Raw genomic sequence first — 109,196 nt, 5'->3', positions numbered from 1 at the left:
TCAGAAACGGCAGGATGAGAAAAAGCACGGCAGTGAATAACGACAGACACAACCCACCCTGCCAGGCCAGGAGTCAGATTCTGAGACACTAGGTCACCTGGTTCCCAGGTGTGTTTGCATCTGACCATCATTCCAGTCAGTGATGCAAAACCTTTACATTAGAACACTATGGCATGAAAGAGATTTTTAGTGCAATTCGTGGCTCATACTTTTGAGTGAGGTCTGCTCAGCACAGAAATAGGACTTTAGGTGAAGCTGGCTGTGCTGATGATGCCAGAGTCCAACAACAGAAACCGTTTTCAAATACTCCTTCTTTTTTCAAAAATACAAAACCCCAAGCCCTCAAATATAAAACTACTAAAAATTCTACTTGATCAGCAGCAGATTTACGAACTACAAGACCAATTATAAGAAAGTGTTTAGCAAAAATATTCTTCCCTGATCAGTGTCCCCAAAATTCATCTAATCCTAAATTGTAAGAGAAATGGCTATGAGAACTTCACTTTAACAATCTCTTTGACCCCCTAATTCCACCAGTGTCCCATCTGATTTAACATGAAATAACACTGAAATTACTAAAAAGAAAGGTGGCTTCGGTCAGTACAGATGTTACTTTTCTTCAGAGAGAATGTGGCAGGAACAAAACAAACCTGGGTTGAGCATCAAGATTTAAAATAAGTATCTCAGGGACTCTCAAAAACCAAACAAGCGAACCAAACCAAGCTGGGGTTCAGTTTTTGCCTCATCACTTACAACCCAGGTCAAATCAAATGACAACCTGGAGTTTCAAGTTTGCTCTATCTGTACATATGAAATAAATATCCTCAACACAGGTGCAGTGCAGCATTCCTTAACAGATCAAATAAAACACATGGCAATGTTTTCAAAATTATGAACGTCTATGTAAGCACATTGCCAATTACTTAAGCTTTGTGGATTATCACCATAGGTACACCTCACACACTTTTTTACGATGCCCTTTGCTGATGCATCCCATGTGGTAAAGATATTGTATGTCAAAACTTCTGTAAAAATTCAAGCAACAGAGTTCCTGTCTGGAGCACACCTGCCAGTCACACATTTTTTGTCGGGATGTCAAAATCGAGGTTCTCTGTTCTATGGACACCACCAGAGAAGGACAAAATCTATCGGCTTCTTTGCCAAAAATACTCTCTGAGGTTTTTTGCCTCAGTGACTGGCACACGTGCTGACTGTCCGTCTGCAAAAAGACTGTTCTATCCCCTTGCAACCGCTTGCTGTTTTCTGACTACAGCATGACATGTTTTCGAGTTGTTAACAAGGTGGGAGGGCTGGTGCAAGACCTTCTTTCATTCAGAGCACTCCAAGGGTCTCTCTCCAGGAGAAAGCCTAAGAGGTTGAGAATATTCTGACTGGACGTGTTTCAACAGTAATGGCACTCCAGGGGCTTCTCTTGAGAATGGAGTTGGTAATGTTGAGTGAGGCAGGAGGGTCAGCTGAAACACTTCCCACACAGCTGGCACTGGTAAGGCCTCTCCTGAGCGTGAATCCTGTAGTGCTGGATGAGGTGCGACCTTTGACGCAACCTTCTGCCACAGTCGCAACACTGACGGGCTCTTTTTCCAACGTAGTCGTGCTGCCGCTTATATCCAATCAAATACATCTTGTCTCGGGGTAACTCACATGGCAGGGCTCTTGCTGCTTCGTGGGCTTTGAGATGCTGGAGACGATGCACAGCCTGGATGAAAGCTTTGCCGCATTCGAGACGCTCACGGCAGTCCTGCCTCTGAACGCTCACGCGGCCGTAGACATCTGCACGCTGGGTCAAGGACTTCCCATCCCAGTGAGTCTTCTGATGCCTGCTGAGGCGCGGCATGAGGTAGAAGGCCTCTCCACACCGTTTACATACAAAGGGCATCTTCCCCGTGTGGATTTGCTGGTGCTTCTCCCAGCCTCCTCGGGTACTGAAGTCTCTCCCACAAAATTCACATCTGTAGTGTTTGTTCTCTTGGAGGAAAAACGAGTTGTGGGCCAGGCAGGACCTGGTGCAGACTCCAAGAGTACTGTGCTCCCGGGGACCCTTTCCTAGCAGACTCTCCGATGCTTTCTTACGTTCTGAGCTTTTCTCTAGTTGATCACCCTCGTGGCTTCCTTCCTGAGCGAGGGTCTTGGGGTCACTCATTTTTATGGGACTCAAAACTTGTGCCGGCTTGACCTGGTGTGACTCCAGTGGATCATCAGCACAAGACTCTCTCGTGTGGGCACACAAGGAGTCACCTGCCTCCAAATCCTTTATTCCTGCCCCCGAGGATGATGTCTCTACAGGCAGGCTTTGCTCTGGAGTTAGATCTTTGGTTTCAGATTGGTCCTCACAACCTAAAAGAAATGTAAAAGGTCCTCTACTATTTTTTACTCAGAGAAAAACATCATTATAGTAGAAATAGAAGAAAGAGACCGAACATCACAAACACATTAATTAGTACAGAGGTTTGAGAGTTGTCTGGGGATGTAAGGAGAGAGTGGGAGAAGGATGCAGAAGACAGCAACCAAGGATAGGTGAAGGTGAGGCAGAAAAGACCATCTAGGAGGACTGAACATTGACAAAGATGCCAGAGGCACTGACAAGAGAATGAGAAGGAAACCAGAGAAAGACGGGGGACTGGGGTTTGGCTGCAACTTTCACACCATGCTTGGTACATCATTGCTGTTTGTAGGAACTAGTATAACTGTGGCCATAAATGGATTCTATTATCAGGTCAATCCAGGAGATACCGTACGATGCAAGTCAGCTTTCACTCTTGTAGGACTCTTCCGATCCCTTAACCAGCATCTCAGATCTCAAAGAGGGGAAATGTAAGAGGTAGCATTTCTTGAACTGATCTTGTTAGGCAACACTTTTTGTTTTTTTGTGTTGTTTTTTGTAAAGAACCCCTATTATCATAATTCTGTAGGACTATTGGGGAAACACTGGAGTACCCCGGTCAACACCTTCTCACTCAGAATAAAGCAAGAGTACTCCAACTCTTTTCTTGGCTCCCAATCTCTCATTTTACTCATTCAATTCAACATTTATTAAACGCTGATTCTGAGCAAAGCGTTATCCACCTGGATGTTCATAAGTCTGTATAGAGACTTATCCTCCAAACGGGGGGAGGGGGGACGGGAAGGGAAGGGAGGGGTCCTCGAGGGGGAAGGAGGGTTTTCTAGGGCGGGAGTCCTTGAGGAGGCCAAAGGTGTGTCTGAAAGGGAAGGCCCGTGGGGTCCTCGAAGGGGAGGGCAGCGGTCCGAGAGGACGGGGAGGGTCCTCAGGGACCAAGGAACGCGTTCTTGGGGGTGAGAGCAGAGAGGCCATAAAAAGGGAGGGTCTGTGGGGTCCTGGGGCGGGGAGGAAGGTGCGACGCGGGAGGAGGAGGGCGGGTGGAAGGCCTTCCGGCCGGGGAAGCATTGGCAGGAAGCCGGGGCGTGAGCAACAGGGAGGCCGCCGCGTCCTCCTCAGAGCTGACTTGGCCCGCGCGGCCTCCCGCACCCCTTCCCCTCAGGGCCGCTACTTCGCGCCTCACTTTCCGTCGACTTCCCCGCGAAGAGGAGCGTCTGCCCCGGCGGCCCTGAGGGGACGCCCGCACCTCCCTGCCCGCGAGCCGGGCCCTCACCCCCAGGGCCCCTCCCTCGCGTCCGGGCCCTGGACGCCGCGCGCTCACCTCGCAGACGGACACCCTCGCCTGACGGAACCTCTGCACCTCGCTCTTGCAGAGCAAACCCGCCAGGCAGGCGCTACCAGCGGTCTGCGCATGCGCCCTGTGGGACGGCCGGTGCAGAAAGCGCCGCGCAGAAAACGCAGGCCGCTTCTGGCCGGCTCCGCTGGGCGGGCCCGCGAGGACCACCCGGCCTAGAGAGGGCTGGGAGGGGCCGGAGGACTACTTCCTTTAGATGCTTTACGAGTTTTGGCAGTGGTTAGCACGTGGTTTAAAACGGTTTCAAAATAAACAGTATGCAGTGAAAAGCCTTCTCACTTTGTGTGTGCCACCGACGAAATTCTCATGCTATAAAACCACGGAACACTCAGGTGACCGGTGCAATTATTTGAATACGTATGATTATTAAACTGAATAATTATGCAACTGTGAATAATTATGAAAGCGTGAACATGTTTTCAGTGTCCTTCCACAGTGTCTTTGTGTATATGAAAATAGAGATACATGCGTATATACATATGTGCGTTATACACACATATGTCGTTATCATTGATACGTATTATACATATCTATACTATAAATTCGGTAGATATTTACCTGTAATAGATATAAATAGTTTAAAATATAAAATATATTTTCTAAATAAGAAGTGTGACGATGTAACACAACCTATAATGTGACACAGTGTGGTACATACTGTAGCTTAAAATGTGTACTCAACTAATATAAGTACTTCCTTGATGGCAATATAAGGCTTCCCTGGAAGCTCAGTTGGTAAAGAATCCGCCTGCGATGCCGGAGAGTCTGGTTCGATTCCTGGGTCAGGAAGATCCGCTGCAGGAGGGATAGGCTACCCACTGCAATGTTCTTGGGATTCCCTTGTGACTCAGCTGGTGAAAAATCCACCCTCAACGCAGGCAGACCTGGGTTCGATCCCTGGGTAGGGAAGCTCCCCTGGAGACGGGAACACCTATCCACTCCAGTATTCATACCTGGAGAATTTCATGGACTGTCGAGTCCATGGGGTCTCAAAGAGTCAGACACGACTGACCAACTATAACAAGTATATCATGATGCCACGCAGATTCATATTATATGTAACTATATGTCTGTACAAATAGAGTAGAAACATTTTTAGTTTGCAAAAATACTCATAGTCTCGTTTCCTACCTTTTTTATACAAAAGGTGGCAGACTGTACCCATTGTTCTATGCCTTCAATTTTTCCTATCTCAGAGACCTTTTCATATCAGTACAAAGAGAATTTGCCTACTGTTTCTGAACAGCTGTTTGAATTCTGTTGTACTGTTGTTGTGACTTGATTTATTTACCCCATCCCTGACTACTGGGTGGCTGAGTTGTTTTCAGCCCTTTGCTACCAGTATTCTGTGCAAAACTATGAGCTTCAGCAGTTCTGCTGCTGTGTAAACCTTCTGGGAAGATAAATCCCCTGCAGTGGAATTGTTGAGCCACAGTGCACATGTGTGTGTCATTTTGACAGAGATTTCTAAGCTGCCTTCCATAGACGCTTGCCTATCAGACCCCCACCAGCCTGTGTGAGCAAACCTGCATTCTCAGTGTTATAGGATGCTTTTTCAGGTTTTCCAAAACTAGGGTCGAGAAATTTTTCAGGAGCAAGGTAGAATATGTTTTCCTGTGTTGAGGAGCCATTTGTATTTAACTAAAGAACATTTATCAGGGCCTCGAGATACGTAGGGAAAGTATAGTGAAAGGTGCAATAAGTATTTTAGTCATTGTGATGTTGATTATGGTGATGATGGCATAATGGTTAATATTCTTGACACTGGTCTTATACCTGTGACAAAAACTAACTCAAAGTGGATCAGACACCCAAATGCAACACCAAAACTAGAAAACTCCAGGAAGAGAACTTAAGAGAAAACCTATGACCTGAGATTTGGTGATGGCATTTTAGGTATACACGTGCAGCTCACAAACCCCTGGTGTGGGGGATTCCCCAGAAGTGCCCTTCTATGTATTGTATCTGAAAACCTGCAATTTGGAGGTCATTCAAGCTCTCTGAGCCTCAGTCTGTCCTTCTAGACTAAAAGGACAGCAAGTTACTAAATGTAAGGATTAAAATATGTAGAGGTGGATAATGTTTTCTTCCACGTGCTGAGGGTCGCTGGGTGCGTCTGAAAATGAATCAACAAAGACACATTAACTGGAGACAAGCTTACAACTTATTTTAATATGTTTTAAGTGACGCAGGAGCCTTCCTAAGGAAATGAAGACCTAAAGAAACAGACCTGAGTATTTCAAACTAGGTTTGATGAGGTGGGGACAGTTGTGGAAGAATATGATCGGTTAAGGAATAAGAGGTGAGTGTAATAAGCTGGCAGAAACTTAGCAAGGCCTGTGTGTTAGGCTTCCTCTTGGAAGTGTTCCTCACCCTTTGGAGATAAGAATGCTCCTTTCCTCCTGCTATAGGCAGGGTACCTCTCCCATGATGGGATTATGGCTTGTTTCATGGAAGAAGGGGGAAGGGGAAGAGAGTGAACCTCTTCCTTCCGCTGTTTTCTCAAACTGCTTCACCTTCAATATGCCAGGTGCCATATTTTGGGGTGAGGTATCCTGAACCCAATCACATGTCAAATGATTAAAGTGGTGTCTGAGATCCATACAGGCAGTTTATATCTGTTGGCTTCAATTTTATTAGACGACTCTTGACAGTCCCTTAGACTGCAAGGAGATCAAAGCAGTCAATCCTAAAGGAAATCAACTCTGAATATTGATTGGAAGGACTGACATTCCAGCTGAAGCTCCAATACTATGGCCACCTGATGTGAAGAGCGGACTCCTTGGGAAAGACCTGAGGCTGGGAAAGACTGAAGGCAAGAGAAGAAGGAGGTGGCAGAGGATGAGATGTTTGGATGGCATCACCGACTCAATGGACATGGGTGTGAGCAAACTTTGGGAGATGGCGAAGGAGAGGGAAGCCTGGCGTGCTGCATCCGTGGGATAGCAAAGAAGTGGACGTGACTCGGTGACGAACAACAACAGCAACCCAAAAAGTAAGAAATAACAGTGGTTGAGGGAGGAATGGAGATAGGGGGAAGCAACAAGGACGTTCCCAACAGGGATCGCTGATTCCGGATTAGAAGTCAGTGAGGAGTTAACACAGCTTGGGGTCCAGAGGAAAAATAGGTCAACAACCCAGCTTGGAGGGTCCCAGGGAGTCATGCACTAAATGTCAGACTTGATGCAAAGCTCTCTGTTGTGTACATTTCCATCTAATTAAAGAAGCAGACATTTTTCTCAGAATCCACATGAAACATCCAGAGGTCAGGAGACTCCCACCTCTAAGTCACACACATACCTTAAGTGCACGTCAACTTCTTGGAAATTCATATCTTGTTCTGGATCTTGTTTTTCTCCCTTGTTCTTATTTTCTAGGCTGAAGGTAACTCACGAATATTTTCTTATGTGTGGGTGTCTTGTCCAGGGTGCCTGCCAGGGGCACCACACGAAGTCAAGTGTGAAAAAGCTGTATGTTCAACATATGGTTGCTGAGAGGAAGGATGCAGGGAAGGGATGGTTAGGGAGCGTGGGACAGACATGTACACATGGCTGTATTTAAAACAGAGAACCAACAAGGACCTGTTGTGGAGCACAGGGAACTCTGCTCAGTGTTCAGTGGCAGCCTGGATGTGAGGGGAGTTTGGGGGAGAACGGACACATGTGTATCTGTGGCTGAGTCCCTTTGCTGTCTGCCTGAAACTATCACGGCATTGTTAACTGGCTATAGAAAATAAAAAGTTAAAAACTTCATGTTCAATTTATTAGCAGCACCTCTTAAGAGATCATAAGTAGGAGGTCACATTGTCTTAAGTGGTTTTCTATCTCCTTATGTTAAAATCCGAGCAGCGAGAGTAGATAAAGGGATTATATATTCATACATATTAAGATGTCACAATATGTAATCATATAAAAGCAATTTATGCACATTTGAATCTTGATTTTCGTTTGCTGAAAGAAAATACTATTAAGATAAAAAGGAAAATCATCCCCCTGAACATGGTATTACCCCTGTGGTTCTTGCTCCCATGCAAATATTTTACTCAGTCACCATACCTTTATACAACTTAAAAAAAAAACAAACAACTTTTTGTTTGTATTGAGGTATAGCCAGTTAACAATGTTGTGATAGTTTCAGGTAAACAGTGAAGGGACTCAGCCATATGTATATATTTATCCATTCTCCCCCAAATTCCCCTCCCATCCAGGCTGCCAGGGAACATTGAGCAACGTTTCCTGTGCTATACAGTAGGACTTTGTTGGTTATCCATAAGTTTATCCATAAGAACAAACCGTAAGTTTGTTCTCTAAGTCTGAGAGTCTTTCTGTGTTGTAACTTCATTTATATTTCATTTTAGATTCCACATATGAGGGATGCCATATGATATTTCTCCTTCTCTGTCTGATTTACTTCACTCGTTATGACAATCTCTAGGTCCATCCATGTTGCTGCAAATGGCATTATTTCATTCTTTTTAATGGCTAATATTCCATTGTACTGTGTACAACTCTTATTGTATGTGTATATTTTATGCTTTGCACAATTTATTATGTTGTCTCTTTTAAATTAGTATCCCTAAGATCTAATAAGAGTACATCCTGAGAAATGCCGGGCTGGATGAAGTACAAGCTGGAATCCAGATTTCTGGGAGAAATATCAATAACCTCACATATGCAGATGACACCACCCTTATGGCAGAACGTGAAAAAGAACTAAAGAGCTTCTTGATGAAAGTGAAAGAGGAGAGTGGAAAAGTTGGCTTAAAGCTCAACATTCAGAAAACAAAGATCATGGCATCCGGTCCCATCACTTCATGGGAAATAGATGGGGAAACAGTGGAAACAGTGTCAGACGTTATTTTGGGGGGTTCCAAAATCACTGCAGATGGTGTCTGCAACCATGAAATTAAAAGGCACTTACTCCTTGCAAGGAAATTTATGACCAACCGAGACAGCATATTTAAAAGCAGAGACATTATTTTGCCAGCAAAGGTCCATCTAGTCAAGGCTATGGTTTTTCCAGTAGTCACATATGGATGCGAGAGTTGCAGGGGGAAGAAACCTGAGTGCTGAAGAATTGATGCTTCTGAACTGTGCTGTTGGAAAAGACTCTTGAGAGTCCCTTGGCCTGCAAGAAGATCCAACCAGTCCATCCTAAAGGACATCAGTCCTGGGTGTTCATTGGACTGAACAGTCTCTCTGTATAGAGACTCTATAATCAGGCTATAAATGTACAAAAGGAGAGTTTGGGGAATTTCATCTGGGAACAGAAAAAGATCAGGCAGGGGAAGGCATTAGGGCTCAGCAAGCAGTGAAATGGGCGGCAATCTTATTCTGAGCAGACACTGACTATGGAAGTACACAGTCCTGGGGAGCAGCAATATAGGGTTCTACTAGGAGTATCTATGAGAGATGAAGCTGGATGTGACTTTTGGACCAGACTGGGACAGATTTAAATGTTTTGCTAGAAGTCTGGATTTTCTTTTGGGAGTGGTAAGAACCTGATGTGTGCTTTGTAACGTCAACTCCCTGAGGGCTGGAAAGAGCAGTGGTATCACACCAAGGTTTTTGCTTGTCTCAGTGACAGAGGAAAGACCTCTGATTTCTAGCTGTCAGGGGAAAGGCACAAATGAATGCAGGGGCTTGAACATTAGAGGATACAGAAACTGGCCTCCCTGGAGCTGAGCAGGAGAGGAAGAGATGAGCTTCAGAGAGGAGATAAAAGAAGTACTGAGTGAGCATGATGTGGCGTGACCACACGAGCCCCTAAGGTGAAAGCACCTACCGGCCCTCTGCCTAAGCTGAGTGGGCTCTGAGGACCAGCTCCCAGCCCCTGCTCACTGACCAGGGTTGTCTCCCCAAGATCCCGGTCTCACGGCTCACCTTGACATGTCACTGCACTCCCGTCTTCCTCCCTAGCATGTGACCCCTCCTCTTCCAGCTGTGAGATAATGTCAGGTTTAGGGAACTGGTACCCTGTTGAAGAAGGAGACTTATAACTTGGGGATTCTGTCCTGTACCCTCAGGAACTCCCAGCCTGGTTTCTAAAGGCTCTGAGATAACAGGCAAGTGCAAATTTACACACAAGAAAAATAAAGCCTGTTTCCAAAGATTCTGCCACTAGGGACATATGCCAATGTCTGGAAACAATTTTGGTCATCATGGCTTACCGAGGGAGACCAGGTTCCTGTAATTTTCCAGCATCACCTTCCGGTAGAGCTTCCTCTGAGAAGCACTGAGGTAAGGGTAATTCCTCTGGACTGAAGTCCACAGCCACATCCTCGAAAGTCACCAATTCCTGAAATACCAGATATACTCCTAAATGATTGAAATCCGGAATTATCCCAAAGAGGGGGAAAGGTATCTGATAAGAGGGGACTGACCATGAAGCACACCTTCAGACAAGCAGAAAGACTCTAATCCAAAGGTTTCAGGGACCTACAAGGGTTTCTTTCCTTTAAGTCTTTCTCATTAAAATGTTTTCTTCTCTGCAATCACCCTCTTGTTTCTTTCAGTCTTCTAACTTTATAGAGGCTTTCAATGGCTAAGTCAAAAATCTTTCTTGGGAAACGTCACACTGCACTTGAAAATATGTGGGTTATTTTCCAATATCTTTTGCTATTAACTTCTATCATAATTCCACAGTGATAGGAGAACAGAGTGTATATGATTTCAATACCTTCAGGCCATGAAACTTTTGCACTTTATGTTCCTGGATATGTTCCAGGGTCTCCTAGTTTATAGTCCATGGGAACTTGAACACAATTTGGATTCTCTTGTTGTGTGAAAACTATATAAATCTGAAGTTATGTCCAATTGGTTCATACTGCTTTTCAGATCTACTATAGACTTCTACCTTTATTCATTCCATTAATTTTTTGAGTTTGATATTGGAAGTCCAACTAAAAATTGTAATTTATCTACTTAAAAATAATTCTAATTTATAGTAGAACTTCCCCCATAGCTCCCTCATAGCTCAGTTGGTAAAGAAGCTCCCTGCAATGCAGGGGACTTGGGTTTGATTCCTGGGTCGGGAAGACCCCTGGAGAAGGAAATGGCAACCCACTCCAGTATTCTTGCCTGGAGAATCCCATGGACAGAGGAGCCTGGCAGGCTACAGTCCATGCAGTCACAAGAACTGGACTTGACTTAGCGACTAAACCACCAACCACCACATAGTGGAACTATATGTAACTTTGTTCTGAACTCTCCAAGCCTCCTGCAAATGTGTTATCATAGTTTCATAATTTAAAACATGAAAAAGAAAGAGAAAAAATAAGTATATCTTTCTTTTGTCTTGAAGTCTGAGAGAAGTGGGAATATTTCTAAGACAGCTCCTGCTGCGAATTTCTAGAGATCTGTGTGGGAGGAGAAAGATCCTTTTAAGTTCCTTAATAAAGAGAGAAAAATGCAAATAAAAGCTGAGCAGTATACCCCAATCCCAGGAAAAAGAGACAGTTGGGTTTACGTTCTGGTTCTCTCTTACAAGCTCTGTGAGTGTGGATAGGTTAAGCCTCAGTGACTCATCCACAAAACACAAACAGCTCATAAATATGCAGAGATGGCCAATCTTATAATAAAAAAATGCATTTCAAAATGACAAAGTATGACTTTATACTCATTCAACTGTCAAAAATTAAGACGTTGGACAATACCAAATACTGTCGAGAAGAGGGACTCTTGGTGGTGGTGGTGTAGGACTGATGTTGAAGCTGAAACTCCAATACTTTGGCCACCTCATGCCTACGAAATCTTATTTTAAGTTCCTCGTGCAGAGTTTTCTGACTTTACAGATTGTTATTAGATTACTATTTTAGATTGACCTGCTCAATGCACTTTGATAGATTGTCTTCTCTAACTGGAATAGACGATCGTCTCCCAAGTCTATTTCACTTGCGATTTTATTTGATTCTCTTCTGGGGTAGAGGTCTGTATTTGAAACATTCAACCTAAATAATGGAATCAATAAGAAACATGTTTAAACTTACAAATCTTAATAAACTCTGGACTTGAAGACAGATTATTAAGATCCTAGCCCTTGAAAAAATGAAGTATATTGTTTACAAGTTAAAACCACCAACTTTGGGTGTCCATCCAAAGATCAGCTAAAAAAAACATCATCAGCTTCTAAGAAAAGCATACCTTTCCATGACTTATGTGGCCAAGGAACATCAAAAAGGAAAAAAAAAAGAAAAAAAAAAAAAAACGAAACAGCAAACAATGTAATCTCAGAGGTCTGCACAAAGGATAGCAAATAGCAGCAGAGAGTGGCATTTTACCTTAAGAGAAACTGAGGCTAGAGTATGAATATTTTTCCCTTTCCTTTTCTTGGCGAGTGGTAGTTGCTATTCTGTGGTGGGAATGTTTTCCATCAGATTCCCTAAAAGCAGAGCCCATGTTTGCTACTCACAGGACTCAATGGTGAGGGTTTTCCAGGAGAAATGGAATGAGGGAAGCAAGATATAGCAGAGGGAAAACAAAATCTAAGGTCAAGCAGAGACCAAGTTGCACCAGGCTTTATCTCACTTTGTATTAAGGCATTTGCTTCCATGTCACTCAGTCAAAATTTCACCCATAGATGTGGGATTTTCACCTCTTGGATGAGGAGGCTTTCATGTGACCAAAGGCAATTTTCCAGAACAGGGAACCTTTCACAAAGATTAGTGGCCAGGATATATGGAGTTGAGGGGTGCCTAGTGAAAGGGACCTGAGTGGTGCACTATAATAGGTATAGTCTGGTGCGGTCTTCCCAGCAGACCACACTGCCTCTCGTTTTTACCACTGGTCTTCCTACTTATTGTATGCCTGTATCCGAGGTTACCTCTGACCCTTGGGCCACTAAAATTTGCCATGAAGCAACCCACACCCATATATTATAGGAGTTGGAAAGTGTCAGTTGCTCAATGGTGTCCGATCTTGGCGACCCCATGGACTGGACCCCACCAGGCTCCTCCGTCCGTGAAATTTTCCAGCCAAGAATACCGGAATGGGTAGACAGTTCCTTTGTCAGCGGATCTTGACAAAGGCACTGAACCTGGGTCTCCCACGTTGCAGGCAGGTATCTTACTGTCTGAGCCGTGCACATCAAGTACAATGAGAATACCATGCATGTATTCCACTGACTAGCCGCCATACTCAAAGTCCAAGGTCCGGGGTCCAATTATCCTATCGAATGGTTCCTTTAATGGCTGCTACTAGTAATCCAGGTTCTAAAGTCAAAGTGAAAGCTGCTCAGGTGTGTCTGAGTCTTTGCGACTCCACGGACTCAGCCGCCCATGGAATCCTTTAGGCCGGAATACTGGTGTGGGTAACCTATCCCTTCTCCAGCGGATCTTCCTCATCCAGGAATTGAACCGGGGTCTCCTGCATTGCAGGCGGATTCTGTACCAACTGAGCTACCAGAGAAGCCCAATCCGGGCAGTAAGGTCAACCTCTAAACTGCATGCCCTATTACAAAGTGATGTGCACAGGATTAGATACGTACGAATAAGAAGGCTTCTAAGGAGCAAAATAGCCAAGTGGTTGGTATTGAAAATATCTATATATGAAAGAGTTGAGAGGTTCCAGGGAGATGTCTTGATTACGAAGCTTGCAGGAAAAGGAAAAAAAAAATGGAAGACAGACCTTGCAGGCCCACATTCATTCCATAATTCAGCTCCAACAGCTGAAATCGTTATCTATTGCATACACTATCCTCTGAGGCAGAAAAGGTTAAAGCTTAGAGTTTGGCAACTGCTAATCTGATCCAATTGCTCATCTAATCCACAGACTGGGAGCTGACTGTGGCTCAGATCATGAACTCCTTATTGCCAAATTCAGACTGAAATTGAAGACAATGGAGAAAACAAGAAATCATTCAGGTATGACCTAAATCAAATCCCTTATAACTATACAGTGGAAGTGAGAAATAGATTTAAGGGACTAGATCTGACAGACAGACTGCCTGATGAACTATGGATGGAGGTTCGTGACATTGTACAGGAGACAGCGATGAAGACCATCCCCATGGAAAGAAATGCAAAACAACAAAATGGCTGTCTGAGGAGGCCTTAAAAACAGCTGCGAAAAGAAGGGAAGTCAAAAGCAAAGGAGAAAAGGAAAGATATACCCATGTGAATGCAGAGCTCCAAAGAATAGCAAGGAGAGATAAGAAAGCTTTCCTCAGTGATCAATGCAAAGACATGGAGGAAAACAACAGAATGGGAAAGGCTAGAGACCTCTTCAAGAAAATTAGAGATACCAAGGGAACATTTCATGCAAAGATGGGCTCCATAAAGGACAGAAATGGTAGGGACCTAACAGAAGCAGAAGATAGTAAGAAGAGGTGGCAAGAATACACAGAAGAACTGTACAAAAAAGATCTTCACGACCCAGATAATCACAATGGTGTGATCACTCACCTAGAGCCAGACATCCTGGAAGGTGGAATAAGTGGGCCTTAGGAAGCATCACTACGAACAAAGGTAGTGGAGGTGATGGAATTCCAGTGGAGCTATTTCAAATCTTGGGAGATGATGCTGTGAAAGTGCTGCACTCAATATGCCAGCAAATTCGGAAAAACTCTGCAGTGGCCACAGGACTGGAAAAAGTCAGTTTTCACGCCAATCCCAAAGAAAGGCAATGCCAAAGAAAGTTCAAACTACTGCACAATTGCACTCATCTCACACGCTAGTAAAGTAATGCTCAAAATTCTCCAAGCCAGGCTTCAGCAATACGTGAACCATGAACTTCCAGATGTTGAAGCTGGTTTTAGAAAAGGCAGAGGAACCAGAGATCAAATTGCCAACATCCGTTGTATCATCCAAACAGCAAGACAGGTCAAGAAAAACATCTATTTCTGCTTTCTTGACTATGCCAAAGCCTTTGACTGTTTTTCCATGACAAGTTCTAACAGCTGCTTCCTGACCTGCATACAGGTTTCTCAAGAGGCAGGTCGGCTGGTCTGGTACACCCATCTCTTTCAGAATTTTCCACAGTTCTTTGTGATCCACATAGTCCAAGGCTTTGGCATACTCAACAAAGCAGACAGGTGTTTTTCTCGAACTCTCTTGTTTTATCGATGATCCAACGCATGTTGGCAATTTGATCTCTGGCTCCTCTGACTTTTCTAAAACCAGCTTCAACATCTGCAAGTTCACGGTTCACTTATTGCTGAAGCCTGACTTGGAGAATTTTGAGCATTACTCTTCTAGCGTGTGAGATGAGTGCAATTGTGCAGTAGTCTGAGCATTCTTTGGCCTTGCCTTTCTCTGGGACTGGAATGAAAACTGACCTTTCCCGGCTCCTCATGAATAGTATGAAAAGGCAAAAGATAGGACGCTGGAAGATGAACTCCCCAGGTCACTAAGTTCGTAACGCTGTCCAGGAGGCAGTGATGACAACCATCCACAAGAAGAACTGCAAAGAGGCAAAAGGTTGTCTGAGAAGGCCTTTCAAATAGCTGAACAAAGAAGGGAAGTGAGAAGCACTGGAGAAAAGGAAAGATGTATCCACCCGAATGCAGAGTTCCAAAGCATGGCAAGGAGACAGCAGATAGCCTTCTTAAGCATTCAGTGCAAAGAAATACAGGAAAACAATACACTGAGAAAGACTAGAGGTCTCTTCAAGAAAATTAGACATACCAAGGGAATATTTCATGCAAAGAGGGGCACAATCATGGACAAAAATGGTATGGACCTAACGGAAGCAGAAGATACTAAGAAGAGGTGGCAAGAATACATAGAAGAACTACTGACAATGACCGAGATAACCACGATGGTGTGCTCACTCACCTGGAGCCAGACTTCCTGGACTGACAAGTCAACTGGGCCTTAGGAAGCACCAGTATGAACAAAGCTAGTGCAGGTGATGGAATTTCGGCTGAACTATTTCAAATCCTAAATGATGAGGCTGTGAGAGTGCTGTACTCCATATGCCAGCAAATTTGGAAAACTCAGCAGTGGCCACAGTACTGGAAAAGGCCAGTTTTCATTCCTATCCCAAAGAAACACCACGTCAAAGAATGTTCAGACTACCAACAGTTGCACTCATCTCACACATCAGGCAAAGGAAGGCTCAAAGTCTCCAAGTCTTCAACAGTAAGTGAAACGAGAACCTCCAGATGCTCAAGCGGGACTTCGAAAAGGCAGAGGAACCAGAGAGCAAATTGCCAACATCCGATGGATCACAAAAAAGCACGAGAATTCCAGAAAAACACGTACTTCTGCTTCACTGAGTACGCTAGAGCCTTGGCCTGTGTGAATCACACCAAGCTGTGGAAAATTCTTAAGGAAACGCTAATACCAGAACACCTTACCTGCCGCCTGAGAGATCTGTATGCAGCTCAGGAAGCAACAGTTAGAATAGGGCGTGGAACAATGGACTGGTTCCGAATAGGGGGAAAGGAGTACGTCAAGTCTGTATAGTGCCACTTTGATTTTTTAAGTTATATGCACAGTACATCATACAAAAGGCCAGATTCGATGAAGCACAACCTGGAATCAAGATGGCCGGGAGAAATATCGCTAACCTCAGATATGCAGATGACACTACCCTTTGGCAGAAAGCGAGGTGGAACTGAAGAGTCTGGCCTGACGAGAGTGACAGTGGGCAGTGAAAAATCTGGCTTAGAACTCAACATTCAAAACACTAAGATCATGGCAACCGGTCTCATCACTTCAGGGTGAATAGAAAGGTAAACAGTGGAAACACGGACACGTTTTACTTTCCTCAACTCCAACATCACTCCAGATGCTGAATGCAGCCATGGGATTCAAACACCCTTGCTCCTTGGAAGAAAACCTATAACACAGCTAGACAGCATATTAAAAAACAGAGACATTAAACTACTGACAAAGGCCCATCCAGTCAAAGCTATGGCTTTTCACATAGTCATGGACGGACGTGAGAACCGGACCATAAAGAAAGCTGAGTGCCAAAGAATTGATGTTTCTGAACTGTGGTGTTGGAGAAGACTCTTGAGAGTCCCCAGGAATGCAAGATCAGCCAGGCAGTCCTAAAGAAAATCAGTCCTGAATGTTCATTGGAAGACTGATGCTGAAGCTCCAACTGTTGGCTACCTGATGCGAAGAACTGGCTCACTGGAAAAGACGCTAACCCTGGGAAAGCCTGAAGGCAGGAGGAGAAGGGGATGAGAGAGGATAAGATGGTTGGATGGCATCACTGACTCAACGCACATGAGTCTGAGCAAGCCGGGGGGAGCTGGTGATGAATAAGGAAGCTTGGTGTCCACGGGGTCACAAGGAGTCGGACACGACTGAGTGACTCAACTGAACTGAACTGAATAATGCTTACGAGAACAGTCCACTATAGCTGAGTCCTGGCTCCAGCTCTATTAAGTATTCTAAGTGTTGGAACAAGTCTGATACAGCAAGTCTCCAGCAAGTTCCACACAACCCCCCAAATATCTGCTGAATTTCTAAGTGGTGACACTGCATGTAGTCTAGTCTAGTGCGTAGGCAACGGCAACCCACTCCAGTACTCTTGCCTGGAAAATCCCATGGACGGAGCATGGTGGGGGTCGCCAAGAGTTGGGCACGACTGAGCGACTTCCCTTTCACTTTTCACTTTCATTCATTGGAGAAGGTAATGGCAACCCACTCCGGTGCTCTTGCCTGGAGACTCAGGGACTGGGGAGCCTGGTCGGCTGCCGTCTGTGGGGTCGCACAGAGTCAGACACGACTGAAGCGACTTAGCAGCAGCAGTATGCTGAGGCATTAAGATTGTAAAAGCTCACTGAGGCCAGCGACCACATTTCTTTATTAAATTTGGAAATACGTCCCCAAGGCCTGCAGGCATGTCTGAAGCAGCTCCCACCACCTCAAAAAGCCAGCTTGTAGCTCACAGATCTCCCCTTCGTTCTCCTTTCCAACTCCCTCCATCATATCACCAACCTGTAGCATTCTCTGTCCTTGGCCTGGGAAAGATTCTCTGTTCTTGCAGTCCTCACTGTCTTCCACGAGTCCCCATTTACCGTCCACATTTTGGGCTGCCTGCTGACTGACCGAAAACCTTTGAGGAATGGAAATTAGAGGTTGCAGACAGGCCTGCAGTGAAATTTATTAAGTTCCATAGAGGGAACCTGCACTTCATTTTAGCTAGGCTGAGTGTTAGTAGTGATTTGAATCCTATTGACCTGATCATCTGGGAGATCAGCATTTTCTCTCCAAAACTGGCACTAAAGGCTTCTATATGGCTTCACTTTGAGTGTCCGTCTTCTCCAAGGCCTACTCTACCTGTAGTGTGACCTCCAATTATTCTCAGTTGAGTATGCCTTGGGCCTGATGTGCTGCAGTAGAGAGTCTTTCGGGCGTGGCTAAGGTGGACGGTGGAGAGGTCTTGCTAGCAGAGTTTCTCGAGCTGGTAGAGGGCTTGAAGTCTATACTCTTTGTCAATACTGGGGACATGCCCCTGGCATGGCTGCAGGTGTTAATGGTGAGCTTGTGTGGAGCTGTGGTTTTGCTGCTCATAGAGGCCCTTGTTGGGGTTGAGGACCATGCACCTCTCCATGGGTTGGGGCCCTTCAGTCTGGACTAGATTGTATTCCTGTTTTGTTTTTGCTTTTTTTTTTTTTTTTCCAGATATGTAGTTTGGAAGCTAGAATGGTGACCTCTTTGGGGGTCCCAGGAATCCAGAGGACTGGAGAGAAGAGTGGCGGCCACAGACAATAGACTCTGCCATGGAGAAGATGACACCAGCAAGCCCACCTGGCCAACTGTGTGGGGGACAGGCCCAGGCGGCTCCAACAGTTTGGGTGGCCTTGTGCCAGTACTCTTGCCTGGAAAATCCCACGGACGGAGGAGCCTGGTAGGCTACAGTCCACGGGGTCGCTGAGAGTCGGACACGACTGAGCAACTTCACTTTCACTTTTCCCCTTCATGCACTGGAGAAGGAAATGGCAACCCACTCCAGTATTCTTGCCTGGGGAATCCCAGGGATGGCGGAGTTTGGTGGGCTGCGGTCTATGGGGTCACACAGAGTCGGACACGACTGAAGCGACTTAGCAGCAGTAGCAGTAGTGATCCTCTAGGCTGCCTCATGGCTGCTGAAGCCTACTGTCTTGGTGAGGGGAGGTTTAAGGAGGCATGGTGACCATGACATCACAACAATGTGATTTCACTAAAGCGACAGGCAACAATGCCTTGGGCACTACCATTTGCCACCTAGGATTTAGAAAGAGATGTATGGGAAGGATAAAAGGAGAGGACTGTATCTTTTTCACGAGGACAGACTGCCTTCCTGATGTGCGTATCTTCTTCTACCACCTCCTGTGGATTATGCTCATTCTGATATTTCATAGGCCAACTTGACCCATGAAATAAGAATACGTTCTAGCCCAGCTGAGTCTCTAAAGAGGCACTGAAAGCTCTTAGGGAGCATTAGGAATCTTTAAGGATTTTCAGTTGATGGGAAAGAGAGTTCTTAGCCATTTTCCATTCCCTGAAAACACATGTAAGAAAAGGACACCTCTTCTGGAACTGACTGCCATAACAAAGTGCCCCACACCAGGCAGCTTCAATAAATGTTTTCTCAAACTCCTGGGGATCGAGTCAGTAATCAAAGGGTCAGCAGATTTGTCTTCTTCCGGCGTCTCTTTTGGATTGAGACTGGCCATTGTTTGCCTTTGTCTTCACATAGTGATGTCTCTGTGTTGTTTGTGACTGATCTCCTTTTCTTATACAGTACCAGTCGTATTAACCCAACCACCTATATAGAGGCCCTATTTCCAGAAAGGGTCAGAAAGAAATTATAATTTATGCAGTACGACTACATATAAAATACAGAGAGTTAGAGCTTCAACATACACACTTTGAGAGAATACAGTTTATTCCATGATATGGATTTTTGTTCTTTCCACTTGGTACTGCCGTATCTGTCTCCCAGAGTTCAACCTACGAAGTAGGTCTCCACAACACAGAAAACAACTGGTTAAGAAAAACGGATTGTCCAGGGGTAATACAGATGAAGACAAAATTCAGAATTTATAACCAATCTAGAAATCCTCTCCTCAAAGACACAAGGGAAGGAAAACATTCTATTTTTGAGTAAGTATTAAACCATAATATGACACACACATAAGAAGCAAATTGCTGAACGATGGAAAAGATAAAAGATATACTCTATATATGTATCCTAGCAAATCAGTTCATGACAACGTTTTCAAAATAATAAGGAGTCCTCAAGGAAGACCAGATGACAAACTTTGTCACACTTTGTCCTAAATTCACCCGGTAACTGCGGGAGCTCTCAATGTCTGCTAACGTGCCTTACACAGAAGAAAAAACTGCTCATATTTTTATGACTGCATGTGGTTTTGAAATGAGGCATTCTCTCAAGAGAGTCTGTTAACCTCCATAGACTTGAGAGATAAGGTGTTACTGTAACCTAACACCCCTGTACCCAACATCCTTGGCCCAAGCAATACCGAAACATTAGAATTTAAAGCCGAGATATGTTTTGTTGCAGAGCCGTGCATGGAGATGGGTGGCATATGCCTTTAAAAACCTCAATCTACCTAAAGAAACAAAAGACCGACATATGGAAAAGTATAAAGCACTGATGAAAGAAATCAAACAGGACACAAATAGATGGCGAAATATACTGTGTTCATGGATCAGAAGAATCAATATGGTGAAAAGGAGTATACCACCCAAAGCAATCTATAGATTCAACGCAATACCTATCAAGCTACCAGTGGTATTTTTCAGAGAACTAGAACAAATAAGTTCACAATTTGTATGGAAATACAAAAAACAAAAAACAAAAAAACAAACCTCGAATAGCCAAAGCAATCTTGAGAAAGAAGAATGGACCTGGAGGAATCAACCTGTCTGACTCCAGGCTGTTCTACAAAGCAACAGTCATCAAGACAGTATGGTACTGGCACAGAGATAAGTCCACGCACCTATGGACACTTTATCTTTGACAGAGGAGGCAAGAATATACAATGAAGACCAGACAATCTCTTTCAGAAGTGGTGCTGGGAAAACTGGTCAACCACTTGTAAAAGAATGAAACTAGAACACTTTCTAACACGGTACACACACACACACACAAAACTCAAAATGGATTAAAGATCTAAACGTAAGACCACAAACTATAAAACTCCTAGAGAAAAACATAGGCAAAACACTCTCTGACACAAATCACAGCACGATCCTCTATGACCCCCCTCCCAGAGTAAACAAATGGGACCTAATTAAACTTAAAAGCTTTTGCACAACGAAGGGGACTAGAACCAAGGGGAAAAGCCTGCCTTCAGAATGGCAGAAACTAATAGCAAGCAAAGCAACTGACAAAGAATTAATCTCAAAAATACACAAGCAACGCCTGCAGCTCAATTCCAGAAAAATAAGCGAGCCGATCAAAAAATGGGCCAAAGAACTAAGCAGACATTTCTCCAAAGAAGACATACAGATGGCTAACAAACACATGAAAGATGCTCAACATCACTCATTATTGGAGAAATGCAAATGAAAACCACAATCAGGTACGATCTCACACCGGTCAGAATGGCTGCTATACAAAAGTCTACAAACAATACACGCTGGTGAGGGTACGGAGAAAAACGAACCCTCTTACACTGTCGTTGGGAATGCAAACTTGTACAGTCACTATGGAGAACAACGGGAGTTCAGTTCAGTTCAGTCACTCAGTCGTGTCCGTCTCTTTGCGACCCCATGAATCGCAGCACTCCAGGCTTCCCTGTCCATCACCAACTCCCGGAGTTTACCCAAACCCATGTCCATCGAGTCGGTGATGCCATCCAACCATTTCATCCTCTGTTGTCCCCTTCTCATCCTGTCCCCAATCCTTCCCAGCACCAGGGTCTTTGCAAATGAATCAACCCTTCGCATGAGGTGGCCAAAGTATTGAAGTTTCAGCTTCAACATCAGTCCTTCCAATGAACACCCAGGACTGATCTCCTTTAGGATGGACTGGTTGGATCTCCTTGCAGTCCAAGGGACTCTCGAGAGTCTTCTCCAACACCACAGTTCAAAAGCATCAATTCTTCGGTGCTCAGCTTTCTTCACCGTCCAACTCTCACATCCATACATGACCACTGGAAAAACCATAGCCTTGTCTAGATGGACCTTTGTTGGCAAAGTAGTATCTCTGCTTTTTTTTTTTAAATACATTTATTTATTTTACTTGGGGGCTAATTACTTTACAATATTGTAATGGTGTTTGCCATACATTGACATGAATCAGCCATGGGTTTACACGTGTTCCCCATCCTGAACCCCCCTCCCACCTCCCTCCCCATCCCATCCCTCTGGGTCATCCCATTGCCCCAGCCTCGAGCATTTGCCTCATGCGTTGAACCTGGAATGGTGTTCTGTTTCACATATGATAATATACACGTCTCAATGCTATTCTCCCAGAACGTCCCAACCTCACCTTCTCCCTCAGAGTCCATAAGACTGTTCTATCTCTGCTTTTAAATATGCTATCTAGGTTGGTCATAACCTTCCTTCCAAGGAGTAAGCGTCTTTTAATTTCATGGCTGCAGGCACCATCAGCAGTGATTTTGGAGCCCAGAAAAATACAGTCTGATGCTGTTTCCACAGTTGCCCCATCCATTTCCCATGAAGTGATGGGACCAGATGCCATGATCTTAGTTTTATGAACGTTGAGATTTCAGCCAACTTTTCCACTCTCCTCTTTCACTTTCATCAAGAGGCTCTTTAGTTCTTCTTCACTTTCTGCCATAAGGGTGGTGCCATCTGCATATCTGAGGTGATTGATATTTCTCCCGGCAATCTTGATTTCAGCTTGCATTTCTTCCAGCCCAGCACTTCTCATGATGTACGCTGCATGTAAGTTAAATAAGCAGGGTGGCAATATATAGCCTTGACATACTCCTTTTCCTATTTGGAAACAGTCTGTGGTACCATGTCCAGTTCTAACTGTTGCTTCCTGACCTGCATACAAATTTCTCAAGAGACAGGTCAGATGGTCTGGTATTCCCATCTCTTTCAGAATTTTCCACAGTTTATTGTAATCCACAGAGTCAAAGGCTTTGGCATACTCAATAAAGCAGATAGGTGTTTTTCTCGAACTCTCTTGCTTTTTCGATGACCCAGCAGATGTTGGCAATTTGAGCTCTAGTTCCTCTGCCTTTTCTAAATCCAACTTGAACTTCTGGAAGTTCACGGTTCACGTATTGCTGAAGCCTGGCTTGGAGAATTTTGAGCATTACTTTACTAGCGTGTGAGATGAGTGCAACTGTGCAGTAGTCTGAGCATTTTTTGGCATTGCCTTTCTTTGGCATTGGAACGAAAACTGACCTTTTCCAGTCCTGTGGACACTGCTGAGTTTTCCAGATTTGCTGGCATATCGAGTGCAGCACTTTCACAGCATCATCTTTCAGGATTTGAAACAGCTCCACTGGAATTCCATCACCTCCACTAGCTTTGTTCGTAGTGATGCTTTCTAAGGCCCACTTGACTTCACATTCCAGGATGTCTGGCTCTGGGTGAGTGATCACACCATCGTGATTATCTGGGTCGTGAAGATCTGTTTTGTACAGTTCTTCTGTGTATTCTTGCCACCTCTTCTTACTATCTTCTGCTTCTGTTAGGTCCACACCATTTCTGTCCTTGATCGAGCCCGTCTCTGCATGAAATGTTCCCTTGGTACCTATAATTTTCTTGAAGAGATCTCTAGTCTTTTCCATTCTGTTGTTTTCCTCTATTTCTTTGCACTGATCGCTGAGGAAGGCTTTCTTATCTCTCCTTGAACAACGTGAAGATTTCTTAAAAAACTGGAAATAGAACTGCCATACGACCCGGCAATCCCACTGCTGGACATACACACTGAGGAAACCATAACTGAAAGGGACTCGTGTACCCCAATGTTCACCGCAGCACTGTTTACAATAGCTAGCACATGGAAGCAACCTAGATGTCCATCGGCAGATGAACAGAGAAGAAAGCTGTGATCCATACACCCAACGGAATATTACTCAGCCATTAAAAAGAATGCCTTAGAATCAGTTCTAATGAGGTGGATGAAACTGGAGCCTATTACACAGAGCAAAGCAAGCCAGAAAGATAAAACACAAATACATCACATTAACGCATATATATGGACTTTAGAAAGATGATAACGACGACCCTATATGCGAGACAGCAGAAGAGACACAGATGCAAAGAACAGACTGCTGGACTCTGCGGAAAAAGGCGAAGGTGGGATGATTTGAGAGAATAGCATTGAAACACGTATATAATGTGAAATAGATCGCCAGACCAGGTTCGATGCATGAGACAGGGTGCTCAAGGATGGTGCACTGGGATGAATGACCCTGAGGGATGGGATGGGGAGGGAGGTGGGATGGAGGGTCAGGATGGGGAATGCATGTACACCCAGGGCTGTTTCATGTGAATATATGGCAAAAGCCACCACAATATTGTAAAGTAATTAGCCTCCAATTAATACAAATTTTAAAAAAGAGGTAAAAAAGCAAGCTTAGAAAATATTTTAACAGAGTGATAATAAAAACACAGTATATCAGAATTCATGAGATGCATGTCTACAAGTGCTCATAATTTTAAATGCTTGTATTAAAAAAGAATAAAAGCCTAAACCAATGGAAAAAAAAAAAAACAACAAAAAACAGAACTCCCTCAAAGCTTTCAGCACAGACTACATTTAGGAAAGGTGAGGAATGGTTGTGATTAGCTGTTGCAAACTTCTTGCTGTCCCATCTTGTGTTCTTGAGGTAAGGTGGTGGTCAGCTAACTGTGTTCCTGTAATCCTCGAGGGAAGCAAATATTATTCCCGATTCCCTATTTCCTGAAAGGAAAGGTAAGGGGACGGGGTCCGTTACGACTGCAGGGGCCCCAGGCACTGGGGAGATGAACACGCACCCCTAGAGAGGATTCCCTCGGGTTCACACAAAAAACACGGATGCAAGTCAGCATCCTTGATCTCAAACAATGTGCCTGGTCATCAGACTCTGTTAAATAAGGACTGAAAGTGAGGTCGCTCAGTCATGTCCAACTCTTCTGCTACCTCATGGACTGTAGCCCACCAGGCCACTCTGTCCATTGGATTTCCCAGGCAAGAATACTGCAGTGGGTTGCCATTTCCTTCCCCAGGGGATCTTCCCGACCCAGGGAAAGAAACCTGGGCCTCCAAGATTGCACGCAGACTCTTTACTATCTGAGCCACCAAGGAAGCCCTTAATGACAACACCTTTTTTAGGGGCTCAGCATGCTTCCGCTGCATAACTCCATGCCTGTCATTTTAGATTTCTGTTACCCAGAAAAGACATGAGTTCTTGATTATTTTAGGGGAAATTTTCAGTTAACTGTGGCTCTGGGAAAACCAAGGAGTGTGAAAGGAGAACAGTGCTGACAGGCTGACCTTTCTGCCTGGGGGTGGGAGTGTCTTCGTGGTTACAAAACTGAGTGGCCCTCTTGCTCCTCTGGGGAAGAATTCAGCCAAAGTCCTGGGTCAGAACACAGGGTGGGGCTGGGAGAAGATCTCTACCTAGAGTGAGGAAACCCCATCCTTGCCCAGGACAACCTTTCAGATATCGGTCACAGCCACTGCCCCTTCCACTTCCATGGGCAGAAACGGCTTTGAGCTTGGCCCTTCTAAAAGGCAGAGATCCCACAGGCAAGGCTTCTAACCTGCAAAAGGAACTTCAGCGCCTCTCTTTTCTGCCATGTGATTAAAAAATACCCTGTCCTTGTTGATTAGCTAGTCTGATACCTCTTTGCGCAAAGGGCAACCACAAAAAAGTCCTTTCTCTCTCTCATCTTGCAAAAGCAAGCAGCTGGCTTTGTAGAGTGGTTACTCCCCTGAAAGAGTCCCATTGGAACTCTTCTCCAAATTAAAAAACAAACAAACAAACAACAACAAAAAAAACAGGAGTATGCAATCCGAAAACTTTCCGGGCTTGACGCACTCTTGGGGGGGTTTCACTTAGAAACTAAAACGTTTTAATTTCTAAAGGATATGGATGGTTTACTGGGGCAGTGGGGAGGGAGAGGAAAGGCCATGGAAAATTCCATTTGTCCTAAAATTTGGGAGTATATACTCACCTGTAGTCTCAAAAAGAAGTGAATTTCTTAAAGGTCAACATTGCAAAAGCGACCCCACCCAACTAGCCCACTTACATCAGACTTAGGTTGCTGTCTTGTACATTAAAACAGGACTTTTGAAGAGAAGGCTGGAAATGACTTATATGACACAGGTAAGTGGAGTCACGGTCCTGAAGCGAGCTCCCTTAGCCTCTGCTCTGGGATCTCTAGCTAGAAAAGCCATCTTTCGATCTGAGGATTCAGATTCTGTGTATAAGCTGCACTCCTAACTAAAGATCACTTGGAGGTCACCAAGCACTCTCCAAAACACCCGTCAGTTAATAAACTCGTAAGTGAAAGCACACCTTTGAAAAGATGCTCAACTGCAGAGTCTGACATGAAGTCGATTCTTCAAGACCGAAATCATCCTCAGGTGGCTCTGGATTTCAACCTCTGTGAAGTTCCTCTGACTGACTTACTGTTTCAGAATCATCCTTTGCATAAACGTGCCACCACACTCAGAGGATCCTAGAGAAACTTCCTTCAGACACCAGTCAGAGGAAAAGCTCAGCTTCATTTGATCAACTGGAGTGTTTTCTATTTACGGGGGAAACATGAGCTCTTTGAAAGCACTCATATGTTTTTCCCTTTTCCCTCTGACTGCCAGCAAGCTCGGGGCCAAAATGGAAGACTGACTTTGCTAATTCTGAAGGCCGAAATAGTTATTTCTGTATGCAAAGTTTCTCCAGATCTCTCACTATTCTATTTTCATCTTTCTTTTTTTTTCAAATAAAGTTATTTATTTTAGTTGGGGGCTAATTACTTTACAATATTGTAGTAGTTTTTGCCATACATTGACATTTTCATCTTTCTCACTGTCTTTGATATCCATTTTGTCAGTATATCTGAAATCCTTTCCGGAAGCAGTGAAAAAACCCACAACCAAATGAACAATCTACTTCAGAAAGAGAAGAATAGTATAAATGTATCATTCATAGGAACACTGCCATCTGGGACCCAAGAATTCCACAAACTTCATGGAATAAATGCTACTCCTGTTGCTTTCTACAGCATCAGAAGTGGTCCCTCAAACCCCAATCCACACAGAATTGGATGTTTCAGATGCCATTCAGAATTTTAAGGAATGGGGTGGTGATCCACCCTTCCTGACTAACCCAACTGCTCTCTCTCTTCCTGCCCTGTATCACGGAGAGATATTCCATCCTCTCTCAATGAACTGCAGGAACTGAGGTTCTGGAACAGTTCCCAATGATACAAACACGGAGGAAAAAAGCTCAAAACTCATCCCCCCTCCTGCTTTAAGCAGCAAGACTAAGAAAACCCCAGGGGACACACAACTTGTAGATGGGTCCTGTCAGAAGCTGTGTGTTGTCTGTTTTGTCACTAAGCCGTGTCCAGCTCTTTTGTGACCCCATGGATTATACAGCCCACCAGATTCCTCTGTCCACGAAGTCTCCAGGCAAGACTACTGGAGTAGGTTTCCATTTCCTTCTCCAGGAGATCTTCCCGATACGAGCATCAAATTTGCGACCCCTGCATTGGCAGGCAGATTCTTGACCACTGAGCTACATGATTAAGCCTGGCTATCCGTGTATGTAACTCACAAAGTACAAGAGGTTTTATGGCTACAATATCCAATTTGTCCTTAGGCCATGTTTCTCCTGGGCCTTAATTAATTCTTATCTTTCTTGGGCATATCAACACACACCTGCCAAGCCAGCTGAGAAATTTGCTGACTGCTTCGCCAATGGACCGAATATCTTTCAAATCATTCCTATGTTCCACTGTGGTGTCTGCCAACATGCCTGGCGTGTGGCAGGTTTGAGAGAAGCCTCTGCTGGTTCAGTCCCTAACAACAGCAACGGGGGAACTGCTAAGACTCAGGCAGCAGTTCACAACTAGGGGAGATTTAGCTTTGTCAAGACACTTTTGAAGGCCACCGCTGGGTAGATGCTACTGACATCCAGTTGGTAAAGACCAGGGATACTGCTAAACATGCCTCAATACACAGGACAAAGAATTATCCAGCATAAAAAGCTAATAGCGCCAAGGTTGAGAAGCCTCGGGCCCACGTCAGGTAAATGCAAATATGGCAGAATACGGGCTCAGGTGTGCATCCTACAATGCCCCTTGAACTTCTACAGGCCTAAAGAAGAACTCAGCAGTCTGGTGCCACCCACTCGGGAAGTCTTATACTCGAGTGAGAAAATGTATTTTGAAATGCCTGGGCAGTGTGAGGGGAGGTAAGGGAGAAGAAACTCATCAAGGTCTTTGAACTGAACGCTTTTATCAATATCAGCCCTGTACAATGTTTTAACATTGATAACCATGTGAGGCATGTAAGTGAACATATTGGAAACAAAACTGCTTAGGTTCACAATGACCTGACTGCTAGAAGCAGCTATTACTTTCTAAGAGACTTCTTCTCCTGTGCTCAAAATCAACCACATTGGGTATCAAGGAGGTAAATGGTAGGCAGGGCCAGCTCAAGTCCTTGTCCTGCTCAGTAACTAGCTAGGGGACTTGGAGCTAATCCGAGCTTGGCTGTGCCACACTTCATGACGTCTGAGGGCGACATGACGTGTGATACTACAAATGGCAAGGTGACATCCTAAAACCAAATCAAGAAACCAGAAACTGGTACAGTCACTTACCCTCCTGCTTGGGAGATGGTTCTTTGGGTTCCTTCCTAGTGTTTCGACCCTCCAGCGGAGAAAGGTCTTCTTCTAAATCTATGACAAGTCCGCTCTCTGAATCAGAATCCAGGCCCAAATGCACTCTTGGGGAGTCAGTCTCACCTTTTCCCTTCAGCTTATCCTTTGTGGGAGGAGGAAAGGGTTTTTTGCTTTGTCTGAAAAGTCCTTCTCAAGCTGGGGCTCATCTTCTCCTTGACTGATCTTGAGTCCACTTTTTCACAGACTGGTGACCTGCTTTCAGCTCCTCTTCCATCTCCACGGGATTTGGCACTTTGGGCATTTTTTTTTTTTTGATAGCAGATGGCTCTTTGACCATCTGAGCCACCTCTTTGTCTTCAGCATCTTCTGGCTCATTCTTGGACCTCTGCTCCTCATCACCGATAGAGTTACTTCCGCTACTATCTGACTTCTCAGAATGCCTTGAATCGCCAGGCCCGACAGTCATATAAACATCTTCTGAGATTTCATTTATGCCTAAATTAAAACAACAACAACAACAACAAGATGTCGCATACTCACAGAAAAAAAGAGCAGGACCAGAAAACCGCAAATATTTAACACGCTCAATGCTGAAATAAAAAAAAAAAAAAACCACGTTGCATCACACTGGCCTGGTGGGATTAGCAGTAGACTTAAGTTGCAGCTGACTACAGGTGACAAATGGAACTTCCCTGGAGAGGGTTTCAGTTACTGACATTCAAAGATGACATGGGACCAAACCATGTGAACTTCTAATCTATCCAGAGCCTAATCTTGGCAGCATGGGTAACTAACTGGGACACATAGAATGGGAGGGATGGAAGGGAACGCTACACAGGATTTGTTAAAACTGATCCATTTTCAGTTCAGTTCATTTCAGTTGAGTTCAGTCACTCAGTCGTGTCCGACTCTTTGTGACCACATGAACGACAGCACGCCAGGCCTCCCTGTCCACCACCATCTCCCGGAGTCCACTCAAACTCATCTCTGTTGAGTCAGTGATGCCATCCAACCATCTCATCCTCTGTTGTCCCCTTCTCCCTCTGCCCTCAATCTTTCCCAGCATCAGGGTCTTTTCTAATGAGTCAGCTCTTCGCATCAGAAGAGGATTGAAACGCCAAAGGATTGGGGTTTCAGCTACAACATCAGTCCTTCCAATGAACACACAGGACTGATCTCCTTTAGGATGGACTGGCTGGATCTCCTTACAGCCCAAGGGACTCTCAAGAGTCTCCTCCAACACCACAGTTCAAAACCATCAATTCTTCAGCGCTCAGCTTTCTGTACAGTCCAACTCTCACATCCACACATGACAACTGGAAAAGCCATAGCCTCAACTAGATGGACCTTTGTTGACAAAGTAATGTCTCTGCTTTTTAATATGCTGTCTAGCTTGGTCATAACTTTCCTTTCAAGGAGTAAGCGTCTTTTAATTACATGGCTGCAATCAGCATCTCCAGTGATCTTGGAGCCCAGAAAAATAAAGTCAGCCACTGTTTCCCCATCTATTTGCCATGAAGTGACGTGACCGGATGCCATGAACTTAGTTTTCTGAATGCTGAGCTTTAAGCCAACATTTTCACTCTCCTCTTTCACTTTCATCAAGAGGCTTTTTAGTTCTGGATATCTGAGGTTATTCATATTTCTCCCGGCAATCTTGATTCCAGCTTCTGCTTCCATTTTACAGATTAGGAAAAAAAAAAAAGAGGGCCTGAGAAATCCCTTGTCCTGGGACACATAGAAAACCAAGACAGAGAGGCGAGACCAGAGACATGGGCTCTTGAGTCACCGCTAGGACTCTTCCCACAAATTCCCAAAGCATTAAGTCTTTTACTCTTTGTGTCCAGGACTCAAAGAAGTAAGCCAAGCCTTAAAGCAGCGGATGCAAACTCACAGCCCACTAGCCACATGGGGCGAGCAAACGTGTTATTAAGGAAGCAATGGTTTGACCCAATGCTTTCCAATCTTTCGTTATTTGTTGCTTTTAACTTAGAATACGCTGGCCAACTCAGAAATCCCGAAGTTTCACACAGAAATTAAGATGTTAGGCTTGCTGGAAAAGGCGGGAGACCTGGCCATTCTGGGTCACAGGCCTGCAAGGCTGGCTGGGGCTGAGAACTTCTGGCCCATTTCGGTTGGGGGAGCACTGTCTCCAGGTGACCCAGCTGCCCAGCCCCCATCTGGCTTCCTGCCCTGAAGCAGAGTCAACCACCATTGTGCTTCTACTGTTTTTCTACTTGTAACTGAGTCCAGAGGAAAGGCACACATTTCCATGTCTCAAGCAAAAGGAAAAACGATAAAACAGCAGGAGTTTCCTACATATACAAGCAAAAATGGGCAAAAGTCTATTTCTAACAATAATTTCATTTAACCTATTTATGTTTCCTGCTCCCAGAAGTGAGCATCATCCATCTGAACGTAAATAATCTGTTACACTACAATTTTGAAAAGAGGAAATCCCCATCGACTCTGTATTGTCTTCATTCTAGAGCAATGCTTACCATGAGTGGGATCATGGAAGAGAAAATCTTAAAAGGCCAAGAGCCACAAACATCCCAGCAGGATCAGGAGTGAACTATATCCACCTCCTCCAGGGCTCAAATGGAAAGAACCTAAAAACCAAGTGTGGTTTAATTTCTGGATCTCAGGGCTGGTGCAATTGGGAACTAAAGGTTGGACACAAGAACGACAAGCATGACCACACTTGCTTGGATACTGGAGCCCAAAGGAGGTGAATTCAGATCCTGCTCCTCTGCTTCTATTAGTTGTGTGACTGTGAACGAGTGGACTACCTCTCTGAGCCTCCGTTTCTTCCTCCGGACAATGGGTTTGATAACAGTATCAACCTTCCAGGGCAATCTATGCACAGTGCAGGGGCCATAGGAAGTCCTCCGTAAATCCTTATTGAAAATAACAAATCGAGGAGCTAGACCAGCTGCCTGGAAGAACCCAACAGGGATATGGACTGCATAGTTCATCCACGTCACTCAATGTCCTAGCCAAATGGGCGAACCAGCCAGGAGTGCTTTGGTTACACAGCCTGGGTGACTCCCAACTACAGCTTCTTTCTCACCCGAAGGTCCAGAGCATCCAGTGACAAAGAAACCTGAAGATTTCTTAAAAAACTGGGTCTAGAACGGCCATACGACTCAGCAATCCTGCTGCTGGACATATACACCGGGGAAACCAGAGCCGAAAGAGACTCGTGTACCCCAGTGTTCATCGCAGCAGTGTTTACAATAGCTAGCACATGGAAGCAACCTAGATGTCCATCGGCAGACGAATGGAGAAGAAAGCTCTGATCCATACACACAACGGAATTTTACTCAGCCATTAAAAAGAATGCATTGGAATCAGCTCTAATGAGGTGGATGAAACTGGAGTCTATTATACAGAGCGACGTAAGCCAGAAAGATAAAACAACGATACATGATATTAACACACATATATGGAATTTAGAAAGATGATAACGATGGCCCTATATGCGAGACAGCAAAAGAGACACAGATGTAAACAACAGACTGCTGGACTCTGTGGAAAAAGGTGAGGGTGGGATGATTTGAGAGAATAGCATGGAAACATGTATAGTATGTGAAATAGATCGCCAGTCCAGGTGCGATGCATGAGACAGGGTGCTCAGGGCTGGAGCACTGGAATGAATGACCCTGAGGGATGGGATGGGGAGGGACGCGGGAGGGTCAGGATGTGAAACGCATGTACACCCAGGGCTCTTTCATGTGAATATATGGCAAAAGCCACCACAATACTGTCAAGTAATTAGCCTCCAATTGACATCCATTTTTAAAAAGAGGTAAAAAATAAAAAGAAAGCTTCAAAAATATTTTGAGAGTGATAATAAAAACACAGCATATCAGAATTCATGAGATGCATGTCTAGAAGTGCTCATAAATTTAAATGCTTGCATGAAAAAAGAATAAAAGCCTAAGCCAATGGAAAAAAGAAAAAAAAAAAAAAAACACTCCCTCAAAGTGTTCAGCAAAGGCTACGTATAAGAAAGGTGAGGGAGGGGTGTGATTAGCTGTTGCAAACTTCTTGCTGTCAGATCGTGTGCTCTTGAAGCGAGGTGGTGGTCAGCTAACTGTGTTCCTGTAATCCTCGAGGGAAGCAAATATTATTCCCTATTCCCTGTTTCCCGAAAGGAAAGGTCCCAAGCTTGACTTTCACCCTCCACGGTCCTGGTTGGGAGGGGGAGGGGTCCCTGTGCAGGCCGGTTATCCTAGTTGTGGAGCATTCGTCTAGCACCCACTCTTGTTACTTCCAGCAGTGCTCAGTCCCAGCCGGAAGAGGCATTTCTCAGTTCTCTGTGCCTTCCTCTTACCAAGGCCCCCATACACTGCCCAGCCACCTTCAATGAGCGAGCCAGGTACCCAGCATGTAGCTGGCCCTCAGCCTCCTCAGTCTACCCAGATGGAAAGCTGGGTCCTGTAGACTGTGACCCATGGAGATTGCCACAACCATTCGGTCATGGAGGTGGGGATGGAACACGTTGGCCATTGCTTTGAAACCTGGGCCAGGCCAGTCAGTGGCTCCAGCAAGGGCTCTGGGACTCTACAAGACACAGCCTGTCCCCAAGCTCCACAGTTCATTCCCCAGCCCAAGGCCCGAGGGCCTAGAGGGCTCTGTGGGAAGGCTGTAATATATCTCTCACTACACTCTGCTGAGAGGCTTTTTGTTGGTGGTGTTGGGGTTTCTAACTGCACTAAAGGTCTTGGGCTGAGGCCTGCAGCTCAGTTTTCCATCCTGCCTCTATTACAGTATCTTCCTTGATGAGCTTATTCAACCTGTGACTAAAAGTTGATAACCTGGACCATCACGGGCCATTTCCAGTAGCCCGAGGACCACAGTCTACTCTGTTTCTATAATGCAGGGATTTCAACTTCACAATGTCATGTGATGAAAAAGGTTTCGTCTTCCTCTAACTGAAATATTTAACTTAGAATAATGTCCCCTTGGACATACATTGCAAATGAGGCTACCATTTATTTATTCACTGCTAGAATTATACTTGACATGAATATGATTGAAACAATTATTATTGGGCTATAGTCGCATTACAATGTTGCTTTAGTTTCTGCTGTACGTATGTCCAAGTGAATCCATTTTAGCTGTACATATATCCCGTCATTTTTGGATTTCCTTCACAGTTAGGTCACTACAGAGCCGAGTCGAGTCCCCTTGTACTTTCACTTTTCTCAAACTGTAACTTTTTCTTAAATTTTAACTGGGGGTTAATTACCATACAATATCGTGATGGCTTCTTCCATGGGTCAACATTAATAAGCCATAAGTATATAGACGTCCCGCCCATCCTGGAGCCTCTCCCATCCCTTCCTACGCTATTTTTCTGGGTTCTTCCAGAGCACTTGCTTTGCATGCCCTGCTTCGTGAAGATGAAAACCTGAAAGATGATTTTTCTGTATAAAATATGTAATTTTCTCTATCTCACACGTGAGAACATGGGGGCACATTTTTCTATGTGAAATAGGAGATATGTACTTCATGTTTGAAAATCTATTTGTATAAGTTTCTTCATCATATTTGGAATCTTGTCTGTTTTACCTATGGATATCTGTGCATTTTTCCTACATGAATGGGGAATTCTACATATTTCAGATATGAAAAGTTGAGCACATCCTTTCTTGCATCAGAACTCTGAAATTGTACACATTTCCTATGTGAAAATCTCAATGAAATTTTACTGACATGAAGTATGTAATTAAGATATGGGGAACCAACATGGAATTGGAATTCTCTCTATTTCATAAATGAAATTCTGGGCACCACTGTTTCTTCGTGAAATACTTCATTCCTTGTATTTCTCATATATAAAACAATGACTGTCCACCATGGAATATGGAGTTCTCTATATTACCTGCACCAAAATCTAGGCATTAATTCTCCTTCATGAAAGTTGGGCTTCTCTATATTTCACATCTGATGATCAGAACGAACATTTTCCTATGAGAAATAAGGAAATCTCTGCATTTCATGTGAACCACTGGTTCTTCAGTCTCTGAAACACCTGTTTGCATTTGTGTCCCTGTGCATCAAATGTGTGTGTGTACACGTGTGTGCTTGTGGCACCTGTTTGTGTGTGTGTGTGTGTGTGTGTGGCCTAAGACAGGTGCTCAGTGTGAAACACCAGACATCCTAGGAGGCAGAGTGTGAGTGTTGCATCTATCCAGGCACTTAACGTGAGTGTGCCCATGTTAGCTATGCAGCCGAGAGGAAGGGAGTAAGCAATGGTCAGGAGGAGCACTTTGGTCCCCTTGAAACACTTCCAGGAGGAGCTCTGCTGCTCTGGGAAGTGCATCCGCAGGAGCACATCCTTAGCCACCGGGGTGCCTGCTCTAAGCCGTGGGCCGGGGGAAAGGCCAAGAGCTGACAGACCGCAAGCCAGGGGCTCCAGGGTGGTTTGGCTTGGGGCTGCGTTGTGGGGCCCGAACAGCGAGCTGAGGAAAGTGCGCTGCTTCATCCTCTGAGGAGAGGATGACTGCATTCCTGACACTGCTCAAGCCTAAGGCACAAGTTTAGGGATGGACTCTGCAGGCGGTGAACTTCGGTGAGGTCAGCGGTAAGCCCGCCTCCCACACCCTGCCCGTGGCTTGCAGTTCAGATCTAAGGTGAGCACCTGTGTCCCTGAGGTACCCAGGAACCCCGTCTCACCTGTGTGGATCCCTGAGCACACGGAGTCGCCCGCTGCCCCAGAGGCAATTTCAAGCTTGAGGATGGTTGCGGCGTCAGGTTCAAGTTCCTTGCCTTCGCCTCCAGCTGGCCTGGCTCGCCCAGTCGCTGGGCTGGCACATGTGCACTGTTGGTCAGGCAAACGGCTTGCCTGGACCGGCGCACTGTGCGCTGAGCCAAGTTGGGCCCCTGGGTCACGTGCTGAGAGAGTGCCCAGAATTCCAAGGGGCGTGTCCCGTGAGCCAAGCCCTTTCGACTCCATTTGATTGGTTCTGTGATGAGGTCTAGAGGTCAGGGGGTAGAGTTCAGCCCCTTCCCGCCGCCATATTGTGCGTGCGTGGTGGCACACGGCTCTGCGCATGACTGTCTCCCTTTCCCTGCTCATTGGCTGTGGGCAAGTAGCCAGTTGGTTGTGCCACGTAGACTGCGGCCGGTGGGCGGGCTGTGCCGGCCGCCCGCTGTGCCCTCACGTGCAGCTTCTTCGCGGCTCTGGGCTACGGCCAGAACACCATGGAGAGTGAGACGGGGCCAGAGGAAGGCGGCAGCACCCCGGGATCCGGGGTCTTAGTTGTGAGTCCGGGTCTTCAGGAGGGAGGGACCCTGGGGCCTACCAGCCCGGTGGGGGCGGCAGAGGCGATGCAGGCCGCAGGCGAGGAGGCCGCACTCTTCTGGGTGGAGGCGGCGGAGGAAGGTGCGGCCCTGGAGGAGGGCGAGGTGGCGGGAATCGGGCAGGAGTTCCAGCTGCTGGCGTTAGACGTCATGGAGGAGGTGGAGCTGGTGGCCTACGAGGAGCAAGAGCAGGTGTCCTCGGAGAAGCAGGGCCAGGAATATATAAGCCCCGGAGCCCCGAGTGACCGGCCCGCACTGGAGGCGCTCAAGGCCCTGCAAGCCGAGCTGGAACCCGTGAATAAGCAAGCCCAAAGGGCCCACGCTCGCCTGAAACACAAGAACTGCCAGAGGCGGAAGCTGCATCTAGAGCACAGAAGTGCCATCATCCAGGGAATTTGTGGCTTCTGGGTCAAAGTTGTATCCTTGGTGTGGTGCTTGTGGATTTTTTTTTTTTTTAAACCTGGGCTATTGCAGAAGCGGTTTACAGATCGTGGATATTGGTTACCGTTCTATGTATCTGTTCCTGATATTAGGTGGGCTGTCCTTGCTGTTCTAGTTAGCACAAATTGCTACTTGGGCTTTACTTGCAGAGGTCCCAGTCAGAATTGTCATTAGCACCAGGGATTCCTCAGAGAAAAGGCTTGTCTGGGATCCAGGTCTTCTCTGAAAAGCTGAGTGAATTTGGGGATGAGGTTGGGATGTGCAAATGCTCATGCTGCTTGTACCTCGGAGTGCTTGTTTTCCAGAAGTAAGCTAACTTTTAGGAGGCTGAGATGGAGCTTAGGGCCTTTCCTGTTAGGAACAGACCCTCTTATGGTAGTGCGTTCATAGGCACAGCCTTGGGGCTTGTCATGCCTTCATACAGTCTGCGTCAACAGAAATGTGACGAGTTAACTCGTAGCAAGTTGAAGTCAGGCAGTGCCATTCTACTCTTTAGGCTAGATTTGTCCTTCCAGCACTTTTTTCCTCTAGCATCTGGAGGCTCCTTGACCTACAGCAGTTTATGAACCATCCCCAGATGTCAGCTATGATGGCTGACCAAGATGAAGACATGCTTCACTTCATGACCAACTTGAAGGTCAGGCAGGGGACACTGATAATTGTGGAGGAATGGTGACTGGGGAGGGGAGAGGACATGATTTACCCCTGAAAACAGGAAAGGACAGCTCTTCTGTAAAGAGGTTTCACACCCACCCACCCCTACCCCACTCCCCACACTTTGTCCTGGCAGGTGGAGGAACTCAGGCATCCCACTCATCACTGCAAGATCACATTGTTCTTCCGGAAGAATAGGTATTTCCAGAATGAAGTGATTGTTAAGGAATATCTCATTAATGTCACCGGTAAGAGGCAGCTCCTTGGATGGGGTGGGGGGCAGAAAAGTGTAGGTTGAATTGGAAAATGACTTAGGTCTTTCTCCCATACTCCCTTTTCCTGCAGGATACCGCGCATCTCATTCCACCCCAATTCACTGGAACCAGGGATTTGAACGTAAGGCATACAGCCGCAGGCACCACAACAGCAGCGTTAACTTCTTCAACTGGTTCTTTGACCACAATTTCACAGGATCTGACCGGATTGCTGAGGTAGGGTCCCACGTGGCCACTGGGCCAGAATTGGTGATGTATGTTGGAGTTCTTGGCGGTGCACGGGAGGGCTCAGGGTCTGGCCAGCCCTGTGCTGACCTTGCTCATTGCCCTGGCAGATCATCATAAAGGATCTGTGGCCCAATCCCGTGTGGTACTATATGAGGAGGAAGGCTCCCCCACGAGAGGTACTGGGAGGACGAGAGGTGAGGAGCCCAGGGGCTGGGCACTGGCATTAAATGTTTTCCAGAAACTTGGGTCATTTATTTCACTTGTGGAGAAAGTGAGACTCCGTGGAATGCAGAGTACCACCAGGGAATGAGGGAATCAGCAAGAGACAGCAGGAGTAGAGAACTGTAGTGAAAAATGGGTTCTAAGTAGAGAAGCTTGAGGTAGATGAAGTGGCCTGGTCAGGGCAAACTCACTCCAATTTATATCTGACTCAGCTGCACATCTCTGAACTGCCATTCCATGGCCAACAAGTGTACCCTCAGGCTTCTCTTAAGTTGGGGCCCACCTACTATTGAAGTCCCCTTTCCACAAAGGTCTGTGAGTCTCCTTTCTGCTAGGCTGTTCCCCACTGACCATCATTTGATTCCATTTTGATCATCACACTTGTTTTTATTTTCTTCTGCATCTTTTTCACCTGCCACCCTCATTCTGAGAATACTGACCACTGTGCAGGATTCTGGAGAATAGTCTTTTAACTTACTTATTTCAACTGGAGGATGATTACTTTACAAAACCATGGCGGTTTCCGCCATACATTGGCCAACACGAATCACTCGTATACACGTGTGTGCACGTGTCCCCCCAAATGCTGAACCCACCACCCACCGCCCTCCCCTACCTGTCTTTCTTGGTTGTCCCACAACATGACTTTGTTTGCCTTGCTTCATGCATCAAATTTGTGCTGGTCATCTATTTTGCATAAGGTAATGTAAAGGTTTCAGGGCTATTTTCTCAAATTAACCCAGCCTCACGTTCTACCACTGAGCCCAAAGTCTGTTCTTTATATGTCTGTGTCTTATTTGCTGTCCTGCATGTTGGATGTTCAGTACCACCTACATGGTCCTAAACTCCGTATATTTGTGTTAACATGCAGTATTTGTTTTTTCTCTTTCTGACTTAACTTCACTCTGTATAATAGGCTCCATGTTCATTCCAACTCATAAGAATTGAGTTCGATGTATTCCTTTTTAGGGCTGAGTAACATCCCATTGTGTATATGTACCCCAACTTCCTTATCCCTTCATCTGCCGATGGACATACAGGTTGCTTCCATGTCCTAGCTCTTGTAAATAGTTCTACGGTGAAGACTGGGGTACGTGGTTTTTAGTATGTGCCTAGAGAGGAAATGTAAAAGTTCACAGACTCTCCCTCCTGGGAATTGACTTGAAAGATTAAAGCTGTCTTTAGTGTAGTTCAGAGAGGATAGGTTTACATATCTGTGTCTGTGTCTGTTTTGAAAGGACCCCCCCGATCTTGAGAAACTTATGAAGGAGTGCCCCCCTTTACCTAAAATAGGAAACCTATGAAGGTGCTTCACATGAAGATCAATGGCCAGCTAGTTCTCTCGGACAGGAAAGTAACGCAGAGCGGTCTGCTGGTGAAACGGATCGAGAGGGAGACACAAGTAAACCTGAAATAATTCCGAAGGATAAATAAAAAGCATCAACTGTATGTGTCTGTGCATTGTTTGGACAGGTCCTCAGGATAAATACTTCAGCTCCGTGTAGGATTCTCAGTTTACCGCATGGGAATTACCAGACCATGGAGAGTTGTAGAGGGGGTTAAGTCATATGTTGGGGTTGTGTCAGGGGACACAGTTCTTCCTGTGGGGTGGGGGTTGGGGAGGAAGCGGAGGGGCCATTAACTGTGGGTCTGTCAGTTTTTCAAGGGAGATGTGGATGTTCATGGAAAGGGTCTGGTGAACAAGGGCCAGAGATCAAAATAGTGGGACGCAATTTTGTTGGAAGGTGGTGCCCTAGGTATCATCCCTGTTGGATATCATCAGATACTTGAAGAGTACAGGACAAGGAAAAAGCCTTAACATTCAGCTCACTATGAACCACATAGCCTCCTTGTGTGTATGACTGCACAGTTCAGCTTTGCTCAAAGTCAGCTTCCCAGAGCTAGGGTTCCAGGTAACATCTTAGGGGATGGGGGCGTAAGGTATATAGAGGGGCTGTGGCCTAGGGAGAAAGTGAGGGGGTGAGAAGGCAGTAAGGATATTAGTTTCTGGCAAAAGTGACCAGGGGAAAAGATCAATTGCCAGGAAACAGAGAGACAAACAAAAACAGATCCCATCATATCTGTTTGAGCTCATGTGAACTCTGTTCTTTTTTTCCCAGGAACTCAGTTTAGGTACAAAGTCTGCAGGGGCAGAAGTCAGGGGAGTGGGGATGTTAAACAGGCAAGGTCCAGCCTACCCAGCCATGCACTCTGTGTCCCATGATGGCTCGGTGGTTAATATCCCTTTTCTCAGGAAGGCTTAAGCTCTGTGCCCAAGGCTCTCTATCAGGCCTAGGTGTACAAATAAACGTTTTCTCATGAACCCTCTGGTAATAGTGTCCCTTCCTTGCTGAATGGCTCAGCACAGACTGTTTTCAACCACAAGGGACCTTCTTCTGGGGCTTTGTCGCTACTCTGTGGGCCAAGGGCCAATGGGAACACCTGGGGCATACGGAGCTCACCGAGGGACTGGTCAGCACTTAGGGTGGCCCTTTCCAAGTAGATGGCTGCTTTCCGGAATCACGTCCACCTCTGGATCGGGCAAAGGACAGACTGGCACAGAGGGAGTAGGGAGAGTTCAGCGTTTGTCCTCCCGTGTTGTCCTCTTGCCCCAGATACAATGGCTCCAACGTGGGCATGCCTGAGGGTGATGGATCTGTCCCACATGGAGTTCTCACTCCACAGCTTGTCTCCCTACAGCAGCATCTCTTTTGAGGGCAAAGGGTAAAGGATGAACGTCAACGTTCATGGGTTTATGGATGTCCCCTTCAAGGTGCACTGAACGAGATCTCCTGCTCAGGGCCAACTTTTGCATTTGAATATCTGCACCCTCGCTTTGCCCCTTCTGCAGAGGAGCATCTACAGTTCCAGAAGGCAAGGCTTGGCCTTCTCTGGGTGCTTTCTGTACAAGCAGCCCAGTAAACACCGGAAACATGTCTTCTTACTTTCTTATTCTGTAAACTTCAAAGAACCCTTGGGGCTCTGGCAGGCTGGTACCTGTCTTTCTCAGCGCCAGTTCAAAACAAAGCAAAGGAGAAATTACGCTGTAATAACTCTGCAGTGGGTGTGGGATGGCATATTGGTGCATGGTTTGGGGGACCTTAGACTGGCCTCATTCTAGGGGCTGCGTGGTATTTATCCACATTCAGAAGTTTTAGTAAGGCATTGCAAAGAACTTAAAGACAAGACAAGTTAAGGACAGGGTCCCCCAATGCCTAATACTTCCTGCCTTCAGTACCAGTGCTTCAGTACCAGGGATGGCTTTAGCTCTAACCTGTCCTGGAGTGAAGACTGCAGAGATAGTCATGGATCGGTTAGTGAAACTGAACTGTGTGTGGTTGACTTGATGGTCATTCTCTGGAAACTTGCCATGACTTGTGTCCCAGTGTCTTTCGGGCTTTCACTTGGGCCCTAAGGTCTAGGTGCTATTAGATTTGACTGCGCGCTTGGACGTGTTGTGTAAGGTTTTCTTCCACTGAATATCAATGCGTGGGAAACTTGGCGGATTACTGATGATTTCAAGAGCATTCTGGCTCAATCACCCTGATCTGCATTTGTTTCCTGTTCCCTGGATGTGTTCATGTTTTCCTCTGTTTAGAATGAAGATTGGGTGTCTCCGTTGTGTTTGCCCATGAAGGTGAGCTGATGTTTCTTCCTGTGGGTCTGCCTATGCCTCCTGTCTGCTTTGATGTGGCACCCATGCCTGTGCCATTATGCACAGCTCTGCTGCCGTAGCTGCGTCAGTTCTTGCATGGCCCTATTCAACATACATGAATTGTGTTGCTTGTATTCCCTTTTTTGTTTTAAATTTGTGTGTCTTTGTTAGACTGTGTGTGAATTCGACCCTTTCTTTCATTCCTGGATCAAATGCTTCCAACACCTTGAATAGTGACTTTTTAAAAGAGTTACGCGATATTTGTGAACAGCAAGAAATGCTTTACCGCAGGAATACTTAACAGTGACCCACGTTTGGAAACAACAATACCCACACACTTACAGAAATGCCCATGGGGCAAGATTATCACTCGTTGAAGTGAGAATATTAATTAGGATCACAAAGGGCAAAGATGTTGCAGGAATGCATCTGTCAGAAAATTTTTCATCTGTCAGAAAAGATTTGGGGTTGACTTGTTAAGTGTTCTATAAACGCTGCTGCAGAAATGAAGGACGTTGACTTTTACCACTTCTTGCTTTGATCGTTAAACTGACATTACCTATGCAGTATTTCTTCATGATTTTAAGTGAAGCATCACCCAGGCAGTAGGAGTTGGGGCTTGCCTTTCTGTGAATAGGAAGTTGTTAAAGAATTCTTGTCCTCAGTGACCTTCTATAGCCCGGGGAAAGGGGGTGCATGATCAATTTCAAGTTCAAAGCCCCTTGCTATTTCTTTGTTGTTTCTGGAAGGAAAGCCCAGGGAATGGTATCTTCCCAACGTGATTGGTGCTGTGAACTAGTCCGATGCGATGGGAGTAGAGAACACAGGCACACGTCACTCAACCGTCCACAGTGAGGACTTCCAACCCTGCCAGCCTCTTTGCATGTCAGTCCCCCTCATGAGCAAATCCCATTCACCTTCTAGGATGTATCATAGAAGTAGAAGAGGACGCTGAGTTGATCAACTAGTGAGTGGAAAAAAAAAATAACCGGGCCAAAAAAGAGGGGTGCTTACCAAAGTCCATTATACTGGACAAGTAAACAAATAGTTGTGCATGTGTGAAGTTTCTTTTCAGGACTGTTTGTGTGTGTGGGGGGGTGTGCATGCACACACATATGCGCTGACACAAATGTGTGTGTGAGCTGTCTGAACTGGTCTGGCTGGGGGGTGGAAGAATGGACACTGAAAACGTGAAAGAGCTTGTGTAAGGTTTAAAGATCACAGGGCAGCAGAAGCACTGACGCCATGGAAAAAAGCCCAGGGATCTCAGCGACAGAGCAAGCTGGAAGTGTAAACAGGCTTGTAAGTGTAAACGTGGATCCCTCAGCAGAAAGGAGAGGCAGGAAAAAAGCACCTGGGGGCAGTCAGGGAGGATGCGAAGGAGCAGAGAAATAAGAGTGGGCCAGATCCCCAGGCACAGAAGAGGGGCTATGCACAGCCCCTAGGACACCCAGCTACAAAGGGTTTTCTGTCTCTCTCAAGTGCAGAACCATTCTATCCTCAACATGTCCAGGCACATGAGCACAGCTTGCCCTTTTCTGTAAGGTTTGGGAGACTGATGGCACTGTAGCATAAGCACCTGCTACATCCAGCGTATGCCAGTTTGAAACATCACTCCTTAAAAGGGTGTCTTGGGTTGATCCTCTCGCCCTTCCCAGTCCCACAGGCCTGGGCTGATGGGGTAGGCTGGGGTGTGTTCTCACCTGGAGGCTGGATGAGAACAGAACCACTTTTACTTTTTTTTTTCCCCAGTGACTCGTAAGTTTTTAAACTTTATTTTAACGAAGTTGACCTTGCTAGGCTGCTGTTCTTAATAATAGATTATGATTATAGAGTATGATTCTGTGGAGAGATGTATAAGAAAACAAGAATGGGAGAGAGATTCTGTTTCTCTCTATAGAAAAGAGACGTGGTCTTTGTTTTCTGTAGATCACTTTACCACCGATAGTGAATGAAGCTGAGTAATATTTGGACAGTATTCTGTGTATTCACTAGCTGAACTGTTAGCTGTAAATAAAACACAGGACACAGAAGAGTGTTGATGAAATGTGGCTCCTTCAGTCACCGTACATACAGTGTTTCACTGGGTCTCTTGGCTTTCCTGAGAAACAATTCATTCATGTTTTAAAGGATTGCCCTGGACGCTGAGGGTGTTTCTGTTCACTGGAACTAGGCAGTTCAGTATGGTTGAACACTTAGGGTCAATTATGTTGTTAAATGGACAATCTATGAAATAATCATCTTGGCTTTCAGTTTTACTCTAAAACACACTTACTAAATACACAATAATTTTGCAGAACCATCTGGCATTATCCAAGGTCATGTGGGTAACACCATGCATTTTCTACTCAGGATATAGTTGAATAGGAAAAAAAAAAGTAGTCAATGGCTATGCTGGATAATTTTAAATGTGATACAGTTTTTTGTTAATTTTTTGAGGTATAGCTTATGTTCTTAATTCCTAACTGTATTCATTTTTATAAGGAGAGACATGATATACTGCAGACTACCTAGAAAGTAAATATTTAGAGATAAACTCCTGAGGTATTTTATTTCCCTTACAATTTATGTTCTGTGCTCATGGAAGAAGCTAGGGTGATGGAAGTAACAGGTAAAGGTATTAGTACCTAATGATTTGTCATCAGGTCAGATTTAAACATGTATAAAGCACATATTAGCTGGTGATTCTTACTTGTTTGCAAGAGAACGTTCACTCCGTATAAGTTTTATTTCTAAGAACTAACCATTACAGTTCCCATGAAATGTATGTCATCATTACATGACAACCCAGATTTTTAAGTAAATGATTTTGTCTTTGAGATTCAAATTACTGTTAAATGAAATAGACTTTCATTCCATAACTTCTAAGAACTGGCCAATATATTTAAAATTTTATAAATGCCTTTGTTTTATACTTTAGATGGAAGAGTTTTGAAGTATTTGACATCATTTTTGAATTTTTAAACCTAAAAGCATACAAGAAGTAGTACTTTCTCCATATATTTTAAAATTCGGTATTTTTTAACTTTATTTTTAACAATTTTAGACTTACAAGAAAAAGCTATAAAAATAGTATTCATTTTTTAAAAACAAAGTCCTCAGACTAAACAATGCAGGACTCAGCCAAGTGAAGATCTTAGTTAATCCCTGACCACAGAAGGGCAACACACAGAAGTAACACCAGAGTGGCAGAGGTAATTTGAGTATGTGTTCCACCCAGATTCTCCATAGTTCAAATCAGTGTTTTGTGTTTATAAAAAATAATTTTTCTAAGTTATAAAAAGAGCTTCCCTTGTTGAATAATGCCAGATTTTTCTAAATTTCACTTTCTTGAGAAATCTACACTTTAAAGATGTATTTGTTTGATGCTTCTGCAGTAGAAAATGTAAGTTATTCACTGCTCCTGCTTTCTGATACATTCATAGATTTAATAGATAGATTTCCTTGCCTCCTTCATGGCTGTTCATGTTTCTGTGGAGGCCTGGTTAGGAAAATCTTTTTGTTTTTTTCATGGAAGTCTCAGATGGAGGGGACAAGCTGCACTTAGCACTTGAATTTTAACCATAGCTCTTCAGAAAGAGACTATATGTGGCAGAGGCAGCTGCACTTGCTTGAATAGACAGTGCACGATTTAATGTTTTAACCAGTTGGGTACATCATCTCAGTCTCGCTCACGATAAGAAATTATTTGTCTTCCATTTTCTAAGAGGAGATAAGGATATTAACAAAGAAATCCTTACACCAAGTTCTTCAACAATTGCCAGAGCAGACTAAATGCATAAAATGAGGTTAGGCCATGAAGCATTTTTACATCTAAAACTAAATTCTCATCTCTAAACATTCCTATTAACATAGCAGATTTGAGTTGCAACCATCCTCCTAATAAAATTATGAAATCTTTAAAACTGGGAAGCATTTGTAAATAATGGGTCCTTTAAATATCCCTGAACTTTATTCTAAAGCTTTTCTTTTTTTCTGGTTCTTTTTTTTTTTAATAAATTTATTTATTTTAGTTGGGGGCTAATTACTTTACAGTATTGTAGTAGTTTTTGCCATACATTGACATGAATCAGCCATGGGTTTCCATGTGTTCCCCATCCTGAACCCCCCTCCCACCTCCCTCCCCATCCCATCCCTCTGGGTCATCCCATTGCCCCAGCCCCGAGCATTTGTCTCATGCATCGAACATGGAATGGTGTTCTGTTTCACATATGATAATATACATGTTTCAATGCTATTGTCCCAGAACGTCCCACCCTCACCTTCTCCCTCAGAGTCCATAAGACTGTTCTATGCATCTGTGTCTCTTATTCTGTCTCACATATAGGGTTATCATTACCATCTTTCAAATTCCATATATATGCACTAGTATACTGTATTGGTGTTTTTCTTTCTGGCTTACTTCACTCTGTATAATGGGCTCCAGAAACTGGAGAACAGAATCACTTTGAAAGGGCCTCTGTACAATATATGGGCAGACTTCAATTCCTCTGGCAATGGAGAGCCGTGGCCCTTGGCAGGATGCTGGCCTTAGCATCTCCGTATAAATCTCTCTCTACAGAGAGAATTCCATGTCTGTATCACATTTTGACATGAGGGCAAAAGTGTTCTACGTGAAGCATGGAACTCGGTATTTCACATCTGAATACACGCATGTAGATTTCCTGAATGAAATACGGAATTTTCTGCATTTCACTTGTGAATATCTCACCACAAACTTTCCAAATCAAGAATGGAATTCCCTATATTTTATAATATGAAAATGTATGCACATATTAAACCATAATGTGACACACATGAGAAGCAAACTACTAAACGATGTAAAGATAAAAGATATACTCTGTCTATATATCCTAGCAAATCAGTTCATGACAAAGTTTCCAAAATAATAAGTAGTCCTCAAGTAAGACCTGATGACAGCCTTTGTCACACTTTGTCCTAAATTCACCTGGTAACTGGGAGAGCTCTCAGTGTCTGTTAACTTGCTTTACACAGAAGAAAAAACTGCTCATACTTTTATGAGTGTATGTGGTTTTGAAATCATTCTCTGAAGAGAGTCTGTTAACCTCCATAGACTTGAGAGATAAGGTGTTACTGTAACCTAATACCCCTGTACCCAACAACCTTGGGCCAAGCAATATCGAAACACTAGAGTTTAAAGCAGAGTATGTTTTATTGCAGAGCCATGCAAGAAGTGTGGCTTACGCCTTTAAACACCTCAATCTACCTGTTTAGTATTAACAGTAATAATAACTACTATTAATCAAGTATTTATTATGTATTACTCACTTCTGTGTTTTAATGGACTGTTTGAAAAATGTTCACAATAGTCTAATGAGATAGGGATCATTATTATCCTTATTTTACAGATGAGGGCTATAAAGCACAGAGGTGAGGTTGTGCACCTATGTCACACAGCTAGGTGGAGCTCAGATAGACCCATATGAAACATGATTCCCAGGTGCCTGCGCTTTTCCACTATTTTTTGCAATACTCTCAAATCATCATCAATGGGTGATATTTCAAAATCTTGAAAGATATTGAATTTATGAAAGTAGTCCATTTATGATCTCTAAGGACTCCCTGTTAAACCAGGGAGAAGGTGAGGGTGGGACGTTCTGAGAGAATAGCATTGAAACATGTATATTATCATATGTGAAAGAGAACACCATTCCATGTTCGATGCATGAGACAAATGCTCAGGACTGGGGCAACGGGATGACCCAGAGGGATGGGATGGGGAGGCAGGTGGGAGGGGGGTTCAGGATGGGGAACACATGGAAACCCATGGCTGATTCATGTCAATGTATGGCAAAAACTACTACAATACTGTAAAGTAATTAGCCCCCAACTAAAATAGATAAATTTAAAAAATAAATAAAATAAAATAAAAAACAAAAACAAAAAACAAAACTCAATCTACCTAAAGAGACAAAAGACCTACATATAGAAAACTATAAAGCACTGATGAAAGAATTCAAACACACAAATAGATGGACAAATATACCGTGATCATGGATCAGAACAATCAATATAGTGAAAACGAGCACATTACCCTAAGGATGCTATAGATTCAATGCAATTCCTATCAAGCTACCAGCAGTATTTTTCAGACAACTAGAACAAATAATTTCACAATTTGGATGGAAATACAAAAATCCTCGAAGAGCCAATCTTGAGAAAGAAGAATGGAATAGGAGGAATCAACCTGCCTGACTTCAGGCTATACTACAAAGCAACAGTCATCAAGACAGTATGGGACTGGCACAGAGAGAGACACATAGATCCATGGAACGGAATAGCAATCCCAGGGATAAATCCATGCACTTATGGACAGAGAAAGAGGGGGAACTGGGTTTTGGCTGCAAGTTCCAGACCATGCTTGATAGAAAAGACCATCTAGGAGGACTGAACATTGACAAAGATGCCAGAGGCACCGACAAGAGAATGAGAAGGAAACCAGAGAAAGAGGGGGGACTGGGGTTTGGCTGCAACTTCCAGACCATGCTTGGTACATCACTGCGGTTTGGAGGAACTAATATAACTGTGGCCATAAAGGGATTCTATTGTCAGGTCAATCCGGGACATAGGGTACGATGCAAGTCAGCTTTCACTCTTGTAGCCCTCTTCAGATCCCTTAACCAGCATCTCAGATCTCAAAGAGGGGAAATGTAAGACGTAGCATTTCTCGAACTGATCTTGTTAGGCAACACCTTTTTTTTTTTTTCCTGGTAAAGAACCCCTATTATAATTCTGTAGGACTATTGGGGAAACACTGGAGTACCCTGGTCAACACCTTCTCACTCAGAACAAAGCAAGAGAATTTCAACTCTTTTCTTGGCTCCCAATCTCTCGTTTTACCCATTCAATTCAACATTTACTAAATGCTGATTCTCAGCAAAGCGTTATCCACCTGGATGTTCATAAGTCTGTATAGAGACTCTAATCAGGCTATAAATGTACAAAAGGAGAGTTTGGGGAATTTCATTTGGGAACAGAAAAAGATCAGGCAGGGGAAGGCATTAGGGCTCAGCAAGCAGTGAAATGGGTGGCAAGCTTATTCTGAGCAGACACTGACTATGAAACTACACAGTCCTGGGGAGCAGCAATATAGGGTTCTACTAGGAATATCTATGAGAGATGAAGCTGGATGTGACTTTTGGGCCAGACTGGGACGGATTTAAATGTTTTGCTAGAAGTCTGGATTTTCTTTTGGGAGTGGTAAGAACCTGATGTGTGCTTTATAAAGTCAACTCCCTGAGGGCTGGAAAGAGCAGTGGTATCACACCAAGGTTTTCGCTTGTCTCAGTGACAGAGGAAAGACCTCTGATTTCTAGCTGTCAGGGGAAAGGCACAAATGAATGCAGGGGCTTGAACATTAGAGGATAGGAAAACTGGCCTCCCTGGAGCTGAGCAGGAGAGGAAGAGATGAGCTTCAGAGAGGAGACAAAAGAAGTACTGAGTGAGCATGATGTGGCGTGGCCACACGAGTCCCTAAAGTGAAAGCACCTACCAGCCCTCTCCCTAAGCTGAGTGGGCTCTGAGGACCAGCTCCCAGCCCCTGCTCACTGAGCAGGGTTTTCTCCCCAAGATCCCGTTCTCACCGGGACATGTCACTGCGCTCCCGTCTTCCTCCCTAGCATGTGACTCCTCTTCCAGCTGTGAGATAATGTCAGGTTTAGGGAACTGGTACCCTGTTGAAGAAGGAGACTTATAACTTGGGGATTCTGTCCTGTACCCTCAGGAACTCCCAGCCTGGTTTCTAAAGGCTCTGAGATAACAGGCAAGTGCAAATTTACACACAAGAAAAATAAAGCCTGTTTCCAAAGATTCTGCCACTAGGGACATATGCCAGTGTCTGGAAACAATTTTGGTCATCACAGCTTACCGAGGGAGACCAGGTTCCTGTAATTTTCCAGCATCACCTCCCGGTAGAGCTTCCTCTGAGAAGCACTGAGGTAGGGTAATTCCTCTGGACTGAAGTCCAGAGTCACATCCTCGAAAGTCACCAATTCCTGAAATACCAGATATACTCCTAAATGATTGAAATCCGGAATTATCCCAAAGAGGGGGAAAGGTGCCTGATAAGAGGGGACTGACCATGAAGCACACATTCAGACAAGCAGAAAGACTCTAATCCAAAGGTTTCAGGGACCTACAAGGGTTTCTTTCCTTTAAGTCTTTCTCATTAAAATGTTTTCTTCTCTGCAATCACCCTCTTGTTTCTTTCAGTCTTCTAACTTTATAGAGGCTTTCGATGGCTAAGTCAAAGATCTCTCTTGGGAAACGTCACACTGCACTTGAAAATATGTGGCTTATTTTCCAACATCTTTTGGTATTAACTTCTAACATAATTCCACAGTGATACGAGAACAGACTGTATATGATTTCAATACCTTCAGGCCATGAAACTTTTGCACTTTATGTCCCAGGATATGTTCCAGGGTCTCCTAGTTTATAGTCCATGGGAACTTGAACACAATTTGGCCTCTCTTGTTGTGTGAAAACTATATAAATCTGAAGTTATGTTCAATTGGTTCATACTGCTTTTCAGATCTACTATAGACTTCTACCTTTATTCATTCCATTAATTTTTTGAGTTTGATATTGAAAGTCCACCTAAAAATTGTAATTTATCTACTAAAAAATAATTGTAATTTATAGTAGAACTTCCCCCATAGCTCCCTCATATCTCAGCTGGTAAAGAATCTCGCTACAATGCAGGGGACTTGGGTTTGATTCCTGGGTCGGGAAGACCCCTGGAGAAGGAAATGGCAACCCACTACAGTATACTTGCCTGGAGAATCCCATGGACAGAGGAACCTTGCAGGCTACAGTCCATGCAGTCACAAGAACTCGACATGACTTAGCGACTAAACCACCAACCACCACATAGTGGAACTATATGTAACTTTGTTCTGAACTCTCCAAGCCTCCTGTAAATGTGTTATCATAGTTTCATAATTTAAAACATAGAAAAGAAAGAGAAAAAATAAGCATATCTTTCTTTTGTCTTGAAGTCTGAGAGAAGTGGGAATATTTCTAAGACAGCTCCTGCTGCGAATTTCTAGAGATCTGTGTGGGAGGAGAAAGATCCTTTTAAGTTCCTTAATAAAGAGAGAAAAATGCAAATAAAAGCTGAGCAGTATACCCCAATCCCAGGAAAAAGAGACAGTTGGGTTTACGTTCTGGTTCTCTCTTACAAGCTCTGTGAGTGTGGATAGGTTAAGCCTCAGTGACTCATCCACAAAACACAAACAGCTCATAAATATGCAGAGATGGCCAATCTTATAATAAGAAAATGCATTTCAAAATGACAAAGTATGACTTTATACTCATTCAACTGACAAAAATTAAGACGTTGGACAATACCAAATACTGTCGAGAAGGGGGACTCTTGGTGGTGGTGGTGGTGTAGTTGCTCCGTCGTGCCTGACTCAAAATTTTGAGACCCATCCACTGTGGCCAAGCTCTTTTGTCCATGGGATTTCCAAGGCAGGAATACTACACAGCAGGTTCCCATTTGTTTTCCAGGGGATCTTTCTGACCAAGGATTGAACCTCCATCTCCTGCACTGCAGGCAGATTGTTTACTGACTGAGCCATCAACGAAAATCTTAGAATGTGGGCTTTTGAGACCTCTTAAAAGATGCTAAAAGTGAAGTTGCTCAGTTGTGTGTGAGCTCAGTTGTGTGTGACTCTTTGCGATCCCGTGGACTGCAGCCTACCAGGCTCCCCCATCCATGGAATTTGCCAGACAAGAGTACTGGAGTGGGTCGCCATTTCCTTCTCCAGGGGATCTTCTCGATCCAAGGATTGAACCCAGGTCTCCCGCGTTGCAGGCAGATGCTTCATCGTCTGAGCCACCAGGGAAATGTAAATTGGTAAACCACTTTTGGGTCCAGAAATATACCTCTTCCTAGGTGTATCTGCTCATGTGTACTGTCTTATAACCTCCAAAATCTAGGCAAGACCCAAACACTCATTTATGGTAGAAGAGATAAATGTATGATGATATTGGGGCTCCCCTGGTGGCTCAGATGGTAAAGAATCTGCCTGCAATGCAGGAGACCCAGGTTCAATCCCTCAGTCATGAAGATCCCATGGAAAAAGGAATGGCAACCCACTCTAGTATACTCACCTAGAGAATTCCATGGACATAGGAGACTGTCAGGCTACAGTCCCTGCGGTTGCAATGAGTCAGACACAACTGAGCGACTCAGTTCAGTGGAGTTCAGATCAGTCACTCAGTCGTGTCCGACTCTTTACGACCCCATGAACTGCAGCACGCCAGGGCTCCCTGTCCATCACCAGCTCCCGGAGTTTACCCAAACTCATGTCCATGGAGTTGGTGGTGCCACCCAACCATCTCATCCTCTGTCATCCCCTTCTCCTCCTGCCCTCAATCTTTCCCAGAAACAGGTTCTTTTCCAGTGCATCACCTCTTTACATCAGGTGGCCAAAGGACTGGGGTTTCAGCCTCAACACCAGTCCTCCCAGTGAACACCCAGGACTGATCTCCTTTAGGATGGACTGGAAGGATCTCCCTGCAGTCCAAGGGACTCTCACGAGTCTTCTCCAACACCACAGTTCAAAAACATCCATTCTTTGGCACTTGGCTTTCTTTACAATCAACTCTCACAATCATACATGACTCCTGGAAAAACCATAGCCTTGACTAGATGGACCTTTGTTGACAAAGGAACATCTCTGCTTTTCAATGCGCTGTCTAGGTTGGTCATAACCTTCCTTCCAAGGAGTAAGTGTCTTTTAATTTCATGGCTGCAATCACCACCTACAGTGATTGGGGAGCCCCCAAAAATAAAGTCAGCCACGGTTTCCACTCTTTCCCCATCTATTTGCCATGACGTGATGGCAACAGATACCGTGATCACTGGGCGACTAACACACACATAATCACACCTCAGAATAATCCAGTAATACAAACTAAGTAATTACAGTTACATGCAACATTCTTGGTAACAGAAAGGTGAATGTAAGAAGCAGGTATTGGAAGACTACCGAAGACCATGATACCCATTTTACTAATATACGTCTTTTGTGTTTTCATGGAAACATTATGCAGATCAACGAACTAGAGAGCATGTACTGACTGCCCAGCTTTTATAGAGGGGTTTATTTGGCTCACATGTGTTCTTTATTCTTTCTTCAAAATTTGTTAGTTGCCAACACCAAAATATTAGTATAATTCATATTATTAGCTGGATTTTTTGACTTCACTTTAAAAAATCAGAAGATCTAGGCATCAGGGTCCACATTCTCACATGGCGCCATCAGCTGATGCTGAAACATAGCTGCCCCTTAGATGGGGCAGATGCCCCCCATGTTGTCACAATCCACCCACTTACAAATTCTCTTTTATTACCTCAGTCATCTCTGAGGGCATCTTCACTTGAGATCCTAGACACAGACACTGTAGGGAAAGAGGGCTATTCTCAGGAACAGATGACCTGGAACAATGTTTCTCACCCCTCTTCCCCTTAGCTCTTCCTCAAGGAGCATTTGTAAACACTTTCTTTTCCTAACTGTCAAACGCCTTCCCCTCACCCATGAATTTTTTTCTAAAGCAAGTGCAACACATTAGCTTCTTCTAGGTTTCAAAACATGATTTAACAAGAACATTAAGGAGCAAATTTTTAAAAATTCACAACAGTTATTTCATCTATAAAAAGGAGCATAATAGTAGTACAAATCACATCAGGGTTGCTTTGACTAAGTCAAAAGTGGAGAGATAATGGAACAATAAACAATGAAAAATTAATTCAAGAGACGGGAAAAGAGAGAAAATATTAAAGATGTGGTATGTGGTGGTGGCAATAAGTGTGAGAAAAAGCAGGAAATCAAATACAAAGAGTCAGAAGAAAATTCTGATACAGAAGCCTGGGAAAGAAAGGCTCAGTTAGGTAAAGTTTACATAAAGACTTTAAGGAAATGAGGATGTTTAATTAGATAGAGGAGGTCTAGAAATCAGAAAGGGGAGCTCCTCACACTGCAGAACTAAGTCAGAAGAAAACCTGACTCACCTGAGATCTAACAAATGGCTTCCTGTCAGACATCATTGTGTCCTTCTTTTGGTGGTGGTTTGTGTTTCTCTCTTCTGCAAGGACACAGTTCTGAGCAGAGAAACCTAGAAGGGAGAAGGAATAACCACAGAGTTGAGTCCAGTCTGGCAGCACCCACAGACACAGAGAGTAGCCTGCCAACCCCTCACCTGCCATGGGCAGAAGCAGCACTTCCTATGACAAGAGAAAAACCAAAAAAATCATTTCTCAGCTCAGTGTGGCAATTCCAGAAAAGAGGTTTGGTTACCTCCCACCTCTAAATGCTTCCATGGATTTTCAGTGCCTTCCAAATAAAGTAAACCTTCCCTCTACATTTGTATCAATGGTCCTAGCTTCACCATCTATTTAGTCACCAGAGAACATCAGTTTCTCAATTGTAACATGAAAATTACAAAGATCTCTCTAATTCTACAGGCACCTATAAGGGTTAAACACCTGCTGTGTGTGGGGCACAAAGCAGGTAGTAAAAAAAAAAAAGACCACAACTCTTATTACTACATCTTTTTCACTCAGGGATCTAGAAGACAACCACCACCTTCCCTCAGGAAACCTGAAGTCCTTCCTTGTTTGTGGTCTCTTTCCAAGAGTACCTTTCACTATTCTATAGTTTCTTCTCATACCCTAGCAAGCTCTTTCCCCTCTCTTGAATTTCAGCTCCATCAAAGGCTGTGTCTTTGACCAAGTTTAAAAATTCTGTGGGACCATATGCCCTATGTCCGATGGAGGCAGTATTAACAGCCACGATTAATAAGATGACAGACTCTGGAGCCAGCCACGGAGGTCTGAATCCTGACTGCCAATTACTAATTTTAATAATTGTGGACCACAGGCAAGTTGGGCTTCCCTGGTGGCTCAGACAGAATCCCTTGGAGAAAGAAATGACAACCACTCCGGTCTTTTTGCATGGAGAATTCCACTGGCAAGGAGCCTGGCAGGCTACAGTCCATGGGGTCAAAAAGTCAGACACGACTGAACGACGAACACGTTCACAGGTAAGTTATTCAATCTCCCTGTGCCTCTGTCTTCTCATCTGTGGAAGGAGGGTAATACCTATCTCAAGAACTACTAAGAGAGGTAAAACACTATTATAAAATATTTACAATGTAGTACATTTTAAGTGTCCAACATGTTTACTATTCAGTTCAGTCGCTCAGTCGTGTCCGGCTCTTTGCAACCCCATGAACCGCAGCACAACAGGCCTCTCTGTCCATCACCAACTCCCGGAGTCCACCCAAACCCATGTCCGTCGAGTCGGTGATGCCATCCAATCATCTCATCCTTTGTCGTCCCCTTCTCCTCCCGCCCCCAATCCTACCCAACATTAGGGTCTTTTCCAATGAGTCAACCCTTCGCATGTGGTGGCCAAAGTATTGGAGTTTCAGCTTCAACATCAGACCTTCCAGTGAACACCCAGGATTGATCTCTTTTAGGATGGATTGATTGGATCTCCTTGCAGTCCAAGGGACTCTCAGGAGTCTTCTCCAACACCACAGTTCAAAAGCATCAATTCTTCGGCGCTCAGCTTTCTTCACCGTCCAACTCTCACATCCATACATGACCATTGGAAAAACCATAGCCTTGACTAGATGGACTTTTGTTGGCAAAGTCATGTCTCTGCTTTTAAATATGCTATCTAGGTTGGCCATAACCTTCCTTCCAAGGAGTAAGCATCTTTTAATTTCATGGCTGCAATCACCATCAGCAGTGATTTCGGAGCCCAAAAAATAAAGTCTGACACTGCTTCCACTGTTTCCCCATCTATTTCCCATGAAGTGATGGGACCAGATGCCATGATCCTGCTTTTCTGAACGTTGAGCTTTAAGCCAACTTTTTCACACTCCCCTTTCACCTTCATCAAGAGGCTCTTTATTCTTCTTCACTTTCTGCCATAAGGGTGGTGTCATCTGCATATCTGAGGTTATTGATATTTCTCCCAGAAATCTTGATTCCAGCTTGTGTTTCTTCCAGCCCAGTGTTTCTCATGATGTACTCTGTATATAAGTTAAATAAGCAGGGTGACAATATACACCCTTGACGTACTCCTTTTCCTATTTGGAACCAGTCTGTTGTTCCATGTCCAGTTCTAACTGTTGCTTCCTGACCTGCATACAGGTTTCTCAAGAAACAGGTCAGATGGTCTGGTATTCCCATTTCTTTCAGAATTTTCCACATTTTATTGTGATCCACACAGTCAAAAGCTTTGGCATAGTCAATAAAGCAGAAATAGAGGTTTTTATGGAAATCTCTTGCTTTTTTGATGATCCAGCGGATATTGGCAATTTGATCTCTGGTTCCTCTGCTTTTTCTAAAACCAACTTGAACATCTGGAAGTTCACGGTTCACGTATTGCTGAAGCCTGGCTTGGAGAATCTTGAGCATTACTTTACTAGCATGTGAGATGAGTGCAACTGTGCCTTAGTTTGAGCATTCTTTGGCATTGCCTTTTTTTGGGATTGGAACAAAGACTGACCTCTTCCAGTTCTGTGGCCACTGCTGGGATTTCCAAATTTTCTTAGCCTCTTCAAAATTCTTTTAATGAATGCAGGTGCACAAAACTGGACTAATCATAATCCTTGATACATCACCATTCAGCCATACATGACCCTCATGTTTATTTCAAATTTGATTCTTTATATTTTTCAATGTAATCAACCCATCCCACTGGTCCACATCCCCATCTTGTTCCCTTGCCTTTCTCTCCTTGTCTATATATATATGTATATATATATATATATATATATATATATATATATACACACACAAACAAAGCTTTGGTTTTAGTATCAATATCATCCAAAGGGCTATCGGGAGTGAATGGCTTTCTTCTATCACCAGTGAGATGCCCTTAGTTCCAATCGAGTAACTTTGAGTTTCTAAGACACCAGTCAAATTTTGACAGAATTGAAATTTCGGGCCTCCTATCTCCCACACTGCATGCCCTCTTTTTTTTTTTTTGACTGTGTATTGTTTTGTGTTGACACTAAGGTTTAGGCTCAAAATGAAAAGTGGAAGCGTGGGGAACAGAGCAGAGAGAAGGCATACTCTCCGAAAATAGCATGAAAAGCAAAAGCCAAATCTCAAGTTTCTTTCATTTCACATAGGATTAGGCAGATTAGACTGGAGATTACAAAATTCATTCATTCATTCATTGAACAAGTTTTTATTTAGCTCCCTCTTACATGCCAGGCATACAACAAAAGTTCAAAAAGTCCCTCTCTCACCTTCCTCCTCACATGCTTGGATCAAGTCTGCCACCAGGTCACCTGCTTCCTTGCTGCTCTTGGGCTGCTTTGACCTCGCTCATGTCTGAACCTCCCCTGGCAACGTGTTCAGAAACTGCTCCAGCACCAGCTGCTCCATCATCTGCTCCGTGGTGCAGCTCTTTGGCTGCAGCCATCGCCAGCAGAGCTCCTGAAATTGGCTCACAGCTTGGTGAGGTCCTGTAACCGACAGGGGCTGAAAAGACCTAAAGTTTTGATGAGAAACTCTTGGAGCCTCTGGGTTTCTTATGGGGGTGGTTTCTCGATTTTCTTCTTCATCACGTAGATGAACGAGCTGGGTATTCCTCGAGATATCCAAAACTTCTTTCACATGGAGCATTTTTACAGCTTGACCCTTCAAAGGATGGAGATACTCTAAAAGGCAGGCTGCTTCAAAGCACACTGTTGTGGAAGATGGTGGGCTGAGTTTTATCAGATGAAGAAGAGAGTCAGAAACCTTAGGATCTGCAGAAACTACACAGAGAGACTCACAAATGGCTTGCAGAGTTTAACTGGACAGTAGAGGTTATGCGAATCAAAGGAAGTTAGCTCATTTCACACAAATGCCTAAATGAATATTCACACAGATTTGCATATCTACAGACCGGCTCTTGCCTCAGTCACGGCGTCAGGTCTAGAAGATGCACAGACACGGGCTAGAAAAATCTCAGAAATGGCACTGAAGGGAAGAGACTTGAACTCCAAACCACAACGAACTGAACAAATTCATGAACCACCTAAGCAGATGCTTTTAAAAATGAGTTAATACAAATGAGGAAAGATCATTACAATACATTCATCCTACAAAGGACTGCATCCCTATGCAAAAAATATAAAGAAATCAAACAAGCCTGTAACAAAAAGGCAGAGATCACTTAAAAATGCAAATTTATTTTCTTATTTTTTATTTAAACATTTTAACTCTTTAGCTAGAAGTTAGACTGGGATAATGTATGAGAAGACTGTGATTTTTTCTTAATACTTATCCGCCTACCATCAATTTAAAATTTGCTATTACTTCCTTTTTTTGGATGTACGATACCCCCCACTGAATTTCCATCTCTACAGGCTGCAGCATAAGATTCTGACAAAGGAGTAGCAGAAATGACTGTGAAATCCTGGCAACCTGCTTCTCTAGGCTAGCCAGGTCCCAAGCTAGAGCAAAGAGTCACAATCCCTTCTCCTCGCCCAGAGAGGGAAAAGTAGGCATAAAAGCAGCTGATGTTAAACACTTGGGGGGAAAAAAGCAAAAGAGTCCCTAAAACCATGAGTGGTGGTGGGTTCCTTGATTTCAGAGTAGGGAAGAAAGTTCAGAGAAATGGGAATAAGTGCTGGGAGAAGGGAGTGGAGGCCAAGAGATTCCAGGTGAGCTGAGGCTGTGGGAGGAGGAAGCAGGGACTGAAGGGAGCCACCAAAAGAGAAGTGCTGAGGAATGGGGAAAGGAGGAAAGCAAGGCCAGGCAGAATGCAGAGCTGGACCAGAGGAGGAGGAGGGGGGCAAGGTAAAGAGGAAGAACCAGTCTGGGCTAGGAGAGGTGTCCAGGGAGTAGGCGCCCAGAGAGAAGGGGTGGGACTGAGGCAGAGGAGCAGAAAGGAGAGGCAGAACTAAGGAGAGGAAGGGGGCCAGGACTGAGCGAAAGGATATAGAGAGGAGAGGTGTGATGGAGGGAGGAGGTCTGAGGCAAGAGGGGCAGGAAGGAGGGACCAGGGCCAGGGCAGAAGTGGGGGACCGCAGGAAGGCTGAGGGAGGGTAAGGGCTGGGAGAGGAGAGGTGGGCCAGAGCCAGGGGGAAAACACAGAGGAAGGTGGGACAGGAGGTAAAGGGGGAGCTGAAGGAAGGAGCGCCTCTGACATAAAGGGGGTGGAGCTCGGAGAGAGGCAGGAGCAGGACAGAGGGGAGGGATAATGGCAGGGCCAAGGCTGAGGGCACTGTGTTGAGGGGAGAGGAGGGGTCCTAAGAAAAAAGGGGAGTTTGAATGTGGGGGAGGCTGGGGGGAGGGGCCAGGGGGTCTGGAGAGGAACGGGGGTCTTCAAAGGCGAAGAAGGGTGGTTCTGGTGGGGGAGAGCGAGAGTGGGGTCCTAGAAGAAGAGGGCTGAGGGGCATCGTCGAAGGGGAGGGTGGAGGTCCTCATGGAGGAAGGAAGCTGTTCTGAGGGGAAGGCAGGGGGTCTCTGAGGGGGTAAACTGGGGGCCCCTCCAAACGGGGGGGGGGTTAAGGAAAGGGAGGGGTCCTCGAGGGGGAAGGAGGGTTTTCTAGGGCGGGAGTCCTTGAGGAGGCCAACAGGTGTGTCTGAAGGAGAAGGCCCGTGGGGGTCCTCGAAGGGGAGGGCAGGGGTCCGAGAGGAGGACGGGGAGTGTCCTCAGGGACCAAGGAACGCGTTCTTGGGGGTGAGAGCGAAGAGGCCCTAAAAAAGGAGGGGCTGTGGGGTCCTGGGACGGGGAGGAAGGTGCGACGGGGGAGGAGGAGGGCGGGTGGAAGGCCTTCCGGCTGGGGAAGCATTGACAGGAAGCCGGGGCGTGAGCAACAGGGAGGCCGCCGCGTCCTCCTCAGAGTTGACTTGGCCCGCGCGGCCTCCCGCACCCCTTCCCCTCAGGGCCGCTACTTCGCGCCTCCCTTTCCGTCGACTTCCCCGCGAAGAGGAGCGTCTGCCCCGGCGTCCCTGAAAGGACGCCCGTGCCTCCTTGCCCGCGAGCCGGGCCCTCACCCCCAGGGCCCCTCCCTCGCGTTCGGGCCCTGGCCGCCGCGCGCTCACCTCGCAGACGGACACCCTCGCCTGGTCGAACCTCTGCACCTCGGTCTTGCAGCGCAAACCCGCCAGGCAGGCGCTACCAGCGGTCTGCGCATGCGCCCTGTGGGACGGCCGGTGCAGAAAGCGCCGCGCAGAAAACGCAGGCCGCTTCTGGCCGGTTCCGCTGGGGGGACCAGCGAGGACCACGCGGCCTAGAGAGGGCTGGGAGAGGCCGGAGGACTACTTCCTTTAGATGCTTTACGAGTTTTGGCAGTAGTCAGCACGTGGTTTAAAACGGTTTCAAAATAAACAGTATGCAGTGAAAAGCCTTCTCACTTTGTGTGTGCCACCGACGAAATTCTCATGCTATAAAACCACGGAACACTCAGGTGACCGGTGCAATTATTTGAATACGTATGATTATTAAACTGAATAATTATGCAACTGTGAATAATTATGAAAGCGTGAACATGTTTTCAGTGTCCTTCCACAGTGTCTTTGTATATATGAAAATAGAGATATATGCGTATATACATATGTGCGTTATACACATATATATGTCATTATCATTGATACGTATTATACATATTTATACTATAAATTCGGTAGATATTTACCTGTAATAGATATAAATAGTTTAAAATATAAAATATATTTTCTAAATAAGAAGTGTGACGATGTAACACAACCTATAATGTGACACAGTGTGGTACATACTGTAGCTTAAAATGTGTACTTAAGTAATATAATTACTCCCTTGATAGCAATATAAGGCTTCCCTGGAAGCTCAGTTGGTAAAGAATCCGCCCGCGATGCCGGAGAGTCTGGTTGGATTCCTGGGTCAGGAAGATCCACTGCAGGAGGGATAGGCTACCCACTGCAATGTTCTTGGGATTCCCTTGTGGCTCAGCTGGTGAAAATTCCACCCTCAACGCAGGCAGACGTGGGTTCGATCCCTGGGTAGGGAAGCCCCCCTGGAGACGGGCACAGCTATCCACTCCAGTATTCATACCTGGAGAATTTCATGGACTGTCGAGTCCATGGGGTCTCAAAAAGTCAGACACGACTGACCAACTATAACAAGTATATCATGATGTCACACAGATTCATATTATATGTAACTATATGTTTGTATAAATAGAGTAGAAACATTTTTAGTTTGCAAAAATACTCATAGTCTCATTTCCTACCTTTTTTATACAAAAGGTGGCAGACTGTACCCATTGTTCTATGCCTTCATTTTTTCCTATCTCAGAGACCTTTTCATATCAGTACAAAGAGAATTTGCCTACTGTTTTTGAACAGCTGTTTGACTTCTGTTGTACTGTTGTTGTGACTTGATTTATTTACCCCATCCCTGACTACTGGGTGGTTGAGTTGTTTTCAGCCCTTTGCTACCAGTATTCTGTGCAAAACTATGAGCTTCAGCAGTTCTGCTGCTGTGTGAAACCTTCTGGGAAGAAAAATCCCCTGCAGTGGAATTGTTGAGCCACAGTGCACATGTGTGTGTCATTTTGACAGAGATTTCAAAGCTGCCTTCCATAGACGCTTGCCTATCAGACCCACACCAGCCTGTGTGAGCAAACCTGCATTCTCAGTGTTATAGGATGCTTTTTCAGTTTTTCCAAAACTAGGGTCGAAAAATTTTTCAGGAGCAAGGTAGAATACGTTTTCCTGTGTTGAGGAGCCATTTGTGTTTAACTAAAGAACATTTATCAGGGCCTCGAGATATGTAGGGAAAGTATAGTGAAAGGTGCAACAAGTATTTTAGTCATTGTGATGTTGATTATGGTGATGATGGCATAATGGTTAATATTCTTGACACTGGTCTTATACCTGTGACAAAAACTAACTCAAAGTGGATCAGACACCCAAATGCAACACCAAAACTAGAAAACTCCAGGAAGAGAACTTAAGAGAAAACCTATGACCTGAGATTTGGTGATGGCATTTTAGGTATACACGTGCAGCTCACAAACCCCTGGTGTGGGGGATTCCCCAGAAGTGCCCTTCTATGTATTGTATCTGAAAACCTGCAATTTGGAGGTCATTCAAGCTCTCTGAGCCTCAGTCTGTCCTTCTAGACTAAAAGGACAGCAAGTTACTAAATGTAAGGATTAAAATATGTAGAGGTGGATAATGTTTTCTTCCACGTGCTGAGGGTCGCTGGGTGCGTCTGAAAATGAATCAACAAAGACACATTAACTGGAGACAAGCTTACAACTTATTTTAATATGTTTTAAGTGACGCAGGAGCCTTCCTAAGGAAATGAAGACCTAAAGAAACAGACCTGAGTATTTCAAACTAGGTTTGATGAGGTGGGGACAGTTGTGGAAGAATATGATCGGTTAAGGAATAAGAGGTGAGTGTAATAAGCTGGCAGAAACTTAGCAAGGCCTGTGTGTTAGGCTTCCTCTTGGAAGTGTTCCTCACCCTTTGGAGATAAGAATGCTCCTTTCCTCCTGCTATAGGCAGGGTACCTCTCCCATGATGGGATTATGGCTTGTTTCATGGAAGAAGGGGGAAGGGGAAGAGAGTGAACCTCTTCCTTCCGCTGTTTTCTCAAACTGCTTCACCTTCAATATGCCAGGTGCCATATTTTGGGGTGAGGTATCCTGAACCCAATCACATGTCAAATGATTAAAGTGGTGTCTGAGATCCATACAGGCAGTTTATATCTGTTGGCTTCAATTTTATTAGAAGACTCTTGAGAGTCCCTTAGACTGCAAGGAGATCAAAGCGGTCAATCCTAAAAGAAATCAACACTGAATATTGATTGGAAGGACTGACATTGCAGCTGAAGCTCCAATACTATGGCCACCTGATGTGAAGAGCGGACTCCTTGGGAAAGACCTGAGGCTGGGAAAGACTGACGGCAAGAGAAGAAGGAGGTGGCAGAGGATGAGATGTTTGGATGGCATCACCGTCCATTGAGTAATGGACGTGGGTGTGAGCAAACTTTGGGAGATGGCGAAGGAGAGGGAAGCCTGGCGTGCTGCATCCGTGGGGTAGCAAAGAAGTGGACGTGACTCGGTGACGAACAACAACAGCACCCAAAAAGTAAGAAATAACAGTGGTTGAGGGAGGAATGGAGATAAGGGGGAAGCAACAAGGACGTTCCCAACAGGGATCGCTGATTCCGGATTAGAAGTCAGTGAGGAGTTAACACAGCTTGGGGTCCAGAGGAAAAATAGGTCAACAACCCAGCTTGGAGGGTCCCAGGGAGTCATGCACTAAATGTCAGACTTGATGCAAAGCTCTCTGTTGTGTACATTTCCATCTAATTAAAGAAGCAGACATTTTTCTCAGAATCCACATGAAACATCCAGAGGTCAGGAGACTCCCACCTCTAAGTCACACACATACCTTAAGTGCACGTCAACTTCTTGGAAATTCATATCTTGTTCTGGATCTTGTTTTTCTCCCTTGTTCATATTTTCTAGGCTGAAGGTAACTCACAAATATTTTCTTAGGTGTGGGCGTCTTGTCCAGGGTGCCTGCCAGGGGCGCGACACAGAGTCAAGTGTGAAAAAGCTGTATGTTCAGCTTATGGTTGCTGAGGGGAAGGATGCAGGGAAGGGATGGTTAGGGAGCATGGGACAGACATGTACACACGGCTGTATTTAAAATGGAGAACCAACAAGGACCTGTTGTGGAGCACAGGGAACTCTGCTCAGTGTTCAGTGGCAGCCTGGATGTGAGGGGAATTTGGGGAAGAATTGATATGCGTGTATCTGTAGCTGAGTCCCTTTGTTGTCCGCCTGAAACTATCATGGCATTGTTAACTGGCTATACTCCAATATAAAATAAAAAGTTAAAAACTTCATGTTCGATTTATTAGCAGCACCTCTTAAGAGAGCATATGTAGGAGGTTACATTGTCTTAAATGGTTTTCTAACTCCTTATGTTAAAATCAGAGCAGCAAGAGTAGATAAAGGGATTATATATTCATACATATTAAGATGGCACAATATGTAATCATATAAAAGCAATTTATGCACATTTGAATCTTGATTTTCGTTTGCTGAAAGAAAATATTATTAAGACAAAAAGGAAAATCATCCCCCTGAACGTGGCATTACCTCCGTGGTTCTTGCTCCCATGCAAATATTTTACTCAGTCGACTGAAAAAAAAAAAAAAAACCTTTATACAACTGAAAAAAAAAAAAAAAACAAAAACTTTTTGTTTGTATTGAGGTATAGCCAGTTAAAAATGTTGTGATACTTTCAGGTAAACTGTGAAGGGACTCAGCCATATGTATATATTTATCCATTCTCCCCCAAATTCCCCTCCCATCCAAGGTGCCAGGTAACACTGAGCAACGTTTCCTGTGCTAACAGTAGGACTTTGTTCATTATCTGTGAGTTTATCCATAAGAACAAACCATAAGTTTGCTCTGTAAGTCTGAGAGTCTTCCTGTGTTGTAACTTCATTTATATGATTTCATTTTAGATTCCACATATGAGGGATGCCATATGATATTTCTCCTTCTCTGTCTGATTTACTTCACTCGCTATGACAATCTCTAGGTCCATTCATGTTGCTGCAAATGGCATTATTTCATTCTTTTTAATGGCTAATATTCCATTGTACTGTGTACAACTCTTATTGTATGTGTATATTTTATGCTTTGCACAATTTATTATGTTGTCTCTTTAAAATTAGTATCCCTAAGATCTAATAAGAGTACATCCTGAGAAATGCCAGACTGGATGAAGTACAAGCTGGAATCCAGATTTCTGGGAGAAATATCAATAACCTCACATATGCAGATGACACCACCCTTATGGCAGAATGTGAAAAAGAACTAAAGAGCTTCTTGATGAAAGTGAAAGAGGAGAGTGGAAAAGTTGGCTTAAAGCTCAACATTCAGAGAACAAAGATCATGGCATCCGGTCCCATCACTTCATGGAAAATAGATGGGAAAACAGTGGAAACAGTGTCAGACTTTATTTTTTGGGGTTCCAAAATCACTGCAGATGGTGCCTGCAGCCATGAAATTAAAAGGCACTACATGTAAACCCATGACTGATTCATGTCAATGTATGGCAAAAACTATTACAATATTGTAAAGTAATTAGCCCCCAACTAAAATAAATAAATTTATAAGAAAAAATAAATAAATAAATAAATAAATACTTAATAAAAAAAAAAAGGCACTTACTCCTTGCAAGGAAATTTATGACCAACCGAGACAGCATATTTAAAAGCAGACACATTATTTTGCCAGCAAATGTCCATCTAGTCAAGGCTATGGTTTTTCCAGTAGTCACATATGGATGTGAGAGTTGGAGGGGGAAGAAGCCTGAGTGCTGAAGAATTGATGCTTCTGAACTGTGGTGTTGGAGAAGACTCTTGAGAGTCCCTTGGCCTGCAAGAAGATCCAATCAATCCATCCTAAAGGAGATCAGTCCTGGGTGTTCATTGGAAGGACTGATGTTGAAGCTGAAACTCCAACACTTTGGCCACCTGATGTGAAGAGTTGACTCATTGGAAAAGACCCTGATGCTGGGAAGGATTGGGGGCAGGAGGAGAAAGGGATGACAGAGGATGAGATGGTTGGATGGCATCACCGACTCGATGGACATGGGTTTGGGTAAACTCCGGGAGTTGGTGATGAACAGGGAGGCCTGACGTGCTGTGATTCATGGGGTTGCAAAAAGTAGGACACGACTGAGCGACTGAACTGAACTGAACTGAATGAACACACAAAAGATGCTCAACATCACTCATTTTCAGAGAGATGAAAGTCAAAACCACAATGAAGTGGCATCTGACACTGGGCACAATGACCATCACCCAAACATCTCAAACATGAAATTCTGGAGAGGGAGTGAAAAGGTAAGGGTCTTACACTGTTCGTAGGAATGCAAACAAGTATAGCCACAATAAAGCGTATGAGTTCTTAAAAACCTGGAAACAAAACTGCCATATGAGCCAGCAATCCCACTGCTTACATACACCCCAAGGAAAGTAGAACTGAAAGAGACACGTGCACCCCAATATTCATCTCAGCACTATTTACGATAGCTAGGACATGGAAGCAATATTGCTAGATATCCATTGCAGGTGAATGGATAAGGAAGTTGTGGTATATATATATACAATGGACCATTACTCAGCTGTGAAAAGGAATGCTTTGGGTCAGTTCTAATGATGTGTGGAAACAGGAGCCTGTTCTACAGAGTGAAGTAAAGTCAGAAAGAGAAATACAAATGCTGTATAGTAATGTATATGTATGCAATTTAGAGAGATGGTCACGGGGATCCTTCATGCAGAGCAGCCAAAGAGACAGACATGGGAAGAACAGACTTTTGGACTCTGTGGGAGAGGGCAATGGTGGGACAATTTGAGAGAACAGCATTGAAACATGTACATTACCGTACAAAATCAGATGGCCATTCCAAGTCCAGTGCATGACGCAGGGCACCCACAGCCAGTGCTTGGGACAACACAGAGCAATAGGCTGGGGAGGAGGGTTCAGGGCGCGGGAATATGTGTGTACCAGTGACTGACTCTGGTTGATGTAAATTTAATATCTTACAGTTAAAATAATTTTAAAATATGAAAGTTTGCTTTCTGAAATTGCAGTGTTGGAGTTCATGGTCCTGCATATCTTCTGAACCTATGAAACAAAGTCTGATTTGAAGGAGGGTAGTGTCAAATTATGTTGCCAAGAACTGTGTTCCCACACTCTAAAATCCTACAAAATGGACCTGTCAAGTTTCCATTAAAATATTACTTTGTTTTCCCTTCCGGGGCATCTTACGGAATGTTTCAAGTGACTGGAGAGGAAGCAAAAGAGATCACGCTCTTTGAAGCACCAAGTAACATGGGGCATCCAATTTTGAATAAATTTCCTAGGCACCACCCCCCACAAATTTTACCTATACAATTTCTACATGAGATGTATCAAAATAATTCTTCCATGGAAAATTGTACAGAAGAAACTCAAGATGAAACACTATGCCTCACAGTTACTAAACAGAGAGAAAAAAATGTGTTGTCACCAGTGTTTCCCTTCATTCAAGTTCTTATATCAGAATACTACAAACTGGCTTCTCAACAACAGAAAGTTTCACTTCCAGACATGGGAAGTCTAGGATCAGTGTGCTGGTAGGGTTAGGGTTCTGGTGAAGCCTCCTCTGATTTGCAAACTGCTGAGTTCTTGCTGCCTCTGCTCAGGGCAAACCCTCTGAGGTCTCCTTCATAAGGGTAGAAACTCCTTTCCTAAGGGTTCCCCCGCAGTGGCATAATGACATCCTAGAGGGCCTGCTTCAAAATACTATTATCTTCTGAGGTTAGGGTATCAGAACACAATTTTTAGGAAAATAAAAACAGAAATCAAGAAACAAACAAGAGTAAAACAATCAGACCATGAAAACTAGCAAACACAATGTAAGTGTAGATTAAATCTTTGGACAAGCCCGTGTTTGTTTGAGAACATCCACAGAGAAGTTTTTCACTATGTCATGTGCACAGATTCTGGTATTTTTGGCAAAGGCTTGAAGAAAGATACGTAAAAAGACTAAATAACCAGGAAGTTTTGATTATCAATGAAGTCAACTTCTCAAGTTTGTTTCTTCAGACTATTAAAACTAGTCCTCCATCTCAAATATGTTCAGCATATAAGTGCTCAGGAACTCCACAGATGAAGCACCAAAAAACACATCCATGAACTTTTTTCTCGGATTTAACTATGTACACACTCAGTGTACAAACTTGGGAAAGAAAACTCTAGCAAAGTGAAATGAAACCATCCAAATGTTTACTCCCCTTTTTTATATTACAGAAACCAGCTAAATGTATATTCCCTAAAAATTCTCCAAAGGAATATGTTTCAGAAATTACTTGATGAATGGTCTCTCACTACACATGAGTAAAATTTTATTGAGGTCATTGAACAAGCCCTGAATTTCATTTCATTCAGAGGATACATTCAAAGCACACTGTTAAAAAGCAAGATTAGTGTCTAAATTTGCAGTAAAATATGCGCCACACACACACACAAATACACCAGTGACACAAAGCAAGACCAAAATATATTGAATGCAACACTTTCTTGTATTTTTCAGTGGCTGTTCCTTCCTTTCCCTTATCACAGCTAAGGGACAAATTTATGAAAGTATTAGTTTATAGAAATTACTTATGAAATGAGATTTTCACGCATACAATGTGATTATTTTACTCAGCAAATTCAGCACTATATTGTTACAATGCATATGACTTTTGAGAATGAAAGGACAAATAACCTACTTTATCTGTAAAGGTTCATCTATTTACTTTATTCTTAATGGTGGTTGTACTTGAGAAATATTTAAAATGCTGAGTAAAAATACTCTCCACAAACAGATCAAAACATTCAATGTTAATAAAATTGAGTGTTACTTAGTGTAGAATTTCTGCAACTTCTAATCACATGAATTGAACATTATGACTCCAACCTGTCTTCTGAAGGCTTCACTTTGGAAATGCCCTTTTTATATACAGTGGCAACACAAAATGATGAAAAGAGTATATGTTACCAAACAGAATAAAACTACACTTGAGCATCATATGTAAGAAAATAGCCCTTTTTCTTAACTTCAAATGCATACTTCTGCTTTCTTTATATTCTATCAAAAATCTCAAGAAAACCTCTAGATAAGTGGAATATATAGAAAGACTCTGCAAACAAATGAGTTCACACGAGGGCTTATGATGGTGAGGCAATTTATTCAAAACATCCGTTGACTGGAGGTAAAGCAGGAGAGGAATCTTTCCTCTTCTTTCTTTGTCCCCAGTGTTTTGGCAGCAGATATTGAGGTCTTTACCCCTAAAAATTCCATTACATTGAAAGAAGCAAGTGTTAACATTTTACTCAAAATAATTCAGCTTCATCTGTTTTTAAAAGGAATATGATACCAAAACCTTGAATAGCCAAAGCAATGTTGAGAAAGAAGAATGGAGATGGAGGAATCAACCTGCCTGACTTCAGGCTCTACTACAAAGCCACAGTCATCAAGACAGTATGGTACTGGCAAAAGGACAGAAACATAGACCAACGGAACAAAAGAGAAAGCCCAGAGATAAATCCACGCACCTATGGACACCTTATCTTCGACAAAGGAGGCAAGAAGATACAATGGAGAAAAGACAATCTCTTTAACAAGTGAGCTGGGAAAACTGGTCAGCCACTTGTAAAAGAATGAAACTAGAACACTTTCTAACACCATACACAAAAATAAACTCAAAGTGGATTAAAGATCTAAACATAAGACCAGAAACTTAAAACTCCTAGAAGAAAATATAGGCAAACCACTCTCCCACATAAAACACAGTAGGATCCTCTATGACCCACCTCCCAGAATATTGGAAATACAATCAAAAATAAGTGGGGCCTAATTAAAATTAAAAGCTTTTGCACCACAAAGGAAACTATAAGCAAGGTGAAAAGACAGCCTTCAGAATGGGAGAAAAGAATAGCAAACGAAGCAACGGACACACAATTAATCTCAAAAATATCCAAGCAATTCCTGCAGCTCAATTCCAGAAAAATAAATGACCCAGTCAAAAAGTGAGCCAAAGAACTAAACAGACATTTCTCCAAAGAAGACATACAGATGGCTAACAAACACATGGAAAGATGCTCAACGTCACTCAGTATCAGAGAAATGCAAATCAAAACCACAATGAGGTACCACTTCACACCCATCAGAATGGCTGCTCTCCAAAGTCTACAAGCAATAAATGCTAGAGAGGGTGTGGAGAAAAGGGAACCCTCTTACACTGTTGGTGGGAATGCAAACTAGTACATCCACTATGGAGAACAGTGTGGAGATTCTTCAAAACACTGGAAATAGAACTGCCATATGACCCAGCAAGCCCACTGCTGGGCATACACAGAATTGAAAGAGACACGTCTACCCCAATGTTCATCGGAGCACTGTTTATAATAGTCAGGACATGGAAGCAACCTAGATGCCCCTGAGCAGACGAATGGATAAGGAAGCTCTAGTACGTATACAGAATGGAATATTACTCAGCCATTAAAAAGAATACATCCGAATCAGTTCTAATGAGGTGGATGAAACTGGAGCCTATTATACAGAATGAAGTAAGCCAGAAAGAAAAACACCAATACAGTATACTAACACATATATATGGAATTTAGTAAATCGGTAAAGATAACCCTGTATGAGAGACAGTAAAAGAGAAACAGATGTATAGACCAGTGTTATGGACTCTATGGGAGAGGGCGAGGGTGGGATGATATGGGAGAATGACACTGAAGCATGTAAATTATCATATGTGAAACGAATCACCAGTCCAGGTTCGATGCATGATACAGGGTGCTCGGGACTGGTGCACCAGGATGACCCGGAGGGATGGGGTGGGGACGGAGGTCAGAGGGGGGTCCTGGAAGGAAAACACATGTACACCCACGGTGGATTCAAGTCAATGTATGGAAAACAAATACAATATTGTAAAGTTAAATAATAAAGAAACTAATTTAATAAAAAATAAAGAAATAAAACAATGAAAATAAACCATAGTTTATTTAAGGCACAGTGTGCTTTAAACTACACTCATACTGAATTTTATTCTTCTCGGCAGGTGATGACCAAAATTCAAACTGTAGCATGTTCCTCAGACTTCTGAATTCAATTCAGATCTGTAAGTGAAAAGAACATCAGATCTACAGAAAAAATAATTCTTGTAATAATGCTTAAAGGATCTTCTTACACTACTTAGAAAATTATTCCTTTTGAACTAAAGTTAAGAACAACAACCAGATTGTTTTCTCAATTCCTATGTGTTTTCAGTGAATCTCTATGATCTCAATGAGAACATCATGTTACGCAAGCTATTATTTTTTCAATGTTTTAAATTAACTCACTCATCTTAATGGCAGGTTAGAATCTTTTCGTCTCCCAAAGAGAGAAGGATGGTACTAAATCCAATGCTTGTGACTCAATCTGATCACAGGCGTGACACTCTAGTAATCACCAGGATATCTGACTGTGGCAAGAACTGCGATTCTGACATAAAACACATAAACCTAAACAAAATTTCCAATATAAGACAAACTCTTTCACTTACGGTTGCCTTTAGTCTTTTCCCCAACTGACCTGCTTAGTCACAGCTCCAGAAACCTGTTCTCTTTTCCTTCTAAGGAAAAGCTTAACTCTGTGTGGCTTGGTATTCAAGTCTTCCCTTTGGTTAGCTCCCTTGCCTTCAACCCCAGCTCAGCCGTGACAACCTTCCGGTCTCGAATAACATACTACATAACTGGTTCATTTTACATTCTTACCACAGAAAATAACTGTCAACTGTACCTCCTCAGTATTAATTTAGCCACAAGGAATCTCTGGCAAAACTGAGCAAAACATTAGAGAGAGGACAGCATTTCTAAGAAATCTGTGGTCAGCATTACAAACCATCTAGATACTACAAAGATATCATTAAAAAGACATCTACTTAAAAGACATTTCATTACTGGATTCTTTCTTAGTATATAATTGTGTTTTACTTTCTGATTTACACTGAATCATAAAACCCGGGGTCCACTTTTTCAAATAAAACTGCCTTTTCATTTTTAACCACGGTTTAACTGAAATCTTTAAGATGTTCATTTTAGCATTTACAAAATTCATAACTCCAAATACATAAAAGATGATGACAGAGGCATCATAAATATATAAAATAAAAACTGATGTAAAATTTTCGAGCCTCTGATAAGTGGTAGCAAAACTGGAAGAGAAAATTTTTAAAAATATTTAATGATATTGCAACAATATTTTTCTACTCCTTTTTAATTTCCTGTTTCTGGTGTGCTTTAAAAGCATGCAACATCAGTAGAGTATCGGGCTTCCCTGGTGGCTCAGAGGGTAAAAGGTCTGCCTGGGTTGGGAAGATCCCCTGGAGAAGGAAATAGCAATCCACTCCACTGTTTTTGCCTGGAGAACCCCCACAGACAGAGGAGCCTGGTAGGCTACAGTCCACGGGGTCAGAACGAGTCAGACATGATTGAGTGACTTCACCTTTGCTTCAATGGAGTATTGTCATATGTTTAAAGATCTATAAAAATAGGGTAAAAGAAAGAAATAAATTCTCCACTATTGGTACATAACCAGCTGTTCTAATTCACGGTGTGAATAATCTTAAGCAGTTTGGGTGTTAAATGTTATTTGTGGCCATGTCGCACAGGATGCAGATCATCCTTTTCAGACCAGGAATTGAACTCGTGACCCCTACAGTGGACGCTGAGAATCTTAAAATACTAGCACACCAGGGTAGTGCCTTGGTTTCATTTCCTAAATGATTTGGAAATCCATCAAAGTATAATACGGACTGGGATGAACAGGATAGATGTGAGAGACTGAGTATAAAATTGTAAACTGTGTAATCTTGGTGAATATGTGATTGCTCACTTCCACTTAAAATTCAATTTCTCTGAGTGTCTGAAAATGCTCTTAATAAGGATGTTGGTGACTGAAAGATCTTGAAATCTGTGTTCTAAGTCATTGATTCAATTTAGACTTCCTAAAATCTGCTCCTGGAATTCTAAACTTCTACCTTAGTATTCAATCAAACACTCATTTTTGATTTTGCATTTCTGTCTTCTACAGTACATTTTTACTACAGAAGTACCGAAAGAAGAAGATGAAGAAGTCTAACACGCCTTACAAGAGTATAAGCCATATTGTCATTCCAGTTAGTTGATATGCCTGTCTAAAAAGTCAAGAGATACAAATCAATAAAATTTGTACTTAAAAACATTCATAGCAGCATTGAAGACTGTAAATTATCATATATGAAACGAATCACCAGTCCAGGTTCGATGCATGATATGGGGTGCTCAGGGCTGGTGCACTGGGATGACCTGGAGGGATGGGATGGGGAGGGAGCGTGGGAGGGGGTGTCTGGAAGGGGAACACATGTACACCCTTGGTGGATTCATGTCAATGTATGGCAAAACAAATACAGTATTGTAAAGTTTAAAAATAGATAAATAAACTAATTTAAAAAAAAAGAACCGTGAGGCATTTAAAAGTCTTATCATCACTATTTCCTAACCAAGATTAACAACCATTTCCCACAAACTTCAAACCAAAAGTTTTTTCTAGAGTGATACAGGACAATTAATGTAACCTCTAAATACATGGGCAACAAAACAGGCCTTCATTTTAAGAATGCTTTGGAGTACACTGAAATTCCAATGCTTCTGCAAGGTGGCTGCAACATGCTTTACTTCTTTTAACGTACCAGCCTTGGGAGATGATACATTTTAAACCTGTCTGCTAAACTTCTTACTACTATCACTGTAGACCCCCTTACCTAATAAAGACAAGGAGTGCCCACTGTCAGACCCAGTTGACATAAATCAAACAAACAAGGAGATCCCAAGAATTATAAAGTTTTTGAAAAATTAAAAAGGTTGCCACGCTGTCTTATGAATATTAATGGCTATTCAAATTCACGGATACATGAGCCTCAATATATATTCAATTCAAGTGTTCCTCCTTCTGAGCCCAAAGATGGTGAAAGGTCTGACTACTTTCATGTACCAAACAATAAAAAGCACACACACACATGGTTCAGCCTGGACTTACACCTCAATGTCTTCAACCTCATCTGCAGGGTCCTTAAACTGGATTTCATCATCATCTTCAGGATCAAAGGAATTTGTTTCATCTGTTTCACTAAGTTCTGCTAAAAACACAGTAAGAGCATACTCTTAAAAATATAAAATCAAGATGTTACTAGATTAGTTGCCTACTTAAAGAAATAATACTGGATTAATACTAAAACACTGAACTGTACAAGAAACTGCTTGTAATCAATCATCGATTCAACAGTTCCATTCCAAGAAAAATCTGCCTAACTGCAAACATATCACAGAGAACAAACTCAGAATGAAACAACTAAAAGAAGTTCACTGCCAAGTAAATGTTGATCTGATTCCCAATTATCTTAGTCTTTTTTAAATGGCCTATATGTCATCAGAATTTTCATTCTTACTAAAAAACGCATACCTTTATAATAAAATGCACTGTAACTGAATAAATAAAGTTGCTATCATGTTCACAATGTGAGTTTAGTACACTTCCTCTTTTTTGTTACTAGAAACTTATTTTAATCTTTCCAAGCTCACTAGAGGAAGAATAGAATACTTTTGTCTTTAAGAAACAAAAGGGATATCTTTTAAGAACACTCTCCACAAAATGCCACAACAGTACTTTATGTACTAAGAAAACCTGAATACTCCTCCATAAAGATCAATACCAGTACCATAACTGTTGTCCTCGATTAGCTGAAACCAGGTATAATCTCTTAAGAATTGTTTAAAAGAGGCATTCCTTGAACAATTGTTACGTATCAGGCTACAGTCTGTAAACTTTTTAATTCCCCACCAAAACAGCATATATTAGGAAGAGAATCCATTACTAAGTTGTTAATACACTGAAGTATTTCATACATTCTTAAAGCGAATTGAAGTATATATGCAAAAATACATAAAAGAGAGAGAAAGAACAAGAGCAGAAACAACTGCTTCACCTAAACACTAATTAGCAAATACTATAAGAAGACAGGGAAATGTAATAACTTTGACATTAACTACCATATTCTGGAAGCTCTCCATAAGCCTTCAGACTTCTAGCTTCATCTGCATTGTACTTTAAAATTACATCAGCTTTGTTATCCTTGGAGAAAAACAAGGAAGGATGAAAAGTGGTTATACAAAGAATCATCAGTTGTCTCCTAAATTACTTTCAAATTAAACACAATTATGTAAAACCTCACTATTCTCTCACCTTCCTTCTATGAGCGGCACACACACACACACACACACACACACACACACACACAAATTCACATGACAAAGTTTGCATGCATGACCAAATGAAGTATAGACAAGGAAAATGATGCATACAATGCATTGAATCAAAGAAAGAAAAGGAAAGGGGTGTGTGTGTGTGTGGTGGTTTTGAAATGTGGTCCTTGTCCACACTCTAACACTGTAGTTCAAACTGAAAGTGGTATTTTACCCAAAAGAAACCTTTCTACAACCCACAGTTCTTAGAGTATCTTACTGATTCGAATTGTTTGCGGTGCTTTAAAAAGATACCTATATCTTCCTAAAACCTGACAGGCCTGAAGTGAAGTCCTTGCATGTTTATAAAGCTCTTCTGGGTGTTTCTGATGCAAATATGCCTGAGAAGTACTGCCCTAAAATGTTCACTTTTCTCCATTTTAAAGAAGCTGAGACACTGACAGAACAAACAATTCTGAGTGCTTACAATTAACCTAGAAAAGACCTAAAGAAAGGCAACTGAAAATATCACAGTCATAAAACTGCAGTGTAATACACACCAACACTTCTCAAACTATAATGTGCACAAAAAACATGTAGGTATTGTGTTAAAACTCTGAGTGCAACTCAGTAGGGACAAGATTAGCAATGCTATGCTATGCTAAGTCGCTTCAGTCGTGTCCGACTCTGTGCGACCCCATAGACGGCAGCTCACCAGGCTCTGCCGTCCCTAGGATTCTCCAGGCAAGAATGCTGGAGTGGGTTGCCATTTCTTTCTCCAGTGCATAAAAGGGAAAAGTGAAAGTGAAGTCGCTCAGTCGTGTCCGACTCTTAGCGACCCCATGGACTGTAGCCTACCAGGCTCCTCCGTCCATGGGATTTTCCAGGCAAGAGTGCTGGAGTGGGGTGCCATCGCCTTTTCCCAAGATTAGCTAATAACCTGCTAATACACTTCCACAGAGTGGTGATGCTATTTTCTTTACATTATGATTTGACTAGCAAGGGTTTGTAATTATCTGCAACAGATTAAAAATCAGAAGAGCTGTTTCTGGCTATCCACTTTAAAGTTAGTATTTTAACCCCTTAATGGATTGATATAACTGTGGTTACACTGCCATTGCAACAAAGAATTAAACTGGGAACTTAGAATTCTTCAATCCATTTGCGGGGTTATATGTAGTTAAATGAAAATAAATGGACATGAAAATGATACACTTTTACAGACAGATTCTATGTTTTTAGTCATCAAGCATGAAAAATGGAAAGGTTATAAATGGATGATCTAGATCACAAAAACATACAAAGGAAAAAAATACAGTAAAGTTTCAGGATATAAAATCAACATACAAAAATCAGTTATAATAGTAATGTGTCCACATTACCCAAAGTAATGTACAGATTGCATGTAATTCCTATACAAATTTAAGTAGCAGTTTTTTTCACAGACAAAGTTATGTGGAACCTCAAAGAATCCTAACCGCCAAAGCAATCTTGAGGAAGAATAAAGCTGGAGGACACACACTTCCTGCTTTTCAAACACAACTGTCCAAACAATATGGCACTGGCATTCCACCAGTAGGCGGACTCCTAGAACAAAACTGAGCACTCAGAAACAAAATTTTTCAAAGACAGTCAACGAATACTTATGAAGGGAAGCAAGATAACTGTGTAGAAAAGACATCCTCTCTAATAACCAGGTCTAGGAAAACAATACTTAACATAAAAGTGGACCGCTATCTTACACCACAAACCACTTAAAATAACCCTGAAGAGATTTAAACCCAGGCTTGAAACCATAAAACTACAAGAGAACACAGTGTAAAACTACCAAATGCCGCTCTTGTTCTTTGTTTTTGGTATAGGACACCAAACCCATAAGCCACACAAGCAAAACCTAGTAAGTGGAAGTACTTCACATTAAATCACTTTTGCACAGAAATGGAAATCATCAACAACAACATAAAAAAGACAGTGTACTAGATCAGTAAAAATATTTGCAAATGATAAGACCACTAAAGGATTAACATCCAACGTAGATATATATTGCCATTTGCAAGAACAGAGATGAACCTGGAGGACAGTGTGCTAAGAGAAACAAGTCACACAGAGAAGGCAAACACTGTAGGACCTCATTTATATGTGGAATCAGGACTGAACCCAAACTCATCAAAGTTGAGGGATGCTCCTAGTCTCTCAGCTTTGAGTGACCTGGAGTTTCTGCACAAGCCCGAAATGATGACTCAGAACTATCAGTTGCCTGGATGAGTATCAAAGGTATGCCCCAGCATGCACAGAGCCTAAAAGCAGAGGCTGAGAGGACTGCTGGCTTTTAATGAAACCTCAAACATGGGCTGTGTGCAACGTTATAAACAAGCATTCAGCGGCCACATGAAGGAAAAGATACATGCCATACACAATCTGTTTCAGAAATCACTCAACAAACAATGGCAAGATAAAAGCCCTGGGGGAAGAAATCTGATCTCCCAGTTCACCACGTTATATTTGCATTTTCTAGTTTTCAACAACAACAAAAATAACAACAAACACAAGACACACAAAGAAAAAGGAAAAGGTGTTTTGTCACATACCAGAAAATTAGCAGTCAATCCAAAGCATGGCTGAGAAAGCCTAGAAGCTGCACTTAACAGAGACTTCACCTCAGGTAGTATACGTAAAAAGAAGACAAGAAACAACGTGCATAATGTTTTTAATTGTCAAGAATATTTCACTAGAGAATCAAGACATACAGATTCTTTAAGAGAAAACTAGTGCAGATGAAAAGTGAAGTAGCTGACTTCAAAATGTCTCTTTTAGTCACTAATAGAACAATCACACCAAAAAATTGACAAGGAAACAGAAGACTGAAACTTTACAAATCAGAACGTCTTAAGTATTTACAGAAAACATGACCTGATAATCGAATAGAGAGCGACTGAGCAGTTGTTTCACTCAAAATCTAATTTAGCCCAAGGGATGGGTTTGACACAGAAATCAAAAGAATTTCTGTCTCACAAGTTATAGTCCAAACATTAAGGTCGTAGGGGGCAACTACCAAGTAGTTTTCTAAGTATTCATCTCAGATTTATAACATAGACGCTAAACAACCTAGTCTATGTCTTACCTTTCTCCTATAAGCCTCAAACACCCTTTTTGGAGATTACAGGTTTTGCCTGAATTCATTGCATCATCTACAGCAGTGGTTTTTCAAACTTGGATCTGAGACCTTGAAATTTAAAAATTGGAACTGACAACCCAATATAAAATTACTAAATTTTTCTTTTGATGAGTGAGAATACTAACGAAAATCACTGTCATATGCTACTGTTCTTATTTCAGCAAAGGTCATTTTACCAAAATATTTAAAAGGCAAAACGGGGGGGAGTCTTCTGGTGGTCCCATGATTAGGACTCAGGACTTTCTCAGCAGTATTCTGCATTCAATCCCTGACTGGGGATCTAAGATCCTACAAGCTGCAGTGTTGTCAAAATTTACAGAAAAGAAAAATGGAAGGAAAATGAATAATCTAGTTCTGTGAAATATATGTCACAAAATAGAAAGATATCTTCTCATTTTACTACAAAACACTGAAAACGTCAGCCTGCGGCAAAATTCCAGAAAACCTAGCACACAGCCTTGAATACATGTGCGCTTTAAAGGAGGACAGAGTGATGAGTTGCAGTATTTATCCAAAATTATAAGAAAATACTTATTGCATAGCATATTTACAATAAAAAAAGAAACAACAAGTTTTCCCACAAAACCATCAGTCATATGCCGTCAGTCAGCCAGAATTCTATCATCTTATACCTCATGGATCATAACAAATTTTATTGCCAGAAGGATGAGAATCATAACTGGCTGGAACAGATCAAATGCATTTTATTGCATCATCTAAATACTGATGTTAATGATTTCTAAATTCAAGAACATTATAAATTTAGGTGTAATTGTTACCTGATAGTCTCGAAGACCAACCAATATAATATCTGAAGTATTTATCCAAACCTATAAAAGAAAACTCGCAGTATATTATACTTAAAATGCAAACAAAAAATAGTGTGTGATGTTAAGCCATACTTAACATAATACAAAAGATACAATTCACTCAGTGTGTGAAAAGGACCTACGAAAAATTAGGGCAAAACGACAGATGAGTGTGTGTGTGCGTGTGTGTGTGTGTGTTTGTGGTGTGTGTGTGTCATGTGTACACGTGCATGTATGTGTGTGTGATCTGTGTGTGTGCTCATGCCTATGAGACAAAGTCTAGTTACAGAGAGTTACCATCTATTAAGTAAAAACTAAAGATAGGCAGTTCAGTTTGGATCAAGATTTCTAATTTAGGATATTAAAATAGATAATAATTTTACTTCAAATAAGTAAGTTTACAAAAGCATAGTTCTTTGCCACGTGAATTACTTTTATTCACAAATCACTTTGGACATCTTTAGTTATTTTAAACAAATGAAAATAACTCATCGACCCAAACATAGCCATCTAGTTACCATCGGACATCAATTTAGGCCCCCAAACCACTAACTGGAAAAGAATGACTCAAGAGAACAAAACTGTTTTTTAATCCAAAAAATTAGGGTTGAAGGAACTTTTAAACAATATGATCAATCAGTGTGCCAAAATTATTAAATAAGATGGTCCCATTTCAAATGTTCCTAACACCACGTACAGCTGTTCCCACAAAGCAAAGTCTTACCCGGAACCATACACTGGATTTAATTAGCAATTAGACTCCTTTTGTCTTAAAAATAATTTTCAGGTGTTTTATTTTTCTTTCTTTCTCTCATGGGTTAATATTTTTGTTAAGAGTCTAGGTCATTTGTTTCATACACGGAATGTGTCTGTTTCTTCAAGAGCAAACATTTCTGGCCGAAATCCAGCCTAGGTGTCACAAATCATTCTTTCTAAATCTAAATCCTCTGATGAAAGTTATCGAGGATTTTCTAATTTTATGTGTTTCTATTGTCATATAACTCACTATTTTTGAAGTCTTGAAGAATTCACCAAAGTCAGTCACTTGGAAGCACAGCTAAATTTTTTAAAGGTAAGTTTTGTATTAAAGGAAAATATATCTCCACACTCACCCTTTTTCTCAAGCTGCCTCGGATATGACATATCCTTGTCATACCATCAAAACACATTGCTTCCAATCGTGCATTTCCCAACATTTTGGTTACCTGGGCATATTCTTAGGAAGGGGCAAAAAAGAAAAAAAAACAAAACAAAAGAGAACTGTAAAATACTGTTCAATTTTTTAAAAAAATGTAACACTTGTTGTTAGGTTGGTAACTTCACTTTTATTGCCAAATTTAGACCACACCAACCATGATTTAAAAAAGAACAAAATGTTCAAATATTATAACAAAGGAGAGCTGTCTCAAGGTGACCTATATTAATTTTATCCACAAAAATGAGAGAACTCTTAATCTGCCAAACAATGTCTATAGTCTCTTCCAGCTACACTTAATGCATTTACCCTCATGTTTTCAGAGCAAGGAAAAGTCGACAAAAGTGAAGCAGTTAATCCAAAATTAGAAATGTTAGTAACACAAAAAGCTACCTGCTACTTTGAATATTTAAGTCATCTACTAATTTGAGAAAATCAGTTCAGTCGTGCTCTTCATGACTGCATGCTCTACCTTTGGACATCAAAGCGGCTCATTTCAGACTGCACCCTAAAGGCTGACTTAGCAACCTCTCAGGCTGAGTATTCGCCAAACCTCGACTCTCCTTTCCCTCATTAACTCTACCGATAATCAACAGCAGGTTGATCATTAACAAACTTTTGCTTGAGAACACGTTGATGCTTATTCTCAAGTTCTTAAAATGGTATCTTAAGGTAAAGTGTCAAATGTTTAAATACAATTATATCTAAGAATAGTAGAGGCCACCTGATTCTACTGTCATTTGAAAACAATGACAAAATCATTAGCTAGTATGGGATGATGTCTTCTTGATTTAAAAGACAAAAGCAGGCATCAGAATAAAGAGAAAGAAACAGGTAGTTAATATAAAGCGTGTACATTACTAAATTTTTTACTAAGGACTAACATCAAAGTGACAGCCACTGCAGCCACGAAATTCAAAGGCACCTGCTCCTTGATCATTCAGGCATGACATAAATCAAATCCCTGATGATTTTACAGTGGAAGTGAGAAATAGATTTAAGTGACTAGATCTGATAGGCAGAGTGCCTGATGAACTATGGGTGGAGGTTCGTGACACTGTACAGCAGACAGGGATCAAGATCATCCCAAAGAAAAAGAAATGCAAAAAAGCAAAATGGCTGTCTGAGGAGGCCTTACAAATAGCTGTGAAAAGAAGAGAAGTGAAAAGCAAAGGAGAAAAGGAAACATATACCCATTTGAATGCAGGGTTCCAAAGAATAGCAAGGAGAGATAAGAAAGCCTTCCTTAGTGATCAGTGCAAAGAAAGAGAGGAAAATTATAGAAAGGGAAAGACTAGAATTTCTTCAAGAAAATTAGAGATAGCAAGGGAACATTGCATGCAAAAATGGGCTCAAGAAAGGGCAGAAATTGCATGGCCCTAACAGAAGCAGAAGATATTACGAAGAGGTGGCCAGAACACACAGAAGAACTGTACAAAAAAGATCTTCACGATCCAGATAATCACTATGCAGTGATTAATCACATAGAGCCAGACATCCTGGAATGTGAAGTCAAGTGGGCCTTAGGAAGCATCACTACAAACAAAGCCGGTGGAGGTGATGAATTTCAGCTGAAAAATTTCAGATCTTCAAAGATGATGCTGTGAAAGTGCTGCACTCAATATGCAGAAAATTGGAGAACTAAGCAGTGGCCACGGGACTGGAAAAGGTCAGTTTCATTCCAATCCCAAAGAAAGGCAATGCCAAAGAATGCTCAAACTACTGCACAATTGCACCCCTCTCACACGCTAGCAAAGTAATGCTCAAATTCTGCAAGCCAAGCTTCAGCAATACATGAACCATGACCTTCCAGATGTTCAAGCTGGTTTTAGAAAAGGCAGAAGAACCAGAGATCAAATTTCCAACATCCACTGGATCACGGAAAAAGGAAGAGATTTCCAGAAAAACATTTATTTATGCTTTATTGACTATGCCAGAGCCTTTGACGGTGTGGATCACAATAAAGTGTGGACAGTTCTGAAAGAGATGGGAATACCAGACCACCTGACCCGCCTCTTGAGAAATCTGTATGCAGGTCAGGAAGCAACTACATCTGGAACAGTTATAACTAGACACGGGACAAGAGACTGGTTCCAAATAGGAAAGAAGCACATCAAGGGTGTATATTGTTACCCTGCTTATTTAACTTCTAGGCAGAGTACATCATGACAAACGCCAGGCTGGAGGAAGCACAAGCTGGAATCAAGATTGCCGGGAGAAATATCAAGATCCTCAGATAGACAGATGACACCAACCTTGGTGAAAGATCATCTTGATGAAAATGAAAGAGGAGAATGAAAAAGTTGGTTTAAGCTCCACATTCAGTAAATCAAGATCCTGGTATGCAGTCCCATCAGTTCATGGGAAATAGATGGGGAAACAGAGGCTAACTTTATTCTGGGGGGCTTCAAAATCACTGCAGATGGTGACTGCAGCCATGGAATTAAAAGATACTTACTAGTTGGATGGAAAGTTATGATGAACCTAGACAGCATATTAAAAAGCAGAGCCATTACTTTGCCAACAAAGGTTCATCTTGTCAAGGCTATGGTTTTTCCAGTAGTCATGTATGGATGTGAGAGTTGGACTATAAAGAAAGCTGAGTGCCGAAGAATTGATGCTTTTGAACTGTGCTGTTGGAGAAGAGTCTTGAGAGTCCCTTGGACTGCAAGGAGATCCAACCAGTCCATGTGAAAGGAGATCAATCCTGGGTGTTCATTGGAAGGACTGATGTTGAAGCTGAAACTCCAGTACTTTGGTCACCTGATGAGAAGAGCTGACTCACTGGAAAAGATCCTGATGCTGGAAATGATTGAGGGCAGGAAGAGAAGGGAATTACAGAGGATGAGATGGTTGGATGGCATCACCACCTCAATGGACACCAGTTTGGTGGAACTCCAAGAGTTGGTGATAGACAGGGAGGTCTGGTGCACTGCAGTCCATGGGGTTGCAAAGAGCCAGGCACGACTGAGTGACTGAACTGAACTGAACCGCTCCTTGGAAGAAAAGCTATGACAACTCTAGACAACACGTTAAATGGCAGAGATATCACTTTGCTGACAAAGGTCTGTATAGTCAAAGCTCTAGTTTTTCCAGTAGTCACATAGGGATGTCACAGTTGGGACCGTAAAGAAGGCTAAACGCTGAAGAGTTGAAGATTTTCAACTATAGTGCTGGAGAAGATTCTTGAGTGTCCCCTGGACAGAAAGAGACCAACCAATCAGTCAATCCCAAAGGAGATCACGCTGAATATTCACTGCAAGGACTGCTGCCAAAGCCCCAATAGTTTGGCCTCCTGATGCAAAGAGTCGATAGCAAGGAGAAGTCCCTAATGCTGGGAAAGCAGGAGGGCAAGAGAAGAGGACAACGGAAGATGAGATGGTTGGATGGTATCACAGGATTCAAGAGACATGAGTCTGAGCAAATGCAAGGAGATAGTGAAAGGCAGGGGATCCTGGTGTACCGCAGTTCACGGGCTCCCACAGAGTCATAGACATGGCTTAGCAACTGAATAACAACACCTCCACCAAAGAGATCCTAATCTGTAATTATCCTGAAGGGTAAATGGGATTCACATGATGGAGAGTCCCTTGGTTCACAGGCCGTGAACCCAGCTTATTGTTCAGGACTGCTACACAGGAGAAAATAACAAAGAAAAGAAAATTGTAATTTAAAACCTGGGCCTGAAAACAAATTTCTAATGTAAGGAAAAAATACGAAGGTCAAAGACCAGATTATCTTTAGCCACACACCATGTTTCAAATAATTAATAAAAATATTTGTGTTTGTGCCTGAGTGTGTGTGTGTGTGTGTTTAGTGACTTCCACTATGAAGGAATAATTACGTGGCTTTTTATGAAGTGCTGGAAATTACTGAAACAAATGGACACATGTGAATGGCAGTTACACACCAGCTCAACAACAGAGAATAGCATTTTCATTAAGAGAAAAGTTTACATGTGAACTGAACAATATATGTTAACTTCAATTCATTTCAACACCCACATATGGCTACTGGGTATTCCAAAACACAAGTTTGCCCAGTGGTCAGCCATGAAGAATCCACCTGCAAATGCAAGAGACAAAGGAGACACGCACTAGACTTCTGGGCAAGGATGATCCCGTAGAGAAGCAAATGACAACACACTACAGTATTCTTGCCTGGAGAATTCCATGGACACAGGAACCAGGTGGGCTACAGTCCATGAGATCGCAAAAGAGTCAGACATGACTAAGCGCAAGCAACGGGGCTAGAAAAAAGTACTTACTAGGTGACAATACAATGGTAAGGTTAAATTTCTCGTGACCATGCTACTGGAATTACATAAGAGAAAGCCTTCACTCTTAAGAGATGAGATATTTAGGGCTAAAGACCGTAACTGTATGTAACTAGATCTGCCTATAAGAAAGATTAAAATATTAGGAAGAAAATGTTCATGTACAGAAAGAAAGTACAAGAAGAAAACATTAAATATTAGTGAGTCTAAGTTAAAAAAAAATGGGAGTTGTATTCATATTTCAACTCCTCCGTGGGCTTAGCTATCCATTAAAGGGAAAAAAGTAAGTGCTTCAGTCAATTATTCTACTCTTCTTTTAGCCTGCACTTACTTAAATAAGAGACAGTCAATTATTCAGTTACTTTATTAAATACACTAAGGACATTGGAGTACTGAGGGTCTGAGGTCTTGGCATGGATTTCTCAGAGTCTACTGAAAAATATTACAATAGTAGGGAATTTTCGATGTTGGCAGCCAGGCTTACTCTGCTCTAAACCCTACAATTCAGTTGCACTCATGCCATGCTTTGTCACAGAATAAAAACTGGACACTTTCTTTACAGAAATGCCACATTAAATCTGCATGAGAAACAGTGTAAATTGAATTACTTAAAACAAATTATGGAGCAACGTAGGGCACAGTAAATGGGGAAAAGCTAGAGATACGAGGGGCTTCTGTGGTGGCTCAGTGGTAGGGAATCCACTGCCAATTGATCCCTGGTCCAGGATGAACCCACATGCCTCCAAACGACTGAGCCCCTGTCCCACAGCTATTGAGCTTGTGCTCTCAATAGCTGTGCTCTCAATAGTTGCAGCCTGGCAGCTGCAGTTGCTGAGCCCATGTACTGCAGCTACTGAAGCCTGGTCTCCCTAGAGCCTCTGCTCCACAAGTGGAGAGAACACCCCAACGAGAAGCCCATGCACTGCAACTACAGAGCAGCCCCCACTCCCCACAACTAGAGAAAAGCACATGTGCAGTAATGAAGGCCCAGCACAGCCAAACAAACAAACAAAGAAACACATAAGCAAATGAAATCATTTAGATTAAAAAAAAAAGGAGATATGAGACAACTCCTTGGGATTATGACTAAGGTATGTTTCAGGGTAAACTCAAATTCAATTGCTAGAAAAGGTATAAATAACTAAAGAAGTCTTACCTTGTCTGTCTTCCTTAAAGACTAAGTCTCGTTTTTCATATTCATTCTCCTTCTTACCCTTGCCTCTGTTTCTGCCTCCTTTACCTAAATGATTAAAGAGTGAATAAAAATTGACATCTAAGCATCTGTATAATAGTTTACAAACTCAACTGTTGCACAAGCTAACGTAAGATTTTAAACTTTATAAAAACACAGGGAAACAAACAAATTACCATTTAAATTAAGAGACCTAAAAAGAGATTTACAATTTAACATTATTTGCTTTCTGATTAGCCGCATGTTACAAATTGTCAGTGGCTTTCATCCAAATCCCTTACCCAATAAGTATATTATCAACCACATAACCCATTACCAGAGACAGCCATTAGCATTTTGTTATTGTCCATGCTTTCCGATTAAACCTGGATTCTATACATTTTCTTCCACAATTTATTTTCAAATTAATAAACCAAGACTAGTCCATATATTTGTAAAGGGCTGAAAACTGAAAAATCATATGTAGAAATGTCTTCAGTTTGGCATGAGAGGTAGCAGCTAGTATAAAAGTTCCACAGAAGGAAGAGCAGAGTTACCCAAGGCTGGAGTGAAGCCTAGGAAGATAACATTAACAAAAATGTACTGAACATCTACTAAGCACCAAGCTGTAGCAATTCAGCATTCATAAAGTCCTGTTCTCTTTAGAATACACTACCAAATGTGGGCATAGGAAACGTCATTCCTAGAAACAGAAGACGAAACAAGGAATGCATGGCAATGTACAGTTATTTGTAAGCTAAACGTGAATTAAATAGACTAGAAAAAACAAGTAGAAGTGGTTTGTAATTTACCTAACACATTATGAAAAAGACATTCCTAGAGTTTCACTGACTAGTAGCAGCAAAACATTTGCTTGCTAGAGAAAGGCTGGGCCAGTTGGTCTGGGGAATCTAGAGAGCACTGAACTCAAAGGTAAAGAAATGTAACCGAATATGGCAAACGTTAAGTAAGGCTTGAGAGCTAAAATGAAGTGCCAGGAATGAACAATGAAGAGATTTGTTGTGCAATGTGAAATGTGGTGCTATTCTGAAGGAGGTATTCTCACTCCTTGCAGTTACAGTTTTCTGGGAGGCATTACAGGCCATTAAACATGACACAAGAAGAATTGAGGTCTGTAAAAAGGAGAATTCAAGGAATGACTGTCCCAGTGGTCTGCTTCAGTTAGCTTACAAGTACGATGTTGGAAGTTACAAGTAGAGTTATTGTCAAATCTGATTATTTGTGAACTGTCTGCCTCAGAATAAAGATAAGTAGAAATACATAGTGCCAGCATCTATCTTATGAGAAAAGAAGGCAGAACACGTTGGTATATGCTTGCCTTCTAAAGAAGGTTAAGGTTTGTGACAGGTAGAGGAAAGTAAGGAGAAGGCAATGGCACCCCACTCCAGTACTCTTGCCTGGAAAAGTCCATGGACGGAGGAGCCTGGTAGGCTACAGTCCAGGGGGTCGCTAAGAGTTCGACACAACTGAGCGACTTCACTTTCCCTTTTCCCTTTTCATGCACTGGAGAAGGAAATGGCAACCCACTCCAGTATTCTTGCCTGGAGAATACCAGGGATGGTGGAGCCTGGTGGACTGCCGTCTATGGGGTCGCACAGAGTCGGACACGACTGGAGTGACTTAGCAGCAGCAGCAGCAGCAGCAGCAGCAGCAGAAGAAGAAGAAGAAGAAGAAAGTAAACTGGCAGACATGAACCTAAACATGCAACGGTGTTTTACCTTCGTGTTTGCAAAGAAGCAGTATTTTCAGCAGTAGTCAACTGTCCACAAAGTAAAGTATGGAGAAATATTTAATGGTCCCAAAAGAAAGAATCAGTGTGTCGTAAACAACAGCTAAGGGAGAGTCCCGGGAAAGGATGAAGGCCACAGAGGCGAAGCCTTGGCTGCCCAAAAGTAGCCTTCTCCTCAGTTTACTAATGCGCTGGCAGTTAACCTGGCATGTTCAGTTCAGTTCAGTCACTCAGTCCTGTCAGATTCTTTGCGACCTCATGAACCGCAGAACTCCAGGCCTCCCTGTCCATCACCAACTCCCAGAGTATACCCAAACCCATGTCCATCGAGTCGGTGATGCCATCCAACCATCTCATCCTCTGTCGTCCCCTTCTCCTCCTGCCCCCAATCCTTCCCAGCATTAGGGTCTTTTCCAATGAGTCAACTCTTCGCATGAGGTGGCCAAAGTATTCAGCTTCAACCTGGCATGAATGGAAAACTAATCTATTTCACCCTCCGTGTAAAACTGACAAACACAGAGAGAAAATGATACCGCTATGCGAACAGAGCGGGAGGAGGCAGGGGCAGCTTCCTAGCTCCTATGTGGACTGTGCAGTCCTGCTCAAAGATATCAGCCAACCACAAGAAGGAGGGGCTACCACCGGTGGCGGCTGAGCAAACCGTGGTTCTGGGAAACCGAGTCATTACCTTTATTCTTGGGCATAGCTGTAACGGCAGGCTCACTGTGTTCAAGCAGCTTCCTGTGCCGCTGCCGCTGCCAAGCAATCCTCCGAGGCTGCCAAAGAACTGTTACGCACTCCGAATTGAGAACTCGGGAGAGATCGGCATGCGGCCACGCTTAGCGGCAGCAAAATGGCGACCCAGCAGGTGTCACGGGTTTTAACGTCACTCTCGTCGCCTCTGACGCCACCAGCCTATCCCCAAAACACAGTCTCTTCTGACCTATGGACCTCATGTAGTCCAAACCAACTGACTATCCTGATTGAAGGTGAAAAGAAAACTAGGAAAGTCAAACAAAGGAATAAATGTAGAAAATTATGATAGGATTAAAAAAAAATTTAGATTAAAAGTATACATGCTGCTACTGCTAAGTCACTTCAGTCGTGTCCGACTCTGTGCGACCCCATAGACGGTAGCCCACCAGGCTCCCCCGTCCCTGGGATTCTCCAGGCAAGAACACTGGAGTGGGTTGCCATTTCCTTCTCCAATGCATGGAAGTGAAAAGTGAAAGTGAAGTCGCTCAGTCATGTCGGACCCTTAGCGACCCCATGGACTGCAGCCTACCAGGCTCCTCCGTCCATGGGAGTTTCCCGGCAAGAGTACTGGAGTGGGTTGCCATTTCCTTCTCCGAAAAGTATACATACAGAGAGATAAAAAAAGGTGGATTCATGTCAATGTATGGCAAAACAAATACAATATTGTAAAGTTAAAAAATAGATAAATAAACTAATTTTAAAAAAACAGAAAAAAGGGAATAAAAAGGAAACAAAAAAAAAACTCTACAGAGCAACAAAATACCAACTTTGAGGCAGAGGTGTATAACAACAATAAAAAGTGTGACTGAATATACACATATACAGATACATCCATAGGAACATCAAAACTGTCCAAGAAAAATAAAGTACATTAAGTTGACCCCACAAACAAAGGAAACCTAAAGTATCTCTACAGGAGCAAAACTAATGCAGAAACTAGAAAGCAAAACTAGAGCAAGATTCATATTGAGGAATAAAGTGATTAAAATAAAAAATACCAAATTTGCTGAGATGAAAGGACAGAAAGTATAGAAAGAAAGAATAGATATGCAAAGTTAAACAGAGGTAGATAAAGAAGATTTATATGCATTAAAGATTAACTGCAAAGGGAAAGAAACAGTAGAAAAAGAAAACAAAGGAATAGAAAAATAATAATAGGTTTAAAATTTAAAATTTAAAGTAGAAAAAGATAAAAGAAAAACAAAATGAAAACTCCACGGAACTGCAAAAGCCCAATGTAGAACCAGAACTTTATAAGAGCAATAAAAAAATGTGACTGAGAAAAGAAGAAAAAGCTCAAAAGCTTCATTAGATTTCATAGTGCCAATACAATCATCAACTACAAAGAGGGGAAAAAAGGAAAAAGAAAAAAGCCTAAAGAATCTCCAGAGCAAGTCAAAACATAAGAATAATACAGGTTTATCTTGAGTTACTGCTGTCAGAGTCCTTTCCCTCTCTAGAAGTCACAAGCCACCTCACCTCCCTAGGGTACCCTCCAATGCTGATCTCTGGACTTGCTGTGGGGGCAGCTTACATTCTAATCTGGTCCTACTTTTATGTGTTCTTACCTCCAATGTCCACAGCTATCAGAACTAGTGCAATTTCTTTTGTGGGAGCTCTCAATGACATTTTATGTATTCCATAGGCACAGAGTCTGCCTAGGTGTTCATGTGGATTTAATCTGCAGCTTTACAGGTGTAGGAAGGTTTTGCATCTTCTTCCTTAGCCACACTGCCCCTGGGTTTCCTTTGTGGTTTTACTTCCATGTCTGCATGTGATTCACCCACTGGGTTTTGCTCCTGAGGCTGCCCTGCAGGACTTGGGTTTGCGCCTGTGAGGGCCAGGTGAGGAGGTGGTGTGCTGCTTGGGACACAGGCATTCTAGCAGCACCAGGTACTCAGGGGTGTGGTGAATAGGACAGCAGGAAATATAGTGCTCTAGAAGGGTATGGCAATCAGTGTTGGCCAATATGCTCCAGTATCCTTCCTGGAGAACCCGCATCCCTGACAGAGAATCCTGGCAGGCCACAGTCTACATGTTAGAAAAGATTTGGACACTATGAAGCGACTGCACGTGTCGACTCAAGACTTTTTTTTTTTTTAACTCTGGCAGCTCTGCCCCAGTAAGGGTTGAGCACGAAGGTGTCACAGCTGCTTGGCTTGCAGGGACCCTGGCAGTGCCAAGTGTGCAGGATCTTGGACTGCCTCCACTGCTGGACTAATGGCTCTATCAGTATCTTTCTTTGAGCCTCTTCAGCTGGTGAGTAGAAGGCCTCTTTGGCTAGTTTTTCTCTGTATCTCCACGCATTCAGACACTTAGAGGGCTCCCTTGTCTGAGGTCCTTCTCTGTAGCTCAGCCTATCAGGCATATAGAGGGCACACCCTCAGACTGGGATCCTGCTCTGTATCAGGCACTTGAAGGAGCACCCTGGGTGAAGTCCTACTCTGTAGTTTGGGGAGTCAGGCGCTTCATGGGCCAGCCTCTCTCTTGTTCAGCCGCCAATGCTGGCAAGTAGGGAGAGAGAGGCTACAGTGATGGCTCCACCCCCTACATGTGACTCAGCAGTTTCACCTTGCTTCCATGGCTGCCTGTCATACCTTCACAGGCATTTCCCACCACGATCTCCTCATTCTCACATACAATCAATCTGTGTCTCCCCAGTAAACAGCAGCCCTCACCCTGGGATTGCTCCACAATCCCTATGCTCCAGCTACCAGCTGCTGCACCTTCTAGGTGACCTGTGTCCCTCTCTGGGGTGTGTGTGGCTGTGGCAAGGACTGTTTGATTCTCATTCCATTTAGGCTGCCACAAATGAGCTGTTTCACTCTCAGCCTTAAATGTTTCTCCTCTGGTCCAGATAGGCGCTCCCATGTGGAGTTTGAACACCTACTTCAGTTCTCCCACCCACCTAGGGCAAGTCCAGTCCTACTAACACTTGTACTTTTCTCCCTAGTTCCTTCATCCTACAGACTTTTGGATGGTCCCATATGTTATTTTCCTCTGGTTAGGCAGTCCTGTCTGCTCTCAGCTAGTGTTCTGCAAGCACTTATGTGCCTGAATGTGTATCCCTGACGTATCCATGTCCACCTACAGCTCCACCATCTTGTTCATCTCAACTTTATTAACATTAGAAATAAGACTGCTATGAACATTCATGAGCAAGTCTTTGGGTAAACCTCCTTTTTTTTTTTGTTTTTCATTTTTGTTGGTATATACCTAGAAGTGGGATTGCTGGGTCATATGGCAATCCAATGTTTAACTTTTAAAGCAACTTGCAAAGTGTTTTCCACTGGGTCTGTCCCATTTTGTATTCCGATAAGCAGTGCATGAAAGTTGAAATTTATTCACATACTCATCACACTTCTTCTTGTCTATTCTCTCATTAGAGCCATCATTTTGTTGTGCTGTGCATGCATAGTTGCCATCTGTGTATATTTATTTGGAGAATTTCCTGTGCAAATCTTTTGTCCATTTTTTTGCATTGTTGCCTTTCATATATTTTCTAAGTCTCTTAAGTTTTTCATAGTTCAATGTTACTGATATTATTTTTCATTTTAATTTTCATTTGTCTATCTTACTATATAGAAAAGCAATTAACTGAGTTTTATATATCAACTGTATATCTTGAAACATTGCTTTAATTACTTCTTAGGTTTTGTAATTTTGTTGTTGCTGTGATTTCACTGGCTATTCTAAATAGATGACACTTACAAATAAAAACATTTTAATTCATCTTTTCCAAACCAGATAACTTCTCAATCATTTTCTAATATGACTTCACGGAGAGAAATGAAAAATAATGGAGTGGATATCTTTTTGTTGCTTCTGATCTTAGAAGTAAAGAAATCAGTCTTCTACCATAAAGAGTGCTGTTAGTTATACAGTTTATTACATTCATCAGTTTGAGGAAGTTTTCTGTTTCTAGTTTCTAAGAGTTTTTATACAGGATGTGCTCAGTCACACAGTTGTGTCCAGCTTTTTGTGACCCCATGGACTGTAAGCCTAAAAGGCTCCTCTGTACATGGGACTTCTCCAGGCAAGAATACTGAAGAGGGTTGCCATGCCCTCCTCCAGAGGATCTTCCCAAACCAACGATGGAACCCAGGTCTCCCACATGCCTGGCAGATTCTTTACCAGCTGAGCCACCAGGGAAGCCCAAGAATGCTGAAGTGAGTAGCCTATCCCTTCTCCAGGAGATCTTCCCACCCCAAGAAGAGATGTTAGATTTTATCAAATTATTTTTCAGCATTTATCAAGATGACCCTACTGTGTTTCATTTTTAGTTCTTTAATAAGTTGAATTACACCGATGGATTTTCAAATAATTAAGCGATGTTGCATTCTTAGGGGGACAAAAATCAGTAGATTATGCTGTGTGTACTTTGAATATATTGGTGTAGTCTGTGTTTCTTTCTGGACACTTACTATTACTACTTCATCAAGTGCACAATTTTCCCTGCTGCCCTGTCTAATCTGTCATTTTTTCAGTCCACTGTGTTTGTCATCTGACACTATGGTTTTTATATCTACAAAAAGATATTGGGTCTATTTGATGATTTCTCTGTCTATACTTAATTTTATAACACACAAAACACAGTATTTCCAAGTATTTTACTGTCTGTGTGTGCAATTTCTAAAATTTTTTAAATTTCTGTGTCAGCTTGATTTATCAAGGGGATTACAATTTGATTATTCTTACCTTAGTGAGATTAAATATCTTTTTAATGTGATTGGGGCTATTTCTATATCTTTCTTGTTAATTGCCTGCTCATGTCTTTTAAACATCTCTTAATAAAGTTAAAGGTCAGTGCTGTAACTTAGAAACTGTTGGCTCTTGTCTTTTTCATAAATTTCTATCAGGTTTTAGGTTCTTTGTTATAAAAATATGGAGTCATCTTGTTGGTTTGTTTATGGTGTGCTTTGTTATACCTCTTAAGAATTTGAGCTGTGTGATGCATCCTGGGTGAATAAGCAACCAGTGGACACCAGGAAGTGAGCACTCCACGGAAACCACTGGAAATCCCTCTAAGCCAACAAACTGTGTCCCTGGGGACACCTCTCAAGCTGGCTGAAACTGCCAGTCAATTAGAAACACAAGGACCGCAGTGAAGCACACAACTCATTCCCCTATCATCCAGAGCCAACAACCTCAATGAGAGACCTTGGGAACTAGATGGGCAGGGCATGATTACTCAGGGTTTTCTCCCAGAAACTGGAAGCTTGTGGTAACTCTTCATGGAAATGAATTCCACCATGGTCTCGACTGTGAGGTAACATCCAAAGGAGATGCCAGCAGAAAAGCAAGATCAGAAAAAGAGATTTATGAGGGCACATGTTGAGAAGACCTTTGCACAGGAGGCTCTCATACTTCTGGGCAAACTCCGCCCCTTCCTGGGAATACTAATCTGTCACGGGTGGTCACTTCCTTCTCAGGATCACCCAGTACAACCTGAAGCATGTATTTATGTCCCTCATCCCCATCACCCCGTTAAAACCCAAGCGTGGGTATTATACCTAGTGAGGTGACCATGAGTCCTAGACTTGAAAGAAGACAGTTCCAAGTGGAGCAAGGGCAAGTGTATTCAGTGCAGTCTCACAGCCTTAAGATAGAGATTTCAGACTGAAAACTAGAAAACTGAGGACGACTACATGAACAACTGAGAAAAGGAGCGGGGATGGAAAAGGTTTCTGGTAGGTGACCCAGAGTTAAATAGTCTTCAAGTTGCATTAAGATCACCTGTAGGAGGAAAGTGAAATGATTATCATTTTCAAAGCCTAATTATCATGCAGGCTTTTAGGCAAGATATTAAAAATTACTTATAGATGAAATTGAGAGACAACAAAATGAAACCCCGAGTAGTGTGGCTGTGAAGCAAGGTTTGGAGGAGACACACTCTCTTTGCCATCTGACACTACTGAGTTGACTTAGAGAGATTGGGTTGGCAGTTGAGTTTGGAGGGCTCTTTAGGGGAATTAAAAAAGTCCCATTTCTCCCACCAAAACATCTGAGTTGCTCTCCATCCTCCCCTAGAGATGTCAGGATGGGGCTTTGCGATGTCAAGGCTCACCCAGGGCTGGTGAAGGGATTTGGTGACTTCATAAAGCATAAGGGTGTAGCCCCCTATATATGGGGGTTCTCAGCAGCTCTGGAACAGACCACTGGGAGTCTTCAAAATGACTAAAGTGACTAGGAAGCCAGACGCTCTAGTGCACTTATGCAACAGCCAACTCCATATATCTAGGATGAAAAGATGAAGACCTCCTCTCAACAGAGGTCCAAAAGAAGTGTTAAGGTGAGCTGAACCCACCCAAGCTCCTCTTGCCCATTGACACAACCCTATAAGACACATTCCTCTGTCTTTGCCTGGCAAACACCCTCTTTTGTCCCACACTCTTTGTCCTGGAGCTATCAATTCCAAACATCTTCACCCTCTTCCCCAAACCAGTGCCGTTCTGTGCTTTCTCTCTTGTTTTCTCCAGGTGGCCAGGGTAGCTGTGAGGGTGAATAAGCATATTCAACCAAAGCTGACCAAGAAAGTTTCTCAAGAAACTTCCATCTCAGAGAATCTTAAGAAAATCAGAAGCTCAAAGCTCTGTAGCCAGTGTTTCAAGGTGAATGAAGAACTGAATCAAAACAAACCAGAAGAAATCCGAGAGATCATGGAGACGACTGCCATTCCAGCTGGACCAGCGAGTAGGCAGTGACTTCAGAGTATGGCTAGAGATCTCAGAAATCTTCGGGGGTCTTGCCTCTGAGAAACTGCCAAGAGTAGAGATGTTGAATCTTATACAAACAATAAACAGTAATAATGAAAATTAAATAAATTCAATGTGATGTGAAATTATGTGTGTCACTGAGCTCTTTGATAGATAGTGGGTGGAAGAGAGGAGAGGTGGGGCATAAATGTGTGAAGAGGGAGGGAGATGGGTCCCATGGAGTTGAAGATGGAAGCAGAAGATTCAGTTAGCCAGAAAGTAGAGGGGAAAACTGGGTCCAAACTGAGCCCAAAAGATACACTTCCCATGGGAGAAGAGGAGGAGGACTTGGTGTTTGTGTGAGTGCAGAAGTTGGAACTTAGCTGGGGAGTCGTGTCATGTATGGGGTGGCCGTGCCATTTGCTAAAAAAGGCATAAAAAATAGTTGCCCCTAGGACACCTACCTCCTAGTAGCGTTTATTACATCTTGAGATATGATGTCAGCAACTAACAGCCTCAAAAACTCAATCTTGCTTACTAAAAGGTAGTCCATAGGAGTTAAATAATGGTGTTTTTCAGGTGTTTTGTTTTCTCAAAAAGCTAAAAATGGAACAACACATGACCTAAAAATTTCACTACTGGTTATATATTAAAACAAAAACAAAAACACAACTTAAACTAAAAAGACACATGTACCCTAAAGTTCCTTGAAGCACACCATTCACCTAAATGTCCATTAGATGATAGATGAATGGATAAAGATATGGTATATATGTATTATAGGCCACTAGTTGTTGTTCAGTCAATAAGACATATCCTACTCTTTGCAACCCTATGGACTCTACCCCTCCAGGCTCCTCTGTCATGGCATTTTCCAGGCAAGAATACTCCAGTGGGTTGCCATTTCCTTCTCCAGGGGATCCTCCTTACCTAAGGATTGAACCCACATGTCCTGCTTGACAAGCAGATTCTTTGCCACTGAGCCCCCAAGAAGACCTTTGAAATACTACTGAGCCATAAAAAGAATGAAATATTGCCATTTGCAGCAACATGAAAGGTATAATACTAAGTAAAATAACTCAGACAGAAAAAGACAAATTCTGTATGATATCACTTATACAATCTAAAAATACCTCAAAGTAGAGAATTTACCAAAACTGAAGGCTCTCAGATATAGCGAACAAGCTACTGTTTACCAGTGGGGAGGGGGAGGGGCAATACAGAGGAGGAGGAGTGGAAGCACAAAGGGTTAGGTGTAAGATGAACTCAAGGATGTATTGTACAACATGCAGGATAGAGCCAGTATTTTGTAATAATTATAAATGTAAAACTAACTTTAACAATTGCATAAAAAGAAAGAAATGGAAAGAAATAGTGGAGAGGAAGGAGCAAAGAAAAGAAGGAAGAATGGTGTTTTTGGAGTTCATAAAGCCAATGTTAATTAGGCCCTTTTTAGCTAAGGAATTTAGAATGGAGTAGTGGCCTCCCACAAGCAGGCCAGAGGGAGTGGCCCACATCCAGTGAACGCAATACTGGGGGGCATTGCCCACAAAGAGTTTTATTACAAGAATAAAGTCGGTTCTGTTTTTATTATGATGTCCACACTCCAGTCTTCTTCAATAATGTCAGCAACTAAACACTTTTCCTCTTTAAAATCAAATTTTGTTCATTAAAATTTTTAAAGTTTGTTGTCATTTATGTCAGGTTTTAATATTTCATATATTATTCACAAGGTAGAAAGTTTTAAAATATTTGTGTATATATACATACACACACTCATATGTATACATATATATGTGTATACTGCTGCTGCTGCTGCTAAGTCGCTTCAGTCATGTCCAACCCTGTGCGACGCCATAGACGGCAGCCCACCAGGCTCCCCCGTCCCTGGGATTCTCCAGGCAAGAACACTGGAGTGGGTTGCCATTTCCTTCTCCAGTGCATAAAAGTGAAAAGTGAAAGTGAAGTCGCTCAGTCGTGTCTGACTCCTAGTGACCCCATGGACTGCAGCCTACCAGGCTCCTCCGTCCATGGGATTTTTCAGGCAAGAGTACTGGAGTGGGTTGCCATTGCCTACTCCAATATGTGTATATATATGTATATAATTTCAGAGGGCCACAGTTTTAGTACTTATCTTTAAAAATTCATTGTATTCTGTGAGGGAGTTAATTAATAGAAGACCCTGTTAAACAGCTGCTGCCAACACAGTCTACCATGATTACCACTGCTCCATTAAACAGAGCATCATTAATGGTTTGGAAGTCCTTGAGACCACTTCCTGCATAGCCTGCCATCCTGCAGGGAATGTCCTATTGCACACTGCACGTTTAAACAGTTGATTATAAATACACAGTGCTACAACAAAGATTATCAAGATAAAGACATACAATGTGATTTTATTTATGTCTAAATCAATGACAAAAAGTATTCATGAAAGGTACAAACATTTTTAGCTTGAAATGTATGAAATCTTCTTATATTGAGACATAAACTATCTTGCTGAATTTGAAAAATGTTTTAAAGTGAAATTCACTCCTGTCAGTTATTTTGAAACTATGGTCCAAAGAAAATAAAATTACATTAATTGGGGCTGTTAAAACTGTACCTTTCACAGATTTTTTTCTTAAAAATTCCCTTACATTTTTACAGCCATAAATAGCTATAAAATGATCAATAGAGATTATACTATGTTTATTTTCTGGACATTATTTCCTTTAATTTATGAATGTAATTGGAAAGTTGTTCTACCGAATGGGTATTAAAAATTACTCCTCTCTTTTGTATGGAAAACACTGTTTAAACTACTGTTGGGAGATATTTTATTGCCTAAAATATTTTATAATTCAATTCTTCTGTCTAGGTTTTTTGTAATTCACCTCTACTGTCTAGGCTTTTTGAGTAATTTTGTTAAGGTTGAGGATTTTCTCATCTATCTCTACTATCTTAAGAGCTTCTGTTAGGAATGTGTGTCTGTTGTTGTTTAGTTGCTCACTTGTGTCCAACTCTTTGCCACCCCATGGACTGTAAGCCCAACAGGCTTCTCTGTCCATGGGGATTCTCCAAATCATAATACTGGAGTGGGTTGCCAAGCTCTCTTCCAGGGGATCTTCTTGATCAGAGATCAAACTCCTGTCTGCTACAGCTCCTGCATTGCAGGCGGATGCTTTATCACAGAACCAAAATACATGTTGTGTATACAAGAACCACATTTTAATTATAAAGATTTGTAATCGGTGATAAGTGAAAATGGAGAAGCCTAAACAAGAATTTATCTTTTACCAATTAACAGTAAGAAAAAAATTTTCCTTTTATTTTGCCTTCATTCATTTACTTCTTATGACACTCTTTCTTACCTCATAACTTCTCTTCTATCACTTTCCTCTGTGTAAATAACTACTTTTAATATTTCTTACAGAACAGATATCTGCTGAGAATAAATTCCCGAGTTTTTTGTTCATATGAAAACACCTACTTCTCCTTTACAAAAAGGATGTTTTTCCTGGACCTAGAAGCTAAGATCAGTAGTTTTTTTTGTTGTTTTTTTTTTTATAAATTTATTTATTTTAGTTGGGGGCTAATTACTTTACAATATTGTAATAGTTTTTGCCATACATTGACATGAATCAGCCATGGGTTTACATGTGTTCCCCTTCCTGGACCCCTCACCCACCTCCCTCCCCATCCCATCCTTCTGGATCATCCCATTGCCCCGGCCCTGAGCCCTTGTCACATGCATCGAATATGGAATGGTGTTCTGTTTCACATATGATAATATACATGTTTCAGTGCTATTCTCCCAGAACGTCCCACCCTCACCTTCTCCCTCAGAGTCCATAAAATTGTTCCATGCATCTGTGTCTCTTATTCTGTCTCGCATATAGGGTTATTGTTACCATCTTTCATATTCCATATATATGCATTAGTATACTGTATTGTTGTTTTTCTTTCTGGCTTACTTCACTCTGTATAATGGGCTCCAGTTTCATCCATCTCAGTAGAACCGATTCAAATGTATTTTTTTTAATGGCTGAGTAATATTCCATTGTGTATATGTACCACAGCTTCCTTATCCATTCGTCTGCTGATGGACATCTAGGTTGCTTCCATGTCCTGGCTATTGTAAACAGTGCTGCGATGAACATTGGGGTACACACGTCTCTTTCAATTCTGGTTTCCTCGGTGTATATGCCCAGCAGTGGGATTGCTGGGTCATATGGCAGTTCTATTCCCAGGTTTTTAAGGAATCTCCACACTGTTCTCCATAGTGGCTGTACTAGTTTGCATTCCCACCAACAGTGTAAGAGGGTTCCCTTTTCTCCACACCCTCTCCAGCATTTATTGCTTGTAGACTTTTGGATAGCAGCCATTCTGACTGGTGTGAAATGGTACCTCATTGTGGTTTTGATTTGCATTTCTCTAATAATGAGTGATGTTTTAAAGAAAACTTTTTATTTATTGGTATGTTGTTCATGTACCACGACTTTACCAGTTAAAGAGTATAATTAATTGGTTTTTAATTTCTTCATAGTTTTCATAAGCATAACCACTACTTCATTCTAGAATATATTCATCACTCCAAAGGGACATATTGTATAGTTATCAACTATGGACAGAGGTTCATGATATTGTACAGGAGACAGGGATCAAGACCATCCCCAAGAAAACAAATTTAAAAAGGCAAAATTGCTGTCTGAGGAGGCCTTACAAATAGCTGTGAAAAGAAGAGAAGAGAAAAGCAAAGGAGAAAAGGAAATATATACCCATTTGAATGCAGAGTTCCCAAGAATAGCAAGGAGAGGTAAGAAAGCCTTCCTCAGCGATCAGTGCAAAGAAATATACAAAAACAACAGAATGGGAAGGACTAGAGATCTCTTCAAGAAAATTAGAGATAGCAAGGGAACATTTCATGCAAAGATGGGCTCAAGAAAGGGCAGAAATGGTATGGACCTAACAGAAGCAGAAGATTTTAAGAAGAGGTGGCAAGAATACACTGAAGAACTGTACAAAAAAAGCATAACCCAGATAATCATCATGCAGTGATTACTCACCTAGACCCAGACATCCTGGAATGTGAAGTCAAGTGGGCCTTAGGAAGCATCACTTAGGAAGAGGAGAGTGAAAAAATTGGCTTAAAGCTCAACATTCAGAAAACCAAGATCATGGCATCCTGTCCCATCAGTTCATGGCAAATAGATGGGGAAACAGTGGAAACAGTGGTTGACTTTATTTTTTGGCAGGGGGCTCCAAAATCACTGCAGATGGTGATTGCAGCCATGAAATTAAAAGACACTTACTCCTTGGAAGGAAAGTTATTACCAACCTAGACAGCATATTAAAAATCAGAGACATTACTTTGACACCAATGTCTGTCTAGTCAAGGCTATGGTTTTTCCAGTAGTCATGTACGGATGACAGTAGTCATGAGTAGTCATGAGAGTTGGAATGTAAAGAAGACTGAACGCTGAAGAGTTGAAGTTTTTCAACTTTAGTGCTGGAGAGTTCCCTGGACAGCAAGGAGATCAAGTCAGTCCATCCTAAAGGAGGTCAACCCTGAATAATCACTGCAAATACTGCTGCCAAAGCTCCAATACTTTGGCCACCTCATGCAAATAGTCAGCTGAAAGGAGAAGACCCTGATGCAGGGAAAGCATGAGGGCAAGAGATTGAGGGCAGGAGGAGAAGGGGATGACAGAGGCTGAGATGGCAGTGCAATTGGACATTAGTTTGGATAAACTCTGGAAGTCGGTGATGGACAGGGAGTCCTGGCGTCCTGCAGTTCATGGGTCACAAACAGCTGGACACGACTGAACGACCAAACGGAATTGAACTGATTAGACATTTTCCATCCGCTCTGCATCTGGGCCCTGACATCCACTTCTCTATTTTCTATCTTTAGAGAATTACCTACTCGGAGAGAAATTCATTCATATGAAAGGAATAATGCACTATGCAGCCTTTTGTGCCTGGCTTCTTTTAATTAACATAATCATTTCAGAGATATAGCATGCTATAGCATGTATCAGAACTCCATTCATTTGAGGACCAAATAATATTGCATTGCATGTTTTATTTATTCCATCACCAGTTGATGGACATTTGAGTCATTTCAACTGATTTTTTTTATTTTTTTTAATTTCTTTTAAAACTTTTTTATTTAATAATTTGAATTTTTATTTTAATGGCTTTTAAATTAAATTTAAATCAAAATTTAATATAATGGCTTTACAGAATTTTGTTGTTTTCTTTTAAACCTCAACATGAATCAGCCATAGGTATGCCTATATCATACATGTATCTCCTCCATGTTGAACCTCCCTCCCATCTTCCTGCTCATCCCACCCCTCTATGTTGATACAGAGTCCCTGTTTGAGTTTTCTGAGACATACAGCAAATTACTGTTGTCTCTATGTTTCACATATGGTAATGGAAGTTTCCATTTTACTCTCTCCATATGTCTCACCCTCTCCTTCCTTCTTCCCATGTCCATTATTTTGTTCTTTATGTCTCTTTCTCATTTGCAGCCCTGGAAATAAATTCTTCAGTACCATCTTTCTAGATTCCACATCTACACGTTAGTATATAACATATGTCTTTTGCTTTCTAACTTACTTCAGTCTGTAGAATAGGGTCTAGATTCATCCATCTCATTGGAACTGACTCAAATGTGTTCCTTTTTATGACTGAGTAATATTCCATTGAAAACCGACCTTTTCCTGTCCATTTCCTTTTCATTCCAATGCCAAAGAATGTTCAAACTACTGCTCAAATGCACTCATCTCATAAGCTAGCAAAGTCATGTTCAAAATTCTCTAAGCTAGGCTTCAATTATACATGAACCAGGAACTTCCATATGTTCAAGATGGATTCAGAAAAGGCAGAGGATCCATACGTCAAGTTTCCAACACCTGTTGGATCATAGAAAAAGCAAGGGAATTCCAGGAGTACATCTACTTCTGCCCTACTGATTCCACAAATGCCTTTGACTGTGTAGATCACTGCAAACTAGAAAATTCTTCAAGAGACGGAAATACGAGGCCACCTCATATGCCTTCTAAGACATGTGTATTCACGTCAAGAAGCAGCTGTTATAACCAAACATGGATCAACAGTCTGGTTCCAATTTGGGAAAGGAGTATGTCAAGGCTGTATATCGTCACCCTGCATATTTAATTTATATGCAGAGTGCTGCCGCTGCTGCTGCTAAGTCGCTCAGTCGTGTCCGACTCTGTGCGACCCCATAGACGGAAGCCCACCTGGCTTCCCCTTCCCTGGGATTCTCCAGGCAAGAACACTGGAGTGGGTTGCCATTTCCTTCTCCAATTTATATGCAGAGTACATCACGCCAAAAGACGGGCTGGATGAAGCACAAGCTGGAATCAAGATTGTCAGGAGAAATATCAATAACCTGAGATACTCAGAGGACACCACCCTTATGGAAGAAAGTGAAGAGGAAGTAAAGAGCCTGTTGATGAAAGTGAAAGAGATTGGAAATCTGGCTTAAAACTCAACATTTAAAAAACTCAGATCATGGCGTCCAGTCCCATCACTTCATGGCAAATAGACGGAGAAACAATGGAAGACTTTATTTTGGGGTGCTCAAAAATTAGTGCAGATGGTGACTGCAGTCATGAAATTAAAAGACGCTTGTTCCTTGGAAGAAGAGCTACTACTAAACAAGACAGCATATTCAAAAGCAGAGACATTACTTTGCTGACAAATGTTCGTGTAGTCAAAGGCATGTTTTCTCCAGCAGCCAAGTAGGGATGTGAGAGTTGGACTACAAAGAAAGCCGAGTGCCAAAGAATTGATGCTTTTGAATTGTGGTGTTGCAGAACACATTTGGGAGTCCCTTGGACTGCGAGGAAATCAAACCAGTCAATTCTAAAGGAAAGCAGTCCTGAATATTCATTGGAAGGACTGATGCTGAAGCTGAAATTCCAATACTTTGGCCACCTGATGCTGGGAAAGGTGGAAGGCAGTAAGAGAAGGGTTCGACAGAGGGTGAGATGGATGGATGGCACTATTTTCTTGTCCCTGATCTTAGGGGGAACACTAAAGAGCCTCTTGATGAAAGTGAAAGAGGAGAGTGAAAAAGTTGGCTTGAAGCTCAACATTCATAAAACTAAGATCATGGCATGCGGTCCCATCACTTCATGGGAAATAGATGGGGATACAGTGTCAGACTTTATTTTTTGGGGCTCCAGAATCACTGCTGATGGTGATTGCTGCCATGAAATTAAAAGACTCCTTGGAAGGAAGGTTATGGCGAAACTAGATAGCATATTTAAAAGCAGAGACATTACTTTGCCAACAAAAGTCCATCTAGTCAAGGCTATGGTTTTTCCAGTGTTCATGTATGGTTGTGAGAGTTGGACGGTGAAGAAAGCTGAGCACCGCAGAATTGATGCTTTTGAACTGTGGTGTTGGAGAAGACTCTTAAGAGTCCCTTGGGCTGCAAGGGGATCCAATCAATCCATCCTAAAAGAGATCAATCCTGGGTATTCATTGGAAGGTCTGATGTTGAAGCTGAAACTCCAATACTTTGGCCACCTCATGCGAAGGGTTGACTCATTGGAAAAGACCCTAATGCTGGGTAGGATTGGGGGCGGGAGGAGAAGGGGACGACAGAGGATGAGATTATTGGATGGCATCACCGACTCGATGGACATGGGTTTAGGTGGACTCCGGGAGTTGGTGATGGACAGAGCGGCCTGGCGTGCTGCAATTCATGGGGTCGCAAAGAGTCGGACACGACTGAGTGACTCAACTGAACTGAAGTTTTTACCTTGATGACATTAGCTAAAGGAGTGCCAGTTTTGTTCATCTTCTTAAGTTAAAGGCTTTGTTTGATTAATCTTTACTATTGTTTCTTTTATTTTTCCATTGTTTCTGCTCAAATCTTTATGATTTCTTTCCTTCTACCAATTTTTGTTGTTGTTGTTGTTCTTTTTCCAGCTGTTTTATGTGTCAAGTTAGGGTGTCTATTCGATATATTTCTTATTTCTTGAGGTAGTTTGTATTGCTATAAACTTTCCTCTTAGAACGGCTTTTGCTGCATCTCATAGGTTTTTAGTCATCGTGTTTTCATCTTCATTTGTTTCTAGAAAATTTTTGATTTCTTGTTTGATTTCTTCGGTTATCTGTTGGTTATTTAGACATGAGTTGTTTAATCTTCATCTGTTTGTGTTTCTTACACTGTTATTCTTTTTTTTTCTTTTTGAATTTTTCTTTTTTATTTTATATTTTTAAGATTAGTTTATTTTCTATTTTTTAACTTTACAATATTGTATTTGTTTTGCCTTACATTGACATGAATCCACCATGGGTGTACATGTGTTCCCCTTCTAGAACTCCCCTCCCATCTCCCTCTCCATCCCATACCTCCGGGTCATCCCAGTGCACCAGCCCCGAGCACCCTGTATCATGCATCAAACCTGGACTGGCGAGTCGTTTCACATGTGATAATTTACATGCTTCCATGCCATTCTCCCAAATCATCCCGCCCTCGCCCTCTCCCATAGAGTCCATAATACTGTTCTATTTATCTGTGTCTCTTTTGATGTCTCACATACAGGGTTATCTTTACCGATTGACTAAATATCATATATATGTGTTAGTATACTGTATTGGTATTTTTCTTTCTGGCTTACTTCACTCTGTATAATAGGCTCCAGTTTCATCTACCTCATTAGAACTGATTCGAATGTATTCTTTTTAATGGCTGAGTAATATTCCATCGTGTATATGTACCACAGCTTCCTTATCCATTCGTCTGCTGATGTGCATCTAGGCTGCTTCCATGTCCTGGCTATTATAAACAGTGCTGCGATGAACACTGGGGTGCACATGTCTCTTTCAATTCTGGTTTCCTCAGTGTGGATGCCCATCAGTGGGATTGCTGGGCCCTATGGCAATTCTATTTCCATTTTTTTGAGGAATCTCCACACTGTTCTCCATAGTGGCTGTACTAGTTTGCATTCCCACCAACAGTGTAAGAGGGTTCCCTTTTCTCCACACCCTCTCCAGCATTTATTGCTTGTAGTCTTTTGGATAGCAGCCCTTCTGGTGGGTGTGAAGTGGTACCTCATTGTGGTTTTGATTTGCATTTCTCTGATAATGAGTGATGTGGAGCATCTTTTCATGTGTTTGTTAGCCATCTGTATGTCTTCTTCGGAGACGTGTCTCTTTAGTTCTTTGGCCTGCTTTTTGATTGGGTCGTTTATTTTTCTGGAATTGAGCTGCAGGAGTAGCTTGGATATTTTTGAGATTAATTCTTTGCCCTTTGCTTCATTTGCTATTATTTTCTCCCATTCCAAAGGCTGTCTTTTCACTTTGCTAATAGTTTCCTTTGTTGTGCAAAAGCTTTTAATTTTAATTAGGTCCCATTTGTTTATTTTTGCTCTTATTTCCTATATTCTGGGATGTGGGTCATAGAGGATCCTGCTGTGATTTATGTGGGAGAGTGTTTTGCCTACGTTTTCCTCTAAGAGTTTTATAGTTTCTGGTCTTATGTTTAGATCTTGAATCCATTTTGAGTTTATTTTTGTGTATGGTGTTCGAAAGTGTTCTAGTTTCATTCTTGTACAATTACAAGTGGTTGACCAGTTTTCCTAGCACCCCTTGTTAAAAAGATAGTCTTTTCTCCACTGTATCTTCTTGCCTCCTTTCTCGAAGATAAGGTGTCCACAGGTGCGTAGATTTATCTCGGGGCTTTCTGTTTTGTTCCATTGATCTATATTTCTGTCCTTGTGCCAGTACCATACTGTCTTGATGGCTGGGGCTTTGTAGTAAAGCCTGAAGTCAGGCAGGTTGATTCCTCCAGTTCCATTCTTCTTTCTGAAGATTGCTATAGCTATTCGAGGTTTTTTGTATTTCCATACAAATTGTGAAATTATTTGTTCTAGTTCTCTGAAGAATACCGTTGGAAGCTTGATAGGGATTGCATTGAATCTATAGATTGCTTTGGGTAGTATACTCATTTTCACTATATTGATTCTTCTGATCCATGAACACGGTATATTTTTCCATCTATTTGTGTCCTCTTTGACTTCTTTCACCAGTCTTTTATAGTTTTCTATATATAGGTCTTTTGTTTCTTTAGGTAGGTATGTTCCTAAGTATTTTATTCTTTTCATTGTGATGGTGAATGGAATTTTCCCTTAATTTCTCCTTCTGTTTTCTCGTTGTTAGTGTATAGGAATACAAGGGATTTCTGTGTATTAATTTTATATCCTGCAAATTTACTATATTCATTGATTAGCTCTAGTAATTTTCTGGTGGAGTCTTTAGGGTTTTCTATGTAGAGGATCATGTCATCTGTAAACAGGGAGAGTTTTACTTCTTTTCCAATCTGGATTCCTTTTATTTCTTTTTCAGCTCTGATTGCTGTGGCCAAAACTTCCAAAACCATGTTGAATAGTATGTTATTCTTGTAAGTGATATCTTCTCTCACAGCATTGCATTCGGAGAAGATGCCTGATACAATTACAATTTTCTTGAATTTACTGAGGTTTGATTTGTGGCCAAGGTGTGGTCTATCCTGGAGAATGTTCCATGTGCACTTGAGAAGAAGATATAATCTTCTACATTTGGATGGGATGTCCTGAAGATATCAATGCGATCCATCTCATCTCATGTATCATTTAAGAATTGTGCTTCCTTATTAATTTTCAGTTTTTGATCTGTCCATTCATGTGAGTGGCATGTTAAAGTCTCCTCCTATGATTGTGTTAGTATCAACTTCTCCTTTAATGTCTGTTATGTTTGTCCTATGTATTGAGGTGCTCCTATGTTGGGTTCATAGACAATTACAATTGTTATGTCTTAGTCTCGGATTGTTACTTTGATCATTATGTGGTGTCCTCCCCTATCTCTTGTAATCTTCCTTAATTTAAGGTCTGTTTTTCTGATATGAGGATTGCTACTCTATCTTTCTTTTGCTGCCCATTTGCATGGAATATATTTTTGTATACTCTCACTTTCAGTCTATATGTTTGTTTAGGTCTGAAGTGGGTTTTTGTAGGCAACATATATATGGGTCTCATTTTTGTATCCATTAGCTAGTCTGTGTCTTTTGGTTAGACCACTTAATTCATTTGCATTTAAGGTAATTATTGATATATATGTTACTATCCCATTTTCTTAATTGATTGGGGTTGATTATGTAGATCTTTTTTCTTCTTTTGCATTTCTTGTCTGTATAAGTCCCTTTAACATTTGTTCTAAAGCTGCTTTTGTGTTACTGAGTTGTCTTAGCTTTTGCTTGTCTGAACAGCTTTTGATTTCTCCATCAATTTCGAATGAGATGCTTGCAGGGTACAGTAATCTTGGTGCTATATTTTCCCCTTTCAGTACTTTAAATGTATTCTGCCATTCATTTCTGGCCTGCAGAGTTTCTGCTGAAAGAATAACTCTTAAGGGTATGGGGTGTCCCTTGCGTGTTTCATGTTGCTTCTTCCTTACTGCTTCTAATATTCTTTCTTTGTGTTTAACTTTGTTAGTTTGATTATTAAGTGTCTTGCCATATTTCTCCTTGGGCTTATCCTGTGTGGGATTCTTTGTGCCTCTTGGACTTGTTTGACTATTTCCTTTTCCTTCTTGGGGAAAATTTCAACTCTAATCTCTTCAAAAAATTTTTCATACCCTTTATTTCTCTCTTCTTCTTCTGGGACCTCTCTAATTCAAATATTGATGCATTTAATATTGTCCTAGATGTCTCTGAGACTATCCTCTGTTCTTTCCATTCTTTTTAGTTTATTCTGCTCTTCAGCAGTTATTTCCACAACTTTATCTTCCAGCTCATTGATTCGTTCTGCTTCAGATATTCTCCTATTGATACATTTTAGAGTGTTTTTTTATTTCAGTACTTGTGTTGTTTGTCTCTGAATGTTTATTCTTCAGTTCAACTAGGGGTTTATTCATTGATTCTTGCACTTTCTCCCTTTTGTTTTTAAGGTTTTTGATCATCTTTACTATATTTTTCTGAATGATTCTTCAGGTAGTTTGCCTATTTCCTCTTCATTTTTTGGACTTCTGTGTTTCTAGCTTGTTCCTTCATTTGTGTACTATTTCTCTGCCTTTTCATTATTTTTTTTAACTTATTTTGTTTCAGGTCTCCTTTTCTCAGGCTTCAAGGTTGAATTCTTTCTTCTTTTTGGTTTCTGGCCTACTAAGGTTGGTCCAGTGGTTTGTGTATGGCTTTCATAGTGTGAGATTTGTGCTGAGTTTCTGTTTGTTTGTTTTTCCTCTGATAGGCAAGTCTGAGTAAGGTGGCAATCCTGTCCGCTGATGATTTGTTTTCATTTTTGATTTGTTTGCTTTTTGGATAAGGTGTCCTGCACAAGGTGCTACTGGTTGTTGGGCGATGCTGGGTCTTGTATCCAAGTGGCTTCCTCTGTGTGACTTCACACTATTTGATACTTCCTAGGGTTAGTACTCTGATAGTCTTAGATCTTGGAGTCAGTGCTCTCACTCCAAAGGCTCAGGGCTTGATGTCTGGTCAGGAATGAACATTCCACAAGTGGTTTGTTATGGCATTAAGTGAGATTATGAGAAATATGCAAAAATGAGAAACCAAAGATGAACCCTGGACAAATGGCAGTTACAAAATCAGGCAAATAATAATGAAAATAATGGAATACATACATATATATATACACTGCTGCTGCTAAGTCGCTTCAGTCGTGTCCGACTCTGTGCGACCCCATAGACGGCAGCTCACCAGGCTCCACCATCCCTGGGATTCTCCAGGCAAGAACACTGGAGTGGGTTGCCATTTCCTTCGCCAGTGCATGAACGGGAAAAGTGAAAGCGAAGTCGCTAATCGTGTCCGACTCTTAGCGACCCCATGGACTATAGCCTACTAGGCTCCTCCGTCCATGGGATTTTCCAGGTGATATATATATGTGTGTGTGTGTGTGTGTGTGTGTGTGTGTATATGTATGTATGTGTGTGTGTATATATATATACACACACACACACCTATGAGCAAAGTGAAAGAAGTCCAGCAAAAACAAAGTACAGTAGATAGAGCCAGAGAATAAAGCAAATCCAAAATTATATTTACCTGTTAAGAAGAAAACTATAGCACAAACCGGAAAACAAAACTAAAGCATGGTGCCAAGTGGGGAATAAAGCAATGAAAACAAAACTAACGAATATGTTGAGAGGAAAGGAAAGAAGAGAAAGAAAGTATAGATATGCAGAATTAAATAGAGGTAATTGAAGAAGACTTCCATACACTAAAGATTAACTGCAAGGGGTAAAAGCAGTAGGAAAGGCTAAGAAAGGAATAAGTGTAGAAATATATAATAGATTGAAAAAATTTAAAATTATAAAAAGAGAAAAAAATGCAGAAGAAGAAATAAAAAAGAAACAAAAAATAAAAGGAAAAATCCAAAAACCTGCAAAAGCCCATCGTAGAGGCAAAGGTTTATAGCAACAATAAAAAGAGTCACTGAGTATACACACACACACACACACACACATATATATACACCCATAAGGAAAATCTAAAGAGTCCAACAAAAATAGGGTACAATAGATCGACCTGTCAAACATAGAAAATCAAAAATTATATCTACCAGAAGAATAGTAACTAAAGCACAAACTGGAAAACAACTGAAGAACGGTGCCAACTGGGGAATAAAACAATGAAAATGAAACTAACCAAACATTGATAGGAAAGGAAATAAAGAAATGAAAGAGCAGATATGCAAAGGTAAAAGAGATAGATGAAGAAGATTCATATATATTAAAGATTAACCACAAGAGGAAAAGAAGAGTAGGAAAGGAAAACAAAGGAATAAATGTAGAAAAAATATAATAGGGTTAAAAATTTAAAAAAATAAATGTATAAAAAGAGAGAGAGACAGAGGAAAAAAAAAAAACAATGGAAGAAGACAGTAAAAAAAGGAAAAAAGCAAAACAAAACTCCACAGAGCAGCAACAAAACTATGCAGAGGTGGAGGTTTATAACAACAATAAAAAGTGTGACTGAATATACACATATACATATACACCCATAAGGAACATGAAAACAATTCAACAAAAATAGGGTACAATAGATCAACCTGTCAGACACAGGGAACCAAAAATTAATCTACTAGAAGAAAACTAACTAAAGCACAAACTGGAAAACAAAACTGGAACAAGGTGCCAATGGGGGAATAAGGCAATGAAAAGAAAATTAACAAATATATTGAGAGGAAAGACAAGAAAGAAAGGAGAGAAATAATAGACACGCAAATTTAAACAGAGGTAGATAAAGATTTATAT

The 109,196-nt window shown here is 42.3% G+C and overlaps 3 protein-coding genes and 1 pseudogene across 5 annotated transcripts; 1 reads left to right on the top strand and 3 right to left on the bottom strand.

The window, feature by feature from the left end:
* Positions 1-1,402: 1,402 nt before the first annotated feature.
* LOC145537696 (zinc finger imprinted 2-like) lies at positions 1,403-17,690 on the bottom strand (annotated as a pseudogene). Its single transcript, XR_014076413.1, has 4 exons — positions 17,658-17,690; positions 9,880-10,073; positions 9,586-9,685; positions 1,403-2,231 (listed from the first exon to the last, which is right to left on the bottom strand). The product of XR_014076413.1 is annotated as a zinc finger imprinted 2-like (transcript).
* Positions 17,691-35,057: 17,367 nt separating this feature from the next.
* Positions 35,058-39,019, top strand: LOC145537780 (testis-specific Y-encoded protein 3-like). The gene is made up of 6 exons (XM_081568595.1): positions 35,058-36,167; positions 36,751-36,828; positions 36,982-37,093; positions 37,191-37,336; positions 37,456-37,542; positions 38,864-39,019. The coding sequence occupies exons 1-6, from the start codon at positions 35,652-35,654 to the stop codon at positions 39,002-39,004; spliced, it is 1,080 nt and encodes a 359-aa protein (XP_081424721.1). The 5' UTR covers positions 35,058-35,651; the 3' UTR covers positions 39,005-39,019.
* Positions 39,020-41,485: 2,466 nt separating this feature from the next.
* LOC145537783 (zinc finger imprinted 2-like) lies at positions 41,486-59,374 on the bottom strand. Its single transcript, XM_081568598.1, has 6 exons — positions 59,320-59,374; positions 53,269-53,372; positions 52,611-52,658; positions 49,114-49,240; positions 48,830-48,919; positions 41,486-43,232 (listed from the first exon to the last, which is right to left on the bottom strand). The coding sequence occupies exons 2-6, from the start codon at positions 53,302-53,304 to the stop codon at positions 43,156-43,158; spliced, it is 378 nt and encodes a 125-aa protein (XP_081424724.1). The 5' UTR covers positions 53,305-53,372; positions 59,320-59,374; the 3' UTR covers positions 41,486-43,155.
* Positions 59,375-69,815: 10,441 nt separating this feature from the next.
* LOC145537781 (eukaryotic translation initiation factor 1A, X-chromosomal-like) lies at positions 69,816-87,339 on the bottom strand. Of its 2 annotated transcripts, none has more exons than XM_081568596.1 (7): positions 87,158-87,339; positions 84,705-84,788; positions 79,190-79,293; positions 78,048-78,098; positions 73,902-73,983; positions 72,892-72,991; positions 69,816-69,950 (listed from the first exon to the last, which is right to left on the bottom strand). In XM_081568596.1, exons 1-7 carry the CDS (start codon positions 87,171-87,173, stop codon positions 69,926-69,928), a joined length of 462 nt encoding a protein of 153 aa, XP_081424722.1. In that variant the 5' UTR covers positions 87,174-87,339; the 3' UTR covers positions 69,816-69,925. The 2 variants fall into 2 exon arrangements, with proteins under 2 accessions (XP_081424722.1, XP_081424723.1); XM_081568597.1 differs by having other exon boundaries at positions 72,892-72,988.
* Positions 87,340-109,196: the final 21,857 nt, after the last annotated feature.

The sequence above is a fragment of the Giraffa tippelskirchi genome, chromosome Y, assembly GCF_054371585.1.
Source record: "Giraffa tippelskirchi isolate mGirTip1 chromosome Y, T2T-mGirTip1v1.2.pri, whole genome shotgun sequence".
Classification (NCBI taxonomy): domain Eukaryota; kingdom Metazoa; phylum Chordata; class Mammalia; order Artiodactyla; family Giraffidae; genus Giraffa; species Giraffa tippelskirchi.
The sequence above is the reverse complement of the archived record's forward strand: the minus strand, read 5'-3'. Positions and strand labels throughout refer to the sequence as shown.

Coding starts and splice junctions, on each gene's coding strand:
- LOC145537780 (XM_081568595.1), top strand. CDS start 35,652: ATGGAGAGTGAGACGGGGCCAGAGGAAGGCGGCAGCACCCCGGGATCC. Junction 36,168..36,750: donor GTGGCTTCTGGGTCAAAGTT/GTATCCTTGGTG, acceptor GACCTACAGCAG/TTTATGAACCATCCCCAGAT. Junction 37,543..38,863: donor AGGTACTGGGAGGACGAGAG/GTGAGGAGCCCA, acceptor TACCTAAAATAG/GAAACCTATGAAGGTGCTTC.
- LOC145537783 (XM_081568598.1), bottom strand. CDS start 53,304: ATGATGTCTGACAGGAAGCCATTTGTTAGATCTCAG. Junction 49,241..52,610: donor TGCCCTCAGAGATGACTGAG/GTAATAAAAGAG, acceptor CTGGTATTTCAG/GAATTGGTGACTTTCGAGGA. Junction 48,920..49,113: donor CAGGAACCTGGTCTCCCTCG/GTAAGCTGTGAT, acceptor CTTCTTCAACAG/GGTACCAGTTCCCTAAACCT.
- LOC145537781 (XM_081568596.1), bottom strand. Junction 78,099..79,189: donor GAGGCAGCTTGAGAAAAAGG/GTGAGTGTGGAG, acceptor TTTCTTTTATAG/GTTTGGATAAATACTTCAGA. Junction 73,984..78,047: donor TTGGTCTTCGAGACTATCAG/GTAACAATTACA, acceptor TTTTTCTCCAAG/GATAACAAAGCTGATGTAAT.